The 140863-nt window shown below is 41.5% G+C and overlaps 9 protein-coding genes and 1 long non-coding RNA gene across 11 annotated transcripts in view; 6 read left to right on the forward strand and 4 right to left on the reverse strand.

The window, feature by feature from the left end:
* SLC13A5 (solute carrier family 13 member 5) overlaps positions 1 to 2777 on the forward strand; it is a 13386-nt gene extending 10609 nt beyond the window's left edge. The window contains 3 exon segments of the mRNA XM_066563747.1: positions 311 to 472; positions 1455 to 1592; positions 2339 to 2777. Coding sequence (XP_066419844.1) covers positions 311 to 472; positions 1455 to 1592; positions 2339 to 2467 — 429 coding nt within the window. The 3' untranslated portion in view covers positions 2468 to 2777.
* Positions 2778 to 10839: 8062 nt separating this feature from the next.
* On the forward strand, positions 10840 to 13089 carry MED31 (mediator complex subunit 31). The gene is made up of 4 exons (XM_066563235.1): positions 10840 to 10946; positions 11283 to 11360; positions 11886 to 11982; positions 12705 to 13089. Exons 1-4 carry the CDS (start codon positions 10937 to 10939, stop codon positions 12895 to 12897), a joined length of 378 nt encoding a protein of 125 aa, XP_066419332.1. The 5' UTR covers positions 10840 to 10936; the 3' UTR covers positions 12898 to 13089.
* A 968-nt stretch (positions 13090 to 14057) lies between these two features.
* On the reverse strand, positions 14058 to 16225 carry TXNDC17 (thioredoxin domain containing 17). The gene is made up of 4 exons (XM_066563236.1): positions 16044 to 16225; positions 15237 to 15318; positions 14889 to 14964; positions 14058 to 14343 (listed from the first exon to the last, which is right to left on the reverse strand). Exons 1-4 carry the CDS (start codon positions 16183 to 16185, stop codon positions 14275 to 14277), a joined length of 369 nt encoding a protein of 122 aa, XP_066419333.1. The 5' UTR covers positions 16186 to 16225; the 3' UTR covers positions 14058 to 14274.
* A 40-nt stretch (positions 16226 to 16265) lies between these two features.
* On the forward strand, positions 16266 to 29012 carry KIAA0753 (KIAA0753 ortholog). Its single transcript, XM_066563234.1, has 16 exons — positions 16266 to 16291; positions 16682 to 16822; positions 17609 to 18218; positions 18718 to 18824; positions 19112 to 19174; positions 20018 to 20233; positions 21327 to 21537; positions 22598 to 22797; positions 23940 to 24091; positions 24836 to 24925; positions 25099 to 25186; positions 25420 to 25590; positions 26615 to 26696; positions 27337 to 27457; positions 27598 to 27822; positions 27920 to 29012. Exons 2-16 carry the CDS (start codon positions 16733 to 16735, stop codon positions 28035 to 28037), a joined length of 2544 nt encoding a protein of 847 aa, XP_066419331.1. The 5' UTR covers positions 16266 to 16291; positions 16682 to 16732; the 3' UTR covers positions 28038 to 29012.
* A 1407-nt stretch (positions 29013 to 30419) lies between these two features.
* On the forward strand, positions 30420 to 77424 carry PITPNM3 (PITPNM family member 3). Of its 2 annotated transcripts, XM_066563621.1 has the most exons (20): positions 30420 to 30555; positions 38927 to 39022; positions 42870 to 42977; positions 44187 to 44263; positions 46248 to 46483; positions 47487 to 47676; positions 48857 to 48976; positions 49624 to 49805; positions 51103 to 51272; positions 52783 to 52953; positions 54014 to 54208; positions 54979 to 55127; positions 56749 to 56865; positions 57564 to 57680; positions 58832 to 58980; positions 60000 to 60149; positions 60978 to 61161; positions 61548 to 61676; positions 62063 to 62339; positions 77308 to 77424. In XM_066563621.1, the coding sequence occupies exons 1-20, from the start codon at positions 30534 to 30536 to the stop codon at positions 77322 to 77324; spliced, it is 2856 nt and encodes a 951-aa protein (XP_066419718.1). In that variant the 5' UTR covers positions 30420 to 30533; the 3' UTR covers positions 77325 to 77424. The 2 variants fall into 2 exon arrangements, with proteins under 2 accessions (XP_066419718.1, XP_066419717.1); XM_066563620.1 differs by lacking the exon at positions 77308 to 77424 and having other exon boundaries at positions 62063 to 68012.
* PIMREG (PICALM interacting mitotic regulator) lies at positions 69523 to 74187 on the reverse strand. The gene is made up of 4 exons (XM_066563690.1): positions 73891 to 74187; positions 72754 to 73085; positions 71920 to 72015; positions 69523 to 69836 (listed from the first exon to the last, which is right to left on the reverse strand). Exons 1-4 carry the CDS (start codon positions 74185 to 74187, stop codon positions 69710 to 69712), a joined length of 852 nt encoding a protein of 283 aa, XP_066419787.1. The 3' UTR covers positions 69523 to 69709.
* Positions 77425 to 77476: 52 nt separating the features above from the next.
* Positions 77477 to 81458, forward strand: FBXO39 (F-box protein 39). The gene is made up of 3 exons (XM_066563623.1): positions 77477 to 78508; positions 79282 to 79458; positions 80498 to 81458. Exons 1-3 carry the CDS (start codon positions 77495 to 77497, stop codon positions 80624 to 80626), a joined length of 1320 nt encoding a protein of 439 aa, XP_066419720.1. The 5' UTR covers positions 77477 to 77494; the 3' UTR covers positions 80627 to 81458.
* On the reverse strand, positions 81331 to 87170 carry TEKT1 (tektin 1). The gene is made up of 8 exons (XM_066563624.1): positions 87007 to 87170; positions 85657 to 85900; positions 85118 to 85283; positions 84780 to 84908; positions 84204 to 84347; positions 82764 to 82986; positions 81986 to 82182; positions 81331 to 81702 (listed from the first exon to the last, which is right to left on the reverse strand). Exons 2-8 carry the CDS (start codon positions 85844 to 85846, stop codon positions 81543 to 81545), a joined length of 1209 nt encoding a protein of 402 aa, XP_066419721.1. The 5' UTR covers positions 85847 to 85900; positions 87007 to 87170; the 3' UTR covers positions 81331 to 81542.
* A 2059-nt stretch (positions 87171 to 89229) lies between these two features.
* On the reverse strand, positions 89230 to 107976 carry SMTNL2 (smoothelin like 2). Its single transcript, XM_066563613.1, has 9 exons — positions 107252 to 107976; positions 101266 to 101356; positions 100316 to 100558; positions 99578 to 99631; positions 97982 to 98057; positions 95777 to 95947; positions 95100 to 95217; positions 93633 to 93784; positions 89230 to 91690 (listed from the first exon to the last, which is right to left on the reverse strand). Exons 1-9 carry the CDS (start codon positions 107654 to 107656, stop codon positions 91564 to 91566), a joined length of 1437 nt encoding a protein of 478 aa, XP_066419710.1. The 5' UTR covers positions 107657 to 107976; the 3' UTR covers positions 89230 to 91563.
* Positions 107977 to 120113: 12137 nt separating this feature from the next.
* Positions 120114 to 126402, forward strand: LOC136565111 (uncharacterized). The gene is made up of 2 exons (XR_010784806.1): positions 120114 to 120681; positions 122561 to 126402. It is a non-coding gene; the product is annotated as an uncharacterized lncRNA (long non-coding RNA).
* Positions 126403 to 140863: the final 14461 nt, after the last annotated feature.

Here is a 140863-nt window from a genome sequence, read left to right on the forward strand (position 1 = left end):
ATACACTAAGTATTTGCAATGACCTCAGAAAAATTTTCTTGTTCAGCAAGAAAACCAATAATTTTGTAACCTGTGTGTGAGCAAGTATTTGGTTTCTGGAAGAATCAGAAAAGTGGGATTCAGTGTGATGTCCAGTTGGCAAGGAATTTTTTTTAGTTTTTGTGACAGATAATTGTACTTTCCTGGATGGTGTTTGTATAATTTTGGAGTCCTTTAGTACTATTTGTCAGGAATGTTGCCCATAGCATGGCTTCCCTGTTTGTGAGTCAGGGGTTCTAAACCTCACTGAAACCCACTTTCTTTCTTGCAGAACTCTGGGCTCTCAGCTTGGATGGGTCGTCAGATGACACCACTGGGATCTATCCCACCATGGGCCATTGCATCAGTGATCTCCCTCATTACAGCTGTCTTCACTGAATGCACCAGTAACGTGGCCACAGCTACCCTCTTCCTGCCTGTCTTTTCATCCTTGGTAAGACTGCTTCTGTCCTGTTACCCTGTCAGCTGGAGGATCAGAGTTAAACTGCGTGGCAAAGCAATATTATAATTATTGTCTTGGATGTTGCTCCAGTGTACTTAAAAGGAAGCCAGGTCATGCCTTCTGTAAGGTGTGTGCCTTGGCCCTGGAGAGGGTGAAGTGACAGTCACTTTTTCAATACAGTTCAGCAAACATCAGTTACTTCTGGTCATTTTGAACCATCAGCTTGGTACTGGAAAAACACACACACACAAAACCCAAACCAAAGCAAAATCCAGCACTTTCTGATGGTGCCTTTGAATTATTCATCTTCACATTTGTGCTAAAATACTCAAAGTGGTAGGCCTGATTATTAGGAATGTGCAATTTCTCATAGGAACCCAGAACAATTTTAAAACTTAAGGAGGAAAACCTGATAAGTTTTGCTGCCTTTTCTGAGCAGAATCAAAACTGTGGCATAAAGAGAAAAATCGATTACTTTGTTCTTTAATTAGAAAAGGACAAACACTTTATTCTAGACTATTTCCTCAAAGCAAAATTATCCCAATCAAGGTACTGAGCTATTAATGACTTAAATTGGCACTTAAGTTTTGAGTGCCACAAAATTTATGTAAAGTCTAAGAGTGTCACTCCATGTGCCTAGTAATTATAATTCCCATTCCTGGAAAAAGGGTGGTCCGAGGTCAAAGAAAAGATTGTTGGATATATTTGACCAGAAATCTAAATTATACCATAGAGCAAAACAAACAACAAGAAAGAATCAAGCCTTGTTTTTAAGTATCATTGGACAGGAAACAACAGGAAGTTATCTTAAAGCACATGTGGATTTCAGAATAAAATGTTTGTGAAATATTTTGGTGATGTAGTACGAGGCAACAAAATAAGTCTATGTATCTCATTGGTCTGGGGTAGATTGATCCTTTATGCTTTTCTTTTCACACACCCCCAGAGTGATATTCTCTCCATTTCATTGCAGGCTGAATCTATCAAGATCCACCCTTTGTATATTATGCTGCCTGGTACTCTCAGTGCTTCATTTGCCTTCATGCTACCTGTTGCAACACCACCAAATGCAATAGTGTTTTCTTACGGCCACATCCATGTTTTGGATATGGTAAGATAATTGCCTTCTCTCTTATCTGAAATTCTCCATTGCTTTCTTCCTGAAATATGGTAAGAGTTTAATTTTCTTTGCATAGTATTTCCAACTCTATGCCACTCTCTTCTGCAGCGTTAATATTGTGATAAAAATTTGCATCTCTGAAGTAACAGTACTTCTCTCATGGGCTTTGGCAGACATACAGTTTGGCCCAAGTGAAATGAAAAACTGACAAGTCATAAGTCTCTGAAACCTGAAGGGTTAAAGTCCAGGCATGCCCTGCAGTGTTCTGGGGCTTTGGCAAGTGTCTAAAGCCTTGTCTCCACTGGAGCTGAAAGCAGAAGGTAGCAATCAGTAGCCCTTGGCTCTGGTCCTCTGATTTTCTGCCAGACCACACAGGGCAGGTTTTGGGCGGAACACACAAACATTACTCGTTTTCTAACTGGATACTTGAAGAGGGCATAAGCTGTTCTCTAACTAATAAGAAGGTCGTGTTACACATGCCTTAAAGCTCCTCGACTGGTTATATACATAGCAAAGTGCTCAAAGACTTTACACAGTGTGTTCCCTGGTATCTCCACCTAAGCAAGGGCAGAAGGCAGTGGATAGAGTGGCAATTTCTGTGATTTATTTGACCATCTTTCTTGTGTATGTACAAGTAGGTCTTGCTGCAGTTTGCTGTGCTGGTGTTTGGGTGTTGCTGGTTCGGACTTGCTGTGCTGGTGTTTGGTTATTGTTGGTTTGGATTTTTTTCCTCACAGGTTAAAGCTGGACTGATGATGAACATCATTGCAGTCTGCTGTGTCACACTGGCCATCAACACGTGGGGAAGACCTATGTTTCAGCTGGACACATTCCCAGCCTGGGCAAACAGCACAAGAAACCAGTGAGCTGTGAAGAATTCGTGTGTTGAACTAGGAAAGTACCCTCAGTACTCCCTGTTGCCTAAAGTCCCGTATAAAGTCTCATCACCACTTCAGATCCAGTGTTGGGTGTTTGCTGCCTTCCAGCAGTCACGCATCAGTTCAAGTTTGAACCAACCCAATCTTACTCCAGTTGTGCTGGAGCCAAAAGTGTTTGCAGTTACACAACCTCTCTGTCAGGATCATATGTTCAAGTAATCCATTGTACCTCCAGTCAAGGTCAAGGATTAGGATTTATCAAACTTTCAATAAAGAGAGGGGAGACTGTTGTATCAAATGGTTTGAACTATTATATCACTGGTATGTACTTGTATATCATTAGCATTGAATATTGCACTCAGGAAGGGGCTGAACATTCCTTACCTATTCCTTACATCTACAAGTCAGCAACTGTACAGAGAAATCCCTGTTGTCACTTGTCTAGTGAAGAAGGGGTATGCCATGTTGTGCTATGTTATGTTTTAGTTGGGACTCAGCCATGTGGTGGGATCCTTCCAAGTCAACATCCAACACACTTTATCTTGCCTTGTTTTCACTCCCAAATCTCACTGCATTTAGACACCTTTATTGAGGGTTGAGATAATGTAATTCCATGATGGCCATGATTCAGCTGATATCTCGGACAACGATGCACTAAGGCTGGCTCTGTGTTTCTTGCACTGTGACAATTAGAGGGCAGGGAGCCTTTCCCTCAGTCACAGGTGTGATTTCACATGCCAACTAGTGTTTTCCGAGGGCCAGCCTGGAAATGACCAGTGGCCCTTGGGACTGCACATCTATTGCAGAAGTTCCTGAATTAGCCCCTGATGTGCCTTACTAATTAACTCTGGAATTTTTGAGTGAAGCCAAGACATGAGGAAGGCTCTAACTGATGACCTGGGAAAAATTTAGGGGCCCAGATTTTATTGCTTGTGCTGGCTGACAGCAGTGGGAGTTGTCCTGTGTACTTTGGAATTCATATCTTGTAAGAAAAGTAGTTTGTAACCTAATTATGCCATTTCTGTTGCAGAAGTAGTCTACAGAATGATTGGTGTTGGTCTGGGCGTATTTTGTCAGTGGTACATGGATGCTTTCCCTTCAGCCCTGGGGATGGAAGTGGGTGGGAGGTAAAGCAGTGTCTTACAGTGGAAAGATCTGTGGGTATGACCTGGGATTTGCTTCCAGACTTGCCATGTATCCCCGTGCAAGTCAGTTCACCTCTTTGTGCTTATTCCCCCTCCTAAAGAAGATGTTATGGAACCTATCTACCTCACCAAGGTGTTGTGAGGACATAAGGTAAAATTCTGCAGCCATAGTGATTTCCCACTTCGTGATAATGGGTGCAAGGTGTTACGTTTTAGAATGATAGAATTCTGTGTAGAAGATCTGGCATATAGCATAGTATTGTGTTTAGGATATTCAGTAGTTCTGTTATTAATGTGAATTTTCTTTATGGAACTGGAAAAATACATTTTTATCTAGAAGTGAGGGAAATATTTTTTCCACAAAATGACCAGGTGCTTTTTTGAGCAGAAAACTGCTTTAAGAATTTATTTCCATCCCTTTATCTTTTATGCTCTTTCATGGTGGTAAGCACCATAAACTATCCACTTAATGTTGTTCCCAAGAGCCACCAATGGCTCCCTGTCTTCCCAGATGGCTGCAGGTAGTGCAGCCTCACACTTCTTCAGGGAATGGTGGAGCATGTGGATAAACAGACTTCCACTTGCAGAGTCTGTCTAAGGAAGAGGCCAGTTCTAGTGCCAAGAATTGGCAGATGAGATATTGCTCACAGATATTTGTCACCACCTGAAACTTATGACAGTATTTTTTTGAAGAAAGTGAAACCAGGAACAGTTGAGCACGTTCTGTCCTTTGGCAGTCACCACTTAATGCTGATTTGCATCTCTAGGTATCTAAATGCATTTGAGAAAGGGACTTCCTCTCCTTTCTGATGGACTTCACAGTGTGAGAACGTGTTACTTTTGCCAGGTACATGGTGCTTGCTCTGCTCTGTCTGACAAGTAAGATACAGGGGAGCTTGCATGGGTAGATGATACTGAGCTTGGCGATCTCAGTTCATGCAGACCGAAACTCCTTTAAAACCAGTTCCAGCTAAAAGCTGCAGGACAGACGCTTCACTGTCCTGTTTGCAGAAAAGAATGTTCTGAAAGTTTCTTGAAGGGGAGAGATTGCCCTCACCTCAGCCAGTGAAGAGCTTCACTCTGTTGCTGGACAAGAAGGAAGCAAATGCTATTTTCATCAAGAGTCACACAGGGTGGGTGATTCATGGTCAGGAGTGCTGGGCCAGGGCAGTGTGCCTGTGGGGTAATAAAGAGAGTTGAGCTTATTGTAACTGTGAATTATTGGATGTGTCACTTCTCTGTACCGTTCATGGCAGTTTCTTTTTGAGACACTTTTATGACATCCTGTGATTGATTAATATTTAATTTAAATGAGTGGGTTGCATAATTAGAGCCTGGCAAATAAAAACTTACTAGAGCTGTCTCCCCTCCTGTGTAGCATAGTGGACCACTTGTTTCTGCATTAGCTTCCACTGTAGCACAGTGGTGCCCCAGTAAGATCCCAGAAGGTACATGCTCTAGTGAATAATACAAAGCAGAGATTCAGACACCACTTTTAAGTGTCTTCAGACCTGAATATCAGTGGTTTCTCTTCTTTAATCAGCTAAGTGATAACTCAAGTTTGCATCCCTGAAGATATTTAGGTGGGACCAAATCAGGTGGCATACCCTACGAACTGTCTCATTCATTTCAGAGTAAAGGATTATAAGACTCTAAGAAACACAACCAGTTTTTAAGAATAAATGTGTACAAACTTTCCAATATAACAGGCACAAATGGGCTTTTCTTCAGCAGCAAGCATGCATGGCGTCCTGTTCCAGTGCCCTGAGTAAATCCATATTACTTGCAGTGGACAGTGCAAGGACAATTGCTTTGTGACTAGATCTGGTTTACAGCCCCTTCAGCTGCAGGACAAGTATCATAGAAACTTACCAGACATAGCAATTGTTTTGTTGCTCATCAAAGGAATATTATTTTAGGTGCAGAAGTTGTGATGGTGCTAAGGTAGTGGTATAAAAGAATCTGTTTGCCCCCCACTTTCAAACATGCACCCCCAGCACCCACAAAAAACATGGGAGGATCCTCAGTGTGGGCTTTGTCAGGGTGAGTTATTCAGCCACCCTGAGTGAGCAAACAGTTCCCGTTTTACCATCTGAGGGCAGAGTGTGATTCCTTGTGGTCAGTGAGTCTGTCAGCTGGCCAGCTGGCAGTACCACCTCTAAGGAGCTAAATTAAAGCTTTCTTATTTTCTGCCCACTTTCTATGGATCCTTGGCTTTTCCTTTCTTCTCTCAAAATACCAATTTACCAAAATATCAAGTTGCTAATGCTGTTTCTGCAATTATTGAGCGTCCTAAACCTGCAGCATTGTGATCTGGGCTGCTGTTGCACAGGGCTCCTACTTGGTCATGTACCAGTGTGCAAACTTGTTCCCACAGTGTACTAGTGCTTGGGAATGGTCTCACAACTGTGAATGAGTTCATGAACTACCAAACTACAAGAAGACATACAAAGGGAGAACACAGGTATTTCCTGCCCATGTTCACAGAACATCTAGATCTGTGAAATAGAGAAGAAAAACCTTTCAGCATTCTCTACATGATCAGAAGTCCCCAATCTGAAGAGTGGTTCGTATTTGTTGGTGTCATCCGCTGAGTTCAGAGCAGCGAGTACTGCATTCCAGCTGAGTTCTGTTCTCACTTGAACTCAGTGTTTGGCTTATTCAGCCTTTGTTTTCCAGCTCAGGTGTGTTGCCACTTGAAATAGCAATAACCTGGTTGTAGCCAAACCCAACATTTGCTGACAAAGTTGGAATTGGACAGTTGGTGAAATCAGTCCAGAAAAAGAAATAGATCACTGAATCAGACCTAGCCAAAATGCAGCAGTGGTTCCTTAACATACCACCTCTTCCTTTTCAGTAGTGACATATTGTATACATTTTTACATACTTCACATCTTTTTTCCCCCCCAAGTGTCTGTGCTAAATATGTGAAGAGGTGAGTGGTAATGAACCCTGAGCCCTTGGATCAAGTGACAGAGTTTTCACAATGTTTTCCAGTGTGGGTGAATAAATGTGTGACTTTAGACAAGTCTGATCAATCTCTTTGTGTCATTGAGAGGCTTTCAACACTTCTGTGCCTTTGCACCACAAAGCCACCACTCTGCTGCAAGACTTAGGCTCAGCATTTGTCTGTGTGGTTTAATGGCAGGGTGCTGATTCTCCTCTGCCCAGAAGAACCATACCAGTGGCAGCTCTTCCGTGTCAGATCTGACCTTCCCCTCTGTGTATCTTTGCTGGCCCCTGAGGGAAGGGTCTGTGGCACAGAGAGGGCTTGCCATGCACTGCAGACTGCCTCTGCTTGGCACAGAAACTCTGAGGGAAGTACAGCCCTTACCTTTGGGAGCACAGAGTAAAGATAGGCATGCCATGATGCCCTCAGGTGATTGGGGACTGCTTAATATAATGTTTGGTAGTTATTTAAAAATAGAGCTGACTATACTGAAGCTATTTTTGCCCATTTAGGTTTTTCTAGAGCATTTAGTCAATAGTTGCCCATTTATTATGGTGTAAATGTAGATTTACATTTACTGTAGATTCTGGCCATAAGAAAGAGACTGTTTCTTCTGTCAGAGAAAAGATGTTATCCTTCCCCAGTTTACTTCAGTGCTTTATTTACCCACACAAAATTATTTCCCAGTCTTATTTGGCACATGACACTTCCATGAGTTTTCATAAGCTGTTTCAGGCCAGACTGTGAGCCTCATTAAAATGTTCATAGAACTTTTTTTTATAGACAAACCATTTTCTTGAAAGAACTGAATGTTCCAGATACTAAATCTAATTTATTGTCATTTCCTTTGTGAGATATTCTTTGAGAACAATAACCTGGGTTGGGTCTTTGCAAATATTTTAGAAAGCCAGCTGAAGATCAAATTTCCACCAGAAACAAAGTTAACACAACCTTTCAATTAAGGAATTATTATTCTGGAGGAAATTTCTGTTTTACTTCAATATTTTGCCTTGGCTATACAGTTAGAAATCAGAAACCTAGGAATGTATATTGCTCCTGACAAATGGCTGACTTCAAATTCACCTGCTGTCCTGGTGTCCGAATAGAAGCCCTCAGATATTTTTAACCAACTTATTAATGAAAAACATAAAATGCTTTCTGACACATGACATTTAATCTTGAATTTATCTTTGAATTCTAGTGTTTGCCTGAAGCTGGAAGACTACCACAGTCACAGAAGTACATGTGCCAGTGCCTTCAATACACCAGTCTTTTTACACCATTTCATCCAATTTGCAGCTTGCTTGAATGGTATTTGGCATCTACAGATGAAGTGGTTCCACCATGACTGTTATTGGCTGCCTTCTGAAATGCGCATTACCTGCCAGTTCCTTGACCTCAAAAAAGAAAACTTTGTGAAGAGTTAAGCCTTTAATTAAATATGTTCTGACAATTGTTTTAGTTGCTGAAAACTATGATTTTGTTTCTATTGAATTACAATTATAGCATTGGAGTAAAAAAATTGCAGACTTTGTGCTGGCTTGTTATATATATAACATAATGCATACTCTGCTCTCTGTTATTTAACCATATTTGAAGCAGGATGCTCTCCAGTCTACAGGAGCTGTCTTGCATTCTGTGGGTAAAAATCCTGTCAGATGTCCATGTTAGTATCAGTTTGCATTCTGTTCCAAAGCAGTGGGCAAACGGGGAGTGAACAAGAGGGGATGTCTTGGGTTTCATGCACTGGTGTGGAATATGTCCCTGTTTCATCTCACTTGATCAGTTTTCAGTGATGAAATTGCTGGACCTTTTTTCTCTCTGGTGCAAATGCACTGCACTATGGTGTCACAGAGGAATCTTTTGCAGCATTTCTCTTCCTCAGGGTTTACCTCCAAGATTCAACAGCATGCCAGATGAGACTTTATTTTCTCTGTGTCTCATAAAACCTTGGTGGCTTCAGGTCCCAGGAGTGGCTCCATTTAAGACCTGTGACTCTATGCCGGTTCTAATGAGTTAAGATAAATTTATTGTCCTAAACCATGACATTTCTGGCAGGCAACAGCAATGATAGCAGTCTAGTTTCTATGAAAGGAGAAACTGATGCAGCAATGTCATTCTGGTTCTATGACAATAAGACAAATTTCTGGCTCACATTTATATTAACACATGTCCTGCAAGTCACTCAACATTTAAAAACAAAACAACAAAAATCAAACTTTTCTTAGGGAATGTTCCATATATAAAATCCTTTATACTATAAAATCTCATATGCTAAAATCCTGATTTTTAATTTTGTTTCTAATTTTGATGGACAAGAATTGAGATGTTTGACTTAACTTGGGCAAACCTACATAGTAATTTATTTTTGTGACCAATCCTTTTTTAGGGTTCTCTCCTCTGAAGTCACTCTTGGGAGAGAAATCCTGTTCTAGAATAGCAATGCAGACACGTGGGATCCATTTGATCTCTTCTTTTAGCTCAAAGTGTGTGTTTACTGGGGAGTGACTTGTTATGTTTTGATATAGTAATAGTAGTATTCCACAACCACTAAAATGTAGCTTAAGAAAGCAACCCTTTTTTTATTAAGAAAAAACTATGCACGGATCCTTTTTATATGTTTTTTGTAATGCAATTCCCAGGGAAAAATTCATACTGCATAGGAAAATACAGTATTATAGAAAATTGCTATGTTGGATGCCAAAAATACTTCAACAAATGAAAATTGAAAATGATTAAACAACAAATAAAGGAAGAAATTAGTAGGGTTTCAGTAAGTCTGTAGAGATTGCTTCCACTGCTGCTGCTCACTCATGGAGCATTTGCTTATTAATGGTTTTACTCTGAGACTACTGTGTTTTAATTAATGAAGAATTAAGGTTAGAGGTTGACAGAAATCTCCTTGGCTGACTGTAAAGTCACTATACAAAACAAACCTGCAAAGCTCCAAACTTTGTCCAATATCCAATATTTACCATTAAACTTTAAATACACTTTAGTATTTTAGGGTTGATTCTCTCCACTTCCTTTTGCTCTGGAAGCAATGAACAGCATCTTTGTCTAGTACAAAGCTAAAATGAATGTTCTGCAAATACAAACAAAATTTCATCCTCCTTTTATCCTTCCCTGCTCAAGGGTTATGTGGGGCAAAAGCATGCCTGGATCACTGACCCCAAAGACAAATTCTAATGGCTCTGGGACTGCCTGGCCTCTGTGGCAAACGGACAAACCAGTACCCGTGCTCCAGTACCCATTCCCAGAAGGAATGTTCACGTTCGGGAGGAGTCGTAGGGGCTGGTGTCGCAGGAATGTCACCCTGAGCTTGCACTGGGACCCCCTGGCACAAGCAGCACCAGGGCTTTTGTGTGACCGAGCTTTTCTCCCCTCCGATGGGGAAGTTCTGCAGGGCCGGAGGCAGCCGCCGCACAAAGCGACTGATGTAAAACGGAATGCTGCTCGTTTAAAAATACACTGGTTTGTACTTTAATGATTTCCGAGTTCTTTGGGGTTTGCCGTGAGCTGCAGCAGAGCACGGTGAGAAGGAAGGAATTTGTACAGACCATATTCGAGGAGTGAGGGGATGGTGTCTGCCGTGCTGAGCTCCCGACACCGCAATGTTTGCAGGCTGCTCTGCGGGGCAGACACGAGGGAAGCGCTCCGAGCAGTGCGCGCACACCCAGCCCGTAAAATGACCCGCACGTGTGCAAGGCGCGCCGTGTCAGTGTCCCAGGCCGAGTGCGAAGGACTGTGAGTGGGCACACGGCCGGGAACGGGGACGGGGACGGGGACGGGGACGGGGACGGGGACGGGGACGGGGACGGGGACGGGAACGAACGGCGCCTCCAGCGCAAGAGCGACGCTGGTCTCTAGAGACCATTTCGGGCCCGCGCCGCGTCCGGAGCGGAGACGGACACCGCCGCGCCCCGCCTCCGCCGCGCCCCGCCTCCGCCGCGCCCCGCCTCCGCCGCGCCCCGCCTCCGCCGCGCCCCGCCTCCGCCGCGCCCCGCCTCCGCCGCGCCCCGCCTCCGCCGCGCCCCGCCTCCGCCGCGCCCCGCCTCCGCCGCGCCCCGCCTCCGCCGCGCCCCGCCTCCGCCGCGCCCCGCCTCCGCCGCGCCCCGCCTCCGCCGCGCCCCGCCTCCGCCGCGCCCCGCCTCCGCCGCGCCCCGCCTCCGCCGCGCCCCGCCTCCGCCGCGCCCCGCCTCCGCCGCGCCCCGCCTCCGCCGCGCCCCGCCTCCGCCGCGCCCCGCCTCCGCCGCCGTTGCTATGCAACAGCCGCTGAGTTCCCAGAGTGCCTAGCGTTGCGTTTCGCCGGGCCGTCGGCAGGGGGCGTGCTTGTCGCCGGCGGGTGTGCGCGCCCCGGACATGGACGCAGGTGCGGGAGCCCGCGGGGCCGGTGCGGGGCCGGTGCGGGGCCGGTGCGGGGCCGGTGCGGGGCCGGTGCGGAGCCGCTGCCGGAGCTACCCAGGCGCCCAGGCGCCCAGAGTGACGGGACCGCGCAGGCCGAGAGGCGCCGCGCGGCGCTGAGGCCCTTTGCAGCCCGCGGCCCCGCAGGCCCCTCCCGTGCTTGCCCTGGCCGGGCCGGCGCGCGTACCGGGCCGTTCGCTGCCCTTCGCCCACCCCGGCCCGCTTTGCTCCCGGGCATAGCGACTGGGATTACTTTCAATCTATTGTGTGGGTCCAATTCTTACTGGTTTTTTTCTTTAATCAGATGATACAGGAAATCGACTTCGATTCCAGTTGGAGCTGGAGTTTGTTCAATGTCTGGCAAATCCAAATTACCTCAACTGTGAGTACTTAAATAAATACCAGGACCCGCACGAGTTAACACAGTGTATTAATGTTTATTGTTACTGGTAATTTGAGAGAGAGCTAAACAAAGAAAAGGGTTTTTCACAGCATAAAAGTAGTCTGTAAAGAAGAAAATAACAAGTTCCAGTCTGTTATTAAAAAGTAATGTCAAGTTAACAGCATTCCTTTATCTGAAAACGGAATTTTACTAATGTGAATAGTTTTAGGTACTATACATAACTCATTGCTAATTTTGATGCTGCAGTCAAATTTTCTTGTTTCAAAAAGCTGTTCCATTCAATGAAAGATGCAAACTGTAAGGGAAATGAGACCAATCTATTATTTTGTTGACATAAAAATCTTATTTTGCTCAGTGTTTTTTTTAATTAAAAATATAAATTAAATATAAATTATTGAAATTTGATTGTAATGAGAAAGTTTTGATTTTGTGTTTTTTTCCAAGTGTGCTGATATTTTACACCCATCTGTAACTCTCAATTCCTTATTTGTCTTTTTATTTCAGTTCTTGCACAAAGAGGCTACTTCAAAGATAAAGCTTTTGTAAATTATCTTAAATATTTACTTTATTGGAAAGAACCTGAATATGCAAAATACCTGAAGTAAGTGCTAAATTCCCTTAAGTTTCTGCATTTTAATGGTTTGCCATTGACCTCATTTTACACACCGTACAGCACCACGTTAGGATTTCATTTCTGCCTGTAACATTACTTTTGTCCTCCCCGCAGCAGAGATTATGCAAGATCATGGTTATATGCAATGTAGATTTTCTTGTTTCCAAGAGTCCACATGTAGCAGCAACGGGCAAAATTATAAAAAATTCATGAGTTTTGCATAGAGTCTTCCTTTAAAACCTTAATCTGCACTTTCTATGGGTTTAAAATCAAACTATTGAACATTAAGGTAAAAAAGCAGTTAAGTGAATTTTAAGATCAGTTTTGCATTATTGATGCTTACATGAGGCAAAGGGTGATTTTGTGTTTTTGCAAGTGTGCAAATTCCTTCCGTTTTTGGGAAAATGGTTTCAGTCATCTTTAAATGGGCTCTGGAAGCAGGCCCTGTAAAGCCTGTTGGATGGACGGATTTGGCCTATCAAACCAAGCCACTGGGGAAGAAGGCAGGAATGTGCATTTATTACTGGGATTGGATTCCTTGTTTCCTGGCCTGATGCTGCAGTTACCAACTCACAGTGTGGATGCTGAAGTCGTTTCACACTTGGGTAAAGACATATGAGTCAAAATTAACGACCCACAGAAGTACTGGAGACTTTAGATCTAGTCTCCCTTTAAAAACCTGTATTAAAGCGTGTTTATTTTTAACCCAGGTATCCTCAATGTTTGCATATGCTAGAGCTGCTCCAGTATGAACATTTCCGCAAAGAACTGGTCAATGCTCAGTGTGCCAAATTTATTGATGAGCAACAGATCCTCCACTGGCAGCACTATTCCCGGAAAAGGATGCGCCTCCAGCAGGCACTGGCTGAGCAGCAGCAACAAAACAACGCCTCTGTAAAATGAAAAGCACACGCAGTAGTGGTGATGAGGTGTACTTTGTGATAGTGAAGTATTTACAGAAGATGAATGAACCCTTTTGCAAGTTTGGCTCTGGGTGTGTGTCCCTTTTATTTGAATTTATCAAGTGACTGGGGTTGTTTTTGTTTCATCAACTCTTTTGAAGACTAATAAACACCTGCAATTTATTTTACAGCATGGACAATTTTGTAAGAGCTTTACTACAATAGCTATTGATTCCTCTTAATTTTGAAAACAAAATCTAGATTTGTTACTTACTGTCTACAAAGAAATGTAGCTCTAAAGGCTGTTCCTAGGAAGCCTTTTCCCTGGAGAATAATGATGTGTCTCAAAGTGTACTGAGAACTCCCTGCTACTTACAGCTCTGGGACGAGCAAAGGTGAAGTGACGATAGAGTCAAAACTGTGCAGTTTTTCCTTGAAACCAAGCTGAGCTATTACTTGTCACTTCTGTTTCCCTGGCAGTCATTGTTGATGGAAGTTATTTTTCCTTACAGCATGTGGTACAGATAGAAATCAGACTGTACAGGGTGAGGTCTGGGGAGCAGAGATAGGTGCTGATAAACTCTCCAGGACAGAGAAGGAAACAAGCTGTAGCTGTCTCTGTTCTGTTAAACTCAGCTTCCCTGAATCTTGGCCTCTGCCCATGCAGCAGTGGCTGCTCTGGAGTCTCTTTACACTCCATGTAACAAGAACAGGGTGTGTGGGGAAACATGCCATTGCTTGGAGTATTGGAGAAGCACTTGCCATTTATTCCTGTATAGTTTTTTATTCTAAGAACATAGCTCTTGGCATCTGCCAGAGTTTTAATTTTCATCTTTTTAGACTGTATTTCTGGTGCATTCATGTTGTATTTCCTGTCCTTGTAGGAGCAGGTACTCCCAACTGTTAACCATTAACATGTGATCAGTGACACTACAGCTGCCAGCCATCACATTATCACACTTAGACTGAACAGATAAGCCATTAAATATCTTTGGCATTGAAAATTTATCTTAACAGTTTCAGTAATTATGTGGTCAGGCTTAGGAAGGAGGTCTTTCTGTTTCTCCCCTTCCTCCTTATTCACTGTAACTTGTAGTTACACTTCAGTAAGTGCAAGCTAATCTGAATTTCTAACATGAGCTCAGCTCCTTTGAAAAGAGGTTGTTCACAAACTCAAGTTTATTTGGACATGAAAGGAAAGATACAGTTTTTCTTGTAAGATTTTAGTGTAAGGTTTGGACCCAGAATTTCAGGACATTTATCTTAACTAGTCCAAAGTAATTAATCATTAAAGTTTTAACAAAGGTCAGTCATTCCTTGAAAGGACAGTGCAGTAGTTGAGACTACCATCTTCATCAATGATTGACTAGTGAGGGTTTTAGTCTTCAGTAAACAACATACGCACAAGCTCTGATTTAAAGCATTCTTCTTCAACCAGCTTCTGAGGCTGAAAGAAAAAAGTTCATAATTAAAAAACTTGTTCTAGCTGAGAGCCATTTGTACATACTAACATTAGCCACATCCAGCAACTTTGGCCTGGGGAGTGAGGTAGTGGGGGTGGAACAAGAAAGGTAACTACAACTAAAACATTCCTGAGGGTTCTCTGGCCTTGGAAGAGGCGTTTCTAAGAAAGTAACTGCTAATTTAACTAACATGTACAAGTTACAACTTGAGCTGCAGTCTGAGCAGAGTGCTTGGAACTTGTTTCACTCCTGTAGCTCAGTGTTTGGAATTTTCAAAAGTTGAGGAGCTGCAAATCAGGAACAGTAACAATATGTAGCTAAGAAGTTTTTCAACCTTATTATAGACATTACACAATAAGCAGAATGATTCTCTCTTGAGGAACTGGGAGCAGAAGAGCTGTTTAGAATGCTCTGGTCTCCTTGAACAAGAGAGGGTTCTGAGAGAATACAAGTGACTAATTCATTCAGCCCTAAATTCCTGCCAGGTCCCCATCTCAATGCCTGTAGATTCAGAACATAAATCACTTACTGTTCCATATTTAAGCAGTGTAGGCACTCCTGTTAGTTTCAGATTCCTCCTGAATTCATTGTTGGGATCCTTCCAGCTGTTCAGAAAGAAAGTGTTAAGCACAGCTTGTAGAGGGGCATTTTGAAGTTAAAATAGCTTCAAAATTATTCAAAGGCCTTTGCCTCATACCTTCCCAATGCCCTAATCAAAACAAGCATGCAGATTGATTATGTCAGAGATAGTGAGGACCTCAAAAAATGACTGACTCTTGACAGAAAAGGACAGCTCAGTCAGTTTTTTCAACAGGTTAACCACCAGTCCGCCAACAGAACAAAGTAATCCCATTTGTCAACATTCAAAGGTACTTACCAGGCTCTATCTCCAACTAGACAGTAGATGAAAACTGACTCATCAGGCAGGTTATGAAGTTCCTTCCTCACAATTGGCTCAGCTAGAAAATAATTTTTAAAATCTGTTAGTACTAAATAGTCGTGCTACAGAATCACATGGATTAACTTGGACCGGCAAGGCTACTAATTAATGTTTTGTCTGCTTTAGTTAGAGATCTCTATTTTGGTTGCACCTGGCTATCCACAAGTTTCTCAGAGTTTATTACATGCTTGAACGCTGACTGGACTTGTGTTGGAGTAAAGGCGAATTTCTTCTCTAACACGAAGAGAAACACCCTTGTTTCTCTTGTTCTGTCCTGTCCTGGGTGTGGCAGCCCAGCACAGCGCCCTTCTGCAGGGTGACGGTTCCCTAAGGCACCTTCAGACCTGCTCAGACGCGTAAAGCCCAGCAGTTCAGTGCGGTGATTTCTCAGAAGGAAATATTGCCGCTGGACACGGTCGGGGAAGCCATCGCTGCGCCTCGACACGTGCAGCATAGGTGAAGCTGACGGAAGGGTTCAGGTCTGTCCGTCTGTCTGTCTGCTGGGCCGTGTTAGGAGCCTACGCGAACAGCCCGCGCCGTTCCATGTGCGCAGCCAAAGGGGCAGCGCGGCAGCTGCGGCTCACAGCCCGCTCAGCCCCTTCAGTTCACCAGGGGAACCTGCGCCTGGAGCCTGGCACCGGCTCTGGGGCTGCTGTGCCCGCGCGGCATTTCCCGGAAAGGCACCCGAGGCCTCTCCGGCTTCCTCAGGACCGACACGGCCCATGCCGCCCCTATGCGCCTCACCTGTCACGCAGTCGGGACACCAGCTCCTGCCCTCGGCGTCCTTATCGCCGCAGAAGAGCGCGAAGATGGGCCGGCCGTGGTAGCTCTGCGCCGTCCGCACGAACTCGGGGTACCCGCGGACCTGCCTCTCCTCCCAGCCCATGGCGGCAGCGGCGGAGGCTCCGCCCAGCCCGGCCCGCGCGGCCGCCGTAGCTCAGCGCGCTCCCGGCGGCCCGTGCGGCGGCGGGACCGGGTTCGAACGGCGCCTGGTGCGTCCGCCGCGGTCCGGGCCGCCCGTCCGACCTGCCTGCCTCCCTGCCTGCCTGCCTGCCTGCCTGCCTGCCTGCCTGCCTGCCTGCCTGCCTCCCTGCCTCCCTGCCTCCCTGCCTCCGTCCCTCCCTCCGTCCGTCCGTCCGTCCGTCCGTCCGTCCGTCCCTCCCTCCCTCCCTTGCGGCAGCGCCCAGGGCCCGCCGTGCCGGTGCCGCCCGGGACGCTGTGAGGGCCCGGGCCGGGAGCAGCCGCGGGTCCTGGGCGGTTGCGAAGAGGCCGCCCCAATCTGTCCACGGCTGCTCGGGCTGGTTCTCCCTTTGTTACTCACATCAGACCCGGGATGGCTTTTGCCAGTCTGAAATAACGGTTTATTGTTCTCGCATTCACAGCTGTGATCACAAGCAAGGGATAATAGTGGGATTTGCTCTCGAGCCGATGAGATGGTACCGAGCAAGACAGCGGTGTCTGATGATGCGTTTGCATTCACCAACCAGCGATACAGGAATGAAGCTAAAGCTTTACAAACACAGGTACCATTTGCCGTCTGTAGCAATGCTGAATTGGTTTTCTTCGTGATTGTAACAAAAATATGATTCTGACCCACTTCATGAGACAGCCCAGCAGGGAGTGTCATACTAGCTTTCCTTGCGCTGTCACACATTATCTTGACACTGTCCTTTAGTAAGGCTAGAGATCACAAACTATGTGTAATTATTTTTAATTATCTGTTGTGGTTCAATCCCAGTAGGCAGCTGAGCACTTGCTCACCCTCTCTCAGTTGGGATGGGGAAGAGAACTGGAAGGAGAAAAGTATGAAAAGTTATGGGTTGTGATAAAGGCAGGTTAACAGGGAAAGCAAATGCTTTCCTGTTTTTGTGCACAAACAAGGCAAAATAAGGAATTCATTCTCTACATCCTATCAGCAGGCAGGAATCCAGCCATTTCCATGACTTCAGCACATATAACAGTGACTTAGGAAGACAAATGCTGTCACCAGTCTCCCCTTTCTCCTTCTTCCCTGCAGCTTTTACTGCTGAGCGTGATGCTACAGGGTGTGGAATATCCCTTTTGTGAGTTGGGATCAACCATCCAGTTGTTTCCTCTCTAGCTTCTTGCCCACCCCCAGGCTATTCAGTGGTGAGCAGGTGAGGAACAGAAAGGGTCTTGACCTCTGTGAGCACTGCCCAGCAAGAATGAAAACATTGGTGTGCTGTTAGCACTGTGTTCATCACAAATCCAAAACAGTGCCATCATGACAGAGTTGTATCACCTGTGTATAGCATTCTGTATAACATCAGGGATTTTTTTTTCAACAGCTCCAGTTTAACAGAAATGTTCCTGCAGTCCCAGAGAACTTGGCTGTCAGATTCTCTCACCCCCGTCCAATTATAATAGAAAAACTGAAGGCATCCAGTGATCAGAGAAATCTAGTTGGAAGTGAGGACCTCAGCCTGAGAAGCTCTGGGATGTTCTCAGTGGTATCTGAAGAGAGACTTAAATTGGCTGTTCAGCTGGCAAAAAGGGACATCAAACAAAGACGTCTCGAAGAACAAGTAAAACAGCAGGTATTTGGAGATGTCAGCACACCGTTGTGGACCCAGAAATCACAACCACAGAAGACTGAAGTATTTGCAAGTCAAGAAAATAAAAATACCCCAAAGTCTCAGACTCAGTTGATGTGTCAGCAGAGGCTTGCCCAGCCTTCCCAAGGAGAGTCTGCCAGCTCTGACACCAATGTTCATCTCTGCCTAGTTAAGGAAGGAAAGCCAGTAGCAGCTGTTTTGGACTCTCCTCCCAGCCAGGACACAGGACCAGACCACAAGCCAAATTTAAATAAAAAAGAACATCAAAATATGCAAGAAGTTCAGCGTTTGCAAAAAGAATTGAGGCGCTATGTCCAGAAAATTGAAGATTTTATTAAAAAAGGTGTAAGAGTGAACAGTAATTATATTATATAAATGATATAAATGTACACTAGTTTGTTGATTTTTTGCCCCTCATTTTTGGGTTGGATTAGAATTTGTATTTATGGCTGGACTTTTGAGAACCATCTATTTTTTTGAAAACTAAATAAAAGAATAGCTAGCCAGCTTAAGCAGTTGGTTTTTTTGTAATAACTAGCAGGAGGTTTAACCATTCCTAATTTTGAGTGCTTTATCTGCAACTTTGTCATAAAACTAATCATAGTTTTTATGACAAAGATTTTTTAAATAACTAATGAGCTGTGTTGTATTAGACTGTTAAATAGAAACAGGATGTAGAGTTTACAATAACTAACTTGCATTACTGTTAAAGGAACCCCCACAAATATGTGGTTTGGGTCTGAATGGAAAAGGCTTATTACTAAATTGTCTGTTGTCATGACTTAATTGGCATTTTCACAGATTAAATTAAGATATAAAACTTTATATTCTGTGCTTTTTAGGGAGAGATAGAGAACTTCTAGATCCTGAAAACGAGCAGCGGCTTTGCACTAGGAGACAGCAACAAGCTGCACGGTCAGCTCGGATGCTCTATGTGCTCCAGCAGCAGGTAGGAACCATGATTTTAAACTGGGATGCATAGGAGCTTAGTTTGTTGTGATGAATTTGTCAGAAACTAACTGAAACAAGAGGCAGTCAGTTGGGTTATCTCTGAACTTCCATGGCATTCTAGTTTAGATCTGAATGGTGTGACTGATTTCCCTTATGGCTGGACAGAGAGGTGAGCATCACTGTTGGAAAATCTCAGATGCTACAGTGAAGATCTATTGTTCATTTATAGACATGGAACTAATTCTGACTGACTTGCTCCTCTCTGTCTCCTTTCTTGATAAATAGGTAAAAGAAATTCAGGACAATTTAGAGAAACTGAGTCCTCATACAATCAAACATACTAAAAAGGTAAGATGTAGCTATCCTTCAGGCTGTAAGTGACTTATCAACAGAGTTTTCTGGATAATTGAGTTTGATTGTCTAGGGTGCAGCTAAGCCTTCTCCAGAAAGGAGATTTCCTTTGTATCTTACATATTTTGTCTCATTCTTTGAGAAGTATGGCTCACTTGGTCTGATACTGCCTTTGCCGCTTCTTCTCAGGTCTTGTCTGCAGTAAATGAGAGGAAGGTGGTTGGTCTTCTGTGTTTATGTGCCTTCTAATTCCTTCTTCATTCCAATTTCTTTTTGCAAGGAATTAACAATGTGTTCTATTCTTGACTGCTTTTTTTAGACTTCTGGTTGATGACACTCAGTCTTACCAGCCTTCTTTCTGATTTTCTTCTCTGCCCAGCAGTCTTCAGGGGGATGGCTGAGATCTGGCCCACAGTCTAGCCAATGTTGCCCTGTTGTTCTCTTGTGCTTTTTCAATCACTTGCATTTTTTTCTGTAACAAAACAAGGAGGATTGAGAATATTTTTGTTTGTGCAATTGTTGCACATTAGACTCCAGCCAACTGTAAATAGCTACAGTTCTGTGTTGGCACAGTAGTTGAAACACCATGACCTGATATACCCAGGCTGTTTTACCTGAGGCCAGCATGACATTAATAGGAGTACTCTTTTGAGGAATCTTGAGTAAATTACTTCAATGCCTGTTTTGTTTTGTCTCATCTCACAAATGGATTAATATCAATTAAAATTATTCCAAGCCTGAGTGTTTCTGCATGACATTGCAGCAACAATTCTTCCAGTAGTATAAGTATCCATAGAAACTATAGATATTAAAGCATTTATTTATTTTTCATTTTTCCAGTCCCGAGCAGTATCCAGGTTGGCAGCAGCACATAGAGGAGCTGTACGAACCTTGCAGGCATTTGCCAATCACTTTACAGATCAAACAGATGAGCAGATTCCTGCCCATTACAAGGAACTGGGCAGTCTCATTCGTCAACTGTCTCTTTGCTCCGCCAAACTAGAAGGGGATTCTTCCATTTCTGAAGCTATCATAGACATTTTGCTGCAAGTTGAGGTAGGAAAAAAGCATTTGTTTTTGCTAAGGCAGGAAAGAGGTTGTGAAATACGAGATTGTGTTTGTGTTAATGAAATGGCAGAATATATTACTGGGTTTGTTTTTATTTTTAAAGGCCATATTTTCTAATGCAAAAATGTACTTCTAATGTTCCTAAGTAATGATGGTGTAAAAGAGACATGCATACTAAACACAGAAGCTACCTACTGCTGGTCTTGTTGATGCTGGTCCTAGCTTTCTTGGCTGTCCTGGTAGAATGAGGACTAGTAGTGATAGTCGTAACAAAGCATCAGTTTCTAATTCATTAGTCATTTTCAGGACAGAGAGAATTCATTTTATACATAGGTGTGCATTAAGTGTTTTATTACTCTGGATGCATGCTTTAGTCATCAGCATCAGTGGCGAGCACCTGAGCATCTCATACGGTGTTGCGTGCAGAGCTGTCCAGGCAGAAGATAAAGTTGTGGCTACAAGAGTTACTTGGCTCTGTGCCCTTCAAATATCTTTTTTACAGATATCTGATGACTTATACATGTCATTGGTATCACAGAAAAGTTCTGATTCATGTTGCCTGCTGCATAAATTTAAAAAAGCAATACCAGAGCCGTAAGATACTTTCCTTAAAATACTGTTAAAACTGTAAGAGGTACATTTTTAATTTTAGTGTTATGACCTGCTTATGAGAACAGTAAGAGTGCTAACTGCCTGAGAACAGAAAAGAAGGTAATGGTTTATGTTTGGACATAGCATTGGAAGAGGTGTCTGTGTTACCATAGTCATGTGACCATGAAGTTTTTGTTGGTCTGTAGCCCTTGTGTTCGATTCTTTTTGAGCATTCTGTAAGCAAACAGTTTGCTGGAGTCAGTTGTAAATACAAAAATATAAGCCTTTTCAGGGAGATTGAAATAAATAATGTGAAAAAGCTTCTACATGAACAAGCTATCGGTCTGAAAAAACCTGAAAGTTATCATCTGAAAAAAAAAACAACAAAACAAAACCAGACCAAAAAAGCTCCACCTGCTTAGAATGAATTTGCTTTTCATTACATCAGATTTACTGAGAGAGTAATTAAAACTCTAAATATTTGGTGCAGGATCTGAATTCACTGCTAGAAAGCAAGCAAACACCAAAAACAGTGAACAAAAGCATTTCAGCTTCTCAGGCCAAATCTCCAAGGAACACCGAGACATATCCAGACAGAAAGCACTTTCTGTCTCCAAAAGGAGAAAACAAACCTCTCACCTTAAAGAGACAGCATGGACAAGAGTCTAAAAAACCTCCATGTGCCAGGAGTCTTTTGACTGGTTTGTATTTTGAATAACTAAATACATTTTTATCACTTAACTTGCCATCTGCAGTGCAATTTTTTAGTATGGTATTGTTGGTCAGAAGTTGGTTAGATGTTAGCAAATCAGTCTAACAAAAACCAGGCTGTAGTTGTTTAACTGTTCATAGTGAAAAGTTGTTCTGTGTCTTTGGCTCAGAATTCCCTTGGTTGGTACAATTTCTCTACTTCTGGGAGCAGTGGCTGTTTTATCCTGGCCAGTTCATTACTGTTAATATCTTTTGCACAACAGTCACGCTTTTGTACCTAGAGACACATGAGCTGATACTTAAGCTGAAGACTCGGGGCTTTTAAGCACTATCTTGCAGTGCAACTGTTTGGAATTGGCTTTCTATATCATTCTTTTGCTTTGGATATGAAAGGAAAGGAGCTTTATTCTTTCTCAAGGTGAGATAAATATACCTGAAGTGTTTTGGCACCTCATGAAAGCCACTGTAAGTTCTTACATTATTATATAAACTATATTAACTGTTTTTCTTCTTTGTGGTGACTTCCTCACACCTCAGGCTGGTTTGTACTACAATAGTGAGTATTCCCTACTACCCCCAGGAGCAGGAATTCCGTATACTGAATTCTGGCAGTCCAGGCAGACAGTATATAAACATGTAATGGTTTCCATGTGTCTAAAAGAGGATGCTTTGTTATCACCACCTAGACCTCATATAAAAATTGCTCCCAAAAGACTTTCCCATGACTTGCATATATATGTATATTTTCAAATATCTCTGTATGTATAAATATGTATATGCACACAAACCCCAAACCTTCCTGTTCATCAAAACAATGTAAGAAAGACAATTTCTTTAATATTTGTCAGGAAATACAAGGGTAGAATTTTTCATTTTGTCTTTGGTTTTTTTTTTAAATTATAGTAGAGCTTAAAAATTCATGATAAGGTATACCTAGCATAACAGAGGTATCGAATGTAGAAAAAAAGACAATTCTTGCTCCTTTCAACTTACAGTTAACAGTTCATATGTTTAGTATAGATAAACACTGACATGTTGCAAATATTTCAGCAGTTCAACAGGCAAACAGTTGTGCTCATATATTACACAATAAATACCAAGGAGAAAGTGGCCCACCTACTTCAGAGAGAAATGCCACTTTGCAAGGAAGCACAGATGTACTGGTGAGAGCTAGAGCTGTAAAAAAAGAGTCTGTCCTTGAAAGTGCTGCTTTGAAGAAGAAAGGTGTGTTATTGCCTGCAAAACCACAGGTATGGAAGTGATAAATCATTCATGCTGTCTTCTACTTGTTTTCTGGGATTTGTTGTATAATATAAGACACTGTCAAAGCTTTTCACTTCCTCACAATATTGTTATTTTGAGCTAGGAGACATAGGGGGATAAACTATGTCATCTGCCTGTCATTGCTAGTGGTTATGACTGTTTTAGAAAATGTTTTTCTAAAACAGTATTTACTGTTCCTTGGAAGTATACTCTACAACTAGAAACAACAACGGAACAAAGGAAAATGCTCACTGAAACTAGTTTAATGTTTGAAATTAACGTGGTTTTTTTCAATTTGAAATTAAAGCTGAAGTATCTTCCTCCTATGGTCATCCTCTATCACAAAAAATGCACTCAGCAGTAATGTTGTGCTAATGTTAGTAGGAGAATATAAGTTACTCAGGCTTACTTAATTGATAATAGGAAAGATAAAACTTCACTATACAAGTTCTGATTTCCGCTAAGTCCTTGCAACCAGAAAGAAGCTCCATAGTGGAAAGAAAACAATTCTTAAAAGACTAGGGCTATATTTTGTTAAGAAGTGTATTTTTCTTTTATCCATTCCTCAGAGTATCACTTTTAACTAGGAAAATCAAATCTGACATAGTAACATAGGTATATGCTTATGTAACTTTTACTGCTTCCTGTCGCTGGGGATCCGTGAGGATCATGGGCAGGAAGGTTAAGCATTTCAGCAATTGATATAGAGGGGACGAGCCTAAGTGACCTTGTAACAGATGTGGGAATATTATAGTTTTGTGGCTGAATACAATGTTACCTTGGAAACCTTCTATTTGGATTCATAAATAGTTAACTATTTATAATAGATTTATAAATAGTTAACATAGAGTTTAATTCTGAAAAACCAAAAGTAAGTTTTTTCCCCATGAAGAGAAACACTGGAAAAGGTTGGAACTGTTTGCAAAAATAATAGTTGCAGGATTTAGCATGTGTTCTGTTCAGGCACAGCTTTGCTTCCCTTTAAAGCACTTGTAAATCCTTCACATACATCAACTGCAGCAAAGCCAGCAGGCCTGATTTCAAGATAAAGTCTGAAGCAGAATGCCAAATACTTTAAAAATTCAACAACTGGAATAGGCGTTTTTAATGCGATCATGTTAATTTTAAGGGAATGCTGAAATCTTTAAAATCAAGACGGGCACACCCTCCAGGAAAGCATGCCCGATTTCAAGAGCCAACTATAGCTTTCCAGCTAAAAGAGAACAAACGACCTGTTAAGGAGAGCAAAATGCCTCGCGTGCCTTCAAAGCCTGCAGCTGGGTATGTTTGCAGTCCCCTGGCACCCACCTCTGCCCTGCTTCCCAGTGGAAATGCCTCTGGATCTGTGCTAGTGACTAGGATAGAGTTGGCCCAGCACAGCTTGCTGTCACATAGCTCCTCTCCTTTCCCACTTGGCCCAGAGCAGCCCTATTCCCTAAAGCCTGGGAAGAGCCAGGGCTTTAGTCTTTTGTCTGAATTGCTGCCTGGGAGTCAAGAGCAAACTGTGCAAGGTGGGGCAGTGACAAAACACAGGAGGAGGAGTAGGTATTCTCCGCACTGCATTAAGAAGGTAAATATTATCTCCCTGTTTCAGAAGGACAAGATACATATATTTGTCCCAGGCAATAATAAAGTGCAGATTTGTTTACTCTTAACTCTGTTCAACATACTGTTAGACAGGGGCTCTCCAAATTTAGGTTGGTTTGCGACTGGTGTTTGTGGCATTTGAAGCCAGGAGATCCAGGTGCTAGATCTCCTAGGCAGTGTCCATGGTAAGATGAGGAGTTCATTTCTCTGGACAGTATTTGTGGATAAGCATGTAGTTCCTGTTACAGCAGAAACATGATTCAAGATCCCTCATTCTCAACAGAATTTTCTGTATTTTATGTTTTTAAAGTCTATTAATTTTCTCTCCGAAGTTTCTTGTAACTCTTCCAAGCTAATGCTGGAAATTACACTATTTCATTCTTCAGTTGTTAGAATGTACATTTTGTAACTCTCTATGCTACTGTGCTATTTTTAAAGACTAGCAAGGCTTGAAGCAAAAAATTCAAGAGGAGTGAAGGTTTTAACTGACCTTTGCAGAGGAGAAATGGAAAAAATACAGAAGTTAAGGTAATGACTTTCTTTGAAAAATTTCATAAGAGGTGTCAGATCTGATATGAACTTCTCCCCACTCCCAACAGTGGGAGTAAATGTAAAAATACATTTATGTAGTTTGGTGTTTAAAATTATTGTCGGCATACCAGGTTTCAGAATGGCATTGTCTTGTGTTCTTCTTTGTGCAGGTCACAAATTGTTTCTCCAGACCAGTGTGCAGACAAAGCTGAGAAGGAGATACAGGAGTGGTCAGAGCCTCCATTTGACAGGACACAGGTGGTACAGGCAAGCTCATGCCACTGGGTGAATGATGCCTTGAGAGCTGTCAAATATTTGTAAAGGGGCAGCAAACAGTTCGTTTTCAACTTAATGCTTAATTAATTTCAACATAATTCAACTTAATCACTTTTGGTTTGGTTTGGGTTTTTTTTCTTTCTTTCTTGTATTGGGTTTATGTCTTTTTGTTTTCTGTAACAGTTGTTTTTGGGATTTGTTTTTTTAAGTTGCAGGTTGCAACAAATGCAGATATTCTGAGTGAAAAACTATTGGATGATCTTTTGGAAGATACTGCTCAGGAACTGTGGAGCATGGATCAGCATGAGAGACTCCAGGCTGAGGCCCTACCTGTGACTGACACTTACAGCCTGGAGTCAATGTTGCAAAGAATGGAAGAAATTGAAGTAAGATTTTCTGTCTTGCTTAGTCTCATTAGTGTCAATTTCTTGTTTACTATTCATGAATTATAATAGCTGTAAGTATCTACATTCTTAAATGAAGCAAGGTCTGACTAGATCAGTGTCGGAGATCAAAGACCTGGATGGAGTTTGTGCTTCCAGAAGACACAGTGTAAGGACAGAAAGCAGAGTGTTTGATTAATGTGTTCCTGTAAAGTTGGCAGACCTGAGTTTGCATCCCATCTCAATACTTTGTGGCTTAAATCTTTGTGTGTGAATGGGAGAATCAGTATGGTGATTATGTTGATTGTCTAGCAGAATGGAAAGTATATTAATTTGAATTTTTCCCTTTTGTGTGCTATAGAATCTCAGTATTCTAGCAGCATGACCATCTTGAGGAAATATGCTCTGGCAATCCAAAATATTTCACAGGGCAACATGGAGAAGTCAGACAAATACATGGTTATCTTTGCCTTTATTCATCTTTCTATATAAATATTCTTAAGGTTATCATTTACTTGACTTGAGTTTTCTCATATATTGCTTTCTTGAAAAGTGTTCTATTTTTTCATAGTGTCTGGTTTGAGTTCCAGTTTGACCTTCCTGTTCTCTGAAATTTATTATGACTAAGAACTACACAGTTTAGTGCCATTTGCTCCTAGAGATCTGTTCATCAGTTGGAAGTGTGAAGTTGCAGTGTCCTTGTCCCTGAGGCACTGGAGCACACACTTGGATTCACTGTTGGTGAGGCAGGAGCAGCTTGAGGGCCCTTCGTTGTTTGGCTAAGGGCTGTTGGTCTGAAACGGGAGGAGTTCCCATGGGACTGGCAATTAGTTTTGTATTTGAGAATGATACTTTGAACAAGAGAAAAGTCTGTGTTTTCAATCCCCCACCTCTTTTCTGTGTTGTGTTGCCGGCCAAAGTAAGGCTGCTTAGCCCAAGGAGGATCCTGGCTTGCTTTGCTGTCAGTGATAATCAGTTCAGGCGGGCTGCCAGGTCCGTGGCTGACTGCTGTGTGTGTTCACCACAGATGTACCAGGAGGCTGTCCGCAGGAGAGTCACACAGATTGTCTACAGTGACTCCCACTTCTGGGCCCAGCAAGACAACATGGGTAATTGTCTTTTTTAATACAACTTGGTTTCCCTGTAATCTGTAGGTTTAAATTCAGGTGTTTTGAAATCAAGGTAATTGGATTATGTATGCTCAAATAGCACCACTTAGACACGTTTTTTACCATAGGTGATTCTTTCAGAGGACAGTTTCTAAGATGTAGTTCTAAAATCAGTACTTTATCAGCACTCCTTTTCTTTATCCTATGGTTTGATTGAGTAGCACAGTGAAGCTACATTGATTTTCCATTGGATCACATACAACTTTACTGAAACTCTATTGTTAAACACAAGTTGGAAAATCTCCCAGTAAGACTGGTGAAGATTTACCCCAAATCTTTATAGATTCTTTTTCCATGTCTTGGATTTACCATTGAATTTGAGAGACTGTGCTATTTTCTGTCTCTCTGCTAGAAGTACCCACTGGCAGGCCAAATGATTTATACTAAAGGTAGTATTTCTAAAATGCTCAGCTTTGATACACTGAGCTGTATTTATGTTTTTTTCTAATTTTGAATACTTTACTTACCTGGAGGACTTCCCCTTAAAAGAAACAAAAGTCTTTGTGAGGACTTAACCTGCAGTAGATGTAGTTTTTCTCTTTCAAAAAACCAATTTAAAATAGTATTTTCTTCCTTCTAGAACTACAAATGGCATCAACAGCTAAAAAACTTACACCTCCTCATCCAGTTCAGATAACCAAATTAATCAGACATGGAGAGCTGGAAACAGACATTTTATTTGAGAAACCTTTTGACAGCACGTAAGTGGAATACTTGGCCCTACACTAAACTGTGGTGCATAAGATCTATGTGACTTCATTATAGTATTTTCATTTCACTAACTCTTCAAAAAGAGACTTAAAAATTTAGCTCTGTCTTGATGATTGTTTTATCTTTTCAGTGATATTGATGAAAATAAAGAAGCAGAGGAGAAATTGCAGACTGGAAATGATATTCTGCAGCCCTCGCTTCGGAATTCTCTACAGAAAGCATATTCTGTGTCTCTCTCTGTGCCAAGCAATGTGCTCCAGAGCATCTTGGATTATAACAGCAGATACAAGCATCATTTAAAGCTTATTTCCCATGAGGCTGTGGGCAGTTTCGATCCATGGCAGATTGCTGAGAGGTATATGAACTGTCTTTGTGGTTTGGAAGTGAAAGACTGGAATTTGAAAGCTGACTTTCTGAACCTTCTCTTTTTTTTTGCCTTCTCTCTCCCTCAGTCTTGCAGAGCAACTGACAGAAGAAGCCCTGTGTGACGTGGCAGCAGAGCTGCAGGATGTTTGTGAGGACTATGCAGAAGCTGTATTCACATCAGAGTTTTTGCAGCCGGTGCAGTGAATTCTTTCCCACCTGTCCCACCAACATCAGCCTCAGCCTGTGAGATTTTCTGCACTGGATCTCCATCAAAGATTAATCTTAGTTTTTTTTATAAAGCCATTATAATAATGTTTTCCTTTTCAGAAAGGACTTCCTTACTTTTCCTTTTATTGGCTAATCACCTTAGCACATGCTACACTGGAGTGAGTTCTTTTGGAGATGTAGCAATCCAGTGAAGGATTCTCATGGCAGAGCACAAATATGCAAACATTTGTCACTGGCTACTTGCAGGCTTGCTTGAGCTCTTGCCGTAGGCTTCAGAAGGGAGTTCCTGAGTACCTGTAGTAGCTAATGCACCGGCAAAAGGAGACCTTCCAATAGAAGCATGGGATAGAGATGTTTCTTTTTCTTAAACTAGTCTAAAATGTTACATTTTTATCAGCTTTTAGTGAGCGATTCAACCCCACATTCCTTTCTCTTAAGAATCCCATTGAAATCAAGAACAACAAAATAAATGAGCAACTGGCATTTCTGCAACATTAAATTAACTTGTTTCAAGTAATCAAGGTACTGGTTTGGATTATGTCTGGAGTCAGAGCAGTGACTAATAATTAACTTGAGGTAACCCAAAGAACATATGACAGTCTGTTTCCTTTGTCAATTTTTTTCTCCAATATTGTTCAATCTATAACACATTCATTTTTAATCCTCTAAGATTATTTTTATTTCCTCCAATTAGAACATATATTTTAAAAGTAATTTAGTTTCTCTTGAAGCCTTGTTTACTATCTCAATTTTCTTCAAATTTACATCAAATGTAGATGTTACTGCTGAAGTGGAACTTTGCTGATATGTGATTTCTATAACTTAAACCAGCTGATTTCTAAAATTGTAAGTCAAAAACACTAAAGCAATAGTGTGTCTATGTATACATATGTGTGAAAGTGTTTTGAAGATGTTTTATTTTTTAATAAACAGTTGTTTATTATCACTGAACACAGTTTTAATTTAAGATAACTTCCCTCTGAATCCATTTGGAATAGCGCAGCATATTCTATGATTCTGTATATCCATGGTCTTTCTCTAGGATTGCTTTCTTTGATGGCTTAGTGACACTGTAGCACCTTTGGAAAAGCAATCCTTGTCAAATCTTTTAAACAGGACTTGTGTCCAGCAGCAGAGGCAGTGTGGCTCGAGGGCAAACTACAGCATGTATACTATCACTGTCACCCATAGCTGGGGGAAGGTGAACATAGTTTACTTGCAGCTGGCTCTGGAGGTGGGAACTGCTGGGTGTTCTGGCTATTCCACTTAAGGCTCAGGCAAAACCACTTAGCTTGCCATGTTCTCAGGGGTATTTGCTGTGGCTCCTGAATGAACTAAGCAATACCCCTAGCAAATCAGGCAATTATACCTTCCAAGTCGGTGTTGGCACAGAGCCTTTAAGTTGCTTTAGGACTTGGTTGGATTATGTCTGCTTAGTTCTTTAATTGTAGGATTTTTGGGGCAAAACTTTTGTTCACTGCCCTTTAAATAGCGGTATTCCGACACACTGCAGTAACATACAAACCCTCCTAAGATCTCTGCCAGCCTCCTCCCATCGTTTCTACAAGAAGGGCTGTGACTGAAGTCATTCCTTAAGATTAATTTCTCCCGGTTATTGGGGGTTCTGGAGAAGTTCGCTTTTCTGCTTTTAGAGACATGCTGCTAATGAGGCTCTTGAAGAGGGACGAACCCTGTAAGTTCCCTAATTCAGCTTTCAGCAGACTCTAAGCCACTTGCCTATGGCTGACTTAAAAGGCAGCTTTGCAGTTGTTCCGCCACTGCATTGACACGGGGCTTGGCAGCACCCGGAGGAATTTTGCTGTTCAAATCCAGAGCAGCCGCTCGCAGGAGCAGCTTGGCAGGGGCAGTGCGGCAGCAGCAGCCGAGCCGTGCGCGCCCCCCCAGCACCACGGGCCGGCGCAGGGACAGCGCCTCTCGGCCCCGAAGAGCTGAGGGCACGACGCGGGTCTCAGCCCCCTCCGGCTCTGCGGGCTCGCAGCTCCGAGGGGCGCCAGGACGGCGGGGGAGCCGCGACCCCTCCCCGGGAGGCGTGTCGTGAGGGCTGCGGGCGAGGCGAGCTCCAGGCAGAGGGTCCTTGCCGGCAGCGCCGCGGCGAGACCCGCGGCCGAGCCCTTGCCGGGGACGGGGGCTGCTCGCACCGCGCGGCCGCTCTCTCTAGGCCGTATATGCGCAGCCACGTCCCCGTGCTGGCCCGGCCCGGCCCGGCCCCCGCTCTCCGCGGAGCCGCTCACTGCGCCTTGAGCGACGGCGGCTGCGCCTTTAGCGGCGGGCGGGCGGCACCGGACGGCGGCGGCGTCTCCCGGGCGCGTCTCTCAGCGCCGCAGGCAAGGGGGCGGCGCGGGGCCTCTGCCGAAAGCCGATGGGGCGCCGGAGAGCAGGGTGCCGGAGCGCCCAGCAGGCGAGCACCTGACACGGCTAAGGACGGCTTGGCTGCGGGCGGGCAGCCCTGAAATGGCGAAATCTCCACTCCCAGGTAGGTGCTGAGCCTGCGCGGCGCAATGGGGCAGTCCCGAGGGGAGAGCGAGGCCCCCGGGGCGGGATGGGGCGGCCCCGAGGGGAGCGCGGGGCCCCGGGGGCGCGGCGGGGATGAAGCTCCGGCGCGTTCCCCGCCCACCCGCGGCTCCGTGGCAGCGCCGTGTCCGCGTCCTTCGCCGCCGGCCCCGCGGAGCAGTGAACGCGAACTCGTGTGAACGAGGCGCGGGTACATTCGTCCTCGTCGAGCACGGCCCGCTCTGCCTTCGGCCCCCGCATCTGCCGCTGCCGTGGTCAAGGCACGGCCGTGCGGGTCTGCGGGGGCATCGCAGGCGCCCGCGCCCATCGCCGCTGCCCGGCCTCCTCCCCGCGCTCCGCCGGTGCTGCTCCGGGAAGGGTCGCTCCCAGCTCCCGGGGAATTCCGTGGCTGCCGCCTGGTCGGGGCGGTGCTCGCTGCCGCCCGCTCGGGAGGAACAGACCGAGAGGCAGCAGCCGTGGTCGGAGAGCAATACAGGTGTGCAGTTGGGTGGAATTTGACGAAAGCCTGCCCTGAGCCTTGCCTATTCATGTAACTTCTGCTTCCTCTGGAGCCTGAGCAGTGTGGAGGTTGGAGGTCGGTTGGCTGGGGCTGAGAGCAAGGCTTGAGGATGCTCAGCAGCAGCAGCAGCGCCCAGATGTCCCGTGCCCGGTGGCAGGTGCGGCCTGAAGGAGGTAGCATGTGTTCTGTGTGCACGAAGCCAGAACAGATGAGCGTGCAGTTGCTGATGCAGAAGTGGTTTTATTCTACGTTGCACACAGAACCCATTGCCGTTGCAGGTGAAGGCCCAGCTGCTATGACTGAATGGTCAGTATGTGACATTTCTGGTGTTTGGTGCCAGGCCTGGACACAGCTTGACAGCAGCATGACAGTATTAAAGCTAAACCCAAAAGGGTGGTTTTTTCCAGCACTGTTTATTTCTTTGCTCCCCCAAAATAAACATGGATTGGTGGCAGCCCAGAGATGTAACACTCAGAAACATGACAGCATTAATAATTTCAGAGGATGCAAATATAGGATTGAACTAAATGTTTTTTTTTCTGTCTTTGGAAGATGAAGAAGTAATAGAATAGGTGAAAAGTCTCATGTTTTTTTCTTTTTTTTTGGCATTAGCTTGCAGTTCTTTTAAGTTTGATAGGAAAATAAGAAGAGGGCATTGCTTTTTCTTTCTGCGATACATGAATAATGCAGCCTGCATACATACTTTGCATATTCAAGTACAATTTTGCACAGGAATTTTAAAACATAGTACTTGTCTTGGATGTGATTTCACTGAAAAAGTATGTATTTTGAAAGCTTTGTGATGGCAATACTTATTGCGAAGAAGAGACCATTCAGAAAGAAGGTCCGGAAGAAACTATCTGGTCTAGGCATAGGGAAAATGTGCTGCTTTTATAAATTGAGCTTACTGAGTTTACCAATGTGAGCTGCAATATGCACAAATATTAAAAAGTTGTTTTGCTTGTATATATGCTACCTTGCAGCCCCTGCTAGTGCTGTAGCCTTATCTCAAATAGAAAGGAAGATCAAAATTGTAGTGAAAATGTGCTGTTTGCTCACTGTTGAATGATAGATGTGCTTGTAAAAGGGTTTTAGACATGGTCCACACTTGACTCATTTGAGTAGCCAGATCTCACCTGGTGAACTCCAGACCCTAAGCACTTGAAGTCGTCCCTATGCAGAAATGCCTGGGCATTTGCAAGTGTAGATTGTAAAACCACATAAAGACAATTGTAGATCACCACCTGGCATGTCCCTGTGGGAGTGGTAGAGTATCTGCTTTCCAGCTCTGACTTCATTTTTAACAGAGCACAGTGACTCAAAATGCCAGAGCCTCCTCAGAAAGCCAGAATCTCTGCACTATGAAAGTAGATACTTTGCGATGTGTTGCAAGCAGTCCACCTACAGTCATTGCAGGAAAAGATTGGAGAATATTCATATCTTCTCTGGTTTTGGGGAGTCAGTTTGGAGGAGGTGATGACACTGCTGAGAGGGAGGGTGAAGTTAATTTCAGCTGTGGGGAAGCTGGCATCTGAAGCATCAAGAAACAGCTCTGGGAGATGTACAATGTTTACAGGAAAGTTTGATCTAGGATTTGAAGTCTGAACAGTCATGTTAAACCTCTTTTCTCTCTTCCTCCATCTCACTAGTAATCCTGTAAAGTGCAAGACTGCAAATGTCACTGGTACCTTAAAATAGGGGCTTTAAGACATGCATGGCTTAGTTTCTTGATTTGTTTTCTGTACTCAATATTCAAATACATGCCTATCCTTACCATCTGCTGCAGAACTGCCAGTGGAGGGATATAAACAGTAGACAGCCAGGGATTTTTCACTGTGAAGTTGCTGTGACATGAAAGACACTGAATGAGGAATGGGAGAGAGGAGATGGTTGTGTTGGCCACTTCTGACCACAGTGGCTATCAGTTAGGTCTTTCACTTCTTGACAAGAGAACCTGCAATCTTTGTGGACTTTTTTCTATCTGTAACTATGTCTGGCTTTGTCAGCTGTGTATTTTGACAAGAGCTTGACCTCTTGACTTGATCTTCCACTTTGTTTTTCCCCATCCCCTTTGGCATTTTATGTTCTCTCTACCCTCCCTCTCACCTCCCAGTGTTATTTTTTTTCCTCTTCTCCGTTAGCCTCACAGTTTTGTAGGCCTCCCACTCCATGCCCCTCCTCAGCCCCTTCTGCTGAGTGTGTTCCATTTCAGCTTCAATTGATTTTATTTCAGTTCCAGTCTCTGATGCAGATTCATTCTGTGATTTTGGATGAGGAGGCCTGCTATCAGTGATGGCATATATGGTCCATCTTTTTTGGTGGTCAGTGTGCAGGCAAGGACTTCTTCTGATCAGCATCTCCCTCTGTCTTGTATGAGATCCTGAGTTCTTAGGAGTGCCTCCAGTAGTTAAATTCACATACTTGTAATGTTCATCTTCCGTTTTACGATTTCCAAATAAGAAATAAAACATAAGTAGGAAATAATAGTGGGTGAAGTTGGCCTCCAGTAAGTCTTAACTTCATAGTCACTAGGTAACACTGTGTGGGTAGCTCAGTTAAATCACTTAATGGATAGGCAAGAAGCATGAAACCAGCAAAACAGAAGGAAATATTTTTATGCAACCACAGTTGGTAGCAATAGCAAAGGTCATTCCTCCTACCCAGCATCTCTATCCAAATGGAAAAATGACTTGTGCTTTTAAATTTTATTAGGACAACTGCCCCTGAATTCAAAATAGTGTGCTTCTAAAACAAGTTTTGACAGGTGGAAATTTTTTACTCTGTGTAATAGAGTCTATTTTTTAATTTTTTTTAATTGAGGTTAATTCAGTCCTCAATATTTGACTTTGTAAAAGACTGAGTTTCCAGTAGCTATGAGAACACTGTGTGCTGTTTCATCTCTACCGAGGTGTGATGATAGTAGTCAGGAGTGCTTTCTTTATCATTGCCTGTCTTCTGGCATGTGCTTGTGTCTGGGCTTGATTGGAAACTGGAAAATGTTACCAAGCAAAAGATGTGGAAAAAGGCTGGGCCTCCTGCAAAGTTTGAAATCTGTGATAATATGACAGTGAAGTAAATAATACTGAATTCATTTCACAGCAAAGCCCAGTGCTGTAATTGCATCCAGTGGAAACTGCAGCTCTTACCCCAGTCTGCTTGAATGCATTTTCCTGGCAAGTCTGGTGTGAGCACACCTGAGCTGGGATGGCCTCTGGAACCAGCCTGTGATGCTGCCACTACACAAGGGGCTGGTATGGCTGGCATTTGGGTCATCCTGCTTACTTTCCGTCTGTCCTGCTTGCCCGACGAGGTAGCGGGTGACACATGCACTGGTAAGGAGAAGAGGCAGATGCTGGAGTGACTCCTAGGCTGATGCTTCTAGACTGACCCTACTGTGCTGGTACTCTGCCCTCACAAGTATGTTTCAGGGATGAAATCAACGTACTCTCATTCCCAAAGAGTATGTGCTAGTCCTGCCCATGAAGTGCTACTGTAAACAGTGATGTGATGACTCCAGTAATGGGGGTTTTTTTCGGTTTCAGTAAGAATTTTTAAAAGCTATTTCAAAATTAGGGGAAGGCAGAACCAGTGAAGAAAGGTAACATGGCTGTGGTTTCGCAGCAGGGCTAGGCTTACTTCCTGCTGCATTTGAAAATTAATTTTCTGCCTGTTAGATCCAGTAGCAGATTCAATCCCTGTGCCTTGGTAAGGTGTGCTAAGAGGACATCATTTCCACAGGAAAATGTTCCTTCCTTTTCCCAGAAGATATTCTTGTGCTCTCACATGTTTCACCTCTAGGTGTATGCCACCTAAGGACCTGGGGCCCGTACTGTATGGTGTTGCTTTGTGCTGTCAGAATTGATGCCAGTTACTGGAATGGAAATGGAAAGTAGATGCCTTTTCTTTCTCCTGACATGGTGTGTATTTTAAATACTATCTTTCTTAACAGGTAATATTGACAGGTAATATTGAAGCAGCATTTTTGGTACTGGTAGCAGAACATGTGCATACTGTTGAGTGACAATGGTGAGCTGTTTTGTCTTAGGATGCTTGGGACTTCTACGATTAGTGTGTTTTGGACACTGGGCCTTCCAAAGGATATGGGAAAGTGATTAAAGTTGGGAATCAACAGCATTAGGTATTCAGTTTTCAGAGGAAAACCTTTGCTTTTTAAACTTTATCAGAGCCTCTTCAGCCTTACTTCACTTCTTACCTGTTTTTCTGTTTCCATTTCCTTAGTCCTGAGAGTGTTGGCTAAAGACCAGTAGGGTCACTTTCATTCCTCTTGTGTTTTTCTTTTGTTTTCTCTCTTTTAGAATCACCCTCATATCACATGTAATGAAGCATGCTCATGCAATGCTTTATTGTAATATCATTGCCAGCTTGTAAAAAAAAAGAGACACCTTTGGAAAGAATTTGGGTATATGCCTCCTGACCTGAGGAAGCTAGAGCTGATTCTTCTCTTATATATATTTTTCAACTGCTGGTGATTTCTTATGGAGCTATGGAAGAACGAGCCTTGCTGGTGTTTGTGGGTGAAAGTAGAATTGGCATTTTCCATGACTGTTCCGCTCCTTTGGTCTATTTGTGGAACATATCGGAGATTGCATCATTTTAGTGGGTTGTTCCTTCTCTGGATGGACAGTATTAGAAGCTGCTGGTATGTGAGTGGGAACTTTTTCTTCTGCTGTTTGCTGGAATTACGTACACTCACTAAACACCAAGGATTAAATTTGTCTTGCATCTGAATTAGGATGACGTGTACAGAGGTGCAGTCTGACTTGCCTTCAACCGAAGTGTGACTGTTGCATAACAGAACATGGAACTATTTCTGTAGAAATTTTTAGTCAAATAAGATCCTGGCTGTTTTGCTGCTTATCACAAGAGGTTGCAGCCGATTATCATCTGTGGCTCTTCCCCTTATGGAAGCTGTTATGCAGGATAGATTTCAGTTGTGATCCTTACTTATACATAGTAGGGGTAAGGAAATCAACATCTAACATGCATCACAGCACCTCCATCAGTCACCAGGTCACTCATGCAGCAAAGTACCAGTGAAATTCCAGCTGTTCTTTGTTGAAGAAAAAAAGACTTTTTTTTTTTTTTTTTCCTGAGGAAAATCCATGATTCTATTCTTAATTACAATTACTTAGGTTAGTGCTAGCCTAACTAGAGCATTGAGCTTCTGTTCATAGTTCTGCAACAATGGCTCTGCTGTTGTATTCTCCCTTGCTTTTACTGTGCCTCTGTGCTCAGGGCAAGCCCCTGCCAGCTCCCTCTACGACAGGTGACTGTCACAACTTGCAGTCCTGTGCAGAGAGAACAGGTTAGATAGGAAACTTTCCTTCCGCTTCTTGTAGAAGAAAAGCACCTGTGCATTTCTGTGGGCTCTCCTTCCACCTCTGGGAAATGTTACTCTTATATCCTACTATCCCTCTGTCCCCACAAGCCTCCCCGACAGCTTTGTGGGGAACCACTGTATGTGCTTCCAGTTCAACTATTGTGACTCACAAATTGGTCATGTAGTGTTCAAGGCATTTCTCCATGCTTTCCCCTTCTTCAATCAGAAATTGTGATACTGAACAACTGAAATGAAATGGAAGTTGCTACCCGGGTGCAAAAGCTTCTGAAATCTGGCTGCTAAGAGTCAGCTGACTGATCTGATAAAGGGTAGGTTCACTGCTGTAGAAGCATAAAGTCATTACCGAGGAGCTCACCTGTGCTCTGAAGTAGGGCTGGTCTTTTCATTCTCTGAAACAAAATTATAAAATAAGATATGCAGCAGTTGACAGTGTAAATCAAATCAGTGAGTCCGGGAAATGCCAGTGTCTAATAAAATCAAGAAATGTTAATAGAGTCCTCTGAAGGTTAGCCTAATGCTAATCTGCTGGCACAAAAGAAAGCAGACTCAATAGGACCAATGTATTAGGGCAATGCAATGCAGTCCAGCCAGCAAATCAATCTAGATGTGGAGAGCTGTGAGCTTTACGCATATTTGTGCTGCTGACTGTGGTTATGTTTAAGCTGCTTCTAAATCTAGAAGCGTTCCCAGTGCAATATAATAAAACTTATGCTCCCAAGATCTTTTCTCATAGCCAGAATTTATGCCTGGATATTTGTCACACTTTTCCCTGCCCTCCCTTCACATTCTACATCAAACTCCAAGGTCCCTGGAACCATGGGCTTTTTTTGTGGGGTGAGTATTATTATTGATTTTCAGCCAGGCTAGTGGCAGTTCTTCTCCAGGGAATTGCTGTTTGCTTTGGAGTACCTTTGAAGTTTTTACAATTTTTTATTTTTATAGCCTCCTCCCTCCTTTTGTTCTTCCTCCCTCCCTTGCTCCCTCCCTTGCTCCCTCCCTCTTTCGGTCCAACCCTCCATTCATCACTCTGGTATTTTGTGGTGCTTCCCACCTTGTGCTTTTGGAATTTTGGAATGCCTTCTGTTCCAAGCATTGACCCCATGCAGATTTTTTTTCATTTGAAGTTCAGAATAGTGTTCTTTCTACCACTATTTTGATGACTGTAGTGGTGCATTTTAGGATAGATATGTATCTGAATGGAGGGGCTCCAGTAGCTGCCAGATATCACTGGACACATTCCCAATACATGCTGTACTCTTGTAATGAATACTGACTCCTTAATAGCCATTCAAAAAAAACCTATCAAAATGGTATCAATTGACTATTATTTTTACTTACTTCTTAATAACCAATTTTTTAACCCTATTAAAATGCTATTAATTGATTATTGTTTTTACTCACGTCTTGGCCAGCTAAAATCTGCTGCTTCTTACCACCCTTCACTTATATTTCTGATTAATTCAGCTATAGGTGGAGTAAATGAAGAACAAAAGGCTGTGACCTAGTGGCATGTTTTCTCCAGAATAATACAGAAGGATGCATCCTCTGTTTGAGTTGCTCTTTTACTGCTGAGAGAAGAAGAATGCTTTTGTGGCCAGGGGCTCAGGATATTAGAATCAGGTCTGATGTCATCATTTGCGGAAATGAATAAAACGAAGGACACTATTCTGGTGGGTAATGAGTGTCCTTTCTACAATAGTGTTGTTAGGGGTATGGTGGATTTGATCCCTGCTTCTCCACTGATTGTGGGGAGACTTTGTTGTTAATATAAGGAATATATTTCACTGCTTCTTTCTAGTGTTGGGTTGCTTAGATGTAAGGAGAATTCAGATACCTAGACAAATCTGGCTTACTTACTACAAATTAGTTTGAATATGATAATCCATGAGGACCATCTAAGCTGTCATGACTATATCTGTTACTGTACCTATTGTAATGTGGTTTTGCCTTCCTATCTTCAAATGGCAAGCTTCAAGTGAAAGCCCCAGGCCCCAGCACAGCAGAGCTCTGATGAAACCAGTTCAGTGAGTGAGAATTTAGTAGCTTGTCTGCAAATCTGTGAGCCAAATAAGATGGCACTTATTTTAGGAGTCAAATTGAATTTAAGTGGGAGCTACTGTCGTGTCCTGGGGAAATGCTGCTTTGTGTCTTAGAAACAATGTGCAATCTGAGTGTTGGAATGGAACAGTCAGATGAATTCAACAGAAAAGAATTTATCTTTTGAGATCACTGCATTAGCTGAATGCAGGCATATCTTTAACACAAACTTGTTTTAATCACTTTCATTAAGTGGAAGTATTTTTTTGCCATCCTGAGAGCTCTGGCTGGCTGACAGTTGAGATTAAAGTGTGCCTGATGATCATCCTCCTGAGGCACCTACACAAACTGGTCATTAATGTGTTGGGTCAGGGTCTTTTCTGGAGCAGAGGTGGGCATTCCCTTGTGTTAATGTGGGTCTCCTTGTATTTTCAGCTGGCCCATGCCGATTTGGTGGTGCTCAGCGGCACGTGCAGAGTGTTCTCAGAGACTCTGTAGAGAGCTCCGATGATGAATTCTTTGATGCGCGGGGTGAGTACACATTTTTGTCCTCCCCTCCCCATTTTTTTCCCCCAATTTTACAACAACTAACTAAACTCCTTCATGGGTGAACTGACAGCATTGTCCTCATCAGACAAAACCTCCCATCAATTCTATCCGGGATTTGTGCATGGACCTGAATTTACCGGAGTTTGTTGAGGTGCTGGGGTGGATGAGTGAGCTGCCCTGAGCTGAGTCTGGAATCAGAAGCAGCAAAACACCACCAGTGCAGAGCTCATGGGGTCTGACCCTGGTCCTTCCCAGCTCAGACGGTGTATGAGGTTACAATGGGAGTGTTCTTGTTCATAGTTCCTAATGAAGGCCATCAGTGTCCATGTTACTGATGGCCAGCTTTAAAGACCAATGTCTTAGGTTTTCCACTCTATCAAAACTTTTTCTGGAGGGACTGGGATCTCTGCTCCTTCAAAGAGCAGTATTTGAATGCTTGCAGATTTCATCACAGGATGTTCTGACTTGGAAGGGACCCACAAGGATCATTGAGCCCAGCTCCTAAGTGAATAGCCCATATGGGGATCAAACCTGTGACTATGGCACTGTGCTCTAACCAGCTGAGGTACCTGCAGCACTCCCTACGTCATCTGGGAGGCCCTGAATCTTGACATGGTTGGTTGCATGCCAAGTTTTGTTCTGAAGTGGGAGAAGAATCTGAAGGTTGGGTGCATACACAAACTCCCACCTCCAGTGGGAGGCTGGAGCTCTGGTTTTGGTTCTGTTTCCAGGAACCAAAATTTACACTCTTCTGACACATTTCACTTGTCTTTTTCTGAAAGAGCTTTCCTTAAATACCTAAGTTTTAATGTCAAAAGTAGTCTATGTAGTCTGAAATGCTTGTAATGACAGTCACTATAGTTTTTATAATGAAATAAAAAGTCACTATGTAAAGATAATGAACAACATCTGTTGCTGTGTTGTTAATCCCCTAATAACAGACTTTTAGTGAGAGATAATAATACGTGATAAATTGCTTCTGTGGATCAAAATTAAATGTGCATGGGATACATCTAAGCATGAAGAGAATGAGAGATGGTGATCTTTTCCCACTGGGTATTCAGTGAGAATAGGATACCCAAATTGTTTAAGCTGCATTTAAATCTTAAGCTTTAATGAATGGAAGAGTTGGAAATAGAAAATAAATATACCCTATGCTGATCTTCCTCCACATGCCTTTGTGCTTTGCAATGTTCTACCATGTGCTTAAAATAGCTGTCTTGATGATTTCAGCAATGTTTCCAAATTCCGCGTGAAGCTGCAGTTGTAACTTTGAGCACCAAATCATACTTGAGTTTTTTTCTCCATAAAGAGAACTAAAATGATGATGTTTCAGACATTCTAGATGGCATAGTTTTCTTTGGTGTGAATAGATCAAAAGTCTGACTAGATTCTGTCTTTGGGAGTATGATCACTTACTGTGCTTGATGGAATATTCTTTTGAATCATCAAGATCCATTGTTCAGTAGTGCTTTGAAGGTCAGTTTGGTGCCTGCATTTTTGAACCTGGCAAGATATGCATTGTAGGCTGAATTTGCTGGACCTAGTCCATATTGAGTTAACACAAGTATTTCCAAGTTTAGATTACTTGATAGTTAGCTTGCAAAAATGCTCTTCAGATTAAGTTTTCTTTAGATAGATTTTTATTTCTTCATATCCTGTCATTGGTCACCAGAGAAATATCAGCAACTCCCTCTCTATGGCCCACCTTGAAGAAGTTGCAGACTGCGATGAGGTCTCCCCTCAGTCTTCTCCAAACTGAACAAACCAAGGGACCTCAATTGTTCCTCATAAATCTTGGTCTTGAGGCCATTCAGCATCTTGGTTGTCCTCCTCTGGATGCTCTCTAGTAGCTTTAGATCTTGTATTATGGCACCCAAAACTAAACACAAGACTCCATGTGAGGTTGCGCCAGAGCAGAGCGGGGCAGTCACCTTCCTTCAGCTGGCTAGGGTGCTGTGCCTGATGCACCCCAGGACACTGTTGGCCTTTCTAGTTGCCATGATGCACCATTGACTCATATTCAATTTGCCATTAACCTAAACCCTCAGATCTCTTTCCCCATGGCTTGTCTTTAGCTCCCTCCCCCACAGTTTGTAGGTCTAACCAGGATTACCTCATCCCAGGTGCACAATCCAGCACTTGCGCGTGTTAAATTTCATATGGCTGGTGATTGCCCAGCTCTGTGGTCTATTCGTATCTCTCTGCAAGGCTTCACTACCCTTGAGGCAGTATAGGTCCTCCTAATTTAGTATCATCTCTGCTTTCTCCTGACCAGCCTTTCAGAAATAAAGTGTTTAAGCGTCAGGAAACTAAATGTACACAGAAGCATAAATACTAGCAAAAGAGGGAGAAGGCGTTTCTACACTCAGAAGCTCTCTTGGTGATAAGGGAACTTGTGTCTTTGGTAGAGGAAAACATATGTGTGGGCTGAAGTAATTGGCATTATCAGTAGATTAAATTTAGCACCAAAGAAACAAGAGGAGTTTGTGCTGGAGTGAGAGAGACCTGTCCAGGACAGAGACTGTGGCTTTCACCTCCTAAAAATGAGGTGGCTTGATACCCTTTTTCTGTCTCCAGCATAAAATTTTCTGCAGTGTTTCTTACCTATATTCCTCACCCATTCTCTGTAATTTTTACAGAGTGCTTCATCAATGTTTGATATTCTTGCAGCTGCAAAGTGCAGCTGGAGTTGAGTACTATGGGATTTCTTCATGGGAGAATTTGGAAGCTATCCCACATCTACCCATCTGTAATTTGTACTTCATAGACAGGCTGAAGTAGGAAACAGTGGGCACTGCAGTAGGCACCATTAAAACATAACATTAGTGAGCTGCTTTTGTATTCTGAAAAACAGCTGGGGTCAAATCTCAGTTTCTCAAACAAAGAAGTTTCTGGCTGGCTGCCTTGTAAACAGAGAATCAAGCACCTGTGTTTGAGATGAAACAGCTGTACATGTTTTGACTGTTGATTCATCTGTCATGGCTAACTACTTAATTCAGTAAAATCCATATGGAGAGGGAGAAGTAATATTTTACTGTTTTATATTGCCTGGCTTTCCTTTGTTTCTTGCTTTCCATGTGACATGCCATAAGTTAGGCAGGAATTTTACAGTGTCAACATGTAAAATTATATTTGATGCAGGAAACTACCTTATAATTTAACTGCAACATACCTCTGATCACAGAAGATGAAAGTTACAGCTGAATACATCATCACAAAATTGTCAGAATATGAAATTCCATGGTTGACTAACATTTTTTTCCTCAGATTTGAAAAGCTGCTCAGAGAAGCCTGCACATTCCCATTTGGCTGTTTTATCAGACTTCAACAGCAGACAGGCAAACACCCCTATACCAATCTCCCCACATGCCTGCCCCACAGCCTTTAAGCTGAAAAAAAAGTCTTCCATAACAGCTCTCTCATTTGTTTTCAGTTCTTTTCACTGGTCTTCGTGCCTGCTGCACACACCTGGCAGTGTTCTTCTAATAAACAAAGTTTAATAAAAACACCCCAAAACCCGCCAACTACTCTAACATTCAAAGTGATTATTATTGACTTTGTTTTGCAGTGGCTGCTCAAGAGAGAAAAGATTCAGACAGTCCTCTCTTTTCCATGTTTTTCCTGCACATAATCTGTGAAGCGTATAGGATTGCTAAAAAGCATATGAGTAGGCAAGAAGCTTTCCTGGATAGTCCTGCATAACCTGTTACATGTTCCCATTAGGGGTTCTAATGAGTGTTTATTTCTCTCTTGGTTACTAGTTCTCACCCTGTCTTTTTTCTCTTTTTTGTCACAGCAGTTTATTCTGTTCTTTTTCCTCTTACAGAAGAGATGGTGGAAGGAAAAAATGCTATTCTCATAGGCATGAGCCAGTGGAACTCAAATGACCTTGTTGAGCAGATAGAAACAATTGGGAAGCTTGAAGAAAATCAAGGTAATGTTTAGGTTGTGTTACATAAAGCTTAAGAGTTAACAAAAACATCTGACTACTGAAGCAGTTCACAGTGAAATGTCAGTTCTTTATTCCTGCAGCTCTGTTCATAAGCACATTGTCACTAGGTGCCAACTCCTTCCCTTTTGGAAATCATACTTTTTTCCATCTCGCCTGGTCTTTTAACTGGAATTGTGGAGCATTTTGAGTTGAGATCCGCAACACAAACACACAGCTAAATCCTGTGTGTTTTTCTTCTCCTGTGCTCTGTAGTAGTAATTTATGAGATCTGGTGGCATGTGTATGTGTAAGACTCATTCAATGAAGAAACTGTGGAATTTAACACAGGAACTATCTCATGCTGTGATTTTCAGAGCAGGATTGGACTCAGTGATGCATGCCATTATTTTCCTATAAACAGTGCAGTCTGCAAAACTGCATCTGCAGTATATTTACAGTATTCTTTCTCATTTGTTAATAGAAAGCATATGTCACAGCCTTCATGTGAACATATTTCTCATGACAGATTTGTCATTATGAAGGGCTAGCAATAGTGAAGCAGATGGCAAGAAACAGCATAACTTCTCATGAGAGCATGATAATGGAAATAGCAGTTTTCTTTTGGGACTATCACCCCTTTATGCTTTGTAGCCAACACAAGTTCTCTTTTTCTTTTTTTTCCCCCTCTAAATCTCTCCCTAATTAGCATGGCAAAATATTAGGGATATTTGAAATGGTCTGTGTAATAAAAAAAAAACAGAGGACCTGTCTTGATTCTTAGTATGGGTTCAAACTTTACCTCATGATCTCAGAAGTTTAGGAGTGGTCATATGAATTGTCTTCTAGATTCAGGGTACAAACTTTTTTTTTTTGGTCATGTATCAAACCCATGCCTTTCATGCCTGCTTTAGGATGTTGAATCACTCAGTGTTTTTCCTTTCACCTGGCTTTCTTCTTGTGGTGATCTTGAGATCTGATGTGCTCCACCTGAAGAGGCAGGGCAACAAGTTACTTCAGGCAAAGCTAGAGATGCAGAACTTGCTTAGTGTCTCTGAATCACTGGTGAACGTGTTTTGTTCTGTTTGTCGACAGGGTTTCCTGTGAACAGAACTTTCTGTCTTGAAATCAGAAATGGGCCTTACCTCCACAGATGTCTGTAAAAGATGTAACAGACAAATATTTATATGACTAATATGTCTCTTTTCCTTTCAGGTGAATTATATAGAACCTCTTTAAGAAAACAAAGGTTCCCTGCACAAGGCAGTATTGAAATACATGAGGACAATGAGGTGAGATTGTTTCCTAAAACAAGTTGATTTTCAAGGAGTAGACATGTGGAAATACTCTCATATTGTGTTATGTAACCTAAAACTCATCTGATGCCTTAGTGTGTTTTTCCCTTGTTTAGTAGGTGCACATGTACTCACTGAAAGTCGTCACAAGATTTTTAGACATTGCATACTTACATGGAAATAGGACTCAGTTTTCTGAAGAAAAATTGTTATGTCTGCTTAGTACTTGACTGGAAATGCAGGTTTTGTGAAGCAGATTCAGCAGCAGTCGTGAATTTGATAGTAACAGAATTGCCTTTATTTAGAAGCAGGAAAGAATCTCAACGAGTGGTCCTTCCAGAAAACTGATTAAGGTCCTCTGTCCACACATAGGACAGGTAATGGAAATATCTACCTTACCATTTTTGAAGAACTCAGTCCCACAACCCCCATAAAATGATGACAGTCATTGATTGACTGCAGTCAGTCAGTCCTTGAGCACCTGTCTAAGTCATGGCTGAGCTACTCCTGAGAGACAAATTAATTTTATTCTCTTTGAGTCTTCCTGTAAAAGATACCAGTTAAATTCAGCTGAGAGACTTCTCATACCATTGACTTCAGCAATATTGACCCACTTGATTTTTTTCTTTTTGAAGCTTTCAGTTTCATCAGCTCCTCAGCGGTGGTGCTTATTTACAAGCAGACATTGTCCATGGAAGGAACTATACTTAGCTTTTAAAGGGAATTAAATTTCTCTTCTGAAAACTGGAATGAAACCTTACGGAGAAGGCAATTGTAAATCAGTGCATGGAAAAGTGGAACCTGAAAAATGCTTACATGATTCTCCTGTATTTAAGCAGTTACAAGTCAGGTCAGCAAAAAGCCTTCAGAATTAGTACTTCTACTGGATACTAAAATTCATGGGCTGAACAGAGACAGTGGAATAACCTACAATTCTCTCATTTTCGGCCATTTCTCTGTCACCATAATACAAGTGCTAAAGTTATCAATTTCCTTTCATTCCAGAACTTAAGAATAAACTGTCCAGAACATTGCCTGATTCTGAGTAAATCACCCAATCTAGCATTAAATGATCCTTAGTCAAAAAACATTACTGTTATTTTTACAGTGTGTTCATATTTGGTCAGGAACTAGAAATCTTCAGGAATCCTGTCATCCAAAGTGAAGAAGAAAATAGCAGTCAAGATTTAACAACAAAAAAATCTAACCTTTTCATGTATTACTGAGTTCTTGGAGTGCACGTGAATATCAAGGGGTAAAGAGGAAAAAAAAGGTGAAATTGTGAGACATTCAAAATGCTTTTCTGGTTTCAAGCAGGAAACATGTTGGTTATCTACAAAACATGCTGATTATTGTCTGTGTATGCGTCTATTCACATATTCATAAATTTGTTTGTGAATTTTATGGATATCAGCAATAATGCATTTTTTTTACTTTTTCAGGAAGTGTCTTTCATTTTAATAGGAAGCTACCAGTCTCAAAAGCCTGAGATAACTGCATCATCTGCTTTTGCTGAATGTTTTCATTGATAGAGGAATTTGTCTTTTTTGGACTTGTGATGATTTGAATGAGAACCTTGCCAGTAAATTAAGCAATCACTAGGATACCTAGACAGATAATAGCTTATGCTGCCTGTGGAGTTTGGAATTTTTTCTCCAATCTCAGAGTATTTAAAGTAACTTCTGATGTACACAAAGCTGTCTTAATCTTTGTTGATCTGAAACCTACATCTGTGCTGCACAGAGTTTGTGTCAGAGCATAGTGGGCTCTGCATGATTCAGACATACTTGAATTAAATGGAGCACAGGACATGCGCACATGCACACACATGCCCCCACCCACTCCAGTGAAAGCAAATATCAAAAAATTATCACGATGGGGGTGGCAGAAAAAAAAAAATCACTGCTAATGTTGACACCAGGTAAACTAACAAAGTCTGTAAAAATGCCTCCTCCTTTCCTATTTCGTGTTTTTCTCACAGGAAGGAGTTCAACACCAGAACTGCAAAACTCATGTGTTAATTTTGATCCTACATGGGGGGAACATATTAGACACTGGAAGTGGGGACCACAGCAGCAAGCTGGCAGACATCAACACCTTCAGTTCTGTGTTTGAGAAAGTGACCCGAGCCCATTTCCCTGCCTCTTTGGGCCACATCTTAATGAGACTTGTTCCCTGCCCAGCAATTTGTTCAGCAGCTTTCTCTCTTGTTTCCAGGTAAGTTGATTTGCATTCCCAGTGTTGGTTATGCATTGTGGTTTTGAATGGTTTTCTGTGATCTATATATTTCAAAATGAAATTTTGTGATTCATTCTTAATCTTCTGCTGACTGGAAGACTTGCAGCGATCTTTCATCCTTTTCAAAGTGGATTAATTTGTTTTAAAATAAATTTTTATTGGATGTATCCACTTCAGAAGTGGCTCTTCCTCAGCTGCTTTTTCAGTCTTGAAATTCAGTCATTGAATGAGAGAATATTTTGAAGTAACCTTACTTTCCATGACATAAGTATTTTAAATGGCACGATAGAGAAAGATGAAAGAAACACATACTCCTGCATCAATTCTTCTACAAGTGCAAACCAGGATTAACTGCTGAACTCTGGTGAGGGGAGAAGAGAATCAGATTTTCTTGGTTTCTGTTTTTCTAAGCAAAGAGTTGCTTCTCTTGGTTTTGTCTGGGGCTTCCTTAAGTGATACTTGCTTTTAGAGTATTTTTATTTCAGTATAGTGCCCAGGGTTACATTTGAAGCTCATGATTTCAGATCGTGTGCAGCTTTGTTTCATCTTTTTGAAAACATTGGACACTGGGAAAAATGTCTTAATATGCTTTTGAACAATACACCTGACATTGTGTTCTCGGAAACTATTCCATTGTGATGGTTGGATTCTGCTCTCTGGTGCAGTGAGTTATTATATGGGGGGGAAGCAAAAGCTGAAATGTAATCATGTCATTGCCATTTAAAATTATGTCTAGTTGTATGTAGAACAATTGCATCAAGTGCGTTGAACTACAGAAATGCCTTCTAGTGTGATCCCATTCACCTGAAGCAGTAATGCTTGGGTTTTTTTAAGGAATTGAATTCTCTGAAAAAATGATCCTTGCTGTGTTTTCTTATTGTGAACTGCAGTAGCCCAACCCATTTCTGTTAGTAATTTCTCATTCTCTAATGCTGTGCGCTGCCTCTTGCAGTTTCCCTGATGATAACATGTCCTTTTCTAGCCTAAATCCCTACAGCTATGATGAGAGCTGTCTCAGCAGCAGTGAAGACCACATCCCACTGGCTGCCTTGCCTTTGCTGGCTGTTTCATCTCCTCAGTACCAGGATGCAGTTGCCATGGTGATCAGTAGAGCCAATCAAGTTTATAATGAGTTTCTCAAATCTACTGATGGGGCTGGTTTTAATGGACAGGTAGGACTATTTTCTCTTACATCAAAGTAAAATTTCTTCAGAGCAAGGCTGTTTGGTTTTATGCCATTTTGTTGAGGGGTTTGAGTTATGAGTGTGGGACACTACAAATACGATGAATGAATGTTAGCATGGGATCATATACACAAAATGCCTTCTCTGTGTCCAGCACAAGACAGGCACTTTTGGAATCCTGTGCATTATCTCACATGGATTTACATAGAAATATGATATTGATACCCTATGTGAGTTACTGATATTATTTTGTAATGGGGCCATCTACAATGGCCAGAAACATGCACTTCTTTTAAGTACAGTGACCTCCACACTTCAGAAAAAGAAAGGAAATACATTTAATATAGAGTACGGTGTGAACTTTGGAGGGAAGCATGTGTCTTATTACACAAATTCTTTTCCATGGCACTAATAAGATTATGCTGTGATATATCAGTATTTTTAGACTATAATTTGGTTGTAAGCCATTTTTACTGTGCACAGTAAACTGTTCTTGGTTCAAGCATAAAACCAGCCCAGCTGCAGTGACAGAGCATTATGAAAGGTAAAATTATGTAAAGAAGAATGATACCAGTTACAAAAATAATATGAAAACTTTCTCAATAGAACTTTAGTGTTATATTTTTCCTTGGCAAAGCTACAAAAAAGTTTCTCTCTTGTGGTTTACAAATAATATATTGTACTTACTGGTTGACCTCTCTATGTTCCACAGAATGTTCACCATCAGCTACCAGCACAATTAAAATGCAAGTGACTTCTCTGTGCTCTCTAAAGTGCTTTGCTTTCTTCCTTAGATAAGCCCTGTACTGACTGAATATCATATATCCTGGCATGCACCCTATTTGGATCTTTCCTATAATATTTTTGTCTCTTCTATCAATTTGCATTCCAAGTTCATTAGATCAGAGATTGCCTTTTTTGATTTTATATTGTATGTGGAACAAATTGACTCCCACTCATCAAAATAGTTCCTGGCACAGATATTCTTTGCATAGGGCATATTTCTGGTGATAAAAGAAAGTAGAAAAAGGTAGCTGCAATATAAACCAAAGTGTAGAAACCAGTAACAAGGGGAAGAAGTAAGATAGAAACTCTTCTGCAGTACTGTGATGCTTTTTGTCTCTTTTGAAAACACTTGCTACATCTTAAAAAAAAATCTTTTTTTCAGGTGTGTCTTATAGGTGACTGCATTGGAGGAATTTTGGGCTTTGATGCCATCTGCTATAATTCTAATACAGCTTACGAGAGTCGGAACAGTAGCAGGAGAGGAAGCATCAACAGCATCCAGGTGAAAAGAAAAAAATACACAGAGCTGAAACCCCATAGATGCATTCCATGGAGGAAATCAGCTTCATATAAACCAGAAGAAATTTAAGGAGTTGGTAAATTACCATGATAGAATGGGATTCTACCCATGTATCAAACTTCCTCTCATGAGGATGCTATAGACTGCTATGAGGTCTCCCCTCAGTCCCCTTTTCTCCAGCCTGAACAAGCCATGAAACCTCAACTGTTTCCTTATATGGCTTCCCCTCCAGACCCTTCACCATCTTTATAGCCCTCTTTCAGACACCATCTAATAGCTTTTTTATCTTTCTTGTTATTGTGGTGCCCAAAACTGCACACAGGACTCAAAGTGTGGCCACACCAGAGCATAGTAGGACAGTCACCTTCCCTGAACTGGCTAGCAATGCTGTGCCTGATGCACTTCAAGATGCAGTTGGTCCTCCTGGATGCCAGGGCACACTGTTGAGTTGTATTCAACTTGCTATTGACCACAACCTCCAAGGTGCCTTTCTGTGTGGCTGCTCTCCAGCCTCTCGTTCCCCAGTTGGATTAAGTGAGATCATATGTATAAATGCAGGCATTTCATATAAGCTCTTTGTATTTTGTTATCTGTCTAAATCTTCCCTTTGCTCTGTTAATTTTCTGAAGGATAATCCACTCTTAGCAGAGGACTCCAGTCTGGGTGACAGCAAACACCTGAGCAAAAGCAATATTGACATCTCGGGAATCCTGGAGGATGAGAAGCAAAGGCCACAGCTGCCTCGGAAACAGAGTGACTCATCCACTTATGAGTGTGATACCATAAGCCAGCATCATGCCTTCCTGTCCAGGTAACCAGTGCCTGATGACTGAGTCAGAGAAGTGGGCTTGCCATTGAAAGGAACCTGTGAGCAGCAGAGCATAGAGGCATTGTTATTGTTTGTGGTATGTTTCTGGAGGTTTGCTTAAAGTTCTTGTCTCTCCCTCAAAGAAAACTATGGATTTAGTGGGTCTAGTATGAACATACTCACATCTGGAGAGTTTTTTATTTGATCTTTATTCAGTTGTGAGGTTTTTGAACATGCAAAAATGAATGCACAAAGTTCTATTTTTTCAGTACAGCCCACTCAAAACAAGATGAGTGAATACTTGATAATTGTAAATTTCTGTTACCTATTTCTTTCTAACAATCCCTCTGACTTCACTTTCAGGACTTTTATTATTCTCTAGTGAGATGATTGCTTTAGTGCTCCCGTTGATCTATAAGCTATTCAGATCAGCTTTAAAACAACAACAGAAAAAAAGCCCTGCATAAACATTTGGCTTAAATGAGGAGGGAACTGGGGGGAGAAGTTAACTTAGTTTTCCTTTATCCTAAAAAACCTTTGATATACATGGGATGGGAACATAACCATTCCCTTTGTCTCATTGTTCCTGCTGGTTCTAAGCTATTTGATTTTTTACTTACCTGAACTATTCAGGCTTTTGTTTCCTCTATCTATCTTCCTATTTCCTGTATTTCATTGTGAGCGATGCAGAGGAGCTAGACTTACTGTGTGTTGAAGTTTCAGTTCTGCTCAAGTTGAGTATAGTGCAGACTTACTACTGTGCTTTACTTCAAGTCTGCATTTTTCTTAGTAGCAGGTTAAGGTAATTCTATAGTCTTGCTGTGATGGAATGTCCTTTGCTTTGTTTTCTTTGACTATTCTGCATTTATTTTGAAACCATTACATTTTCTGGATATCAATGTGTTGTAGATTGTTTTTCCTCTGAGACAGAATGGTTGTTTTTCTCTTGTCTGCAACTGAAAACTTGAAGATTTGTTTGGTCAGTCACTTTTAGGAACTTTTATAGGAGAAATACAGTGTTATATTTAAAACAGTAAACTTAAATATTCATGGTCCTTGCAAAACTTTACCAAGTATTGTGTAGAATAATTGCAGGAAACTCTTGCATTGTTGAAGGCAGTAAATTTACTGAATAGCCACACTGAAAATCATGGCTGCTATACTGCAGTATCATTTTACAATTTTAAGGCTTGGATCTAAATGCCATTTGCTAGAACTTTCTAAGTATCTTGTTTTGGTACTGTTCTTTTTTTCTGAATGCCCTCTTTATTATTTTTGATTCAATATTTTATTTGTTCAGCATCCACTCAAGCGTGTTGAAAGATGGTGCAGAACTTCCTCCTGTGGATTCCAGTTTCTCAGAAGTAAACCTGGGCCGATTTGAATTTGAGGTGTCTGATTTCTTCCTTTTTGGATCACCGCTTGGTTTGGTGCTGGCCATGAGGAGCACAGTTCTGCCTGGTCTGGATGGTAAGTTCTTGGGGTTAAAATACAAGATGCATAAAGACCTTTGTAAACAAAGAGGCTCACACAACAAGGAGGAAAACAAAGGAGCCTAGTTAAAGTCAGGGACTGAGGTAATTTTCTTCCTTTAAGAGATGGTAATGTTAATGTAGGTAGGTACTGAGGTGATGAGGATTGCTCTAGGGAGGTCACTGCTCACTTAAAAAAGTGTATCTTAAGTTCTGCTGTTAATTATATACCCAGTGTCATATATCATGAAGCTCACACTTCACCAAGGATGAGTCCTTGAAAACAATACCAAAAAATAACATCTCTTCTTGGTTCAGCATTACCTCTTGTTCATGTCTGGCTTCGCGGGTGGGTTTGGCCCTTGGGTGTGTTGCTTGTGAGCCATTCTTCCTCTCTAGTTACAGAGCCTACTGATCAGACACGTAGAGGATTTTTTAAATTTTATTTCTAAAGCATCTGGAATTTTTAAGTTTTTCAGTTAAAAGATTACTTTACTTTTCATTATTCAGCACATGCTTTGTCTCTTTGCATGGTATGAGCTTTTCGTAGTGCAGCATCTTTATAGGAAATGATGCATTCAGTTATTAACAGGTGAGGGAGAAAATCTGTTGTAATAATGAGAAGAGACAACAACTCAGAGCTCCAAGGTTTTTTTTTTCCTAGCCAGTCCTTTCCACAGTCTCTGCTCTGTTACCCTCTGGGCACTTTGAAAGGAAAATTTCATGTTAATTACTAGGATTTTAAACTATTTTCTTCAAATTAGCTCTCACTTCCATTCTTCCTTGAATATTCTGCAAAGGAATATGCTTTGAAAGCAGCTCAACTGATGGGCATTTCAAACACATTCTGAGGTGAGCAGTGTCTACTTGAAGCATAATTAGTCTTTAGAGGTGCATATGATAAAAGAATCCCATTTTAAAGTGATAATTGTGACACTGTTGAGAGGAAAACAGACAAATTTAAATCTATCATGCAGACAGTTGGAAATTAGTTGAGAAGAGTAAGGTGCCCTCTTTACTGAAATAAATGGTAGAAAGCTACCTGAAAATGTGACAAGTAAAATTCAGATGTATTTATTTGTTTTGTTAGAATTAGTTTTTATAATATAAGGGAAGGTTCTGCTATCCCCTAGGTTTAAGTCCTCGGGATGACAAAAGCCCATCAGATTGTTTTGCTGGTATATATTTGAAGTGCTGAGCATCACAGCTATAATGCTCAATAATGTATTTACAGGATTTTAAAATTCTTTTTCATTTCTCACTTCCTTCTGTTTCTCTTCTGCTGCTCTTTACATTTCATATGTGCCTGCATTTCAGATTGTGATGTCTCTTTAAACTCCTGTGCAGTGAAGTGTTCTTTACATATGAAATAGGAAACAATTCAATTTGGCCAGCTGTGTGCTAATCTGGAGTTTGCAGAAGACCCTGTTAACTGTGTTTCTGCACAAACTCTTTGAAATTTGTAAAGCAGCAATACTGGCCTCTTTTTCTCTGTCTTGTTCTCCAAGTATGCCAGGTCCGACCAGCCTGCAGCCAAGTTTACAGCTTCTTTCACTCTGCTGACCCCTCTGCCTGCAGACTTGAACCATTGTTGGAGAAAAGATTCCATCTTCTTCCTCCATTCAGTGTCCCACGGTACCAGAGATACCCACTAGGGGATGGAAGATCTCACCAGTTAGGTATAGTGCCTGTTTTCATAGCTCTCAGTCCTGTTGTTCTCTTAAATGTTCTCTCCTTATACAGCTCAAGAGAATTTGAAATAGCAATGTGCCAGCATGCTAAAAACAAACTCTGGGACTGAGTAGCACAGACATACTTAGCAAGTGTGGAACCAAAAATTACTAAGGAAAATTTTTCTTATGCATGAGGTTTGTGATACTAGTTGTGTTAAAGAGGAGTTTGAAGGCGATACCACTGTTCTAGTTGAAGTATCACTTGGAAAATTCCATGTCCTTGACTACCATTTTAAACAATTTATTTTTTCAATTAGTTGGCCTTTGCCTAGATCTTCATATGTTGTTTCTTTTGGTCACTTATGGTTGGTTTGTTGTAGATATCTACTAGGACAAATCAGACTACTGAGCAGTCTTGATTGCATTTCTCCTGGGTGGATTACTAAGCAATAGTTATGTTGGTAATAAAGATTTGAATCCAGGAAAAGAAAACCAAAGAGAAATGGATTGATTTCTGGGGAAGAAAGAGGAAGGGGTGGATGAGCAAGGTGCTAGTAGAAGGAATTGTGCTTTTTTGGCTTAATAGAAAATTAGGTAAAATCATATAGGCATGAAGTATCTTTGACTTGTCACGTTACACAGAAAAGAACATTTTGCTCATGTCAGAAAGAGGACCAGAGAAGTATCACAGACTCCCAGGACTATGTAGTTTTCAGAAAATTACTTTAAAATGAGTAGGGTTGAGTGTGAACTAAAGTAGCATCCCAGCATCACTACCCAGTTTGGAAGATCCTGGCCAAAAGCACCCAGCTGCCATTGCACGTTCATGGCAGTAGGGTGTGTGCTTTCTCCATGCAGTCATGCTGTGTCGTGCTATTCACACTCTGAAGGAGGAAGTTTCATCCATGGGCATTAAATGAGATATTATTCAGGAAAACGTTCATTAGCCCTGTATTTAAAAATAAATGAATAAATAAGGAAATAAGATATACACAGATGCAAAAGTTTCAAAACCATGGTGTGCATCCTTTTTTTTTATTGTTATTTTCACTTTTGTAACCTGCAGGTGATGCTCTCCACAATCACAGTGGTCTGTTCCTTGAGAATAGCTCTTTGAACATACCTTTCTCTCAGGAGAGTCCTGGATCTCCAAATACATCTGATCAACCACAAGGGAAAACAAGAAAGTTGAGCTTGGCCAGCACAAACAGTGAAAACTCTGGGTCAACTGAAAGCTTGCCATCAGCATGCCTCACCAACAGTGAGTGAAGTGCCCTGTGCTATTGGATGTGGCAACAGCCTTTCCCTTTGCATTGTTTCTGTGAAAAAGTTGATTATGAAAAGAAAATATATCTACTTGGAATTTGGGGAGAATGAGAATAGCCCAAGTTTCTGCAATTTTACATAACACAAGTTATCTTTCTTTTCTGTTTGTAATTAGATAGATAAAGTAATAGAAAATAAGTCAGTTTTATATTATGGTGTTATTCACAAATAGCCACAGGAGTTTCATAGTAACAGGGGTTTATGATCATGTTCTAGGCATGAAGCAGCATAGGCAAATAAGATTTGTTACTCATAATTAGAAGTGCTATAAATCAGTATATTGTCCTGCTATGGACTATAGTCATATGTGTGTACATATATATGTCTGTATGTATGTATCTCTCTTTCTCTCAATACTTGCATCACTGTTCAGGAGGCATTTGCAATTCTTACCCTATAACATGATTATAAAAGTAATAATCTTTCACTGTACATTTTCCATGGACTAGAAAGCAGTGGGGATCATGCTGAGGTGATTTCTGCTTCCCAAAACTTGGACCCAGAAGAACTCTTTAGATGTTAGGCAGTTAAGGTGATGATGCAGTCAGTAAAAACTGTACTTTTGTGAATGATAGATATTTAACGGACTTAAAATATCAAGATTAAGAAAGCAGAAGACGTGATTCCATTATCTAGCTTAAAATGAAGACAGCAAGAAATTTATTGATATAAAAATGTTATGCTATTTTGTTTCATTTTTTGTAGTTACTGCAAAGTGGTGGGGAACAAAACGAATAGATTATGCCTTGTATTGCCCAGATGTGCTGACAGCCTTTCCAACGGTGGCCCTGCCACACCTCTTTCATGCCAGCTACTGGGAATCAACAGATGTTGTGGCCTTCATCTTAAGACAGGTAACTGATCTTTTTTTTTTCTCTCTGCAACAGATAACCTTGTGCTTGTTAATTGCATTTCCCAAGGGTCAGTCTTTAAATCTTTTGGTCAGTTAGGTGGCTAAGTGTGGATGCATCACATACAAGTGCATTTAGGAGTGACAGATCTGGATTTGTTGGAGAGGTAAAGGGGACAGTGAGCCCACCATTAGCACTGCTGACTTTGTGACCAGTAATATTGTGCCTTTATGCATGTCTCACCCCTCCTGTGCCCCAGATCAGTCTAATCCTGTATTATATATTAATTTTGTCCTGGTTTTGAAGGAATAGGCTACCTCCTGCCTTACATAATTATATCTTTCCCTATTAAGTATCAAACTCCTAGCACAAATCTGATAGTAAACCAGTTTGAAAGTACTGCTTCCTTAAGAAAGTCGAGTCTCTCCTTTACAGGACACTTTCCTATCTTGTAAGCGCATTACAGCTTTTAGAATTTAATAAGCCTTTCAAGCATTTAGAACATATCTCTAAAGCTGTATGTGAGCTTACAGCTCTACATAAAGGACTAGTTAGTTCCAATACAGTCTGGACCTTCTACCCTTGTTGGGGGTTAAGAATAAGACTACTGGCTCCTGAATGCCCTGTGGCTGCATATATTGCCTGCACATTACCTCTAGTGAATAGAATTTATGCCAATTTGTTAAAAACCATGCTTACTTCTCAACACTGCTGTAATTTGTTGTAAACCAGCTGCTTTGCTGACTGTGATTGCAGCATGATTTTACTCAAGGGACTTCATATAAGACATCTTTTAAAAGAGTTCTAGATCACTCTCTTAGCAAGGGTACTGAGATTGTAGAACTTCAGCACAGAAAACCAGCTGTTCAACTTGAAAAATTTGCTAATGTATTTCTCATTCAAAATAGCTATTTGTGATTGCAGGTACAACCACAGATTTCAGTGAGACAGGGCTTCTGGTTTCAATTGAAATGTGGCTTAACCCACACCCAGATTCTGAATTCTGTAGGTTGTGTCCTGAAATCTGAGTTGGACATGAAAGTTTCTTGGTAATGTATGATGTTTAGGTTGTAAGAATGTGTATGACATAATAAGGTTCTGCAAGTTCAGTTGGACTTCAGTGGGTCCTTGTGGGTCCCTACCTATCAGCTACTGAAGTAGTTATACCCAAAAGGGATAAGAAGCATTTTCTCTGAGTAGATGTGTAGAAAATCAATATAGATGAAGTCAGGAATCTGATGTCTGCCACATAAAGGACATTAAAAATGCTTCTGTGGTTTTATGCTGCTTTACTGACTTTGCAGACCATAATCAAGACAATGTGACTTGTCTCTTGATACCATCCTAATATTTTCACTGTTTCTCTGGAGGCATGTGCAGGCTGTGCTGTGAATGGAAAAGCTGTTCAATAAGTATTTGAAATTAAGTGTTGGGCAACAGAGTGAAAGCAGTTTCTTTGTCTGTGCAGGTTTTGTGAATATATGGCTTTACCACTCTACTTCCATTGTGCTTTTGCCTCTGCAGTGTCACTCAATTGGGGCAGCAGTGTAATTTCTCTTTCTTTGCTGAGTACCAGGACTCCTCAGGCCTCAAGCTGTTTATTAAAATATTAATATAATTTCAGGTGATGAGGTATGAAAATGTAAATTTCAAGGAAAATGACAACCTGGATCCAGAAACACTAAGTCCATCCAATCCACGAGAAAAATGGCTACGCAAAAGGACCCATGTCAAATTGAGGGTAAGTTTAACACTGAATATATATGGCAGCCATGGAAGATGGAAGATGAGTTTGGCAGAAATTTAAATGGAGTTTGATCTCCCCAAGTAAGAGTTTACATAACTGAATATCACTAAAGAGCTGAAAACTGATGACTTAATCCAGAGGCAGGCAGATCAATGGTTAGGGAATATGAGCAATTTCATCTTGGTTTATCACTTCATGTTGGGAGAAAGTCTTTCTTTCTTTCTTTAATATTTATTCTTTAATTCTTATATTTCTTTCTTTAAATAACAGACAGGCCCTAAGTTTCCATTATGCAAAGAGCTTTCTTTTATGCTAGACAAATCCATAAGCCAAGCAGAAATATTTCCTAATTTCTTCAGGTGCTAAGTCAATTAATAATGTCAGTTAAAATGCATGTGCCCTGTGCATAATGATGTGGCTCTGTGGCACCACTTGAAGTGAAAAAGAATTGGCTTTCTCTCAAATGTTCTCTCTTATTTGGTCGTTTTGAGTATTCTCTCTAGAAAGTCTATTCAGAAACCCACCATAAGTGGAAATCAGGCTCCAGCTGAAATGGGAATGCACTGCGCTTCATGTACCTCAGACATACTGCCCAGGACTGTGTTTCTGTGTCACTGTTCATAACAAAATAGAGACAGCAGCCTTGTGACAAAAATGAACCATACCCTTCTCATCTTCTGCTCTTATTTCAGAATGTGACTGCTAATCACCGAGCTAATGATGTCATTGCAGCAGAAGATGGTCCTCAGGTACTGGTTGGGCGCTTTATGTATGGACCTCTGGACATGGTGGCTTTAACAGGTGAAAAGGTGAAGTCTGAGTAATCCATTTTCTTAGTTGTTGAATGTGGCACAGATGTACAGTGTCAGAGAAAGCCTTACAGTGAGGAGAAATGTCACTAACCCCCTACTACTTGGGCAGAAATAGGCTATAAAGTGGGCTTTACTGATGGCTGACCTGTTTCTGAGCTCTCATCTCTCTTACCTGATTATGGGTATCTCCTTTGGTTAGTGGTTAGTGGTGAGTGTGCAGTGGTTTCTGAATCGGCCATCCAGCTGTACCACCTACTGGAGACAATTAACTTTCCGAGGAAGAAGGAAAAAGGATTTTATAGTAGTTGACAAAGCAGTAAAAGAAAACCATGTATCATCCTATCCAGGTAAAACAACTAGATAAAAGAATAGGCATTCTAGAAGCTAGGTGGCTGCTGTATCTTACACACGGGCAAGTAAAGATTAGTTTTAGAAATTAGTAGTAATGTGACACAATTGAAACAGTCATTCCTGAAACTGCCTGCAGAAGCCAGGCTTACAGCTAATAAAGTCAAGCATCAAGTGAGCACATTTTTTCATATTCACTGAGATTGTAGGAGTTTCTGAGCAAACTAAGAGAGCAATGCTGCTGAGCTGAGGGCAAAACTGAAGCACGTAGGCTTCACTTGGCTTGTTTCAGGTCTAGCAAAGTTTTTAATATAGTTTATGTTAATTTTGATTAAATATTTCAGTTGAAGAAAACCATATTGATTAAATATTTTGATAATTTGAACTGTTTTGGTTGTAGGCGAGATTATGATTTGAGAAAGATTTTGTCTCAAGAACCAGATGCAGGAGGTTTTTTTGTAGGTTTACTGTGTGAAAAGGTAATATAGCTATGCAAGATAAAATTGTCTTTTTCCTAGTTTAGGGCTCTTCCCAAATTTCTGACCTCTATGTTTGACATGTGCAGTGCTAAGATCAGGGCTTTAAATTATGAAGACGATAAACTCTTGTATGTTAGAAAGCATTTGCTTATTGAGAGGACTCTCTCTGAAGTTCTTACTGAAGTTCCTTCAAACTTCCTTGAAAGCTTTTACTGCCAGACATGGTTGGAGATACTAATATTATCTAGGCTTGGCAGGCCTTGCACATAGGGGGTGTTTTGTTGACTATCACACTAGATTACTGTTTCATTGGTTTTGCAGGTGGATATCTTCATAATGACTGAGCCATCTTCGGGTAGGTGGGTGTATTTTGACACAGAGATATCCAACAGCAGTGGACGAATATCCTACAATATACCTGAACAGAAGAGACTGAGAGTTGGTGTGTATCCCATCAAAATGGTGGTCAGGTAATAACTCCAAACTGGAACTAAAGCTGTGATGGGTTGTGGTGATCAGGAAGGAACTTCAAAAGTGAGTAAAAACGTCATTTGAATCCCTGGTTGGGAGATTAAATCAATGAGGAGAATTTAGCTGAAATAGAATGTGTTGTTATCCACCAGTTAACAAAGTCCAAAGTCAGCTTACAGTCCCATGTAGTGCAACTTAAGAAGAAGAAAATGTTTTACCTCAGTTAAATAAAAAAGGCAATCAATTCAAGAAAATAGTTACTGAAACACAAATAAAATTATATTCAAAAATGAAGATTTAGAGTGCAGGAGTAAGTTTCAAAGAGGAACAAAATAAATTGCCCTCTTTTCATTAGGCTGTGAGCACATATTTGTAGGAATCTTCATCACCAGACATTTATGTGGTCTTTAGATTACAGGTTTTAGGAAACATGAGGTGATGGTATGAGAAGAGCTTTGGATTTCCTTGTCATTTATCCATTTTTTAACATCCAGTTCTCTTGGGGAAAATGGTTTTCACATGTCTTTTCATGACAAGAGTGATGTATGCCTGCATTGTTTTTCGGTTGGTTGTTTGTTTTTGTTTTATTTATTTGGTGCTTTTGTTTTTTTGTTTTTTACTTTTCTCAACTGGCATTCCCATTGCAAGGGGGGATATTTGCAAGAATAGAGGGTGGCTAATGTCCATATTACAAATTGTTAAGCTTATGGAGAAAGTTTGAGTAGTAATTAAGAGTACTTCAAGATGTTTTGCGGGGCTTTTTTTCTAATTCTTTTGGTTATTTGTATGCATGTGATTTCTTATTAAGATCAGCTTCCAAATTTCTCTTTGAAAAACTATTTCCTAAAAGTGTAAGTTTTGATTGTCCCACATAAGACTGAAATCAGAAGCTATATTTGACAGTGATTCTTACAGCTGTAGGTCTAGAAAGATCTAATTTCAAATCTTAGCTAGAACATGCAGAAAATACATTCTGACATTTTGCTTTTTAAATTAATTTATTGCTTTGACTCTGCAGAGGGGACCAGAGCAGTGCAGCAAGTTACCTGACTGTACTGCCCCGAGGAATGGAATGTGTTGTGTTCAGCATTGATGGCTCCTTTGCAGCAAGTGTTTCAATTATGGGAAGTGACCCCAAAGTCCGAGCGGGGGCCGTTGATGTTGTCAGGTAAATGAGATTTGAACACTTCAAATCTCTGACTTTCTGCTTGAATACACTAGAAAGGAAAAGGGTTGCTATACTAAACCGACAGCAATTTTCTAAGGGCCAAGATTCTCTGCAGATACATTTCTATATTTTCTTGCACAGCACATCTGCCTGAATTTCAGAGAAATATTAGAATGCTGTGGATTACATTGAAATTTGTAGTTTAATTTGCCTAAAGACAAAAAGTTGCCTCTTGGGAATATGATCTTGAAGTGTGTGCAGTGAGTTAATAATGAGTCCATGTGTATTTTGTGTTTCACTAATTTCAAATAAGGACATATTTGTACTTAAAAAATATCAGGTGCCATGAATGCAAGAATGTTTTTTGGAGGAAAAATGAAAAGGCCTTTTAATTCATTCTTGCAGGTCTGTTAATGTTGGCCTGGATGGGAAAAGGCAGTTCTCATTTTGGAACTTGCATGAGAATGTAAAGTGTCAGTTTTCAAGGGTTTCCATTCCTTACAGCTGAAATGACAGGAAATCTCATTAAAGATTTCAAAAGTAGCAGTACCTGATGTGTTGCAAGGTTTATTCTAAGTATATTTTTGAATGGCTCTTATATTTTAGATAATATTTTGTATATTAATGTCTCTTGCTTTCCTCCATCTCCCCCAAGGTGTAGACATTATTACTCAGTTTCTGGATTGGAGCAGAGACTTAGGCATGCTGCTTTCCACTTGTTGAAGGACTTCATATGACTTCTAACTGGTCTGAGAAAAGATGCTGACCTGACCTGTGAGCATTGTTGCTCTTTCTGCACGTACATAATTTAACTGCTTCTTCTGACAGGCATTGGCAGGACCTGGGATATCTGATTATCTATATCACCGGCCGTCCAGATATGCAGAAACAGCGTGTGGTTTCATGGTTGTCCCAACACAATTTCCCACAAGGGATGATCTTCTTCTCAGATGGACTCGTTCATGACCCACTGCGACAAAAGACCATTTTTCTCCGGAATCTCATGCAAGAGGTACTAGAAACCTATTTGTAGCCTTAAAACCTCTTTTCAGGGAATGCAATTCAGTAGAGATCTCCCTCCTTTCTGAACAGTAAGTCTTACTGAACATCACAAAGTCTTTTTGCCACTCCTCACTTTTAAAAGAGTAAGGAAAGCTGATAAAACATCCAAAGGGACCTCCAGTCATGACAAATCAGTAGATCACCTGCTTGTCCTTTCCTGTGCACATAGCTGTAGTTCTTGCTCACATGCAGGCAGATTGATTTAGCTTTCTGGGGTTTACAAATTGAAATTGTTAACAGGGAACTCATATGCTGCTTTACTGTAAATCAAGCACCAGCCTTGTAGTTGCATGGTGTTCAATAGTGCGTTCACTTTGGAAGTAATGTTTGTTTCAGTGCCACATCAAAATCTGTGCCGCATATGGTTCCATGAAGGATATTTCTGTGTACAGTGTCTTGGCTCTGTCGCCATCCCAGATCTACATAGTTGGACGATCCACAAAGAAATACCAGGCACAGTGCCAAGTAAGTAACTCTTGCTATTCAGTCAGGAAGTCCTAGGGAAGACAAGGCAATGCATGCAAGTGAATGCATGTGCAAACTTACAAATACACAAAGCAGCAACGGTATTTCAAAGAAAGGCAGTTGGGGTTACAAATGAGGCATTTTCTGGAAGGGTGAATAGTAAAGAGAATCAAGTGGTTGCAGGTTGTATCTACAAGTGCATGCATTGCATATTTCTGAATGACAAAATGAAATGGGTCACTTGAAAAAAAAATTGAGGGGAGAGGAGTATTAGTATTTTTGTAGGTGTCTAACTGGGATGCCAGTGACCAAAACTTAATACCTCATAGCACTCCTTGGTCAAGGCAGCAGTAATTTGTCACTCCCTTCTTTTCTTCCTATTTCAGTTCCTCAGTGAAGGTTATGCAGCCCACTTGGCCTCGCTGGAGTTCAGTCTCCATTCACGACCCAAAAAAAACAACTCTCGGATGATCTTGAGAAAAGGCAGCTTTGGCCTCCACTCGCAGCCTGAGTTTTTGCGCAAGAGAAACCACCTCCGCAGGACTATGTCTGTGCAGCAACCTGACCCACCTTCCTTAAACCCCAAGCCAGAGCGTGCTCAGAGCCAGCCTGAATCAGACAAAGATCATGAGAGGCATTTTCCTTCCATTGCTTGGGTTCGAGGTGGAGTTCACAAATTTGAGTCTATTCCCTAGGAGGATTGGGACTGTAGATTTTGGGTGCACCCCATAAAACTTGTAGGCATGCCTGAAAGGTAGTATTTAGGCAGCTCCAAATTAAGAGAAGTGGACAGGAATTTGTACCTTGGAGTCTTCCCTGTTCTGAAATCTGCCTTCTTACACCAACTGGGGCACTTCCAGTCTTTTCCTCTTATCATGTTTATTGGGGAAGTTTAAAACAATCTAAAACTATCACAAGTTTTGTCATCATAGCAACAGGTTATTTTTGGGAACAAATATAATATGTGCAGTAAGAGGAAAAGATACTGATTTTACTCAGAAGGATTGTGGTATCAGCTAATTAGCTGCACCCAAACCAGCATCAAGGGTAGGTCCTGTAGGTTACAGAGGAGGTTTACACTTTAAACATTAAGTAGTCATGTCTGTTTCCACTTCACTTTTCAATAAAAGTGATAAAAGGGAAGCAGCAGCAGAAGCTACAATAACAGGTGGTTAGGACTTCTACAACAAGATGCTTTCTGGGTGCCTTAAACCCAAGGTTTCCTTTCAGCCTACAGTGTTGGTCAATAGACTCCAACATGGGCACTCTCCTTTGTGTGAGGTGCTGGACAAATAAATGCGAGAACTTCACTTGTGAACCAAACATAAAAACTTCATGTTAAAACTAAATATGTCAGCCACAGTTTGAACACAGTTAGTGTTGTTGTAACCAAAGTAGTGTGCAACTGTACAAAGATCACATTGTTTGTGGAACTCAATGACTGTGCAAAAATTGTGTGGACTGCTCCAAAGAAGATGGCTCTGATGATCTCAGTCAGAGAGTCAGATCCTAAGAGGGCAAGCTAAAAGAAACCGTTTTACTAAGTGATCTGCAAACTTCAGAGCAATTGCTTTTTAATTATTCGAACTAGAATATTTACACTGGAGGGGAAAAAAACTAATTAAGTAAATTGATAAATTGTTTACCTTCTCATGCTTAACAGCAACTTCTGCATTAAGACAATCTGTAGCATTCAGAATTATAGCATTTGAGCTTCAAAGAGTGGACATGCAAAAATACAGGTGCCACATAGACATTTCTCTGCTGATTTAAATTTCTCTCTGATCTCTCAATGGACTTACTAGAAGTAAAATGTGTGATGTTTTCCCTAAGTAGTAATATTTCTAGATTATTATAGTTACTTTAACATAGTAGCAGTTTGCAGATTCTTCATGCAGATACTTCCATGGAAATTCATCAAGAGAATTTTAATGACTGAACTGACGCATGTTTTAAAACCTACAATGAAGTTACAAGTGCACATAAAACCCCCTACCCCCTTTTTTTTAGAGTTAAAAACATACTATTGACACTGAGAAAGCTTGAAGTCAAAAGAACATTCCTTTTTCAGGTTTGTTGTTTGTTTTTTATTTCAGGGAATTGGGGCAGAGATGGTGTGGTGCTTCTCCATCCCCCTTTCAGGTTTTGCTAGACCAGACAGAGTCACTCACCAAGTCGGTTAATGATTTTGAAAGTTAACATGTAAAACAATAAATGCAATGGAAAACTATTAAGACAGTGCAGAAGTAAAGTAAGTCAGTACTTTCTGTTAACCATGAAGTTTCAGTGGACTTTTGGAATGGTGTAAGAGAGTAGCTTTTGCCTTAAGAGGCAGCAAAATAGGTTATAAGTGGAGATGTTTGATTTATATTTTCAGACATTACTTGGCAAGATTGTCAGTTACCTATTTCAAACTTCCTGAAATATCTCTGGCACATCAGTAGTTGGTTGTTTTGGTTTTTTTTTTTTCCTATTGCTTCCTTTAGGGGAAGCGGTTATCTCTGCTGAAGATTAAGGAAAGATGTAAAATGTTTGGTAGCAAACACTCTTTGAGAGCAGGTAAATACATTACAAGGGGCTAGCTTGCAAACTACATTGAAACACTCTTAACATTTACAAATGCTTTCCCAGTAGTATCATAGTTCTTGAACCCATGAAGTTGGAGGAATTATTCCATGTTCTGTCTCAGCCCACTGCATGTATTAATTCTAGTCACATAGTCCGTTTCTTCTCTGCTTTGCACCGTGAAGAGGTTGCACAGGTGCACCAGCCTCCATCTCCTTCTAGTGAATTTACTGTTAGCACACTCCTGCTTGTTAGTTTTAAATAGGCATGGGAATACAAGGCTTGTGAGAGGAACTTAATAGGAAAATGTTAAGTTTGATGAGGGGTCTAAATTGATTGATCGAATAGTTCTTTTTAATCATTGGATGTTGTTTAGCATGTCTCCTGACTGTAATCGCTATTCCTGTTCAAAGCTACCATTGTTTTAGCCATCTACCTCTATCACCCAAGAGACTTGAAAACCTATTTTTTTGTTTTCAATTGCTGTAGTAGAAAGGTCTACTTCCTTTCAGAAGAGGGATCTGTGTGTAATTCTGTGACTGTATTGAAGGAAATAGTGTCTAAGTACAAGGTTAGAAAAATCTCCTAGGTTATAAAGGGCTGTCTTTTACTCTTGGAGACATAATGTCATTTTACAGGATTTCATATCATCAAGACTCCGATTTTGTGTATTTCTATTAATAGCTGGGTCACCTTTACAGCAGTCACTGTGCTTCCTTCCCTTAAGAATATTAGGAGCTAATAGCAGTAAAACAAGTGTGTGTGCGTGCATGTGCGTATATGATTTAGTGTGGTAACAATTTCAAAGTTTCTACACATGGCATTAAAATCAAGCTGAAAATACTCTCCCTTTAACTTTTTCATACAATTTATGAGAGCTTATATGGCATTTGCATAATTCCAGCACTGCTGATTGCTCATGGCTAGAATGGTTTATCTTGTGATCCCACACTCCAGCTGTGCACTTTGGCAAAATAGTGACACAGGCTTCTTAGTTACACGCTTTGTCCACATGGAACTGCATCCAGTCATTCACAGGCATTCAGCTTGCAATAGGATTTCAGTTCCACTTGTGTTTTCATGGAAGATCAGTCCCCTAGGAAGCCATTTGCTGAGGGTAAGTTTGATCCTACAGTCATCTTATTCTTGATTTCAAATCCTCATTGCTGCAGTTTCTGTGCAGTCAGCACTTAACTTAAACTACACAGACTATGAAAGTGTTTTAGCATACACAGAAGGGAAAGGGACAGTGAAGTCAGGTGGGTGTGCCCACAGAACATACATTACATTCATCAGTTGTTTCAGCACCATCTTTTGTTTAGTGCCTCCAGTGTGTAACAGAAAAGCACATTCTTTTAGCGTGCTGAATGGAGGAAGCATAAATGAAATTGTAAAATGCAAAATTGTTAGTCCAGTGGGTACTAAGGGTACAGTACAAGTATGCCACAGTTGGAAGCATTTACTTCTTTGTCCTGTTGATATGGATCCATTTTAAATTACTGTAAAAAATGGCTGTGATTAATAGCAGTGGTAGAGTTATTTGAGATATTGTGAAAACACACCTTCACAGCTGTGGTGTTTTGGTTTTGTCTGTGTGTATGTGTGTATAGCTACTGGAAGACACTAGTTTTGGTTCTGCTTTCACAGCAAATTTGTAACCAATACACATTAAAAAAAAAACAAAAAAAACCAAAAAAAACAAAACCAACTCAAACACAGCAACAGTGGCTGTCCAATTTTGTTGTCTAGCTAGGTAGGTTTGGAACACGATATCATTGTATAGATTGCAGAATTGAATAGTGATGTTAATCCAAATCTGCTTATTTTGAATAACATTTTTCTTTGCGTACACTAGTGCTCTTGGTATAGACTTTTGCTTGACCAAAGTATTCCTGTTTAGTTTTGTGGCATGATTTGTATCTATTCAGCATAAAATTCTGTTAGGTGTAAAAATGACAAAGTACTGGTAATCCTTATTCATTGGGGTTCATGAGAGCTGTCATTTTTATTTGTTTACATTAAACTAGTCTTAATTTATACAGATTACTTCACTTTTTCCTCTATACCTAGGGAAGTCACTTCCAAACAGCTAAAACTTTCACTGATTATGTAGAAGTGGAATTATCAGTAAACTAGAGGGAAAAAAATTACACACCCTGGTTTATGCAGGACAAAGACATTTTTTTCAGAAGCCCCAGTATTCTGCAAAATAGCCTTTGTTTACCATTAGTAGTGAACAAGTTGTCCTGTTTATACATTGCAGTCTTTCTTTAGCCAGGACATTACTAATGCGTGTATTGAACAAATCCTCAATACTTAGATCTATAGTATCATCATGGAATCTTTAGTATAATTTATGGAATAAATTTAGAGAGGGAAAACTTTTTCCCTTCTTTCTATACCATTTCTGTTTTAAACTTGCTAAAAGCTTTTTTTATAAGCATTTAAAACAATACCTGAAACCAGTAGGTATTTTATGTTTTAAAATGTGTAGGTCCAACAGTTGTTACTGAACAAGTAGGATTTTCCTCAGTTTTTTTTTTCCTATTGCCATCTAGGCTGCAGAAAGGTGAGTACATCATCATAGGACTAGCTGATTGGAGCATGGATATCTTTTTAGTAAACTCATTGGCTTGATAATGGAGAGATGACGATTATGCACCACAATTTTATGATTTTTCTGATTAGAGATTGACTTGTGGCATCTGAACTCAAGATTTCTGCATTGAATTGTTCATGTCAGGCATGCAGGGGAGAAAGTGGCACTTTGATCCTCATCTGGAGCTGAGGATAGAATTCCTATACACACAAAACTTTCCAGCCTACCTTCTCAGCTTCTCTAAGAGCAGTGATTCCTCATGGTCTGTATTGAAAGCTTAAGCAGAAATTGTGGGTTTGTGAAGGTAATTAAGACTTCCATTATGTTTAGGCACTCAAGGTAACGATATGTTCCTATAGATAAGCCTAAATTCAAAACCCCCATAAAGAATGGAAGTAATAACACATTTTTCTGGATGAAAATATTTGTTTTTCAGAAATAAGGCCTGGAACAGCTAGAATCATGTGCATGGACACTGGAATTGAAGTCATGTGTTGGCTCTTTCACTCATTTTAGGTCAAGCCCAAACAGAGATTATTACAGTTTACCCACTACTTGTATTAATCTCAATAAGCTATCCTTGAAACTGAATGGAATTTTGGGGAGTTGGGGGAGATGAATTTCACAGTTCATTTGTCATTTGTATGGACGTATAGAACATAGGAGGGGAAAAAGAGAGAGGCAGGTTTAATGTGACATGGTGGGAGATGGTATATTAGAGATTGCAACACTGAAACATGATTTACAGATAGCAAGTCTGAAAGGTAGTGTTATACCTGGATGACTGGTATACAGCCCAGAATGGCAGTCCTCTCACAGAACCCCAAGTCTTATGCATAACTTTTTTTTCTATTTGTTGGGGTGAAAAGGGGCAGTCCCCTTACAACTGAATTCACGCAAAGAAACTTGAAATTGTAGGTGTTCTTTCAGTCTATAGTTTTATTAAGTGCATCCTTTTAAATATTGTCAGTGAGAAGGTTCTATCTGGTGACAAATGTTTATATTTCTTATGGCTGCCTTGTAAAGATTCAAAAATGTACAATAATGAATTTCTTAATATGAAATAAGGAGTAAGATTTCTACAACTGCTATAGATTTTGATGTGAGCTGGTTTTTAAAATCTTAAAACAGATTAGCCACTTAAATAAAACCTTCTTGCACCTTTAAACAAACAGTGTCACTGATTTTTCTTACCAGTAATTTGAGAAATATTGGATCATGATTGTACATGTCCAAGTAGCTGGTGGAAACATTATAAATAGAAGCTGGTTGATCTGTCTGAAATAATACTTGGATTGGAGGTCAACTTTTCAAAAACCTCCAACCCTCCTTCCTTTTCAAAAGTCATAGAAAAAGGCATTTCACTAATGAGAATTTGTGAAAGCTTTATAGAAGTAGTTTCAGGACATACAAAGGACAACGTAGAGATACTATACTTATACTTCCATATAGAAAAGTTGTTAAAAAATTCACAAAACACACACAAACACTAGATGAAGAAATAACACAAGCTAAAATTCTCAAGTCCTCTGAAAGTCTAGAAGTCTTCAGGCTGGAAGGGTTGCTTTCATATTTCCAGGCCTCATTAACTGTTTAAATGTTTTAAAATGGGTTCATTTGACAAGAAAAAAAAGAAAAATTTGGAGCAAGTTTAAAAATCAATACTTAAATCATAATTGAATGCTTTTCATATTTATACCTGATACCATTAAAATTTTAGTAACACTGGAGCTACTAGGTCACATGCACATTTTAAAAATTACCAAGTAGAGCAAAGTTTCCCAAATCAGTCTTTTGTTTGAAAGTTCATTTTAGAGTGAACATAATTGGAGAAGCCTGCACAAAGCTTACCATGGAAAACAGCCCTGCTATTGAATTCTAAAAGCCTGACAAATCTTTGTTTTCATGTGAAAGACTAAACTTTGTTATACTGAATGACAGACCAAAAAAGGGGCTTGTCAAATGAATGTTAATTTTTTTAAAAGTAATTAGAAGCAAAATAAGGTATCAAATGCTAAGTATACATAATCAAAATACTTCCACTGTGATACTAGCTAATAAGAGCAGTTACAAGATGTTACATTAATTGTAGAAACAAATTTCTGTGTATAACTAAAAGACAGATGCAGCACAAAAGCGATGTTTAAGTCAACTGCCAAGATGCTATCTAAAGCATCAGTAAGAAATTACAAAGTTGATCTGATTTGTCTGGAGCCAAACCACCTAAGATAGGATTAGATTGCTAATCCTTAAGGCCATGAAGTAAGACTCCTAAAATGGTTTTGTTCTTGGGGCATGAGTGACTCCACAGAATCCTGTTGCTTTGGAATGGCAGTTTTGCTTAGAACTCAAAGAAGCCACTACTGTTTTATTAACTTCCAGCTAACATGATTAATAACTTTAGTTTGCTAGTAACAAAAAAAACCCCAACAAGTTAGGCTTTCATAATAATAGACCAATCTTTTTTGCATGGAAAGTATTTGTGCTAAATCTCGTGGCTGCTGGATACCAATTTAAGCACTACTCTTACCTAGGATTATCCTTCATAAGTCTATCATAAACCCTTGCTTTGGCCATTCTTACTGGCCAGTTCAGCATCATTTTCTAAGTACTTACTGCCTTATGAAATACGGTTTCAATACAGTTCCCTCATCTCAGCAGGGATAATACACTGTGGTTGGTACTATTTTGATCCTCTCTTTACTAGAAAAGAGAAAGCAAGGAAAGTCCTGAGCTGTTTCATTTAAAAAAAAAGTGTAATGGCTCAAGTAAGTGTATAGAGTGCAGCCTTTCAGGTGCTATTCAGACCTCTCCCTTATATATGCTCATAAACTTGGAAACATGAAAAAATAGTTACAGCCATCTCTGTCTAGGTACCAAGTGCTTGATGGAGTTTCTTAGCTTGCCTTTTAATAGCTTGAGATGGTTTCAGGGATCGATGTACAGACTGTGAATTTCGTGCCGTTAGATAGTAGTAGTTTGATATTGCTTGTTGCCTGAAGAAGAACAACAGGATTACCATTAGCAGCATGAAGTCAGTAGAGTTAATCAACTGGTTATCCCACAAATTGCTGGAAAACAGATGGGAGAAAGGAAGAGGTCTGGTACACTTTCACTGTGTAACTGTTCTAAACACTAGCAAGAAAATATTTTGTTATCTTCAGTGAACATAAATGGCAAGTACACAAATGAAGTACTGTGATATTTTAACTAGCAACAGGAGCATTTCTTGTGATATAATCTAATTCATTAAAATGCAAAACATTAGAACAATACTTTGAATTGGAAACAATCATTTGAGATCAAGATTTGCTTCATCATGAAAAAAATGAAAACGAAGCACTAACATTAAAACTCATGGCAATTGGATACCAGAAGAGAAAGTCTCATGTAAGACTAAAGGCACCTCCAAAAAAGTTCATTTCACAATTATTCCAGTAGGCAACTAGGCAGTAACAGAGCACAGTGTATGCATCTACACATGCAGGAGTACTGGACCAAATTGTGGAAGCAGTACAGATGACTGTTCAAACCGTCAGTCCAGCATTTGAAACTGCTCTCATTTTTCTTGAAAAGTTCAACGAAGTGTCTTGCACCTGTCTTCATTGCTAAAATGGGACATAGTATTCAGGATGTACCTTTCCCTCTAACAAAAAGAACAATTCCAACATAATGGGTGAAGATATTTATTTCACATCCACTTGGGTACAATTGCTGTGTTTAAAAATGCCACCAATACAATTATGAGCTGCTGTTAATTGTGATAGCATAGACTAAACTGCTATGAAAATTCGAGGGATGGAAAAGAAAGGCTGTAAAATCAGACAGCTCAGGATAATGGTTGGTTCTCTCATGCTTTGTGATCATTAGTAACCAGTGAGAACTGAACCTGAGTGACAAAAAGATTAGTACTAGTCATTTTTGGTCTGGAGTGAGAAAAGCTGATGTTTGCATAGGAGGTTCATTGTGAACCCATAAGGACTCACTAATCCACAATTTAGAGGTGAAGTTTTACAACTGCACAATGATCTGCTGTAGCAGAGATGGCCACAGTGAATATGAAGGAAGAACCCTGTGGTTCTACATAATACTGCCTGAAAGAAGCATGAGATAATAAGCCTTTCTCTCTATAAACAGCAGGTTTTCTCCCCACAGATGCATGCAGGCATAGCCAAGGTAAGTAAACAACTACTTTACCTGGTTGCTACAATCTTCAGTTACGAATGAGAGAAACTGTCACATCACTAGCAGATGGGAGAATATTAGGAGTGAGATTTAGTGAACTTTCAGTGGGTATGATAAAATTAACTTGATACAAGTTTTAACCTATAGTTATCTAGACATGGTCCCATTGGTACAAACTTTTGCAATTATCTGAGATGTTAAGCCCTTACCTCTTTGTAAGTAAAGTACTTGATGCTAAACTCTCTTTAGAGAATTTGAGGTGATTGACATTTAGTTATTGAATACTTTACATGGTCTAAGAGAGGAAGAAGTTTAGGGAATCACCCTATGACAAGATTTCTGACCTTTAATTTTTATTTTCTTAATATGTCTAATTCAGAATGACATAACCTTCACAAATGCAGCAGCCTACCACCCTGCGGATTAAACAAGGTGTTTTATAAGAGGTTTCTTCATTTGGGTACCATGGACTGTTTGTTAACATAATGCTACCTAATAAAAGGGTTTTTTTAATGGATGTGCAGACATCAGTGACTGCACCCGTACACTGGAATTTTCCCACCTCCTCCCCCAGTCTGGATTGGCACCTCTTTTACACAAGAGTCAGGGAGGTATTGTTCTCACACAAGGTCAAAGGTAGGCTCCTTCTGATAAAAATCTGACTTCCACAACAAGGAAACTGAAGACAAGTAGAGCATTTGGCAGGTTTTAGAAGCTGCAAATCCAACTGCAGATTTAAACTTCCCAGGTATCTTTAAGAAAAAACGGATATACTACATTACACTTGAAAAAGTTCTGCAACTATTCCTAATCCCGAGTTACAGGGACTACTTGGCCTGCAATTGGCTATGTTCAGGTGGCAGGTAAAGTTGAGGGACACTTAGCAGTATTTACCTCTCTTCTTTCACAATGGCATCATCAAATGCTTGGGAGATACGCTTCAACTGGCAAATCCCTGAGGAGACCAGTTCCAGCTCACAGTCAAACTCTCTGCAAACAGAATAGTCATTGCTACAGATCAAACAGGACAGGCTGACTAGGTGACAGTACTCAAGCCTTCTCCCTGAAGTACCACTCTTGTTACCTCTAGACTTTACCCAGAGAAGTTTAGGGCCGTGGAAATTATACTCTTAATTCCATTGGCCAACTGCTTCACGTCTCCATTCATCCCCCGAACAGCTATCTTCCAACTGAGACATAGGATTCAGGTTCACAAGGCTTGGATTCAACTTCTAGCTTTAACCTTTCTTGTGACTTCGACCAAAAGAAAAACCTGTGTGCACATTATTAAGTATTTCCCTAGCTCCCAACTCTTGATCTAATTTGTGTTTGTTCTTTGAGGCACGAATCTCTCTACATTATATAAAGAACTCCGCATAAGCAGAGGTATTCCTGGTATCTTTGGAATACAAATAGCAGCTTTGGAAAAGTTACAATTAAATCAGAGTGAGATACTGAGCATTTTCCTTTACCCAAAAGGCACCAGCAAAAAGCTCAGGTACGTCTCTAAGAAAAAATTACTTTTTATGTTTCAGCTTTACGCATAGCTCAGTCCCTGTCTATACAGGGAGCTGGAACTACTTTCTTAACTATTCAAGCAGCACACAGCTTCAGGGGAATAGGATAGAAAACTTCATACCTTGCCTTTCACTTTATCAGATACTCTAATCAGTGTAATAAATTTTAAAAAAAAATTTAAAAAAAAGTTTACAAAAGAATGTGACTTACATCTTTCTGCTGGAAGGAACAGGAGATGAATAAGGGCTCTTCAGTGCTGCTGCTCTTCTGGATCTCCGGAGAGAGAAACCATTTTTACCAAGCCAGGATGAGAAATCCCTCCATTCTCTATGTTTTGACACCCTTGTTGGCCCAAGCAAGGCCCTTTTGCAGGACTTTGGAGTGCCTTTGGAACTGGCTGCTGGAGTAACACTCTTATAGCAAGGTGTTTGAGGTGTAGCAGTTCTTTTTTTGGTAGAACTGGTCGCACGGCTTCTGCTGATGGATTCAGCTGGACCGGTCACCATTGAGCGAACTGGGCTTTGGCAAGACTTCTGTATTTTCTGAAAGAAGCATTAGACATGTTAGGCTAAATGAACTCAATTAGCCATGAGTTTGGAACCAGGAGGGCTAGGAATATTTGGGCTGAATTACTAGCTTCCATGTTCGTATCAGGTTTCAACTAACATGAATGCATCTCAACCTCTGTACTCATTTGCATAGGGAATCTCTTGCTTCCCTAACCCTTGACACTCATCAAGGACTTCAGAGCAGGCATTGGACAAAGCTCTTGCTGCTCTTATGCTGGAAAAATTCAGGCTCCACAACACAGAACGCATGCATTTAAAAATCCAAGGTCTGCAAGAAAGGGAAGTGCAAGCTTGAATCTGCTACCCTGCTACCTTGTAGCAGGTTTTGTCAGTCTAAATTTAGATTAACTATAATGAAGAACATGCGAGTAAATAGTATGGGTACAGGAGAATAAATAAAAGAAAAAAAATCCAAAATGCTGCACATTTCTCAGTAACAATTCTTTGCAAATTATGGCAATTTCTACCCAATTTCCTCTGTGTAAAGGCTGTTCTGCCATATATGATTAAATACAGGAGGGGAAAAGCTCTTATAACAAAATAAACTGTTTTCACCTTCCTCCATGTTCTGCCAGATCCATAATTTGCCTGTCTATACTTTAGAAAAAGATATTAAAGATTTTAAAAGTTAGTAGCTATGAGACAAACACTAAGTTGTGCAAGTGTGTGGGAATGGACTCTCTGGAATACAGCACTCAGTACAAAATTCAGAAATCCTAGTACTGGAGTTGAAGCAAAAACTAAACTCTATCTATGTTCTACTGCAAAGACAAAATACCTGGGACACTGTTCCAAAAGCATATTTTGCTGTTCTTTTAATAGTCTGAAGAGTTTGACACCTCTGCCTTGGTTCCAGACTTTCCCTAGTTGGGGTTTTATCAACGCGAAAATTCAACTCGACTGGCTTTAATGGTACCCGTTTCCTTAAAGACATGTGAATGGTATTGAGAGAACTCAGAGAGGCCCTTCTCTTGAATTTATCAGGCACAGGGCTCTCATCCTCATTGAGGTCAGGTAGGAGCCGGTGTTTCCTCCACGCCACTGTTGCTTTGACATTTTGGAGCACAGATGCCATCTTGTTCCAGTTTTTGGTCAACTTTATTTCTAAAACAATGAAAATGAGAGCAAAGCTTAGGCAGAACAAGGTACAAAGCAGTGTAAAAAAAGAGAAATTGAAACTGTTGCAGAATATATTTGGTTACACTTGCCTGAAACAAGAAAACTAGAGCTGAGCAGACTTTTAACTTTTAGTTGGAGTCTTGAAAGAGAACGGGGTTGATTTTTAAGGCTATTTAGGTTTGCTCAAGTCCACCAAGAAGCCTTGTATTGCAATTCCCCTGGAAAACTCTAGTTTGAGAGGTAGAATGCTCTATGAGTGCATTTTTTTGGTTTATATCTCAGATCAATATCTGATATCCCAAATTTTTGCCTTCTTTAATCAAAACAATCTTCCACAGCGAGACAAGTTTACACAGCTGCTATTGTCTCCTGCTGTACTTAGCTGAAGGCTTCTGCTTCAGTCCCAGTTATGATTGTGGATACGTAACTCGTGAAACAGACAGGATTATTACTGGCAAAAGACTTTCGTGAGAAGGGCTAAAATGCTAGTTATCTATATGACATATGATAATTTAAACATATATACTTTCCATTCTTGATTTTCACTTGTTAACGAATCCGATTGAAATGAGAGAGAGCGCCGCTACTGTCCTACGATTACAATGATCTGTTTATTAAACAGGTATTGCACAGGACAGCGCGGTGCCTTCTTTCTTCTGGAGGCCACGGCGCTCTGGGGTAGCCCCCGGCCGGGCCCCTGGACACACCCGGGCCCACGCCTCGTCCGAGCCGCTCTCGCCGCGAGCAGCCCGCTCTGCTGGCACTGGCCGTGCTCCCCGCCGACAGCCGCGGCAGATCCGCCGCGCCGCCACATGGGGCTAACGGGACTGGGCGGGACCAGCCGGTGCTGTTTTTGCGCCTACCGGGACAGCAGCAACAAGCGCGAAAAGTGCCGCCAAAGCCGGAGGAGACGGGCTCGGACAAAGGGAGCCACGACTGGGCCGCTCTGGCAGCTGCTCGGGGCAGTACTCACTCAGCGCGCCGGACGGAACCGGGACCCGGATCGGGACGGAGCCGCCGCCTCCCCGCAGCAGCTCCTCTGTGCGCCGCCACCGCGTTTGAACGCCGCACCGCCCCCTCCGAGCCCCCGGATTGGCGCCGCCGCCGCCCGCCGCAATTGGCTGCGTCCCGCGCGCTGGGCTGCCGTTACTCGGCCGGGCGCGCGCGGCGCAGCCGGCGGTGAGGGAGCGGCCCGCGCCGGCTGAGGGGAATGTCCGGCCCAGCGGCGCAACCGCAGGGGCTGCGCTGCGCCCCCGCCCGCCCGCGGCTCGGGCGCCTTCGCGGATCTCGGCCCAGAGGTCCGCGTCAGCTGGACGAGTAAAAGGACTCGGGCTGGGTTGCCCCCTTGGGTATCCAAGCCACACCTCCTGTTACTTCTGGTAATTATCGGTCAAAGTCTTAGAAGGTTTTTGTTTGCTTTTACTCCACGGGCTTCTGCAGCTCTTGCTGGAGGAGACAGCTAATGTAACTGTCCGTATGGGATCGTAAACCCTCCGGGATGCCCTATGCCCTCTGAAGCAAAGAGGGCCAAGGGCAAAGGACGTAATATGTTCAGCAGTGGGGGATTTTATTTTGTTTTGGTTTTTTTTTTTTCTTACCCGAGTGGCAAACAAGACATGCAAAACGTTCATTTATCTTGAAATTACTTCTGCCTGAAAAAAAAAATTGCTCTAGAAAGAACTGTAGCAGCGTTTTTTTCCCAAAGATTTGTTTTCCCCCCACCAAGTTAAACTCGGAGCTGACAGCTAGAACACCTCCTTAACTAAGACTTCGCTTATAGTGATGGAAAAGCCAACCCAACACCGCAGGATACCTCTTGAATCACACCACTGGCTTATAAACAAATATACCTTTTACAGATTCATAAGAACTCTGGTTTTAAAAAAGTTCCACATGATGGTGTTTGTCCTGCTTTGTATTCACACACTAATATTGATGAGTACAGTGTAATAAACATCCTTTGTTAACAGACGTGTTTCTATGTATTACAGCCCTATATTCTGTTCTGCTTTCCTCTGTCCATTGCCTTCAGGGCTTCAAGGTAGCTGAAGTATTAGACCTCTTCCCCTGTGTTCTCCCCACTCTCTATAGCAAAAGTTTCAGGTTCTTCTCACTAGCAAACTGGAGCTTCAGCCATCATATTTTAAGACTTGATTTGGATTTTTGGAAATTGATCTAGAGACCTCCTAAATGACTAATAGTTCTGCAAAACAAAGAGCTCTTCTTGGGGGTGCTAAATAAGAGAGAGAGTGAGAGAGACAGGTAGTAATCAGACCACATGATCAGTTTCTAAGGGTTTTATTGATAGCTGGGGGTGTGGGTTGGTACTTTGAATGGCAAGAGTGGGCAGAAGAATCCCTAAGAATAGAAACGGTGCTAATTGAAAAGAGTATGTGTACAGGCAGAGAGATTCTATGTGACATAAGAACTGTAGGCAAAAAGACAAACAGCAGACTGAAGCTTAATTGTGCTATCAACCTGTCCTTTCATGCCTGTTTATACAATTAAAATAGAAATATCTGAGCTTTTGGAGTTGTAAACAGACTCTCAGGGATCTGCATGTTTTCTTCTTCTTATGGTGCACTTCTTGTTTTCATCCATTTCAACTTTTTTTATCCAGCCTTAATCTAAGGTAGGGTACTGATTGTCATGGAATGGTACCCCAGAAGACTATGAAAAGTCATTAGTGCTAATTTTGCACTGATGGTCCTGTTCCATGTATATGTATACTGTAAATGTATACAGCCCAAAGAACTGAGTACTTTTAAATGCTAGGCATCAGATCACAGACCATGATCAATTTAATTGCAGCTGATGCCAACCAAAGGTTTTGCAGACGATGTGGCTACTGTCACAGCATTTCACAGAATCACAGAATTTCTGGGTTGGAAGAGACCTTTAAGATCATCGAGTCCAACCCATGTTCTAACACTTCAACTAGATCATGGCACCAAGTGCCATTTGATACCATTTCACTGTTTAGCTAGACTGAAGGTGAAGGCCCAAAAGTTAAAATATGTGTCCTGTGTTTGTACTGTGATTGTTCTTCACTCTTTGTTTTTTTCTTTTGATTTAGGTAAGACTATACTTTAGACTCAAGGGCTTGTTTGACAGCTGGAGTACAGAGGTTGTTAGTTTTGATTGTGAAGAAACAAACTTTCATCCATTTGTTTAGAAGCCTATTATGTTGGGATTGGCAAGAAATCTACCCACAGCTTTCTGCATGTTGGTTTGATTTAAGATCCAGAAGAGAAGTCCTCTCAATGGAAGATGAGAGTGAACCCGAGCAAAGCTTCTGGGCCTATCTACCTGATGTCTGTCTGAGGCATGTCTTCCATTGGTTAGATGACAGAGACAGATCTCGGGCTGCCTTGGTCTGTAAAAAATGGAGGTGTGCCATGCAGTCTGGATCTCTCTGGAGATGCAGAACCATCACCTTTTATGGCCAACCATCAAGGACACGCACACTGGAGTTTCAAAGTGCACTGTGGTATACCAAGAAATTTGGCAAGTATTTGAAGCACCTTGAGATCAAGTTATCGAATCCTTACAATACTCCCTTTATCAAAAAATTTCAAGTGATTATGAGAGGTCTTCTTTCACACCTGGGTAAGTGTAATAGTCACCTAGTATCCCTGAGCATCAAGTACCTAGAATTAGACTGCTTGATCTGGAGAAATGTGGTTAGGGCTCAGTTTATCAAGAATTTATCTGCCTTCCTGAAAAGAATGAGCAATCAACTTGATTATCTTAACTTAAAAGGAGCAAGAATAACTTTGGAAGAAGGCTGTGAGCTTCTGAATTCTCTAAGCAGTTTGACAAATAGAAGCTTTATATCTGAAATCAATATTGAGGATTTCTTCAGTCTCCATCTTTCTGTCTACAGCAGTGCCTTGTTCCACCAAACTATGTCTAAGTTCCACAGGCTGACCATCCTGACTTTTAATTACAACTGCATCTCTGATGAACTGCTGGACATCCTACGTGAGCGCAGCTCTCATTCCCTGTGCACCTTGAATATCAAGTGTCATATCCATGACCCTCATGGGCAAGTGGTCTCAGGAATGTCATGGGCAAACTTGGCCAAGAGAGCCCCAAAACTGAATGTGAACTTCTTCTTTGAAAGAGTCATGAAGCATGATCACCTAGCTAGGATCCTGCTAGAGGAGATCCCAGTTAGGAGCATCAGCCTACGGAGCTGTTATTTTAGTGACCCAGACTGGACAATGAGACCTACTCTCACCAACCTTCTCCCAGCTTACTGGCATGGTCTGCAGGTAAGGGAAACAATAGACACACCCTACTGCAGTATCACAAAGCTCTGCAAAGCAATCATGTAGGCCTTCTGCAGAACAGCAGTCAGCAACAGAAGTTCCCGACCGCTTTGGTTTTACATTCAGAGGGCAGTTTTCATAAGTAATTTCAGTGTTTCATCCATAATGTTGTCAATGAAATTATCCTTGTCCAGTTATAACCCTCCATAATGCTATCAGGCTGCTCTATTTTGGCAATACACAAATGTCCTATAGCATATCTAAATTAACTAGTGCCCATGTCAAAGCACTTCGGTGTCACAAGGGATGTGTCATCAAAGGTTTGCAACAGCTGACCCTCGTAAGTGAGCATCAGGTCTTTGCACGCCAGAGGGAAACAAGTGGCCTTACACCTGATGGCTGCTGACAGCTTTCTGTAAGTCCTGTTTCCATTGCAGAGTTGCAAATAAACACCATAAACACCATGTAAAGCTTTCTAGAAACCATCATTGGCTCTACTCTTGTCTCTGGAATAATTTTCATTATGTCAGATAAGATCATGGTATGACTCTAGGTGCAGCGTTTTCTAACTTCATAAGGGTCACCCCCTCTTAACAGGAGAGTGATTTACTGTAGCACATACACTGCTGTCATAATGCAAAACAGATTGTCAGCTAATATCAAGGTAGAAAATTGATCTGACTTTTTTTTGTTAACTTGGAAAACTATTTGTTGAATTCTAGTTACTGCATGCAACATCTGTTTAGTAGTACTAACAGTGTTCATTTTTTTCCAAGAAATTAACACTTGAATTAAACAATGACCATGAGTTGCTGGACAATGAGCTGCTACAGCTTATTTTATCATGCAAGAGGTTGTTATTTCTGAAAGTCTGGGCATTTCTAAGTGTCAGCTTTATGGAGAGGCTGCTACAAAACCGCGCAGAAAGGAAATGCATTTTGACTACCATAAAGGTAAGACTTTGTGCTTCAAAACTCCCATTCCCATTCTTGCTCCTATACCCAAAGGTCCCCATGCCCAAGCAAAGATCACTTACAGAAATGTTAATCTAACTATCTTCCCTATGTTATGCCTTAGTACCAAAAAAAGGAGGCTTTCCAACCCTACTTAGCCACATACAGATACTATAGAAGTTTATTGTGAAGTCCTGAAAATTCCAGAAGCCCTTCCTAGACTGGCACTCCCTCTGTCACCTCCAGTTCAAGCCCTCTCCCACTTCCAGGGTTTGTCAGTTACCTCTCGGGCTCAGTGCTTATGTCTATAACCAAGGAAGGTGGCTATAGACATAATAGCCAAGGAAGGTGGACTGAATCCCACTAAACTGCAAAAATACAAACACATTACACCTTTTAGGGGTCCTGTGTTGAACTGGGGCCAAGCCGCAACTGTAGCTGGTGTAAACCATGCTGACATGCTACTTTCTGTGCTACAATCTGAATTCTGTAGGTCCTTACATATCTGTGCAGATCCCAGGGATGCATCAATTCTGGGGGTAAAAAGAACCTTGTTCTTCCTGTCTGAGTCAGCACAGGCAGACAGCAGGGACAACCACAAAACCACAGCTAAAAGACAAAGAGTAAATTTACTTCCCTTCTTTTGCTCACTAAGGCATCCCCAAAGCAACGCCCAGGCAGACACACACAAGTGGAGATGGAGGCACAGTTAAACTCGCTCCGTGCCAGAGGATCACTGGCTGGCATTCATACTGGCTTATCAAGGGCTATTCCCATCTGCAAGGTCACCTGAGTGATTTACAATCCTTCTTGCTAGTCTTCCACTATTTAACCTGTTCCTCCCAACACCTCCCAAAAATTCTTTGTCAGGAGATGATGTTTTCAGTCAGCTGGGAGCGGGAAGAGAGTAAAGATTCTATTCCAATTCAAGGAATTTTTCTTCTCTAGATTCCTAGTCACAGATGCTTCTTGTTGCCATGAGCTGTAATGGGTTGAGCTCCCTATATCTGAGAGACATGACTTCTATTTGTGCATACAGGTCAGGATTTATACGGCCCAAGACGACAGCACTGAGGAGGAGCGGCTGCTGGCTGATATTTACAGGAAATTCAAGTACCTGATTGACTCAGAACTTAATTATTTTGTCATCACCTACCCAATGGTATAAACTACAGGAAGAGAACACCCAGTGACATCTGCATTAATGGATCCTTTGGAGTGCTTTAGTAGGGGATTTGAATTTTGACAGCAGTGCTTCCAAAAGGGAGTTGTCATTCCAGCAAGTGAGAAGCAAGGGACAATTTTAAACTCCATGCATTAAAATGTTGGACTTGGGAACTGGACTCTTTTGTCTCCAGCATTATATATTCTTTCCCTTGCTTTGGTTTTCCTTGCCAGAACCAAAGGAAGCAGTGATCCCTTTTCTACCCTTACAGGCATCTCTGATAAAAAATAAGACCCTCCCCTTTTTTCAGCACTTCTCATTGCAGAGCTTCAAACACTTTACCACTGAAGCCCATCTCATTGTTTCCATTTTACGAATAGGGGAACTTAGGCATGGGGTGAGCAAGTGATTTTCCCAAAGTCAGCCTTGACTTGATCTCGATTCAGATGCAGACAGGTGCACTATCTAGTTATCGGTTAGGTCCTGTTAAGTTGGCCATACTGTCTAGTTCTTAGCAGCAGATGCTAAGATAAAAACAAAACATCGCATGGCCAGTCCTGAGAGACACCCCTCCCACTTGCCCAGCTGTCCAATAAGTGATTTATGAGGACACTCCTGCTCTGGCTTCCACACAGTTGCCTTTTGACACCTTTCAATGGCAAAACATATCATTAGTTACACACGAGAGAAACATGGAAGAAGGGGCATTTCTCATTATTCTGAATTTTATTGCCAAGTGGAAGATTTCATCAAACATTTTAGAGCATAGATAGTTCTGAAACAGCTGTAAGTACTAGGTCTGTTTTAATTACCTTGTGCAACTAGACAGCATTGAGCCAAGCCAATAAATTTGGAAGCTTGGAAATAAAATTTCAGCAGGAACTGCTTCTTTGGAGCACAATCTCCGAGTATAATGACTTCAGTAATTGTTTATGCAAACAGACTCTCTCATTTGCATGCACAGCACTTCATCAATGTACAGTGTGTTCTCCTTGACCTTGATCTCTTCCTCCAAGGAAAGCTGGCGGCGGCTAAGGCCTTTCAGCTCTGTCTGAGCCTGTACCAATGCATCCTTTAATCTAACAGGGAAAACAGATGCAGGTATTAGTTGAAAACACATGGGTAGGGGTTTTTTTCTCACAAGGGTTAGGAATTCTGAGCAAGAAAGATGGAAAGGGATTCACAGAGACAATATCCATTGTCTTCCCTTAAAGTCTATCCATTAACTTCCTTTAAAGTGTCCTGCCCTTAAGAGAAAAGCAATTCCCAGCTTTTCAGGGAGAATAGTTGGGACCCGTTGTTATGCTAATACATTAAATTAACCAATACCACAGATTTTCCTCTTGCATAATTTCCACTTGCCTTTGAATATTTTTGGTAATCTCTTGAACTTCACCCATCAGGCTGCTGTGCACCGTGTCATAACACAGTTCCATATTGGGGCGATGGTTCCTCGCTTCCAAGCGGGTTTGAGCCACTTTCACAGGTGCTTCCTTATCAGTGATTGCTTTCTTTAAGGCTGCAATGTTCTTCTCCTGTGAGGCAGTCTCATCCATCACCTTAACAAATCCAACAATGAAATTCTGCACACTGCCTCTTACAATGTGTGAATCCATCATCATCTACTTTAATAGTTGCAACAATCACAGTAGCACTCAATATGTTGTTATTTCATCAAATAATATTTTGCAAAGCTTAGCCAGGAGTATGATTCCTTCATTGGAAAGCAGATGACACGGTTCTGGGTAAATCCAGAAATTTATGCTCAGGAATTAATATTTTTTAATATTAAAACTCAGTTTTCATGTGTCAAATTTTGAGCATATTGACCCTGCTGTTATCAGGCTCTTACATCACAATCTCGAAAAAGCTATAGGAGCCTCATGCAATTAAAAATCACAAGAAAAATCCTGTCTTTACTGATGGCTACAGCAACATTTAGATTGAATGAGTGACTCCAGAAATTCGTCTCTTTGGTGGTGCACACAGAGCTAAGAAAAAAAATCTAAAATTACTTTTATGGAGAAGGGAACAAAAAGGAAAATATGGCAGATAAGTGCAACCCACTGGATTGGGTAAACTGGTAGATAACCGAAGCCTTGTGTTTCCACTTTTTCACTGACTGTCCCCTATGACTTACCATTGCAAGAAGTGTCTCTAGCTTGTGCTTGGCATCCTTGACTTCCTTCACCCTATTTCTAAAAGCATTATTCACCATCTCACAATGCTTGCGCATGTCATTTGCTATCTGTGAGAGGATGCCATCGATAAGTGCCTTCAGTGCCAAAGAATTGTTTCGCTGCTTGTCAGCCTTTTCAACATTTATATTTGTGAAATCTATCCAGTCCTCAGGGCTAACAAAACTGAAAGAGAATCAAAATAAGAGGTCACCAACAGACAGCAGCAGGCCCTCTATGACTTCATAAATCTGTAATTGTGCCACAAAATCAAGAACAAAGCAGCACTTTTAACTGCATGTCCCAGTAAGTGCCATATGTCCAGGGAGTGCTACAGATACAAAAGAAAGACTCTGTCACAATCATTTTGTAATGAAGTAGATGAGAGTCCAATGAAAACAGATTTGCTAGAGAGATAGAGGAGCCTTGCTGTTACTTTCCCCCGGCAAAGGGGAACTTATGACTTAACATGGCGGGAAACACACATAATAATCAATATTTCTTAGAACATCTTTCATTAATAAAGCTGTTACTATTAATAGCAGGCAACTATTTACACAACACGTTCACTTATTCTCTCACAGAGTTCACCTATACGACACTTACAGTACCTGCCTGGAACAACAGTTGAGAAGCCCAGCCCCAGGAGGTAATCCCCAGAATTAGAGGGTTATGCTTGTGCAGCTTTGCCTTGCAGGCGGGTGTTTGAGAAGTTCTTCAGAGGCTTCGTTCCTTGTTTCATTGGGTGAATATATAAAGTTGTAATTGTCATTTGCACATAGCAGGCAACACCATCCTGGGTGTGGTCTGAGTTACATAACCAGTTTTAAGTGCTGGCAGCAGGAGCTGTCAGCCTCTTGGTGTTGCAAGTTTGCCAGCTGTTACATAGCAACAGTAATTTTAGGAGGCTCTTGCACATACTGCTGTCCTAGTACAGTTCCTCTTTTCAGCCCATTTTTCTGTGGTAGCTATTTTTGCATTTAAACCTTTCACACTAACTAACCCATGAGGAACGGGCACATTTGACAGCTTAATGTCCGAGTCAGAAAGTGACTAGACACCTCATGGGTCCCAGTCCAGCATTCTCCCCACTGGGACACCCCGGGAGAGGAAAGAAGTTAAGATCAGTAATCTATTCTGTGTTTAAGCAATATGTGAAATTCTTCCTTAGCTAACTGTGAGCCTCAAAAACTTTTTAAAAAACTGCAGTTCACTGGGAGCATAATTATTGTGGTTTATTTCACAGACATATTACACAGATACAGAAGTGATGGACAGAAGTATAAGAATAAGATGGCAAAAAGATAAAGCCTGTTTTACACAAAACTAATCTTGCTGTTACTGGGATAGCCCATATTATCTGTATAATTATCATATGTTTGTTGAACTAAAGAACCACTTACTTTCCTTCTAGTTTCATTGCATTATCAGCATATATAATATGAGGAGTGTCGTTTGTCAAGCTAGCACAGTAATCATCAATCGTCAAAGCTGTGAATTTGTCCTTCAGATCCATGTCCAGGTCATATTTTGCTGAACGGTTTCGTCTAGGAGAAAAAACAACCAAAACTCTAAGACCATGTGTAGGCATTCACAGGTGTCCTTAATATGCATGCATACATGCATTAGGTAATTAAAATGCTGTTACAGAAATCGTCGTGTAAGAACTCTTAGTTGTCAAGTCACAAAATCTACAGTATGAAGCTGCCTTTTTAGAAATTGATGGTACAATTCTCATTGAAATTAAAGGCACAGGACTGGATCATGAGAAGACCAAGGATCAAGTGCAAGTACTTTGTATTCTACAAGCAGAACCTCTCACCACTACTGATTGAGTGGTATGAATTAGGACTGACCTCCTGCTAGTGTTTAGCATTGAAGATAACTTAGGACCTGTGTTCAGCCTGACAACTTCTCAGTATTATGGCTGTCTTAACTTTCATCTAATTAGTGTTCTGTTATGCTCTCTGCCTCTGCACCTGATTTGCTCATTTGTTTGTTCCAATGTACGTTCAAGTAAAGCAATAATCCCCTGGAGGACTTCAACTTCCTTCAGCAGCTGCTGTTCCACTTCATCATGCACCAAGTCAATCCCAACTCGCCTCTGCCTACATGAAAAAAGGAAAAACCATCAGCCACATTGTTCAAATGCCTGCATCGAACAGAAGATGATAAAGTTCCACTTTCCTCAGTGCTGTAACACCTAAATCAGACTGTGACTTCGCTGTAAAGAGAGGTGGGCCTTTAGTTTGCAGTCTTTTTTCTTATTTGTTAAAGGTTCATTACCTAGACTTTTTTTGTCTCCTTGAATGCTCACCTGTACAGGAGACACTTTTGGGCAACGACAAGGGGCTCTTTGCAACCCTCCAAAGCTCTCTCCAGCCTATTCTTGAAAGTCAACAAAATCTCTGTCTCATGAACAATTTGTTCTAGCTTGTTATCTAATTCTTGCTTCCAGAATTTTATCTCTTCCCGTCTCTGTTCTGTAGAATCAAAATAACAAACATGTATTATTATGGGCCCATTTTATGAGCAAGGGGACTGCAGCTCAGGTCTTAGGTATGGCTAAAAATAGACTTATTCTATAGTGGAGTACCTGTAGTGCTGTGGGCTGTGTGGAAACAGTTTAGCAACCCTGTGTCAGGAGGTTTGGTTAAGAGAGCTTTTCGTGTGTTTTGTTATAAAAATAAAGAGTCTGCCTCAAAATATTTTATAAAATATTTTTGATTTTTTCATTACATTAACAAGCATGGCATTGACATATACTCCTATTCATTATCAACTAATTTGCTAAGTCCTTCTTGAAAATATAGCTCAAATAAAACATTTTGACCCTTGCAGAAGACATGGGATTACCTAATTTCTTGTTGACATCACTTTGGGTTTTTTGAGTTGTCTTTTCTATTTCATCCACCAGCCTCCAACTCTCAGCTATCATGCATTCTGACCTGGATTTCTGGGACTCTGTACTGGCACACTGCACCTTGTTTGCAGTGTACCATTCTGAGGGATGAAGTTTAGATGGATCTTGCAACAGCCTGGCCATTGTTATTTGGAAAGTTTCTGGATATAATGCAGGTCAGTTTTTGGAATATCAAACCTGAAAACAGAAATAGCATTATATTTGGCTGCCAAAGCAAGAAGGGGAGAAGACAGGTCTATAAGGATGAGAAATATTTTGTTCTTTTTACCTGCAAAATGACACTGATATGAAAGAGTTTTTTCTCAAAGTTCCCCAAGTCTTTGCTGATGAGTAGGGAAGAATGTGCTGATATGTTTGGAGTGAGAGAATGAAGAAACAGAAGAATTTGTGAGGGGACTTTATGAGGAGAGAAATGGATCTGACAGGAAAGGATGGACTATGCAATAGGAAGGAGAAGAGAAAGGAGACCTGTGGAGAAAGATGGAATTACTAAACAAGCAATCACAGAAAACAAAAGAAAAAAGTGAACAAACGTAAAAGATAAATAGCCTCAGAGAGGTTGGAGAAGCAAACACTTTTCAATAATATGATTGGAGAAATGGATAAAATCTAGACTATAAAAAGAAATGTAACCACAGAATTATTAGTGTTGGAAAAGACCTGTAAGATCATTGAGTCCAACTGTTAAAACAGAACAGCTGTATTCACCACTAAACCATATCCTTAAGTTCTAAATTCACATGCCTTTTGAACACATCCAGGGATGAGAATTCCACCACTTCCCAGGGCAGGCTGTTCCAATGCTTGATTAGGTGATTCTTTTTCTAATGATGATTAGGGAAAAAAAAAACCTAAACAAAAATAAACCAAAAACACCCCCCCCCCCAAAAAAAAAAAAAAAACCAACCAAAAAACCAACCATACAACCACACAACCAACAAAACAGAACACCAAACCCCAAAACCACAAATCAAAATCGGACCTGAAAAGCTGAAGGCAAATGAGGATATGGGAAAGTCCAGAAAGGATTAAAGAAGAAGAACAAAGCATACTGAGGAGACTTGGAGACTTGTTTAGTGGAGGGTGAAACCAATGCCCCGAATTTGCACAAAGTAGTTTGATTATAAATTTTCCTATTGCAGTATGCTCATCCAGTGTTCCTGAGACAGTTCGTGAGCACAAATGCATACAACTGCGCAGCAACACACAGCTCTGCCCACACTCCATTCAGCACAGCCACCCTTAAATCGACTTCCTTCGCCCTCACACACTTCTCGACTGACCTCCATCCTCGACTGGAGTTCAAAGCCTGGCAAAGTGCCACGTCCTCAGCTCCCCTTCCCTAGGAAGGTGTTTCAGCCTCAGAGACCCCTCAAGAGTCTCTCAGCCTCCTCAGCAGCAGCACAGGTTCTTTTTAAATGTGTGACTCAATACTGCAGGAGGCGGCTCGAACTGCGCGGAAGGCAAACAAACTGGCTGCTGTGGGAACTAGCGCAGCTACCTCTGCCAGCAGCTTGGTGCTGTGGCACCGGCTGGAGGAGGCACAGCACACACAAGTCCGTGGTGCTTCATTTCACCCCCTTCCTGTTAAGATTTATCGGGAAAGAAACCCACGTGTTCGCTGTACATTATTTTTTTCATAGTTCCCAGAGCTGTGGACAGTAATTCTGAATTGATTTGTTGTAGAAATGCATAAAGATTGTGAAACAAATGAGAGGCGTGTTAAGTATCCAGCTATCTAAAATGTCAGTCGTGAAATATCCTTAGTAGTATGCTCTATCTTTATGTCGACAATATTCTTTCCTGGGAGAAAATATTCTGGGAGCCAGACAGAAGAGATGAAGGAGATAAAGAGCTTGACATTAGACGGTACAATTGTGTCCCCTCCGTATGGCTCTGCTATGGTTTAGATAGATCAGTTTCTCTGAGTGAAACCCGACAATGTTCCAAAAGATCACAAAATGATAAAGAAGTAACATTACTCAAAAAAAAAAAAAAAAAAAAAAAGAACAGCTGTCATGTTTCTGAAAACGTGCTCAGTCACCTTGAAAGCTGAGGAAACAAACTCCCAGTGGTGGTTTTCCACGACGTTATTGTGGGACCCGTGGGACTTCATGCTGTTTTGTTCTGAAAACCCAGTATCTCATGCTGTCCTGACCCAGATTGTAGCGACACTGCCACAAATTAAAGTTACAAACCACAAATCCATTCATCAATGTCAGCTACCGTAAGACAATTTCCTTTCAACCTGTTAATATGAAATTTACAACCCATCCTGCAATATGAACTTTACGACCAAAGAAACCCTTTGGTTTTACCTCAGATGGTTTTCTCTACCGACTCACAGGGCTAGAAAACGGCTCCACGGCCGCCGGGGCTGCGCGCACCGGACGGGACGGTCCCAGCGCGCGCCCCCCGGGCGAGCGCCGCCCGCCGAGCCCCGCGCTAGCGAACGGCCCCGGGAGAGCGGCGGAGGCACCGCCCGCCCTAACGAACGGCCCCGGGAGAGCGGCGGAGGCACCGCCCGCCCTAACGAACGGCCCCGGGAGAGGGCGGAGGCACCGCCCGCCGAGCCCCGCGCTAGCGAACGGCCCCGGGAGAGCGGCGGAGGCACCGCCCGCCGCGCCGACACCCGCGCCGCCTTTCCACAGCGCGTGTAAGCGCCCAGTTACGGCCGTATGAAAAAGGAAGTCCTCTTCTGCACAGCAGTAGGGGTAAGCTAACACCAGCTTGCTTACCACGTTCCATTGTTCCAATGCCTTTAAAAAGGATTTTACAAAGGAGCGGTTCCTCACATCGTAAATTTTGTCTGGATGTAGAAAATAGGGTCACTATTTGTGAAATGGCCAAGTCCTCAGTCAGGAAACGTCTCACGTTTTCTGTGGAGGAGTCTAACCAACCAGCATTAATGAGACTAGATCTAAATTAAGTATGTTACCATATTCCTTGTTGGGTGTATGAAAAATACCATAAATAGTTTTATTCGTCATAGAATCAATCAGCAGAACTGCTGCCACTGTGTTGAAGTAGGAGAGTTCTCTAGGTTGAGCTCACACTGCAGCATCATCAACTACTTTCTTTCAATGTTGCTGAAATCCTAAAGGTCTGAACAGTGGTGTTCCACTAGAGTCCAAAATAATCCATAAAGAAAGGCTGAGAGGGCTGGGGCTGTTCAGTCTCCAGAAGGCTCATCAGAGAGCTTCTGGCAGCCTTTCAGAATAGTCTTAAAAAGTAGATGATGTCTCTGCTGACATTATCTTGAAAATATTGCACAGAACAAACTGATTTAGCCTTTAAAAGTAGGATCAAGTTGACAATAAACAACCGTAGATATACTTTTAGATGTAATACAGAAACATTAGAAAAGTTAAGAAACAGTCCATTTGTGTAAAATATATACTACGCCAACTTAATAGATTGTTCTTTTATCATTCATGTTAAACACACTGTCATATACACATACACACGTGCTCTGCATTAAAAAAATAAAAATATTGAAAAATCAATTGGGGGCATACATTATATACTTTAATTTCAATTTAATCATACAATCGAATAGTTGAGGTTATTCATACAGAGCAGACCTCTTAATGCAGAAAGCTGTAAATTTTTCTAGAAGTATGTCATAGCACTATCTCCCTAAACCCTTACACACAAACCACCAATAGATCAACTCAACTTACAGTCTTCAACTTTCCTGCAAACAGGTGGCTGTTAAGTCCCAGATATCTTTAGTCACCTCTCTGAAGTGGGAAGACTTTAGATAACCTGTACAAATACCTTGTGGATAGCTGCAAAAACAAGCTAAATTACAGAAAGTATGTAGATTCACCCTGTTGAATTAGCAATAATTTTACAGTCTAAAAGTTCCTTTATATAATTATATGCTATTAGGCCTAAATTGGCCAAGCACTTACCTGCGTCTTCAGCACTCATATCACACAGTAAAATCATCTATGACCTCGGACTGTGAAGGAATGCGATGTATTAAGCCAGTATTGACCCTCTCATGGTAATTATGATGGACTCAATAAAAAGTACTCTACTGTAAGAATGTAAATAGGTGTATTGTATGTGCTAGTTTTGGACAGATTTCTCCTCATGCTTAACCAAAACTCCTCCAAAACATAAGTACGATATGTTTATCCTTAGAGTGTATTTGGCAGAGCTATAGGCACACACTTACTCCTCAGAATTATAATCATTCAAGACAAAGTAAAGAACTGAAGGCAATGGCATTTATATGCTAACAAAGCTGGTGCTTCATTCATGGTTTTTAAGTAAACTAGACTAGAAAGGGAGACTGAAGTAAAATCATATTTCAAATGCAGCTGAACTTATGTACTTTTTTAACTGAAGTTCAGAGCACAGAGAATCATGACTGGAACAAAAATCTTTTAAGTAAAAGCTCTGTGCTTTCACTGATTTTACTTGGTTATCTGTCACATCATTCTAAAAAGATGCAATAAATCTGAAGAGTGCTTGACATATTTTATTATAAATGGTCATCAACACAGAACCAAATTAATCTTTCTAAATATCTACACATCAATGTAGAACCAAATTAATCTTTCTAAATATCTACAAAAAGCACAAGGGCAGGTTAAGAAACATTCTTTAGCATGAGCAGATGATTTGTGGCTTTCATTTTTTTTTTCTTTCTATGAGCCTATTCTTAGGGAAGAAATAATTTTAGAAGGCTTTTTTCAGTCCAGTAAATCTGGAATAATCTAACTGTACTGTGGTTTTAATAGTAATATAACTGAAAACTGAAACTAGTGCAAGGCTTTTGAAACTATTTCAAAACTCCCACATCTTTCATATATATTTTTGTGTATTGTTCATTTGCCTCAGAATCAGCATCTGTACTGAACAAGTTGAAAAGAGTTCACTCTTGTCCACACTGAAGAGCTGCTCTCCCCCTGAGTCCAGGTAAAAGGACATTACAGAAACAGGCTTGTTTCTATTAAAACTGTTCAAAGGCTTTTGTACCTTGCTAGCTCCTACCTTTCCTGCAATCCTACACCATGCAAGCACACGATCTCAGACAAAGAGGAGTCCCAGCTGTTGCTAGTCTGATCAAGAAATCAATCCAGGACTGCCAGCAGAGGCATTAGCAGCCCTCTCAGCAAATACTATTAGATTTGACCATTACAGACAAATGCCATTATGTAACGTAGTAATCCGTCACCACACTCATCAGACAAGAGGTTATGCTGTCTTTATGATTTAAGAGAACAAAACAATGCCTGTTTGATCTGTGTGTGTGTATGCTAGAGTGGAGGGGTAGGGTTGGAGGAGAGGCTCATTAGAGCCAAATTGATTGCTCTAATGGTTGAGTACTCTAGGTCATTATTTGCTAAACAGAATTTTCCTTGTCCGTCTGCTGTTTCTTTTATACTATGTTCAACAGAGAAGTGAAACTGAAGGTGCTATCTTCTGGAGTTTTACCTGCATTTTAAGATGGAACACCTTCATACCAGAATCACTGCATAAAATTGTCCCTAACCTTACAGACAGGAGAAGTAGATTTGCTTCCTGTGATCTTTAAACATAAAAATCCTAAAAATCCAATCTACTACTAGCACCAAAATGACAATATTTGCTTTTGCCAATGTCTTTTTGTCTTTCTCAAACCTATTTCCATATTACTGACATGGTGATGTGATCAACACTTCAGGGCACTGCTCAGAAATACTTCAGTCAGCCAGCTACACAGCTGAACGTTAGCAAAGGGACAGTACAAAGCAAGAAATAATACTGTGCTCCATTTGCAAAATGTCAGTCTTCCTATTAGCACGCTGTACTTGACCCTTCTGGCTGGAGAGGTGTCGATAGTTTTATTCAAAACACCGTAGATGACTGTACAGAGACTGGACATAGGTGAAGACGCACATGGGATCTGGCTTGTGACCCATCACCATCATGTCTTCCACTTCTATCAGACGGTCACAGTGAGCCATTTTCCTGTATTAACAATAAAACAGATACAACAAATCAAGAGTTACATAACTGCTTCCAGAATTCATTTGATGCTCTGATTTGAGCACCATTGAAATATTTAAGAAATCGTGAGGTTTATTGGCAGCATTTCATTTCACAGTGAATTGAGCAAGGTCAGGCTGGACATTGTTGTTTTTTTTTTATGACCACAGAATATTCCTGTTCTTTCTGTCTCTTGCTTTATACTGGGATCTGATCTAAAGCCCTGGAGTGGTGGTGCTTTTTTCACTATCATTCACATTCCTTGTATCTGTAGCATGTAACCCAATCTCACACTACTCTGCCCATGTCTCAGTTCTTGGCTATATATAGGGAGTTCCAAAAGAATGGAAAAACTCAGGAGGAGATGAGATGTGCTGATGAAGGCCCATGTGGCTGTGAATTGTTTGTTCTCCACCACACCCATATCTTCAAGATGTGAGTGATCTGGATCAGCAGAAAGGAACAGATCTGCAGAGGCTTAAGATGAAAAATCAAAAGGGCAGGGTTCAATTGTATCAGCATAGCTAGTACTGGGGTGAACAGCAATAGCTGAGAAAATAGCCTTTACTGACACTCAAATCAGTTTAAAGGCAATCATAGCTACGAATAGTAATTTCTGTAATTTTCTCTCACCTAATGTTTCTTAGTGTTGTGTTTATGGTGTCTTTTGTTCTCCCCTAAACTTACTGTTTATATAAACTGAGGTAGAAGAACACTGAAGCTTTCCCTTGAGAGTTGTAGATAGTTTTTTAGAGATCAATCACCTAAATGTATCACAGAATCTCCTTCAACTCACTGACAAGCAACAAAATTTTTTTATATATATGTGTACTTATAAAAATACTTGTATTTCCCAAATTAATTCCTTTGCTAGAGGCTGTAATAAGGAGAAACAACATTATGTCAAGAAATGTGAAAGGCTTTTTCTGAATGGGCAATGGCAAATCCAGTTCTTTAAGTTACCTCATTAGCCATGTGTTCGTACCGCCTATTACCATTTGGAAAAAGTGTACCAAACCCAGCTGCATAGCACATGGAGAGGTCTTACCCTAAGAATCACATTGATATCAGCTCAAAAATGTTACTATCTCTGACTGGCAGGTTCACATTCATAATGACTTTAACAAATTAGTTAGCATTTAATTACCTGCTATACAGCATAAAAAAGAATCTGGATAATGTGACGGAGGGTATTAGCTCTGCCTGTTTTCAGAAATGCAGTTACCTGGTTGAGATACTGAGAAGCTCTCAGTCTTGATCTGTACTTACACTGAATTCAACCTTTGTTCTTTTTCAAGAAGAACAGAGATGAAGTTTCCCACATGTTCTATGCATTCTCTCTGCAGAGCTTTATTGTCTTTTTTGGCATGATACATGCAAGCTAGTAATGCTGATGCCTTAAGTTTTAGCTTCATATTTTCCAGATTCTGTACTGCATGAGTATATAAGTCTGAACTTCATATAAAGTGTTAGCAAGTTCTCCTCACAGTTTAGTCAGACAAAACAATCCTCTCCCAGTCCGAGAACCAAGGACACCCTTGCAGCTTCAGGCCCAAAAAGTATAAACAGCAGCGAATTGAGGATAGCAATCTGGGAGGATGGGGCTTCGTAATCTGAAGGTGTAATTGGACAATTAACCCCAATATGTAAATGCACCAAAACTTACAAAAGTGTGAAAACGTGTGATCCATCATCCATCTCGGGTGTAGCCTTGGCCAGGCTCTTGTACTGTCCAAGGTGTATCCTTTGAAGGCCTTTTTACTAAATACCTACTTTATTCCTTTAACACTGTCTAGCCTCTGTTCTAGGCAGCCTCCCAAGGCATCAATAGAGAGTCAAAAAGAATAATAATGAAACTCTTCACTGCTGCTCAGGTGCATTAGACTTGAACTGGAAGCACTTCCCAGAGCACTAATGTACTCACTCAGCCGTTGTGAAGGCCAGCTCAAAGTTCTGCTTGCGGTTAGCTGGGTCAAGCTTATTATAATCAAAAGCTTCAGGAAAGAAAGAATGCACAAGAGCGCAGAATGCCATCCCATCATTCCAGCTTGAGGAGAAGTTCTGCAGATCAATGTGCTGTCATGATGAAAAAAATACACATGTTAATGCAGCACAGGGGAACAAATAAGAGCAGCTGCTTTTGTTCAATGCAGTTTTCTATCATTCTTTCCCACCAGCAAGAGCACAGGCTTTATTTTCTTCTTCCCATCTTTGTATGTCCATTTCATTGTTGACATTCTGGTGAAAAAATGGCACTAAAAAGCAATAAAAGCTCTTTGCTTAAATACCCAGATGCAAAGCAGACATATAGTCAAGGTCCCTGATCCAAAGCCCACTGAAAATACTGTGAAGAATCTCATCAACATCAGTGAGCACTGGAGCAGGCCTGATGCACCAGCTCAGTATCTGTGGAAAACTAAGGACACTGCTTATATATAACTATAATCACCCTATGGAGGATTTAAAATTGAAGAACAGTTCATTTTGTGAATAACACTAGATAAAGACTATGCTTGCTGGCTTTGCCCAATTCAATATCTGTTTACACACAGATAGGTAGAAATATAAGAAAAATCATGCCTACTGCACAACCTGATTCTCAAAACAAATTCTTATTGTTCCTTTCAAATGCCACAGTGAAAAGAAACATATTTGTCTCATGCTGCTTTCTCATCATATAAAATTCAAGTCCCAGCTCTTCTGATAAGCAATTAACCATAATTTTAATTAGTTCTGCTTATTTACACTATACTCTACACTTTAGCAATAATTATGCACATTTAGTAATGTTGAAAAACATACTAAACACATGCAAAAAATCCCTAGAAAAAAAATAATTCTGTATTTCTTTGACAGTTCCAGTTTAAGGCCAGGTAAAATAAGTAAAATCTCAACTGCTGTATTCCTATAGTAACACTGATGCTACCTCACAAAAATTTACTCAAAGTATGATTGAAACTCAACCATTTATTACAAATTTATTTGTCGAATACTAAGAGAGTACTTGGGTCTGCATGTAGCAAAATGACCATAGTCTCCATGTATTCAGAACTTGTCATGTATAATGTGAATAAAAAATTACAGCCTGCAACTAAGAAAAAAAAGTCTGAGCGTATACTGAAATTTTTATCCATAAGCACAAAAAGGTTGGCTTTTAGAAAAACACTAATGCATTGCTTTAATATACATACAGAATCTTGTTCATGCAGTCACTGACAGTCTTAAATTGCTGCCTACAGAAACCATATTCATGTTACCCACACAAAAATTGATGACTTTGAGGAAGTTAACTAATTCTCTAGCATATTTTACATTCAGCCTTTGAGCACGGAATTTGGCAAATTCTCTTGAAACAAAAAAGAGACAGATGAAAATACTACCATATCTTTACCTTGTATCCAATGGTTTTTGAGCGACACCAGTCTAACAAAATTTGTTTAATGCTGCTAGCGCTGGCAACCCCAAAACTCAGCGACCTCTTCAGCTTAGCTCTGGATTCTCCTTTTCCTCTGGAAAATTAACAGAGACCAGATTAAATTACATTCTAGAAAAACTTAAACCTCTTTGTCAGGAACATCTATACAACTTTGCTCAGGTCAGCCCCTGTCCAGGTGATATTTGAGAAACATGTTGCTGAAACCTCGACTTGTTGGTCCTGCAAGAAAAACTTAGTTTTATTAAACGGAAGACAGAATTCCAATTCCTCTTTTCTTTAAATCATACTTCCATCAAGAAGTGTCCATATTTTGATCCTTAATGAATGGCAACAGAAAGACACTGTATTTGCAGTCTCCTATAATGATGGAGAAGGCAACTTTCACAGAACTCTTCCCTGATAAAAGGGAACCTGCTGCTTCAGCTGAACAACTCCAAAGTCAGAGAATTCTGTAGCTGTGAATTTCCAAGACTTGGTCTGTAAGTCAGTGAAACTTTAGGGGCCTCGTATTGTTCCTTAGCTCCAAATCCTACAATGAGAGAGTTCTCCCACCCAGCTGTACTCTGCTGGTAATAACTGACAAATTAGTTTTCCATTAACAAACCATTCTGGAGACAAGGACTGAGACGTACTTTCCATCATCACGTTCAAGTTTTTCAAAAAGCGCTTTCCTGGCCTGTGTTCCTGAAGTCCGCGGGAGCGTCTGAGACCGCACCAATTCTCGCCTCCTTTCAACTGGGCGATGCACAGCAGGAGGAGGTGAGGGAGAGCTGGGTGTCACCTCACAGCAACTGTCAATGGCACTGGAGAAACATAACGTGAAAAGTATGTGCTAAATGAAAGAGTAACTCTCTGCAGTGACAAGAGCAAGCATAAAGGTTCAACTATTGTCTCTAAACCTTCCAAAAGATCCATTTCAAGAAGACCTGCATGAGTCAAAAAGCAATGTTAATAAGAGTAAAATTATTATTGACACACAACAGCACTTAAGTATTGAAGCACCTAAGGTACTGTTACAAATAGGACACAGCTGGACAAGCCACAAGCACCTTATAGCACTGAGCAGAACAACAATTAAAAACCTTCAAGAAAAAAAAGACAAAAAACCAAAGTTGTGGCCACACAGGAGCACTAAATCCCATCGATTTCCAACTTCAGGGTTCTTGGAGGCTGTGACATTTTTAAAATGAAACTTGAAGAATAAATCAGGAAGTACTCTTGAAATTTTTACTTGTAGCACACTGAATTCTGACCTTCTGACAGTGTTGCTTTACTGACTGCAAGCTGTATATATGATTGAGAAATATATTCTAATTTGTGTTTGTTTGAGCCATATACTGCTTCATTGGCATTAATGAAGAAAGCCAAACATTGCATTTGGAATTACTCCATATCACAGAGATGGGGAAACAGGCAAAGAACAATGACATCAGTGTCACGCGTTAATTTCTGGTACAGATGGAGGTCGGGTATGACACCAAGTTCTCGAGTGTGCTCACTGTATCATGACTCAAATGCTGAAGTGCTGATGTTGGAACTACCTCGGAGGAAATGTAATGCCTAATTTGCGATTGTTTTCAAGACAGATACAAGCCTAATTTAAGAGATTTAAACGTTCTTCTCTCCAATTCTTTTCTTGATGGATATTTTGCATGCTAAGCATGTCTGTATATGCCAGGAATAATTGTGATACCATGTAATTCTCTACTAAGCAACTGCAACTTGAGTTAATAAAGAATGTGTAGTAGTCCTCAGCAAGGAATTTAGTCTAGCCGAGCCAAACTAAGGATATTTGCTGGTAATCATATGTTGGTTTCCAAAAATAAACCCAAGGTACTAATTTCAACACAGATTAGTATATTTAAAACTGTTTTCAAAGGATCTGACAGCTTCCTCCTCCTAACAAAAATCCACCACTATCAAGCACTGATAATCTTATTCAATAAGACTAAAACAGTGTCGAAATTCACAGTTAGGTCTACTTGAAAGTGCTCTGTAAAATTTAGTCCTTTCTCATCTCTGTTCCACTTAGCCCAGAGGAAAGCTCACAGCCTTTAACATGCTTAAAATATGTGACTTTGTATACCAGTGACTCATTTGTTCTTTGGTGCACTGGTGGGACAGCCTGAAGAAGCACCCCCCACCAAAAAAGGAGCCAAATGTGCTAAGGCTATCCAAAGCTGTAATCGCAGGCGTGATGTTGATGTACAGCCTACTAGATGCCTCCTGAAAAGAAAGGTGTGAGGATTAACCAGGATATGGCCCTGATATAGGAATCAGAGGCACAAAAGAGCAAGTCATGCAGGGGGTTTAGGGGGAACGAGTGATCCTCAAACTAGACATATAACATGATATATACAGCAGGTTACTGATTTCCCATGAGAAGTACAATCAATAAATAACCTGGTATGTTTCACCTGAGAACATTCAGGGTATGTATATAAGCACCGCTGTGTTGAATGAAAATTACTATGTACAGTACATCACTAGGATGGTTTTAGTACAGATAGTGTGATGATTCCAGTAGTCACTGACATTGATTGGTGATTTGCTGAAGGTAGAAGTGTGGTTAAGAGGAATATGCCCATTTACATGTTGATGGACATAGCACATACGTTACATACATTAATGTAATTTAATGTATGTACATACATACATTAAATGAACTACCTATGTGAATGCAAGAGATCATGAGGCAAGTAGTTTAATGTACAATGATACATCCAGTGCTTAAAATGGCATCTGGGACTCACCTGTTTTCCAAGTCAGCAGAACATTTGTCCCTTGAGACGACATTGACCACAATGGCCTAACAAAATGTCATGAAAAATGCATACCTTTCACTGATTTTGGCTCCACTACGCAGCCCATAGTTCACAGTTGAGACAGGCTTGGTGACAGAAGTAGCATTCTCTATATAAAAACAGAAAAGATGCGTTAGTGCAGAAACTTTCCTCATGTGCTTTCAAATAGAAACTTTCCTCATGTGCTTTCCTGATGGATAGACACGCATTGATTTTTACTCACCACACTGTAAAGCTGCAGGCCTCTGACTTCCATTTGAGCTAACAAGCTGGGGAAGGATTTTCCCCAGCAGTTCAATTCCTCTGTAAAACTGCAGCGAGGATAGTGTAGGCATACCAGGAAGGACTCCAAGAGGATGCCTTTGATAAAACTGCAGTTGGAAGGTCAGATCACTTCAGGCCCTCAGAGCAGGGCACACTGCCACTGACATTTCAGTTAAAGGAAAAAGTGGTGCTTGCAAAAGTCATTCTAGCAGACAAGCCCTGGGGAGTTTAATGTAATTGAGTACATAATTTAAATTATCTAGTTTCTACCAGGAAGACATTTTAGTTTGTAAAGCAGAACAGATTCAAAGTTGCAAATGTGGCTTAAAATCAACTTTCCCTCTTCCTCCCTCCACCTCTGAGGTTCTACCTTCTGTGCTTTGCCTCTTAGGCCTCAGCTTTGGACTCCAGCTGTGCTCTATAATTGCAAAACAGTGGAGTGCCTTGCCCAGTTTTAATGTACCAAAGCCAAAATTTGTTGCATAAACCAGCAGCTGATTTCTTGAAAGGTCCTTCTATACACGAAGGACTGCCATCTTAGAAGCAGTCCAACCTGATCACTGTCTTACTCTCTGAAAATGCAGAATTCTTCCCTCTTCTTATAGAAGTGATCCAGATCAACTACACTTCTTATGTAAAACACACTGGTAAATGCCAGCATACAGGTGTGACAAATTTGTGACCACTAACAATTGCCAGATATTTATGCCAATCTCAGATGTTTTCAGATGAGGAGGAATGTAATCCTTATTCCGGAAGGGCTACATATTTTGCTAAATAAACCGACACTTGAGACCACTGTGAAATGCCAGTACATTGTGCAGACAGTAACAACTTGGTGACAGCAATCAGAGGTACTTTTGGAGAGAGCTCAACTCACCTATTTCAACTGAAATCAGAAATCCTTAAAGCATTTTGTCCTTTACCACATTATATGACAAAGGAGACGCCTTACTTTTATCTTGCTCAAAGTAACTTGCTTCAGTATATGTGGGTAGGCATGCCACTTTCCAACTGCCTTGTGTGCAGTCACAGTTTTCACTTGATCAGCTGAAATCTTCACTGCTCAAGCCGTCTGCTTGCCTCACTTTTCTGGCATCTATGGTTTCCACTGCAGAGACTGCCTAACATTACACATGTACATCACTTGTGCAAGTAAGGGTAAGTACCCCTCACTTTGAACTCATTGAGAATCTGATGGAGTAGAACAAGTGTTTGTGATTCTATGAGTCTGCATACATACTTGTTAGCAATGTTAGTATTACTGTGTACCTACAAGTCAAAACTACATGCTCAGATCCCCCAAAGAGCCCAGAATCACTCTCAATTTTTGTTACATAAGGGCATGCAGATAGGAATACTCACCTCCAGTGGCAGATGAATCCATTGTTCTCATGGTAATTGAATTCCAGTCCTTCACTGTATCAGCACAAACAAAGACAAAGGAAGTGTTTGCTACATTTTTAGTTTTAGTAAGATAAAAACTGAAAGAATAATCTGCAAATAATCCCTATCTCTTGTTAGCAACCCCATCCCAGTCTCCTTCTATAATTTCTGACCCATATATATATAGTCCAATTTGTAAGTGTCACAGCCAAGGATGAACGGCTTCCATGTGAATTTTTTTTTAAACTCAGTTTCAATATAACTCAGATTCTGCAATCACTGACATGTGTATATGTGTCAGACTGCTGTCAGTCATTCCTTCTTCCAAATGACTATTGGAACCTGCTGGCCAAATATCTGCCTAACTTCACACAGGACCTCCAGTCCTAAAGCACTAAAAATGTCCACAAATTTAACGAAAAGAGCTGGGCATGTTTAAGAGATTCAGTAACTTACTGAATTCAGTAACTGCGCTGTCAGATACACTTCACTAAAAACTCAAATACATTAGGCACAAAAATTCTCTGCAGATGTGACATTACAGCTGAAGGCTCCAGCTAGGACCCACAGTATTCCAAAATGGAATGTCCCACAATGGGATATATAGCCATAGAAGCAAGGTTTCATAACGACCACTAGGTCACAGGACAATAATCATAGCACCAGTTGAAGAAAGGAAACGGGATGCGGCGTCAGCAAGTTATTTTTCTCTTTTACCTGGCTGGTTGGAAGATTTTACTCCCGTTTTATTTGCGCTCTTGCCCTGTCCCAGCAGGCAAGAAGATGTATTAGTTGTTCCTGTTGGACAGATGTTCTCTCCTGAAAACTTCTCAGATGTCCTGGTTACTGCAGTAACAGGAAGGTGGGGCATCTGTAAGGTGACTGCAGGGGCATGGGCTTCGGGGGACGAAGATTCTGACATCTGAAAACAGGTCAGTTCACGGGCAACTTTTGCCTGACCTGAGTAAAAAATGGGAGAGAGGAAGTAAATTTGTTTGCAGTTTGTAACAAAGCTACAAACCAATGTTCATGCAACAATATTTTACAGGTCATTGGACTTACTCCTCTTTGAAACATTATACCATTTACATAGCAGAAACAACTCTAGCCCAAGTGACCCTTGCAGCGATCACACATACTCTACGTGAATCTCAGCAGGAGCAATATCTTCAGATCATTAATATACTAGCATTTGCATTTGGTAAGCTTCTCTTCCTCTGCGCAGCCCTCACTCACAATCTCCTGCCCCAGTTAAGGAAGCAGCATTTTTGTTCATGGTTTTATGAAACACTGTATGACTCTCTCTAAAGTGGAGATGGTAAGTCCTTCGTCCACTGAAGGATGACAGAAGCAGATGGGTGACTTGCAACATGTTTTGGGACAGAAGACTACAACGGCACCCACCACAAAAGGTCTTATCGCTTGTGTCTCAAGTTAATGCAGGAGTAATAGCTTCCAATTTATGAAACACCATAGTACATGCTTAACAGTAAAGCCAAAGTTTAATTTCTAAACTAATTATGAAATAAAGTACAGGTGGCACCAGACAATATCCATCCTGAAACTATAGTAGATTCTAACCCTTCCAAAATGTGAGTCCTGCTCTATGACTGCCAAGATCAGGTATTTTACCAGCAGTGCTGCTTCATTTCATGCCCTGTTCCTACCTGATGATGAAGATCGATGCCCATTTTCAATGATGGAAGAACTAAAAACTCTTCTAAACTCAGGTTTCTGGTGGTCATCCAGGTCTACGCTCTGTCAGAAAAGAAAACAGACATGACAGCTAAATTTCAAACAGCAGCAAAAGTGAGAAGAATATCCAGAAACACCTGCCAAGAACAGGTCTTCCTCATGCAAGTGACCACAAAATAAGAAAGGAACAATTACCTAACCCCAGGAGCTGAGCCTGCCAATGAAGCATTGGCAGTGCATAACTTAAATCAATCTTCACACGTGTGTCCTTAACGGACCCCAAGCACCTAGGAAGTGTTATCTTTTGTTAGATAAAGGTATCGCCACCCACTGCAATGGTGATAAACAGAAGACTTGATGTAACAGTGGAGAAATTGATTGAGATTGCATGGAATAATGCTATGCATTTTTTCTGTTTGCTGCAGAAAGAAAATACAGTATAAAAACATATTGTACAGGCATTACAAAGTAAATTCAATCCCAGGACACTACAGCTATTTTATAATCTGTAACATTTGTAAGGATAGCTTTATAGCTTTTTTCTGGCAAAAGCATAAATTGTCCTCATAATAGCTGTCAATATAATTTCAGAAAAATCAGCCAGGAATTTTTTTGTGGGTTTAGTAGAAGGTAGGGGGGGGGGTTGAGGGGTTTTGTTTGTTTGATTGGCGTTTTTTTTGTCTGGTAGGGATGGGGTTTTTTGGGGGTTGAAGGGGCATGTTAAACTGTGAGGAACTATGTGATTTTTGGCTGCATAAGTAAAGGAAGAAGAAACTGCTTCACAGATACATGATTACTGCAGTTAAGTTTCCAAGAAGAAGCAAGTTAGCTTCAAGCTACAAGTAGTAGAGAGAAATTCCCCAACACACAGTCCACAAAAATGTTCATTGATTGCGTAGTAATATCCAGATGTTTTAATTTTCTGGGAGAAACCCCCTATTTTGAAACTTTTGGAAAAGGGACTGTGCATGAATAAACTCGGTTATCACTAGCTGCCAGGACTGAGAAAATTACAAATTAAACAAATACTAATTATAGAAACCAGACAGAATCAGGGGTTCAGAACCTTTATTGCTGCATTTAGTGCAACTGAGATCCCAGTCAACAATTACTGCTCAAATCCAGAACTGAAATGTAAAGCACAGCTAATGCAGCTCCCTAGAATGTACCCATGATACACAGTTAGAACTGTTTAGCCATTCATGTCACATTATGACCAGAATGTGAAGAATGCCTGTGTAGGCTGTAAACATGAATCTACTTTTATAAGCTGGGGAGGTGTGGGTGAGTAAAATTGTCAAATGACATGATTGTTGCAAAGGTCACGTAGCATTCTACACACTGAACTTGCTTTCTAATGCAATGTCAAGTGCTGCGTTACCTTATTTCATGCAAACCTGACTGCTACGGTTTGGCTAACAGTGCCAAAGAAGAAACTGATACCAGGCTGGAGGATGGGGAAGAAGGCCCATGTGCTGACAGAACAGTGGGAGGATCTGAGATCAGATTCTGATGGGCATTTAGTAGTGTCAGACTGAAGTACTTTCAGAATTCACTGTGGAGATGCCAAGCTTCTGACAAACTCGTGTGTTTAGAAATACTACTTCTGTCAGTGCTGGTTACATAGATTATAAATAGCAGAGGGATAACTACACATATCTGTTCTTAATAAGAAGTACACATTTGTACGACTCGTGACAACAACACAATGAAGAACTGATGAAGTTGAAGAAAAGAAATTTAACACTAATATTTTCGATGCCTTATCCAAAGCTGGCTTGTAGAACTAATCTCAGTGTAGGTCAGAGGTTTTCATGTAAGGAGGGTGATAATACTTTCCATAGTTATAGGGCGGCTGGAATTTCTCCTTTGCTGCAAAGAAGTTACACTTTGGAGATCCCTAACTGTAAGCTGCAATTATCGCAAGCCAGTAGTAGAAATTCAATGCATTCAGAAAAAATAAGCACCAGTTCACAAGATTAGGAAAAAAAAAAAAAAAAGAAATACAATTGTTATTTCCCCGCTGAACCTCTAAGGTACATGTCTGTTATGTCTCTTCAAGATTTTGTCTGCAACAAGGTCAAATTCTAGAAGAATGACAGACACAGGATATTACTCTCACTCAAATGACAGATTTCAGTCATTCAGTGTCATTCATAAGACCACCAATTACCACAAGGGTCACAATACAAATCCCTGGTTCTAGAAATGCTGTTTCTCTAGAAGTACATCCCATTCTTAAATATGATAGGTGAAATTGTTGCTTCACTTTGTTGAACAGTAATATTGCCACTGACTGCCACCCAGGCAAAGTTCCACACTCTGTTCCTTGCATATATAGAGATCACTGAGGTATCAGATACTGGGAACAATGAAATTTTGAGGAAATGGAAACAAGCCAGCTAGACACCAGAAAGAAGTGTACCACATTTACCCCTTAATTCTACTACAAGAAAGCCATTGTCCACAAGACAATACAAGTATCCTCTATCTGTAACTGACCCTGCTACATGAAGAAAAAGCCTTGAACACTATGAACATATTAGAAAAACTATTGCACTGAAGAAAAACAACAGGAGTACTGGATATACTGGATATAAATGGATAGGAGGGGACAATTCTCTCTTAGCAGCTTCAGCAGGTGCCTGTGGCTATGCCACAGTGAATTAAAACAAACAACAACAAAAATAGTCTAGATAGGATCAAGGCAACCATGAAATGTCACCATTCCAAAAGGACACTTCTGGAAGTATAAGAGAATAATAAAGAAGATAAACCAAAATATTTCCTTTATCAAACAGAGGAGTTAAGATAGTTTGGAAATAGAGTATGTAATGCTCTAGGAATCATGTAATCTCCCTGTCATTATAGAACCATAGAATGGTTTGAATTGGAAGGGATCATAAAGATCATCTTGTTTCAACACCTTGACATGCACAGGGATTCCATGCATTATATCAGGTTGCTCAGGAGCCCATCCAACCTGGCCCCAAAGACTGATAGGGATGAGGCATCCACAACTTTCCCGGGCAACCTGTGCTTCACCACCCTTTGAGTGAACGGTTTCTTCCTAACATCTAATCTAAACCCGCCCACTTTCAGTGGTTTAAAACCATTGCCCCTTGTCCTGTTGCTATCTGCCCATACAAAAACAAGTGCCTCACCCTCTTTTTTGTAAGCCCCAAAGTATTTGAAGGCCGCAATGAGGTTTCCTTGAAGTCTTCTCCAGGCTGAATAACCCCAGCTCTCTCAGCCCATCTTTGCTAGAAATACTTAGGTCATTATATAGACCCAAGTCACATCTTATGCAGTTACTCACAGGCTGCGTAAGTGCTGGGTGCCATCAGGTCATCAAGGAGAGATCCCAATGGGTAGTAATACTTGTTTAGACCTTCATAGGTGGTCATAGCCAGCTATCTATCTCTCTGTGGCTTTGACCACTGCAGGCAGATTCTCTGCAGCTGTCTGTCCAAGTTATACAGAAACTCTTCTGATGGTTTTAAAACAGGACACCCTTAAAGTACTTTTAGTTCTCCCTCTTAACAAAGGCATCATGCTTAATCACAAAAACTATGGAAATATCCTAAGTTATGAAGCTCTTGCCAAAATGTAAAATCAGACCAACAAAAGGAAGATCAAAACTCTTTCTTTGTAAATGCTCAGTAGCGCAGGTATGGCTCCAGGATCCAGATCTTTGAAACTACCTCTTCAAATATCCCCTATTTTCCACCTTTGTGAAAGCAGCTCTCAAGACTCTGGCGTGGTTAAGAGAGCTGAGTTGAAATCTGGTATCAAAATAACAGAAAGACTCACCTCCAAATCAGAGCAGCTAACGGCCATTTAAAATTCCACCGAAACCAGTATTTAGACTGCTCTATATCAGCTTTCAAGGACATCATAGCAGAAATTGCCCAGATTAGAATTAAAAGGAGATTTGTGTCCTTGCTTCTGAACTATGCTTGGAATTCCCTGGATTCATTTTTTTCCCAAATGAAATTACCATGAAAAATAATCTAGCAATATTAGAAAATAATGGCTGAGATACCAAAGATGCTCAAAATCTCTGATATTCAATTAATGCTGCATCGACCGCACAGTAAAAAGGAACTCAACCAATAAATCTTTTCAGGAGCAAAAGAGCACATCTTGATTTGCTACTATTTCCAGGTCAGTATTATTTGCTTCTCGTGTCTCACATTATAGAAGTATTTCCTAAGACTAGAAGCGTCACCAGTTTTATTATAGGTGCTCATGTGTCTGTAAACATACACAGTGCCATTTATGGTATTCTGTTTCAAATTCTTCAGTCCTTCAGAAATTGGAATCAGCTGCAGGAACAGTGTTCATTACAGAAAATCTGAGCAACTGTCCCAGCAACCAAGGCTTGGTCTTTCGTCATTTGCATGTAGCCACATCAGAACCTGACCCACAAACTCATGTTTTCACTGCACAAATTTGGCATGTATAGCTGTAGCTGCACCTCCCATACTTCTCAGTACTGAAATTCCCTTTCGGTCAGCTCTGCTAACTTGGGAACTTCTCCAACCTAAATTGTTGGGAGGGCACTGAAGAACGATCAGCACTTAAGTGATCTTCCTTAAACCCCCAAAGCAAACCAGGAAGGTTCCCATCCAAACAAAAGCTCATACTGTGCTTTAACGCAGACCGATACTTAAAGCTGGATATTGGCCGTAACATTGATGCAAGACTTTCACAGACTGTGAAGTGCACACCACAGCGTAGACAGTGGTGATGGAGTGAGTGAAATGGAGTGAGGGACCACAATCCCTTGTCCCTTCTGTATCACTCATCTTATTTCAATTCCTTGCAATACAAGCAAGTGTGGATAGCTCCGCAGAACAAAAAGGAAGCAGTCTGGAAGTTGTATGGATGCTGCTTACCTTTGTCACACAGGGGAAAGGCAGCAGTTGCTAGAATGTATCAAATAACAGTTTTACCTTTCCATTTGCCCAGAGGTAGGAAGCCCAATGATCCCATACACAGGTCAGTAGGAATGAAGAGGGCTGGAATGCAATACAGACTCTCCTCATTCCTACCAATTCTAGTAAATGCAACTTCCAAGCTTTTCTTTAACCCCAAGCCTAGACAGACCACAGACCAGTTTTTTTAAAGCTCCAACAGTTTTAAAACCCCCTTAAGACATGCTTAACCAAAAGGACGTGAAACAGGCTGTCATCTGTGAAAGCCAAGTCTCTAGTACCTTAGTTTTATGTGACCCAATCACTGACTGGTTGCGCTCTCCTGGCGTCAAGGGTGGCACAGGAGCTCTCAATTCTTATCACAGAGACAGACACAGAAAAAGAATTACACAAAACATCTCGGTACCAGATGAGCTTTCCACTATTGGGATTTCTGTGCACCAAGTTACAGTGCTCCATTACACTGCAGAAAGTTTTATCAGTGGGAGGGATAACTACATTTGTGCAAGTTTAGGTCACGGACACCACGAAAGCTTGTGTCAACCTCTCAGGGACGAGCTGCAACAGTGAGGGACAGTGGCTGGACAGCAAAACTGACTCACTGCGGGATGTTATCTTATGGAAACCACTGCCTGCTATATGCTAAGCTATTCCCCTTTGCAAGCTTGCCAAAATCGAGTCCAAAAAGGATACAAAAATATTCGCGTACACACGTACATTGATAGCCTAGACTGCCCCATCTCCTCTTATTTCTAACCGCAGGGCACTGACAGGTTGCTACCACTCTAACCAAGCTCCCAGTCTGACCAAAGAGGGCCATAATCAGGTAGATCTCTAGATGGTATCACAGCTAAGACCATCTCTCACAGCACCTCCCAAAATACCACTGACCCCTGGCAAAAGAGGAACTCCGTGTACCTAAACATTATCCCGTGCCAACACAGTCTGGCAACACCCGTGAAGCATCCCTTCATGCTTGCCCTTGGCCCTCCCTCCTGTCGTCTCCCTGGCTGCTTACCTGGCTCCGGCCAGCAACCGTTCGCTTGCCATGACCGGAGAAGGCGCCGTCGGCCGAACCTTGCGCCGGCGAGCCGGGCCCCACGACCTGGGGGCTCTCTGCCGCCTCGTTCACCCACTCCTGCGGCAGCCCCGCCGACCTGCCCAGGGCCTCCACCTGCCGAGACAGGCGCTCCAGCTGTACCCGGAGGCGCCGGTTCTCCTGCTGCAGCTCAGAGACAGCGTGTGCCAGGGGGCTGGCGAGGCGCAGCACCTCCTCCACCTGCCGGCCTACTCCTTGCTTGAACAGCTGGATGTCCACATGGATCTCCCGGACGGCGCCCCGCAGCGTGTCCTCGTAGCGTTCCAGGCCGTCGCAGACAGTCTGCGCCTCCCGACTGTTCAAATCCTCGCTCTCGCCGGCCATGGTGTCCGCGCACCGCAGGCTGCGCGGGCAGGGACGCAGGAAGGTCGGCAGCGGCTATCAGCAGGCGCCGGACCGTCCCCCCCACTTCGCCGTCAGCCTCTCCACTTCTTCGAGACCTCCCCGTGCCTCCCGGCGGCCCCTAGCCCAGCCCTAAGCCCGGCCCCCGGCGCCGCCGGGCACGGCCCGTTCTGCTGGGACGCGGGGGCACGGCGGGGCGCGCCCGGGGCAGCCGCCGCACAGAAGCGGCGCGGATGGTGCGGGTCGTGCTGCTGCCCGGTGTGCCCCGCTCAACGTGCACTTCTTCAAAGGGGGAGATGGAATTTCGGGAGGGAATGGTGGAACAAGCAGGGGGAAGGGGCGGGGCCACGGGATCGTTCACAGCTGCGCGGGGCCTTTAGCCCGCGAGGGGCTGCGGGCGGGGCCGCGGGAGCGAGACGGCTCGAATCGGGCGGCAGCGCCGGTGTGCAGCAAGGAAGAAGTGGGAGATGTGGGTCGGGAAGGAATCGGAGAGAGACAGAACGAGGGGAGGAGGGGTTAGTACCAGGTCTTTCCCGGCTTGCTTGGACGATGACGATGTGAAAGTATGCACAGATTGTCTCTTTAGCGAGGAACACGGAGGCGAGGGGAGGAGAGAACGGTCTTTGAGGGCGTAGAGACGGAAATGCACGCACATGCACCCTTAGACAAACTGCCAAATTTCTACGCTTTCATGGGCAGAAACTTGTAACCAGCATGTTCACACTTACACGTTTCCCACAGTAGGTGCAATTCCATGGGCATTAGTATTGAGCTGCCAAGTCGTCCAGCCGATCCAATCTGGGTGCGTGGTGGATGCGACACATTTCTGTCAAGCTAACCAGAGCCACGATGCAGAACCCTTTCAGGCGTATTCTTTACTGCAGCGCAAGACAAAAAAACCCCGCAGAAAAAGGGAATCTGAGAAATATTTTAAGCAAATTTGCATCATCAGGTAGCCTATACATGACAGCACTTTATGTCAGGTGGCTACAACTTCTTTGGTACCATTTAACAGTTGTCAATAGTAGCCTACTTGCAGCAGCAAGTAGCTAAGCCTGTAAATCTGGAATGTGCAGGGAAAGTTGGCATTCTGCCCCAGTCAGTATGTGTAAAACTCTAAAACAATAATAACACAATCCAATTACCATTAGCTCACAGGCAATTTCTTAACATATGCAACCTTATCGAAAAACAATACGTGTGTGTGTGTGTGGTTATTACTGTTGACAGCTCATAGCTATTAGCTAATGGTACTCATAGTGTAATTCTTTGGAAAATACTCTTCTCTAGTAAATATTTCCATTTTTTACAATTTTTTACTTGTTAAAGAAAATTTCTACTTTGTCACAGAACAACTATCTAGTAGACATTTTTGTTTTCTGACAAAAGATGTTTTGAAAGAAAATTTCCAACCTATTCTCAGCTAGGTCTAGCAGAGCTAAGCAAATCAAATTGTTTGACTGTTTACAGACTCGGCAACCATAGAGTAATCACAAACTGCCAGTGTTCTTAAAACTGCCTCTCATTCATGCTTTTAGAGCAATTTACAGTACAGGTTAGCATACCAACAGTTAACGTACATCCTAATTTCACAAAAAAATGAAGTACAACTTTCCGCTTTCCGTCTGTCTCTCTGTCCTTTTGCAAACAAGGAATTAGCTTTATACTTCAACAGTCTGAAACCACACCCACCTTTCTGTTCCCTTTGAAATCTTCTCCTTTGGACCTCTTGCAGGTGGATAGAGCATGGGAATATGTCACTCTCCAAAAGCCTCTCAAAGCAGTTATTGGATGTAAATAGCACAAGTGAAGCCTAAACCAGTGATTCAAAGATGGACAGATAATGCTCAGATTCTCAGAGCTTAAACTGAGAGATTTAGAATATCTTGATGCCCAAATCACACTAGATTCTCTGTCTCAATATCTGATGGTTTTTCTTCTTCAGCAAAACTCTATTAGGAAATAAGATTTCTTTTGAAGTACAGGCAGTCAAGGGCCTCTTTTCAAGTCTGAGCCACAAACCAAAGACCAAGATCAATGGATGCATTTCTGTTCATAGTGTTTCAATAGTTCCCTAAGCACTTGTGGTTATCACTTTTTAGAATCAATCTGGAGTGCTAGAAAAAAATTGAAAACTATCCTAGAACAGCAGCAACGTGTAATTTCATTAAAACAAACTCTGTTTCCTTTCCTACATGTCTCCATAGAAAGACACACGCACGTATAATGTAGGTGGGTGTACCCGTGTGCATTCAGAAGCCAAACCATGAGCTGGGAAGTCCTCGCCTGATAAGTTCTTTCTAGACTTGTGTTAAAAGCATATGCATTTCAGACCTTGAGAAAACACAGCCTACTGAAACATATTAATCTAAAAGCTAAGCAATCCACTGGTAGTTATGCAACAAGGATTTAAAGAGGTATCTTAGACGTAGAAAGATTTTGGATAGTTTAAATATCAAAAGCCCATTCTGAAATCGGGTCAGTTGAGTGCACGGGTACAATCACTGCTCAGATGAAGTTTCACAGCCTGTCTGCATGTGAAACAACAGTTTTTTAGGGGATACAAGCATCATAACATCACCCTAGGACGTTGAGGAAGGATAAACCTTCTAAATATAAAACACGAGTTAACGTTCTTAGTGACTTATCTCAGTCATTAGTTCTAATTTGCAAAGCTTACTGAAAACAGCCGAAGACAACAATCACTCCAAGCAGGCTAACAGCCAAGAAGCCTCAGTTGTTTCTTATAACTGACAGGCAGCTTTTTGGTGTCGTTCTCACTTGTACCAGGAATTATTGTAACATTGAAAGCACGGTGGCAGAAGGTATCAGAGCGTATGCACGAGCCATGTGTCCGCAGACCTACGTGCAATTGCACCCACCCAAAGGCGGCAATAGGAGCAGCCATTCCCTGACTTGTGCAAGGTATGCAGCTCCTTTGGCCGTGTTCACTCACCACAAGAAGAACTAACAGTCTCCGTTACACCTAAGGATGCCAAGCCCTGTAAAGGGTAACATTTAAGAGACAACAGTCGCTGCCATGGCTGCAAACCTTGTTTTCTCAATACTGATCTCGGGTATCTGAGACCTGGTCATCCTCTCCTTAGCAATCACTGTGCGATCATGTGTCTGACAGCGTTCCACGGGCAGTTCCAATTCTTTCCAGATCAGAGTTCTAGCTTTTCACGGCATAAAGCAACCTGATACTCTGGGCTAGCTCCAGCTTACACGAGACTGCCAGCCAAGGGGAAGGCCTCAGCAATAGGACATTTTTTGTCAGCACCTGTCTAAAAGCGCTCTATTACAGAAGAAGTGGAAAAATTCTACAGTCACTTCGCACAAACCAGTTCCTTATTCACATCTCCTCCTTAGCACCTGCTTCAGCAAGCACAGCATCTTACAATGTGGCTTATTATTTATTTTCCAGAGCACTCGGCTCACCCCATCTGATAAGAGGTGACACCACTTGAAATTCTGAGACCAGGGCAGAGGTGGGTAAAAATGAGAAGCAACCGCAAGACTTATGGGTATCTGGTGCGCTGTGGGAGTGATTCGGGCTGAGCGTCTCACTAGCAAATCTTTTATTAGGAGGATGAAAACCTGCTATTGCATTATTTCACCCTTGGATTTTGCATTTGAAAGGAGTAGGATTGCCCAACACTATGGGAAGGCAACAGCACCCTAGCATTGTCCATCTGGGGTGCTGCTGCATGCTTTCATGGCTGCGGTACTTCCCCTGTGGAGTTGCCAAGATATACAAAACTCCAGCTAAAATGTCCCCAAATCAGCTAATTACAGTCTTCATTCTAAGAAACACCTTTACCGACCATCCGGAGATTTTCAGGAATATCAAAACATCAGTAGCAGGCTGTTTTTGCTCATTCCTCCTGCGTAATCTTCTGCTAGGTACTCCACTATCTCACTTTGCATTATGTTATGGAATTCATCAGTGATATATGACCATTTATCAGGCCAGGGCTTGGTAATGGCTTTCCTGTCTGATAATGCTGGTTGATGAGCTCCTCAACCACCCTTCCTAAAGCCTCCAACACATTCCTATGTACCATGTAAAATTCCCACAGTTTGGATAGAGGCCTGACTGTTACGTATGTTTATCTCTTTTCCTGTCTGGGATTCACTTTTTCCTCAATGCTTTGGTTTTCCCACTTCTTATTCTTCTTGGCTTGCTACAATCTTTCTTGTTCTACAGGAAACTGATCCCGTTATGCCTCCTTTTAGGAGGGAGATCCCAAGTGTTAAAACATGCTTACATTCTGTCTCAAATCTGTACAAAATTGATACTGCACCAGAGACCAGTCAGCTTCCTTCCTTCAACAGGAGAGCTTTAGCCCTTGGCTGCTGCTGTGGCCTTTTGGCCTGTATGACACAGGTAACACATTAATGTTCATTGTATCGCTGACTGTACTTAGCAATTGACAATAGAGTCAGACATTTGCCAAGGGCAGCCATGTAATGATCACAGTACGGTTTCTGAAGGGCTGAGAAAGACTTTTACTGCAGGTAGAACCCAGCCCTTGCATTAAGCTCAATGGAAGGAAAGATATGAAGCTCCTACTTGAGGTAAATATGCACATGCTATGCTGGTAATTTAAAAGTTAACAGGGCAACTTCCAGTCTCAGCTATATTAGCACTAATGTGAAATTATTCTTTAAATTCCTGAAGTTACCTGATATTTACTGTTATCTCTCTAAAATCAGAACGCAGGCTTTGGTCTTGATTTTGAGGGTTGCCCATACCAAGTACTGGATTTTTTCCTCCCTTGCATGCCAAAAAATGGGCAACAAAGGTAGGCAATATATCTAGGCTTAGAAGACCATTCACAAAAAGGAGCAGAGGAAAAACATTTGGTTTTTGCTTCATCAAAAATATTTTACCCCAACTATTATTCATTATCAGAGCAATGAACACGGAGATGTGGACGGCAGCAGTAGTGTGTTCAACAATGACCTTGCTTCGACTCTTTTAATATAGAGCCGAACTCATAACTGATTTCTCAGATGCATATGCTTCTTATTGCAAGCAGAAGGCATCATTAAGTTCCTTAAGAAAGCTAAGACTTTTTTCCTCTCTTTATAGGCAGGACAAAAACAGAGGCATTTTCTGAGGTGATCTGTCTACTGCACCAGCGGTTAAACCACTGAATGAGAACTCAGCTTTGTACAGTTCCCAACTGGCTTTCTAGCACTAGGCCTCAGCTTTACCTCTCTGCTGCTTCAGCGAGTGTCCCAACAACCATTTAAGGAGGATGCCAGGGCAGTGCACCTAGCCAACTGCGTCTCTCAGCACCCTAAGCTACCTCCGTTAGCAAAGGAATATTTAGGACTTCCCCAATAGAAGTAAACCTATCCAACTTCCTCATACTTCGCTCTAAAATCAGAGAAAATATGGGGACCTTTCATAAGCTTCTGGTTTAAAACTTTTTCATGAACATCAGCATCAAATCCTTCTAGAATTCCCCTGCCACCATTCCTCACGACAGGTTTAGAAAGGTAGTGTTTTCTTCCATAATTTACATAATTGTGGCATCTCCTTTACGAGTATCCTGTGCTGTTTGGTACACGTTTTTTTGCAAAATAACTTTGCAAGAAATACCCAGAAGTGTTGAGATGCACAGCAGAATAGCAGATATTTGACAAGAATTATCCTGAAACCTGTGGAATATACAATGACTAGGTTCCCACCCTGCTACTGCATTCCTAATGAACTTCTTTACAGCATAGAGCAGCACTAGGCTGCTCACACCAACAATCACGGGCAACAGCAGTATGCCTCTTTCTACAGGGGAGCTTGCTTTCCTGCTGTGTGCAAACCAGAAGCTCTGTCAATGGGATTAACTAGTAGTACTTAGTACCAGTAGTCAGGACCTGAAGCTTAGCTTTCTTTAGAGTACATGCAGAGTAAACTAGGATCTCCTTTGAGAGATCTTTGAAGATTTGCCAAGATTCAGAAAGCTCACAGGTAGTTAAAGAGCCTGGCTCACACAACTAAGGAACACGCAACTTTTCTCTGAAGGTTTTTAGCAGTCAACAGAAATAGCGCTCGGTAAAGGTCAGTAACTCATCTTTCCAGACCTAATAACAATAACAGGGCCAGCAAGGTCGTTCTGTGATGACACAGTGATTTATGACCTAGAAGGGGCTGCCTTACAGCAGGAGCACATAAAATGCAGTAATGCTAGTTGCAGCTCAGAGGGGTTAACAAAACCTGTGGCTGAGGGTAGGAAAGGCTATTCTGCCCTTGTTAGCTAGTGCGTCTGTGTGGCTTTTAATAGGCTCCTTCTCCCATAGAGAACTGATATCCAGTGGAGCCAAAGAGTTTGGCAAGAAAGTTGTGAAAAGATCAGGAAGATCAGCTTTTGATCATTACTTGCAGCTACACTTTTATGGCCTGCAGGCAGTTATTTTTTCACATGTATTTTGTTGGCTGGGAAGAAGAGAAGATGCCAAAATGGACAACTTATGTACTGAATAATTTGGTTGGGGGAAATGCGGGGCAGAGTTGCATGCTGGAAGGACCGCTTTCTAATTTTGTGCCACAGATGGACAGATTGGAAACTATTCCTGACAGCTGAATGCAACGTGCATTTATTACTTGCAGCTTTCCCTAGTAAGCACGACGCTGTAGCATCAGGAGTGAAGACTGAGTTGAAGAATTACCTCTAATCCATCAAATCACAAAAGTGTTGGGGAGGGGCTGGGGGAGGGAAGAAGAAAAGACGAAGAAACCCCAAACAAACTCTCCTCTTGTCTACGCCAGGTAGACCCATTAATGGGAAGAGAATGAAATAACAAGTGAGTGAATTCCTCCTCAGCACTTCATCAGCACAGCTGTGGAACTGACATGCATAGAAACAGAACTAAAGCAAGAACAGCAGCACTGACAGCCTTGATGATAAAAGGAAAAAGTTGCCAGCTGTCACCAGCTGTCTTCCTACAACCCAAGTAACTGTCACTGAATCCTCTCTGGAGATGGCACGTGCTCCACAGATAGCCTTGTCAGTCATGCTGTGCTTCTAAGGGTAAGCTCAGTCTTTGACCATGTCACAGTTTTTCTAAGAAAGGCAATAACTGGCTCTAAATGAAGGTTCCCTCCAGAGTGGAGACACTAACTAAATGTGCAATGCAGAAAAGCCTCTGTAAGAAGGATCCTTCGCTCACACAACAAACTTCAGCAGGTGTCTCTTGTGGAAACGTGGAAGTCAAGACAGATACACTAAAGATACACTGAAAAAGTTCTTGGAAATACTGGGTTTAACAGCCCCATCCCAAAATAGGCCACTTACAGCTAAAGGGACAGCAAGCAAAACAGCCTGCAAACTCCTTTCAGTGTCCAAGAGACAGCACAAGCTAAATACTATTGAACCTAGATTGCATGGACTCTGAAGCCAAGGCACAGCACAGAGCGAAGTCAAGAAGGGTGTGTCAGGGATCAGAATAAGCACTACTTCCCTCTGCAGCAACTCCTAAGGCCTCTTCCTCACTGGAATCACCCACTTTTGCTCCCAGCAAAGGTTACCATAGCCACAGCAACTGTATGAAAATGACAGTTACTTGGTTTTAAAAGAAAAATCTCCTCCCCAAGTATTTTTACATTTACATTTTGCAACTCAATTGCTTTATATAACCCCACAGAGCTATGGACATTAAGACTTCCCAAGGTAGGTCAGAGCCTCTTAATCCAGACCTACAACCCATAAAATAACCATAATCATTACCTGCAATGCAATACAAGACGAAGAAAGCAGCTGCAGGACGCAGCTAAACCCACTGTGTGACCCAGCCCCACTCACCCTGTGCAGCTACCGCAGCTCAAGCACCACCCGTCCTGTGGCCCCAGGTGATACCGTCCCAAACAGAGAGCAGTGGGCTTTCTTCCTTCCACAGGACTGTCCCCAGTGAGGAGCCTCCAAGCACTGAGGAAGCGAGCCATCTTGTCAATGGGGAAGCCGGCCTCTTCCTTCAGGGATTAAATCCGTGCCAGATCAAGCCTGATACCTGCAGCAAGGTACTGTTGTCTGAGGCTCATAGCAGCCTTGCCTCTGGATGAGGGCAGTGCAGCCAAATGAGATGCAGTTAAAACCACTGCCCCACCCAGACAAATCTGTGCACACAAACTCCTGGTCTCACAGAAATCCTGTGTCAGGTTGGCCTTATGTTTTGGGAGGAATCAAGATTGCATTTGTTTGTGACTCTGCCATACCTGGCCGTGCTGCACACGATGGGCTGGAGCAGGGAAGATGCTGTGCAGTCAGCTCAAATTCCTTTTGATGCCTCTGACAGGAGTTTGGAATGGCAGAAGCCGGGGTCAAGTGCTGCCTTAGGATGCTCCAGTTTGTATTTATTCCTCACCGTTTATCAGTTTTCTGTGGTATGATTTGGGCATTTGAGAGTCCTTGAAAATAGTGAGTGAAAACTTGGATGAGATATCAAAGAAGCCAGGGTCCTCGAGTCTGCTGTTGTCATGGGCGGAGACCACTGGGACACAGTCTTCTCTGCCCTGCTTCTGCAAAGCTCCCGCACAAATGTCTTTTGCTGCCGTGCCGAGGCCAGCTTCTCGGGGAGACACGGAGCAGACAGTGTCACTGCGGGACCCAAGGCTGCTCCAGTGGCCCTGGTGCTAGGTGTAACACAAAGCCCTCTGTGCCACAGCAGGAAAAGTGCACAGTTGCATCCTAACAGAAAGAGGGGGTCACCTTGAGTTTCCCTCTGCTATTTGCATTTTTGAATAGTCCCAAGCACTCACAAGTGTGCGATAACGTGATTTTATGGGTCATGACTCAATGAAACATCCCATTAAACCACTAAATAGCCTTTAAAAACATACAAGCAAAAAAATCTCTGGCATACAGCTCTCTCTGCTGAGTGAAGCTGCCTCTGTGGTTCAGAGCAGCTCCCCATCCCACCTCTGCCAGTCGAGCCAAGCAGAGGTTGCTGGGGCTGTGGGAGATGTGAAGTTCCTTTGATTGATTCCCATTGCATTTCTTTCTCTTCAGTCATGAAGACACAGCTTTTAGTCCTTGAGTCTAAATGTCAGCATGTTACAGATTCCTCTTGGAGCTGTAGCCAAGTAGCAGAAGACACCCTCTTTCCAGTCCTGGAGTACTTGATTGTTCATCTGTTGAGCTTGGAAGAGACACGCTGGACATGAAATTGCGGAGAAGCTACACTTGCAGTAGCAATTGGAACAAAAACCAGTGGAAGCTGTTCACTGTCTGCTCGTTCCCCATGTTTCCCTCAATCCTCTGGAGCTCCAGGTCACCAGACATCAGCTTTGCTTTTCCAGCAACGTTTTTGCTGAAGGGTTTCTAAATGGGGTGGTGGGCTTTGCTGTAGCTGGAATTTGTATCTATTTCAGGAAGCATCACATAGTATATCCTGCAATTTAATAGTTCCCGTGCCAGGTTAATTGTAGTGGAAGAAGTTAAATGAAACCAGGACACTGAACTTGAGTGCCCAAACCCCTGCCAATCACAGGTTATCAAATAACAAACCCACAGGTTACAACAATGTTAAAAGCCTAGCTTACAAAAACACCAAACTCCCAGACAAAAAAAAAACCTAAAAACTCGGCCTACAAAAATACCAAACAAACCAGCCTATAAAAAACTGCATTTCAAAATACCAGGACAACCTAGTTTCAAAAAAATAGGAAACCCAATTTCAAGGTACCAAACCAAGTCTCAGATTTAAAATACCAGAACTTTAACCTCACCCAAGTTCCAAAATACCAAAGTAATCTAGTTTCAGAATACCAGAATAAGAAGTTCAGATATAGCAAAATAACCCCACATCAAAATACCAGAATACCAAGTTCTAAAATACAAAAATAATTCCATTTCAAAATACCAGAATATCAATTTCCAAAATATCACAATTACCCCATTTCAAAATATCAAACTGCAAAGTACAATTTTTCAGATCCCTTATATGGGCAGGATTCTCAAAACCAAAAGAATGCTTATTTTCATTTATAATGTAGATAGCCCTAATTAGAGGCCCTAACGAGACTTACACCATTCATATCATTACTATTCTTCTCCACCCTACTTAGTCACATGTGGAGCACTACTTAGTAATCACTAAGGAATAATTATTTAAGTCAACAATAAATTATTCAATTTATCTAGCTATACTACCAAAACGTAAAATTTTATTTCTTACTAGTTTTCTGCCCTTTTGCTCAAAGCTGTGGCTGCAAAAAAAAAAATGCTGTAATTTTGCTGAAGAGTTTTCATCAATATCATGCTCTTTACTCCTTTGAATTTAAGTCAGAGAAGCCTCTGAGGGCTCTTATACTTGGTGGGATTTGCCCCCTCCCTTTTCCTGGGAATGAGACATGGGCACAGTCAGAGGTATATTAGCCCCAGCCTTTGCTAAGGGGCTTCATTCCCTCTCTGGGATCAGCTGGGATAAGAGCTCTTCTCTCATTTCAGTGTAGAAGCTCTTTCAGCTTATCTCAGCTTGTTTTTAGCAGATACTTTTGAGTATCTAAAGCAACAGAGGTTTGGAAAACACTGTAAAGCATTGAGCACAGGGAGTATTTAAGTTCATGATTTAGGGTTGTGTGTTCAGGGGTGTTAAGGTGCTTTTATAATTTCTGGTTTTGTTCTTGTTTGGTTTTTTTTTTTTTTTGTTGTTGTTTTTGGGTTTGTTTGTTTTTTTTGTTTTTTTTTTTTTTTTTTTAGGAGGAGTGCAACTTCCTGAAAATCCAGGTTGTGTCAAGTACAACACCTCAGTTTTTCAGCAGATTCATTGTGTTACAAAAGAGATCTACCCTGTGTCGAAGATGATGTTTGAGACTGAGGTTTCAGATGAGGTGAGGATTGTGACTAGGAGAAGGAGGGGGTGAACAGGGTACGCAGTTAAGAGATATTGTGAGGGGTTTTGAAGGCAGCAGGGTGGGAAATAGTGTTGATTTGAGTTCTGCATCTTTTCACAAGCATAGCAGAGGCATTCACTTGTCTTACAGCACAGAGGCTCATCCACTACACTCACAGAAATGTCATGTAGCTTTGCCTCTCTCTAACCCAGGTGCCACTCACAACAACACCCATAGTCTTGGACTCAGGATGAAGCTAGAGACTTGAGGATCCCAGCACACTTAGGAGAGGATAAGTAGCTGACTTGATGGGATTTGGCCCTAGGAGGGAGAGCCAGGCTGTAGCCATGATATTTTCTGAAAAATCCTTTCCTTAGGATTTTTTTCTCCTGAGAAGCTGAGAGGCCTCAGGAACAAAATGTAAACAATGATTATGTGCTGCTGTGGAATGCAACAGGTGCATCTGTGATTGGTCTCACGCGGTGTTTCTAATTAATGGCCAATCACAGTCCAGCTGGCTTGGACTCTCTGTCCGAGACACAAGCCTTTGTTATCATTCTTTTTTTTTTTTCTATTCTTAGCTAGCCTTCTGATGAAATCCTTTCTTCTATTCTTTTAGTATAGTTTTAATGTAATATTTATCATAAAATAATAAATCAAGCCTTCTGAAACATGGAGTCAAATCCTTGTCTCTTCCCTCATCCTGACTCCTGTGAACACCGTCACACCAGGCTGTGATGGAGGAGCAGGTGAGTGGGGAATGAGGGGGGGTCATGCTGGGTTACCCTCCCCCAGAGGGACCAAAAGCTGCCAGAAAATTCACACGGAGGAGTGGGTGTAGAACACCAAAACCTGTCAAGTTTTTCGTTTTTATAGGTATTGGCAAAGAATTGGAATTTATCTCCAAAACCATTTGGAAAGAATGATTTGGAAAGAATCTATCCATTCTATTGTATACAGGAATGTAGGAAACTCTGACTAGAGATGCGTAGTCGTTTTGAAACCAATGTTCTAACGTTTTTACCTAGGAATGAACCAATCAAGTGCCCTTAAACCGTAGGAACAGCTGCTGGGGCTGAAGGGAATAAATACAAAAGGCTCTCCGGCAGCTTCGGTCTCCGTTCCCTGCCTGCCCCAAGGCGCGTCCAGCCCGGCCCGGGCGGGGGACGGTGCTGCCACCTTGTGGGCACAGAGCGGTGCTGTGCACAGAGAGGAGCGGTGAAGCACAGTTAGGAGTGCAAAGGGGCGTGACCGGGCTTGAGCGGCCGCCGTGCGGGGCCGTGGCTGGGAAGAACGACAGCGGCGGGGCCGGTTTCGGCGGGCGGCGGAGGCGCGGAGGGGACAGAGCTGCCATTTCAAGATGGCGAAGCACCCGCGTACCAGGACCCTGCATGAGCCGGGTCGGCCTCCAGCCCCACTCCAGATGGCGGCCGCGGCAGGACTCCGGCAGAGGCGTCGCCGCCGCTCCCTGCCGCCGTTCGCGGGGCTCCGGTGCCGCTGACCCCGCCAACCGTTCTCTCCCGCCGGGAAAAGCAGCAGAAAATGGCGCTGAGAGCGCGGGATCCGCGTCGGGACCGGGTTGAGGCAGCCGGTAAGAGAAACGCCTGTGTGAGGAGCGGGGGATGCTTAAGGGTACCACAACAAAGATGGCGGCTCGGCCGGGAGTGGCTTCTGCCAGTACCAAAGATTGCGGAGAGGAAATCCAGGAGAAATGGCTGCTGGCATCCTGGGCTTGCCAGGCAGGTTTTGTACTTGATTGCAAGGCAGTTTTCCTGCCTCTGCATGGGGTGAAAACTGGAAAGGGGAGAGAAAAAAAGTAACTTTTTACGCCACACTCAAGATGGCGGCTCAGGACGGCACTCACTTGCCCTTCCAATGATGGCGGCAGTGTGCTCATGCGCCGTGGGTAGGGAGAAGAGAGGGCGGTACAGGAAATACCCCGCTCCGTCTGATCGGAAAAGTGCTTTCTCCTGGGTCTGGGCGGCATTGAGGTCACAACGAGTTCCAAATCATCCTTGTGCCTCTCCTGTTGTGACTAAGTCGGTGTTCCCTGAGTGGCTGCAGCTCCCTGCGTGTGGAGGGAAGAAGCCTGTGCTGGAGAATGGGAGGAAGATCCCTGCTGGTTGCTGTGTCCTCGGTGGGCACAGAACTCTGGCCAGATGGTTTGGTGAGTATTGAAACTGTGAAAAGTGCGTATTTTGTGATTGGCTTTTCGGAAATATTAAAATGAATATTATATGTGTTGTGTTAGAAAGTAATGCTGTATTAATTCTCTTAAGTAGTGTGTTAAATATAGTTTTAGCTTATAACAAAATGTTAAAATAGAAACTATGATATTTAGGAGACTTTTTTTAAAGAAAGGACTTGCAGTGAGATAGCAGCCACAGGACACCTAAATCTTTCAGAGAAAAAGAATTTATTGCTCTCTTATTAGAAGAAACGAACTTCTTCCTTCCTCGAAGGCGCTGTTAGAATTCAGAGGAAGAAGTTGATGATGACCAGACAAAATCCTGTATTTGAATGGAATTTATGCATCATGTATGAGATGTATGAATATGCAACAGGTTATTGTTTTTAAGGGTTAGTCCTTTGTTAACGGGGGTCCTTTTCCGGGCTTATGCTGCCAGAAAAAGGTACCCGGACGTCCGTAACTCTTTGTCTCTATTGTCTCGTATTGTCTTAATTTAATTTGTCCAAATTATTATTACTCTAATTGTATTACTATTTTTATAACCATTTAATTACTGTTAAACTTTTAAAAATTTTAAAAACAAGCAATTGGCGTTTTTCATAGGATCAATCCTGCCTGCTTTTCACTCAATTGTTGTAATGAGCCATCAGCTTTTAGCCAGCTTCAGTTCAGTTTCTTTTTCAGGAATTTTTTGGTTGTTTTGATCCTGAACTTGCCAAACCCTTAAGTTTGCTAAATTAACCCTGAGAAGGTTTCTACAAGCCAATGCTGAGGGGATTGGGGATTGGATAGTTAGGATCTTATGGCCCTTCAAGGGTTGGGTTCACCCCCTGATTTTGGTGCCAACGGAAACTCCAAGTTAACATGGATCAAAATAGGAAACAGTTCCCTCATCAAAGTCAGCTTTCCAAACCTCTGTTCAGGATCCAAAAGAAATGGGAATGCCCTTGGCAAAAAAGGTGCTTTTGAGACAAAGCAAGCTTAAAATGCCTGTAAGCAGGAAATCCAGGAGAAATGGCTGCTGGCATCCTGGCCTTGCCTGGCAGGTTTTGTACTTGATTGCAAGGCAGTTTTCCTGCCTCTGCATGGGGTGGCACCTGCATCCCACTGGAAAGGGGAGGGAAATAATTCCCCTCCTTCCCTGGCCCAGCCCTGGAGTGGGAGCAGCTTGCCCTTATCCTGGAGTTATCCTGCTCCTGCCCAGCATCCCTCTGGTACCCTCATGTGCTTCCCAAGCCCCCAGCACTGATGGATCTAAAGGAGGAGAACAATCCCTGTTCCTTCTCTTCTCCATCCTTGATGTTCTTGGGCCCTGCATCTCCCTGGCTATTCCCTGTCTGACTCCTCATCTCCAGCCCACCTTCTCCTGGTCACATCTGAGCCTGAGATGTGTGTAGCAGCAAATCCATTCCTTTAAAGGAAGCCCAGTGCAAAGAGCATCCAGCTGCAGGTAAGTCTTCCTGCATTTCATTTTTCTCTGTCTGCAGGCTCTGTCTTCCTGCATTTCATTTTTCTCTGTCCAGTTTTGGAGAGTTTCTCTCGGTGCTTTCCTGTGACCCAGATGTGTCCCTTCCTTTGTCCAGATCCAGTGCCAAAGGGTTGAACAACTGATGAGTGGGGTCTGGGATGAGAATGGTTCTGCTAAAATTAGGGAAAGAATGCTAGAAGAAAAATGAGCTTCCTTTGAATGTCTGGAATAAAAACACTGGGAAAGGGCACTTTTTAATTCGATTTGGTGCCACCTCCCCTTTTTTCATGGCTAAAACTCCATGGTGAGCAATCCAAGCCAAAAGATGAAATGCAGGAGGCTTTGATTCTGCAGTGAGCTTAACTTCCCTTTTCTCCTCTCTTTCAGGACAGGGAGAACCACTGAACTCGTCCTAGTCTTGCCAAGAGCTTTGGTGTTTGAGCTGCCAAACCCAAACTGGTCCTGATGATGGAGGACTTAAGAAATTACTCAATCCAACTAAATGCTTTAAAAAGGGAGATGGTTTGGTTATAGAAATATTTCTGCCTGAGACTGGGAAGAGACTGGGAAGAGTTAAACCCCCCAGTTCTGCACAACAGCACAAGGATTTTTTAATTCTTTGCCTTTTTTTTCCCTTCCTTTGAATGGGTTTGTTTGTTTCCCCTTGGAGACTGCACACACAATAGGCAGATTTTTCAATTAAGCCTTTTTTCCCCATTTTTAGTCTTCAATGGAGCCCAGGTGCCAATTGTTTGCTGCTTGGTTTCTACCTTTCCTTTCCTGCCTACAGCTTAACCCCTTTCTCTCCTTCCTGCTTTTTGGCCATCACTGGTCATGCAGATGATGCTGATGCAGATGGCTGATAAATAATTATCAAACAGCTTGGGAATAGTCTGTATCAGCTATCAGTGACATTAAAAAATGGAGTATATGGACCATCAACCAATGAATTTAGCAACAGTTGGATAGTAACTAATCATCTTTCCTTTAAAGCCCTCTTCAAAGCATATTTACTTATAAAGGGAAGGCATTTAGTTTTTATTTTAAAAAATACTACAAATCACCAACAGCCAACTTAAGTGAGCATGGAAGACTGACAAAGACATTGTAATGTTTTTTCTTTTAAATCCCTCACAAACCCATCACGTACTGGGGAGGCAGCTCAGCCAGTTTCAGCCCACAGCTGCCATCCTGTGCTCATGGAGAGCAACCTCTCCAGCTGTCCCAGCCTCAGGAAAGCACAGAAGAGGGCTTTACACAGATCAGGGATTAAGCTAGACCCAGGTTGGGCTCAGCTCAGTCACCATGGCACCGTTAGAAGCCTTAAACCCTTTTTCTATCAGATTGATTGTGGTTGTGGTGCAGCCACTGTGTTGCTGTCAATGTGCTCCCCTGCAGCCTAGCCTGACATGGTGAGCAGGGGCTTGGGGTTCTTCTGCCTCATGTGTTAAACATCAAACCAGAAGATAAAACAACAGATAAAACCCCTGCCCTGCCATGTGCCTCACTCTGCACCACTGCTATGAGAGGAGGGTGAAAGACCCAGTCAGTTTTAGCTCTGTAAAGAAGCTGCAGAGCAGTGATGAGTGCCTGAATCAGTGCAGCCATCAGGGGAGTGAGGGCAGGGAAAAGGGCAGAGAAAGGGAAATAAAAAAACAACAGAGCCACCAAGACTGGAGGATGTGAGGATGAATCCAAAACTATGCTCTCCAAGAGCTGAAATAACACATTTCTTAAAACAAGACATCCAAACTGGAATTAGGGACTTGCCCTCTTTCCAGATTTTCCCAGCACCATAACCCATAAAAAAAAAAAAGTCATCTGTGGAAGTGGGATGCTCCTTTAAGCCTCGCAGAGACTTTCTCCAGCACCACAAAGCACCCTTCCTGTTGCTCTTCCTTTACCACTCAGGGCTGAGCCATGGAGACCTGCTTCTTTAGTCTGTGTGTGTGTGTGTGTGTGTGTGTGTGTATTTCAGGGTTTTTTTTAAACCAAGAAAAAAATTGATACCATATTTTAAAAAGAACCTCCAGAGCTTTGGGGAAAGTGGGCATAAATGTCAAACAAAACACAAAGAAAGACTGAGCTACTAAGGGATCATACTTAGAGCAGCGGTGGTGGGGTGGGAGGGAAGAAATATAGCAGACAAATTTAACACCATTTAGGAGGGTTTATACACAATGTTTTCATTGCAAGCAGTATTTAGAAGTGACAATTTAGTGATTTATCAGATCCCAGCACACTCCTTCCCTGTCAAAGTGATAGGCAGAACCAGCAGAGCAGCTCTGAACACACTGTTCACTACAAGGCACCACCAACAAACCCAGAACAGCTCCACCCTTGGCCAACCCTGTCCCCTTGGGCCTTCTGAGAAGCTGGGATTTAGGAGAAGGCCTTGCAGGGGAACAGTGTTTCAAATGTCAAAGGATTTAAAAATATACAAGGCTATGAAAGCTGATGGGACCTGAAAGAATTGAAGGAGAAGGTGTCTTAGCAGAGCATCTTTGGCCAGTGCAGCCAGATAACCCTCAGATATCATTACTGGAGGATCTGGGAGTGAATGGAGATGCTGCAACATGAACTCCTGCCCCACACGAGAGGTTCCCAGAGACCAAAAACTCCGTGCAGAGCACACAGGATCTGACCACAACACCTGCCTTGGGCCAAACCTGCTCTTCATTTCTCATGAGCCACACAGAAACGTGGTGTATTTATGATCACTTCTCTCACCAGACCTGGCTGCAGTCAGCACTGGATCCCAAAACTGAAGGAGAAGCCTTGCGTAGATAATTCCTCCTTCAAGGCTCAGCTGCAGTACCAGGCTCAAGACCTGGCATGCGCATGCATTTGGCAGGGAGTAGCAAATCAAGTGTAAGACCATTTCAGGTTTTTTTTCAGCTGATTGTTTAGGAATTTACTTGGAATAAACTTCCTCCCCAAGAGGGATTTCAATTCTACACATGCAGAAAGAGGAAAAAACATTAATGCAGTGTTGAGACAGCTCTGTGCTGAGAGCAGTGGTTTTAAGGTTAAGGCCCTTGTGTGTCTGGGAGGGTGAAACCTCTGTTTCAACCCTCTGGGATCATCACTTGGGCTTCCTGTGCTTCTCAAGCTCTCAAAGTAAAATTGACCCACCAAACTCATTTTTGTCTCCATCCTAATCCCTGCATCATCCTTCAGGTGTATTTCCTCACAATGAAATTGGAGTAGAAAATGCTTTAGGAAATGCTTTGCAGCCCCTTCTTCCCCAAAGGCCCAATCTGCTTTAATTTTTAGGAATGCTCTTCAAGCACAAGGTTTGGATGCAGCCAGTGAGACTCACATTTCAGAAGGACCATCAATGGTCTGATAAAGACACAGCACTTTAAAGCAGGCTACTGGGACTGAGGAGGATATTTGAAACCTGTTGACATGCAGTTCTAGCAGAAGTGCAAAATGAAATGTAACGTAGTAGAACTGGAAAATGAAATGCTGTTAGACAAGGCTGCTCCCCAAATTGGCTCTGCCTGATCCACCTGCCCTGCAGCACAGCCTTCTCCCTTTCTCCTCACTGCCCTCTGCTCAGCACCAACCCAAACCTGGGCTATTTCAATTCCTGTCAGACACAGAGCAGCTGATGGGCAGCAAATGCAGCCTTCCCAAAGTGGCTGCCCATGACCCGGCCTGCAGGGCAGAGCTCAGGGAGGAGGTGGCAGCTTCCTCAGTGGCTTTTCATGTCCTCTCTCTCCCATGCAGACACTGGCATGCATGGCACGGCTCTGTTTTGGCAGCCAGTCCCTTGGCAGGGCTGTGTGAGCACAGGCTGAGCACCGGGTGAACTCTCTCCTTGCTGTGACACCTGGGCTGGCAGGCTGACACAGTGACCTCGGCCAGCCGATGCTGCCTGTGCCATCACCTGGCACTGACGTGTTTGATGAAAATCCTTTTGCTGGGTTTTTTCTCCTGAGAAGCCTCAGAACAGAAATGGAACCAATAACAATCTGCTGGCTATGGAGTGTGGGCTGGAGATGGTTTAGCAACAGGGGCATCTTGGATTAGTGTCCTGTGCATTGTTTCTACTTGATGACCAATCATGGTCCAGCAGTGTCAGGGCTGTGAGCAGTCCCAGGTTTTTATTATTCATTCCTTTCCAGCTTTCTGATGTCTCCTTGCTCTTTTAGTATAGTTCTAATATCTCATTTTCTTTTAATATAATAGAGATCATAAAATAATATTTCAGCCTTCTGAAAGGTGGAGTCAAGATTCTCGTCTCTTCCCTTGTGCTGGGGACCCTCAAACACCACCACAATCAGCGGCCGAGCGGGTTTGTGCGAGCCCCTCAGGAACCCTCGGCCGGTCCCGAGTCAGCAGACACTGGGGGGGGGCAGCCCCGACACAGCCGACAGCGGGGAGACACTCTCTGTGCCCCGAGGGTACTGAGGGCACCTGGGCTGGGGGCAGACACTCTCTGTGCCCCGAGGGTACTGAGGGCACCTGGGCTGGGGGCAGACACTCTCTGTGCCCTGAGGGTACTGAGGGCACCTGGGCTGGGGGGAGACGCTCTCTGTGCCCTGAGGGTACTGAGGGCACCTGGGCTGGGGGCAGACACTCTCTGTGCCCCGAGGGTACTGAGGGCACCTGGGCCGGGGGGGAGACGCTCTCTGTGCCCCGAGGGTACTGAGGGCTCCTGGCCTGGTCGCCTTTGCAGCACAAGAGACACCAGAGACAGCGGTAGATGATAAAGGGCCAACTCTTAGTAGGGGTTAATCCAAGGTTTTATTAGGAGTCCCAAAGGAGCTCCTGCACCTCAGGGGGCTCCTGCTGAGAGCCCCAGGAGATGTGCCAAGGTTACATTTAAAGGGAGGTGGAAACCGACAGTAGATAACATCCTACCAACCATTAAGTGACCCTAAGGGATGGATGCTGGGGGATAGACATATAGGACAGCGTATGGGGCAAGGCTTGGGGGGCTGACCCCTAGCCTCTGGCTAATCACTCGAGGACTTGGACCGAAACTTCTGGATGGAGGGGATGGGAGGCTGAGTGATTGACAGAGAGCCAGGGTGGAGGTTTGGGGATGATCTCATCCCGGGAGAGGGATAACACAGGTAAAAGGACGGGGGTACAGTTTGGGATAAACCGTTTGGGAAAAATATGGGGATACAAAACAAAATTACTTCAAAGTATTACAAAGTATTAAAATGCACGACGGCAGGTTTGGGCAGCACCAAATAAAATGTAATAAAATGCTTTAAAAATAGAAAAATTAAAAATAAAAATTAAATAAAATTAAAATAACAAAATTAATTTAAAATAAATGAAAAACAAAATAAAAACTGTAAAGTGCTGTAAAGTGCCGGTAAAGGTCCATAAAAGGTAGTGCTGTAATGCAAGACCCTCAAAGACCACCACAATCACCAGCTTGAGTGGGTCTGGGCAACACCAAATAAAATAAAAAGCTTTAAAAATAATAAAATTAAAAAATAAAATAAAATAAAAGTTTTAAAAATAGAAAAATTTAAAATAAAAATTAAAATGAAAATAATAAAATATAAGCTTTAAAAATAGAAGAATTAAAAATTAGGTAAGAAATAAAATTTAAAAAATAAAATAAAAAGCTTTAAAAATAGAAAAATCAAAAATACAAATTAAATGAAAAATAAAAAGTTTTAAAAATAGAAAAATTTAAGATAAAAATTAAATAAAAAATAAAATAAAAATCTTTAAAAATAGAAAAATTAAAAATAAAAATTAAGTAAAAAATAAAATAAAAAGCTTTAAAAATAGATAAATTAAAAATAAAGATTAAATAAAAAAAATTAAAAGCTTTAAAAATAGAAAAATAAAAAATAAAAATTAAATTAAAAAATTAAATAAATAAAATAAAAAGCTTTAAAAATATATTAAAAACTAAATAAATTAAATTAGAAAAATAAAATAAAAAGCTTTAAAAATAGATAAAATAAAAAGAAAGGTTAAATAAAAAATAAAAAAAAAAAGCCTTAAAAATAGAAAAATTAAGAATAAAAATTAAATAAAAAATAAAATTAAAAAAATAAAGAGCGTTAAAAATAGAAAAATTAAAAATTAAAAATGAAATAAAAAATAAAATTAAAAAAATGAAATAAAAAACTTTAAAAATACTAAAATTAAAAATAAAAACTAAGTAAAAAATAAAATTAAAAAACCTAAATAAATACTTTAAAAAAACCAATTAAAAATAAAAATTAAATAAAAAATTAGAAAAATAAAAGCTTTAAAAATAGAAAAGTTTAAAAAAACTAAAAAAATAAAATTAAAAAAATTAAATAAATGCTTTAAAAATAAAACAATTAAAAGTAAAAAATAAATAAAAAAATTAGAAAAACAAAATAAAAAGCTTTAAAAATCAAAAAATTAAAAATGAAAATAAAATAAAAAATAAAATTAGAAAAATAAAATAAAGAGTGTTAAAAATAGAAAAATTAAAAATTTAAAATGAAATAAAAAATAAAATAAAAAGCTTTAAAAATAGATAAAATAAAAAGAAAGGTTAAATAAAAAATAAAAAAAATAAAAAGCCTTAAAAATAGAAAAATTAAGAATAAAAATTAAATAAAAAATAAAATTAAAAAAATAAAGAGCGTTAAAAATAGAAAAATTAAAAATTAAAAATGAAATAAAAAATAAAATTAAAAAAATGAAATAAAAAACTTTAAAAATACTAAAATTAAAAATAAAAACTAAGTAAAAAATAAAATTAAAAAACCTAAATAAATACTTTAAAAAAACCAATTAAAAATAAAAATTAAATAAAAAATTAGAAAAATAAAAGCTTTAAAAATAGAAAAATTTAAAAAAAATTAAATAAAAAATAAAATTAAAAAAAATAAAAATAAAATAAAAAACGTAAATGTTCCATAAAAGGTAGTGCCGTAAAGCGCGATTGTCGTAAAAGGTGCAGTAAAGCGCGACTGTCGCAAAAGGTGCCGTAAAGCGCGACTGTCGTAAAACTGTCGTAAAAGGTGCCGTAAAGTGCGACTGTCGTAAAAGCTGCCGTAAAGCGCGACTGTCGTAAAAGGTGCCGTAAAGCGCGACTGTCGCAAAAAGGTGCCGTAAAGCGCGACTGTCGTAAAACTGCCGTAAAGCGCGACTGTCGTAAAACTGTCGCAAAAGGTGCCGTAAAGCGCGACTGTCGTAAAACTGCCGTAAAGCGCGACTGTCGTAAAACTGTCGTAAAAGGTGTCGTAAAGCGCGACTGTCGCAAAAGGTGCCGTAAAGCGCGACTGTCGCAAAAGGCGCCGTAAAGCGCGACTGTCGTAAGACTGTCGCAAAAGGTGCCGTAAAGCGCGACTGTCGCAAAAGGTGCCGTAAAGCGCGACTGTCGCAAAAGGCGCCGTAAAGCGCGACTGTCGTAAAAGGTCCCGTAAAGCGCGACTGTCGCAAAAGGTGCCGTAAAGCGCGACTGTCGTAAAACTGCCGTAAAGCGCGACTGTCGTAAAACTGTCGCAAAAGGTGCCGTAAAGCGCGACTGTCGTAAAACTGCCGTAAAGCGCGACTGTCGTAAAACTGTCGCAAAAGGTGCCGTAAAGCGCGACTGTCGCAAAAGGTGCCGTAAAGCGCGACTGTCGCAAAAGGTGCCGTAAAGCGCGACTGTCGCAAAAGGTGCCGTAAAGCGCGACTGTCGTAAAACTGCCGTAAAGCGCGACTGTCGTAAAACTGTCGCAAAAGGTGCCGTAAAGCGCGACTGTCGTAAAACTGCCGTAAAGCGCGACTGTCGTAAAACTGTCGCAAAAGGTGCCGTAAAGCGCGACTGTCGCAAAAGGTGCCGTAAAGCGCGACTGTCGTAAAACGGCCGTAAAGCGCGACTGTCGTAAAAGGTGCGTTTTTACGACACTACCTTTTATGGAACTTTTACGGTACTTTACAGCACTTTACAGATTTTATTTTGTTTTTTAATAATTTTTAATTAATTTTATTTTTCTAATTTAATTTTTATTTATTTTTTTTTACTCTTCCTATTTTTAAAGCTTTTTTTTAAATTTTTTTTTTAGTTTTAATTTTTCTATTTTAAATAATTTATTTAATTTTTTAATTTTCCTTTTTATTTAATTTTTAGTTTTAATTTTTATATTTTTAAAGCATTTTTTAATTTTTTATTTTTATTTTTTACTTCATATTTATTTTTGCTTTATCTATTTTTAAAGCATTTATTTTATTTTTTTAGTTTCTATTTAATTTTTCGTTTTGATTTTTTTTAAAGCATTTATTTTATTTTTTAAATATTTTTAATTTAATTTTTGTTTTACTTTTTTTACAGCATTTTTTTTTAATTTTATTTTTTATTTTTTAGTTTTATTTTTTAAGTATAAACTATTTATTTTATTTTTTAATTTATTTTTTTACTTCATATTTATTTTTGCTTTATCTATTTTTAAAGCATTTATTTTATTTTTTTAGTTTCTATTTAATTTTTCGTTTTGATTTTTTAAAGCATTTATTTTAATTTTTACTTTTTATTTAATTTTTATTTTTGATTTTTCTATTTTTAAAGCTTTTTATTTTATTTTTAAATTTTATTTTTTATTTAATTTTTTGTTTTAATTTTTTTATTTTTAAAAGTTTATTTTATTTTTTTAATTTTATTTTTTATTTCATTTTTAAATTTTGCTTTTTCTATTTTTAAAGTTTTTCTTTATTTTTTAATTTTATTTTTTATTTAATTTTTAGTTTTGATTTTTTTATTTTTAAAGCATTTTTTTTTATTAATTTTTATTTTTGATCTTTCTATTTTTAAAGCTTTTTGTAATTTTTTATTTAATTTTTGTTTTAATTTTTCTATTTTTAAAGCTTTTTTTTATTTTTTAATTTTATTTTTTATTTCATTTTTAGTTCTAATTTTTTTTAAACTATTTATTTTATTTTTTAATTTTATTTTTTATTTCATTTTTATTTTTTGCTTTTTCTATTTTTAAAGCATTTATTTTATTTTTTTAATTTTCTTTTTTATTTAATTTTTAGTTTTGATTTTTTTATTTTTAAAGCATTTTTTTAATTTTTATTTTTATTTAATTTTTAATTTTGATCTTTCTATTTTTAAAGCTTTTTTTAGTTTTTTATTTAATTTTTATTTCATTTTTAGTTTTAATTTTTCTATTTTTAAAGCATTTCTTTTATTTTTTAAATTTTTTTTTTAATTTTTAGTTTTAATTTTTCTGGTTTTAAAGCTTCTTATTTTTTTAATTTTCTATTTTTTTTATTTTCTCATTTTTAAAGCATTTATTTTATTTTTTATTTTATTTTTTATTTAATTTTTATTTTTAATTTTTCTATTTTTAAAGCTTTTTATTTTATATTATTTGGTGCTGTCCAGACCAACTCAAGCTGGTGATTGTAGTGGTGTTTGAGGGTCTTGCAGTTACCCCGATTAATAGGTAGAGATGATGTTTGGAGGCCACAGTGTTACAGGTAGGGGTTAAACTGTTTTTTAGGGTCTTTCAGGTGATTTTTCAGGGATTTTTAGGGATATTTTAGGGTTTTTTTTACAGGAGTTTTTTAGGAATTCTCTGGAAATGTTTAGGATACCTTTAGGGCTTTTTCAGGGCTTTAAAAATAATTTTTAGGGTGTTTTAATGACTGTCTTACCGGGGCGCCCCAGCCACCCAAGGCACCCTGTGCCGGCGCTGCGGCGCTCCAGCCCAGCCTCCCGTCAGCGCCGCCCGTGGTCGCTTCCCCTCTCCTGCCGCCGCCGCTGCATGGCGGGCCGAGCCGCGCCTTCCCCACCGCACCCTACCGCTTCAGAGCTGCTGGATGGCGCGGCTCCGCCACCTCCTGCAACCACAGACGTCCCGGCGTTCCCTTCCACAGCCGCAGCCCCGTTCCCGTTCCCACAGCTCCGCCGCCTCCCGCACGCCCTGGCCCGCCCGCCGCCATGATGACTGCCCGCACTGCGGTAGTGACAGAACCCATGCATGCGCAGTTGCTACAACCCCCGCACCAGTGATATCACTCCACGCCGACTCATGGAACCACAGCGCTGCTTCCGGGATCAGCCGCACACATGCGCAGTTCTATCTCCCCGCCGCCACCCCCCACTGCGTTTGCCGCAGCTTTGGTACAGCCCGGTCCCGGTTCCGATTCGCTGCGTGCCGCTGTCCGGCCACAGCCGGCATCCCTGTGCCCTGTCACGCCACTTCTGCCACCACTGTGTTTATACACGGCACCACAGCAGGCAAAAACTGCAGTGCCTTGCACGTATCCTTCCGCATCTCTCCTTCTGCTGGGCACCGAGAGATCCCTCTGCAGCACGTAACCGTGCACATCCGATACCTGGTGTGCCTCTGCGTTTTCGCCTTCCACACTCCTAGCACCCAGTGGGACTACTTTGTGTCACGATTCGTCTGCACAGCCACATCCATGCACACAAACCGTGCGAGGAGGAGGAGGAGGAGGAGGAGGAGGTTGGAATATGACAGCTGCTTTAATAAATACAGGACAGACAGAGAATTATTTTGCCCCTGCAAATGCCAACCCTTTGATCCCAACACAAAAGAATTTCAAAACAGAACTGTTCCCAAATAGCTCCAGAGTCCCCTCAGTGTTTGGGACAGATTTCTTGACCCAAAATTAGACAGTAAACCCTGAAAATTCGCCAGCATTAATGCCAAAATTAGAAAACTCACAAAAATCTTTTGATAATTTTCACCTAACAGACTGGTGTGAAAAACGCCAATCACTTGCTTTTAAAATTTTTGAAAGTTTAATAGTAATAAAATGGTTATAAAAATAGTCATACAATTAGAGTAATAATAATTTGGACAATTTGAATTAGGACAATATGAGACAACAAAAACAAAGAGTTACGGACGTCCGGGTACCTTTTTCTGGGCAGAACGGGCCCGAAAAAGGACCCCCATTAACAAAGGATTAACCCTTAAAAGCAACAGCCTGTTGCATAGTCATACACTTCATACATGGTGCATAAATTCCATTCAAACACAGGATTCTGTCTGCTCATCATCCACTTCTTCCTTCTAATCCTAACAGCGCTTTGGAGGCAGGAAGAAGTTTGTTTCTTCTGATAAGAGGGCAATATATATAAATTCTTATTCTCTGAAAGATCCAGGTGTCTTGTGGCCGCTATCTCGCTGCAAGTCCTTTCTTTAAAAAAAGTATCTTACATAGCATCGTTTCTATTTTAACAGTTTTTATAACCTAAAACTATATTTAACACACTACTTAAGAGAATTAATACAGCATTCCTTTCTAACACAACACATATAATATTCATTTTAATATTTCAAAAAAGCCAATCATAAAATACACGCATTTTTCACAATCCCCACTCTTATTCTTTGTAAATCCTTTGGCTTGAGCAATATTTCTTATCTACTTGCATCTTCTGGACTATGTGGGCAAAATAAAACAGGGGATTACACAAGGAAGAAATATAAAAACAGTTGTAACACATAAAATGAAAGATCTTAATTTCTTCTAATACATTACCCTACCAGCTAGGTTTTAACATTGTTTTCTAATTTTTGGACCGGTACCTGGGTTATTATATGCATACATATTTTTTTTTCTTCTTTGATTTCTTTTGCTTTTTCTAGAATGACTTTTCTGTGCTCATCAATTTTCAACAATCTGATATATTAAACTTTCCAAAAAACACCCCCTTCTTTGGCCAATAAATAGTGTAAAGCCAACCTATTCTGATACCCGACAGTTTTTGTTTGGCTTAGCTGACTTTATATTAACTCCAATGCCTGGGCAGCTCCATTTGCTATCATTTCTATAACTGCTTGGAGTCTTGTAATATGACTCAATAGATAATTTGGGGTCAATACAGAGTTCAATTGCTGTGCTGGTTTTACCTTTTTGTTTATTATTTGTTTTTTTTTTCCAAATCTACTTGAACCATATCTTCAAGATAAAATTTAAAACAAATCCATCTCTCTCCTTTTGGACATTCAATTCCAAATCTATTACCACTTTTTCCTAAGTTTCTTGTAATCCAATAATTTACTCCATTTTGCCTACAGGTTCTTAATTTGGATGGGTTATAACAGTGGCTGTTGACATAGGTGTGTGTAATAAAAGAGGAACTTTGGTTTCTTTCCACGTGATGCTTTCTGCAGCATTTGTGACACAATCTTGCTGGTATCCCAAAAGGGAAAAGAGAACAAATGAGTGCCAGAAACAGGAATAACAGAGGTCCAGTATGCCTTATACTCCCACCTCCCAGGCCTGTGAGGTTGCAACCCACAGCAGGTGTATTTGATCTTCTCGGTGGCAAAAAACAGAGGCCAATCTGGTCGTGCCCTCTATTTCCTTGTCACTTTCTCTTAACTAATTTCCAGGCAAATTGGTTTGGACACCCTTTAACTGTGGTCTCTTACCATTCTTCAGGTATCTCTCATTCACCAGGCACTAATAATTCCCATCCACAAAGCTATTACTTTAACACTTTTTGCAATAAGAGCATAAATGTTGTGAACTAAAATACTAATTATTCTCACAATTCAAGCATTTACTTATAACCCAGCTAGCATGTCCAGTCTTGGAATGAATCAAATAAAGTTTACTGATGGAAATGGTAATTCCCCTTCTCTCCTGTACAATTCTCAGGCTAAGGTCAGAACACAAAAACAGTCTTGATCCTTCTATCTGGAGTATTCGTCCCCTAAGGAGATGTTTTATTCAGGCAAGACCAGAATAAAACCAGGCAGGGCTTGAAACCAGTGGTATAAGCGTCATCTTAATTCTTAATTCTGTGTTGTTCTTTGTACATTTCTTGGATCATTTGGCTTTTGCCAAACTATTACCACTCAGTCCCCATTGGAAAGTCAGGTCGGTATCACCCGGTTTAAATGCGATAGTCCATTCCTCAGGTTCCTTCACAAGTCCTTTGACTCTGCTGGCATGAATTCACCCTCTTTCTGTGATTCTGATTGTTGCTTCAGTAGTACCTGGAAAGGACTTCTTAATAGCATAGTAATAAAAGAAAGATAATACTGCATTAACTTTTACCATTCACTTTTCTTCCAAACTTTCTGGGTTTAGCTAAAAGCTTTTTCCACAGCAGCCTCTTCTTCTTCTTCTTCTTCTATCCAGCTGTGCTAATAGCTGCAGAGGCAAATTCTTCTTTTTGTGAGTTACAGTTAGTTAAATAAGAAAAGCTAGACCAATTTTAACACAAGATGTATCACATCTATTGCTTTTTACTTTTTGGGCAGCATTTAATTGTTTTAGCCTTACAAACCCATTCTTCAGGAAAAAAAACAAAAAACAAAAAACTTCTTTTTAACAGCAAACAAAACACACAAAAGAAAAAACCAAAAACCGTCTTACTTAAGAAAAACAACCCACTTTGTGAGGTTTGGAGAGTCAGCAATCTCTGCTTTGATTTTATCTTTTAGTGCTAGCCCACTCCCCTCTTTTCACGGCCTTGCTGTCGATGCCGTGCTGCCACTTCGCTGCAGGGCCGGAGCAGGGGAGAACAGCCAGGGGCATGGGGACCCTGGGGGCAGCCTTGGGTCCCTTTTGCCCTCTCTCTCTCTTCTTCTCTCTCTTTCTCTTTCCTTCTCTCTCTCGGCCTACTTACCAGAGCCAACGCTGCCATCCTCGACTCGGGACCCCGGCAGCCTGGGAGCCTCCCCGGCAGTTCCGCCACGGAGCCAGCCTGCTCCTGGCCGGCAAACCCGTGTCCTCTGCTGCCAGCACCGCCGCCGGGTCACCTCCATGGATCGGTGCCTGCCGCAGCCCCCGAGACCCCGCCGCTCGTAGGGAGCGGTCAGACACCTCCCAGCCTTGACAACCCCAAACCTGGCGTCCCCAGGTGCTCCTGACATTCTTTTCCTTTCTCTAGTCAACTTCTCCTCTTTTCCCTTCAAGGAGGGCCCGTTCTGCTAAACCCTTTCTGGACCCCAGTTCAGCATTGAATAACCTCCTAACAACTGTGTGTCGAGACACTTCCCTGCCTTTCATGCAAAAAACCCACATTCACACTTCTGCTCTCTTCTAGCACCAAGATGTCATCACTTCACATTCTAACATCTCAGTTTGCTAACCACCTCCCTACTCCAACTTCTCTCTTTCTTCTCTTCTTACCTGTTTTTTTTTGATTCAACACACCTCAGACGGTACGAAGTGAACCTAACTAAATTACTTCCAAAAGTAGGCTTACAGCTTTCTTTTACTAGGATTGCAGTAGCTTTTAAATACCTACTGGCTAGCTGTGGCCTACTGAGTCCAACATCTTTGATATATGAGCTACTAGATATTTTTTTACTCTTCCTTAGTCTTGAATTAAAATTTTATGAGGTACTCTATTTTCTGTATTTATGTATAAATGATAAATGACTTTTCTAACAAAGTGTCATGGTTTGACACTGGCACAATGCCAGTGCCCCCATGAAGATACCCTCTCCCTGGTAGCTGCTGTGAGATGTGACCAGGAATAAGCAAAGCAGGCTCCTACTTAGGACAGAAAAGAAAACAGAACTTTATTAACTACTCTACAACTACAAATAAAAGGGAACACACACACACAGGGAAAATGAAAACCTCACAAATGCATTTCCTCCTCCCCCCACCAAATTTCCAACACAATACATCTATTCCTCAAATCACCAACTCTTAGTCCAGCACAACTCTTCAAACAATCAATCCTCAGTTCATCAAGAGGAGAGGAGTCCTTCTTGTACCATGGGCTTCCCCTGGAAACACAGCCGAAGCCTCGTGTGTTTCCGTGTCACTCGTGGCACTGCCCGGAGTACATCTGCCGTCATGACCTCTTCCTTTCATGTCCAGTGCTCTCACCACTGAACACGGACCAGAGCTGCTTCTAGGGTTGTCTTTTTTAAGGATGCTCTGTCCCGATCCAAAAAAGGCACAGTCTCTCCTTTGGGACACCTGTCCCCCCCATATTTTTCCACCCCCTGGGGCCGAGGGGCACCAACACTGAACCCTCTTGGTTCTGTGGCCATTGCCTCCCCCTAGAATGCAGTCTCTGTGTCACAAGGAACATGGTTCTGTCCATGGCTATAACAAAAAGAGTCCAGCAAAAGCCACTCCATCATCTCTTCCCACTAGGATTCTTCTCTACTCTTCTACTATCTCTCGCTCACTCAGACCTCTCTCACACTTGCACATTTCCTTCCCCATCTTCCACTCTATCTTCCAGGAGAGGTCAATGATCTGTAAAGTTCTCATTCTCCAAAAAGGGGTTAAAAGCTCCTACAAGCGGCCGGCTGAACCCCCCCTTCTTCTCCTTCCCAGCCGTGCTGCCGGCGCAGGCCCATGTTTATCAAGTCTCAAGGTTACAGTCTCAGGCAGCGGCTCTCTCTCTCTCTCCCTCTGTGTCTCTCGGGGGGGCTGCCCGATGGCTCCCGGTCTCTCTCTCTCTCTCTTCCACCCTTCCACCCCCGGGCTCAGGCCTACCTCTCTTGGCCTCATGGCTTTCCCCTCCCCCTGCCCAGCCAGCAGCTGGGCCGGGGGAGAGACCCGAACTCTTTCCCGCCGGAAACCCAAGAGGACCCTCCCAGGGGAGAGCTCTGCTTTTAACCCCATGTTCTCAGAGGCGTGTCCATGTCCTAATGGCCAGGTTAAATGCCAATATTAAAGCCGGAATATCCATTGGCCCAAAACACAGCATCCCAAAAAACACATTTCCTGTCAAACCATCACACAAAGGTAAGCTTAAAGCTGGTAGTTAGGCTAGTTTTAATTTAGCCCTTTTAATCTAACAATATCTTCTTTGGTCTGTTTTATATCATCTCCTTCTGTCCGTTTTTTTCATACACCAATTTTGCTACTTGTGCGTACCCCTCAATCTATAATATTTCAACAATCTAGGTAATTTTCTGATCTCTCTCTTTGAAGAGGGAGGGAGAATGAATAAAATTCTTGCAATCTTCTCATGGTTGGTTTTCTAGCTACTTTTATTTATTAAGTGTCTAAGATATTTTACCACTGGGTAGTGAGTCTGAGTTCTTTTATTAACCTCCCTTAAATCTTGTACTAGTCTATAACTCCCATCAGACTTTACTGGGGGAATAGGGATATTATGTGGAGACATACAAGGTTCTAATGCCCCATTCTTTATTAGTCCTTCTATTACCGACTTCAAACCTTCCCGTCCTTCTAAAGATACAGGATACTGACGTACACGTACGGGACAATCTTCTCTCTCAATTGTAACCCTTATGGGGTCGATATTTAATCTTCCCCTATTTCCTTCCCCACCTCAAACTTCTTTGTTGTTTTTTTTTTCTTCATCCTCTTTTAAATAATTTTAAAACTCTAGCTGTCATTTTCCATTTTCTGATATAACTCCTATTCTTAATTGCACTTTTAAGACTCTTCCCAATAAATTGCTACCTGCCCCTGGAACCAATAAGACATCTCCCATCCAAATTCTAGTTTCGTCCCTCAATTACTACATCTTTAATGACCAGAAATGTAAAACTTTCCCTCTTTGCCCCTGTTACTTTCACTATATGTTTGCTCACACTATAACTTTTTGGAATATTTAACAGGCAGGTTCTCTCTGCCCCTGTGTCTATTACAAATTCCAATTCTTCTTCTTGGGGACCCACTTTTAAAGTTATCACAGGCTCCAGATGGTATTTGTCCCCCCCAGAAAATTAGAGCTTATGACCTCCCTATTCCTCCTCTGTGCCCATCTCTTTAAAGATTTTCAGATCTTCTGCTTACTTAGGACCATTTTCCTATTTCTCTTAAGTTTGTTTATTTAGTTGCAGTTTCTTCTTTCCCCTCGAAAAGCTGTCCCTTAAAAACCTTTTTTTTTTCCCTGCATTTCGCCTTTGATATGCTGTCTCATTTATTCCTTTGAGTATGTAATTACAATAATTATTCATGTGTTTACTCCCCTCCTCGTTATTTTTACCCCACTCAGGAGGTACAGTTGGCATTTTGTCTTCTCTGGGGATCCCCGTAGATTATCTTTTTTCCTAAGCTTTTATTTCAGCTGCTCTGATTAATTGCCTTTATTCCTGAGAAAAATATTATTTTCATTACAGACCACATCTCTTCTGAAGTATAAACGTTTGGACCTAAAAATCGGTCTAATTGTTCAGCTATGCCTATGGGATCCTCCAAATATCCCTTTTATTTATTTCTTAAAATTTCAGACCTCAGACGAAGTCAAAGGAGCACTTACAAACCCTGGTCCGCCCCCTCCTATGGGAGCCTCTTTTAATGGAAATAGACTAATCCCTTTATCCCATTCTTTTTGGATTTTTATCTTCTATAGCTTTTCTCCCGTATTTTTAGGAAGAATCAGGAGAGGACTTTCTTTTACCTGAACTTTTAGTGTTTCGATAAGGTGATTCCTTTAGAGAGTTCCCCTGAGCAGCCGGAGCTGTGGTTACCAAGGGAACGGAGCTCAGGGCGGGACGGGGGAACTCGGCACAGCTCAGGGTCTGAGTCCTCCAAAGGCGGGGTCTGCAGCCGGGATCGCCCCAGGGGATCGGCACAGCTCAGAGTCTGGGTGCTCCAAAGGCGGGGTCTGCAGCCGGGATTGTCCGAGGGCATCGGCACAGCTCAGGGTCTCGGTCCTCCAAAGGCGGGGTCTGCAGCCGGGACCGCCCCAGGGGCTGTTCCGGTGCAGACCGAGCTGCAGCGTGGATCGGCCCCACGTGGCTCACGGCGGCTGATCCGGCAGAGACCAAGCCGGGACTGACCCCGGCTGCAGCGGCGGGAGCCGAGCAGAGTCAGGGCAGCCGGGGATGGGACAGACGGGAGCCCCCCTCGGTGCGGTCAGCGCGGTACCCACGGTGCACACGGCAGGACGGACCCCCCGCCCCTTCCGCCGGCACGGCCAGCGGAGCGGCCGCGGGCTAGGCGGCCGGGACCGGGACAGACGGACCGGGACAGACGGACCGGGACAGACGGACCGGGACAGACGGACCGGGACAGACGGACCGGGACAGACGGACCGGGACAGGAGCTGGGGCAGCCGCGAACGAGTGGAGGAACAAACAGGAATGGATGAGGTAATATTTCGTTCCCAGCCTTATACTTTCACCGTTTTTCTTTTATTGCCTTTAAAAATGTTACTTTCTTACAATCTCCCTCCTGCCCAGCATATGGTATATCCTTTTTTTTTTTTTCCTGGATTAAACGGTTTTTACAAATAAATCCAGAGCTTACCAAAGCAAACTTCTGCTTGGATACTTTGAAATGGTCGACGAGTTAACTCACGACCTTCTCATGTTGTTTTTCTCACCACCCTTTTATTTATCCTTTGGCAAATTATACATCTTTCAGTTACTTGTTTTTCTACTCCAAAAATCGCAATGCATCCATAGTTCCTTAAAAAAAATGATCGCACAAAGCCTGAGTATCCCACTGGGCGTTTTGATACATGTCCTCTGCTATTCCCTAGTAAGCATTTTATTATCTGTCTTCCATCAAGATGGTTCTATTTCCCCCATTTATCTTTTTCGCCACCTATCTTGTTTTAATTCGCTTTTTTTTTTTTGCTTCCCTAAACTCTGGAATTTCCCATTTTTCCTCATTTGGAGTTAATATTAACTCTTTCAGCTCCATTTTCTGCTGCATCCTTAGCTTCCTGATCTGCCAAATTATTTCCAGGGTCTTTACCCTGCAAATGCCAACCCTTTGATCCAACACAAAAGAATTTCGAAAAAGAACTGTTCCCAAACAGCTCCAGAGTCCCCCCAGTGTTTGGGACAGATTTCTGAC

Source organism: Molothrus aeneus, chromosome 20 (assembly GCF_037042795.1).
Source record: "Molothrus aeneus isolate 106 chromosome 20, BPBGC_Maene_1.0, whole genome shotgun sequence".
NCBI classification, from domain to species: Eukaryota; Metazoa; Chordata; class Aves; order Passeriformes; family Icteridae; genus Molothrus; species Molothrus aeneus.

What these genes read in the sequence shown, in the direction of transcription:
- MED31 (XM_066563235.1), top strand. An exon ending in AAATCCAAATTACCTCAACT is followed by an intron (nt 11,361 to 11,885) that starts GTGAGTACTTAA and finishes TTTTTATTTCAG; the next exon opens with TTCTTGCACAAAGAGGCTAC. An exon ending in GAATATGCAAAATACCTGAA is followed by an intron (nt 11,983 to 12,704) that starts GTAAGTGCTAAA and finishes TTTTTAACCCAG; the next exon opens with GTATCCTCAATGTTTGCATA.
- TXNDC17 (XM_066563236.1), bottom strand. Translation starts at nt 16,185, where the DNA reads ATGGGCTGGGAGGAGAGGCAGGTCCGCGGGTACCCCGAGTTCGTGCGG. An exon ending in CTAGTTGGAGATAGAGCCTG is followed by an intron (nt 14,965 to 15,236) that starts GTAAGTACCTTT and finishes CTTTCTGAACAG; the next exon opens with CTGGAAGGATCCCAACAATG. An exon ending in CACTGCTTAAATATGGAACA is followed by an intron (nt 14,344 to 14,888) that starts GTAAGTGATTTA and finishes TTTTTCTTTCAG; the next exon opens with CCTCAGAAGCTGGTTGAAGA.
- KIAA0753 (XM_066563234.1), top strand. Translation starts at nt 16,733, where the DNA reads ATGGTACCGAGCAAGACAGCGGTGTCTGATGATGCGTTTGCATTCACC. An exon ending in TCTATGTGCTCCAGCAGCAG is followed by an intron (nt 18,825 to 19,111) that starts GTAGGAACCATG and finishes CTTGATAAATAG; the next exon opens with GTAAAAGAAATTCAGGACAA. An exon ending in GGCCCAGCAAGACAACATGG is followed by an intron (nt 26,697 to 27,336) that starts GTAATTGTCTTT and finishes TCTTCCTTCTAG; the next exon opens with AACTACAAATGGCATCAACA.
- PITPNM3 (XM_066563620.1), top strand. Translation starts at nt 30,534, where the DNA reads ATGGCGAAATCTCCACTCCCAG. An exon ending in GCTTTCTCTCTTGTTTCCAG is followed by an intron (nt 46,484 to 47,486) that starts GTAAGTTGATTT and finishes GTCCTTTTCTAG; the next exon opens with CCTAAATCCCTACAGCTATG. An exon ending in TCCGGAATCTCATGCAAGAG is followed by an intron (nt 61,162 to 61,547) that starts GTACTAGAAACC and finishes TGTTTGTTTCAG; the next exon opens with TGCCACATCAAAATCTGTGC.
- PIMREG (XM_066563690.1), bottom strand. Translation starts at nt 74,187, where the DNA reads ATGGCATCTGTGCTCCAAAATGTCAAAGCAACAGTGGCGTGGAGGAAA. An exon ending in CTTTTGGAACAGTGTCCCAG is followed by an intron (nt 73,086 to 73,890) that starts GTATTTTGTCTT and finishes TGCTTCTTTCAG; the next exon opens with AAAATACAGAAGTCTTGCCA. An exon ending in GTTCCTTCCAGCAGAAAGAT is followed by an intron (nt 72,016 to 72,753) that starts GTAAGTCACATT and finishes TTCTGTTTGCAG; the next exon opens with AGAGTTTGACTGTGAGCTGG.
- FBXO39 (XM_066563623.1), top strand. Translation starts at nt 77,495, where the DNA reads ATGGAAGATGAGAGTGAACCCGAGCAAAGCTTCTGGGCCTATCTACCT. An exon ending in CTTACTGGCATGGTCTGCAG is followed by an intron (nt 78,509 to 79,281) that starts GTAAGGGAAACA and finishes TTTTTTTCCAAG; the next exon opens with AAATTAACACTTGAATTAAA. An exon ending in GCATTTTGACTACCATAAAG is followed by an intron (nt 79,459 to 80,497) that starts GTAAGACTTTGT and finishes TTGTGCATACAG; the next exon opens with GTCAGGATTTATACGGCCCA.
- TEKT1 (XM_066563624.1), bottom strand. Translation starts at nt 85,846, where the DNA reads ATGGCCAGGCTGTTGCAAGATCCATCTAAACTTCATCCCTCAGAATGG. An exon ending in GCAATGAAACTAGAAGGAAA is followed by an intron (nt 82,987 to 84,203) that starts GTAAGTGGTTCT and finishes ATTCTCTTTCAG; the next exon opens with TTTTGTTAGCCCTGAGGACT. An exon ending in TAGAGACACTTCTTGCAATG is followed by an intron (nt 82,183 to 82,763) that starts GTAAGTCATAGG and finishes GGATTTGTTAAG; the next exon opens with GTGATGGATGAGACTGCCTC.
- SMTNL2 (XM_066563613.1), bottom strand. Translation starts at nt 107,656, where the DNA reads ATGGCCGGCGAGAGCGAGGATTTGAACAGTCGGGAGGCGCAGACTGTC. An exon ending in GCATCGATCTTCATCATCAG is followed by an intron (nt 100,559 to 101,265) that starts GTAGGAACAGGG and finishes TTTTTTACTCAG; the next exon opens with GTCAGGCAAAAGTTGCCCGT. An exon ending in AAAATCTTCCAACCAGCCAG is followed by an intron (nt 99,632 to 100,315) that starts GTAAAAGAGAAA and finishes GTGCTGATACAG; the next exon opens with TGAAGGACTGGAATTCAATT.